General features: G+C 37.6%; 5 protein-coding genes and 1 pseudogene across 8 annotated transcripts; 5 read left to right on the forward strand and 1 right to left on the reverse strand.

Moving 5' to 3' along the window:
- Positions 1-17741: 17741 nt before the first annotated feature.
- LOC104600794 (proline-rich receptor-like protein kinase PERK8) lies at positions 17742-26541 on the forward strand. The gene is made up of 8 exons (XM_010263930.3): positions 17742-19726; positions 20124-20534; positions 20617-20703; positions 22433-22503; positions 22605-22681; positions 22863-23010; positions 25810-25971; positions 26097-26541. The coding sequence occupies exons 1-8, from the start codon at positions 18772-18774 to the stop codon at positions 26286-26288; spliced, it is 2103 nt and encodes a 700-aa protein (XP_010262232.1). The 5' UTR covers positions 17742-18771; the 3' UTR covers positions 26289-26541.
- Positions 26542-36238: 9697 nt separating this feature from the next.
- On the forward strand, positions 36239-41414 carry LOC104600804 (cinnamoyl-CoA reductase-like SNL6). The gene is made up of 5 exons (XM_010263944.2): positions 36239-36544; positions 36633-36808; positions 40204-40389; positions 40610-40763; positions 40916-41414. Exons 1-5 carry the CDS (start codon positions 36313-36315, stop codon positions 41227-41229), a joined length of 1062 nt encoding a protein of 353 aa, XP_010262246.1. The 5' UTR covers positions 36239-36312; the 3' UTR covers positions 41230-41414.
- A 1789-nt stretch (positions 41415-43203) lies between these two features.
- On the forward strand, positions 43204-76510 carry LOC104600817 (uncharacterized). 2 transcript variants are annotated; one of them, XM_010263955.3, is made up of 10 exons: positions 43204-43533; positions 46647-46761; positions 46924-47024; positions 48999-49124; positions 49224-49344; positions 49473-49557; positions 74375-74488; positions 74579-74618; positions 75035-75097; positions 75297-75618. In XM_010263955.3, exons 1-9 carry the CDS (start codon positions 43366-43368, stop codon positions 75053-75055), a joined length of 891 nt encoding a protein of 296 aa, XP_010262257.1. In that variant the 5' UTR covers positions 43204-43365; the 3' UTR covers positions 75056-75097; positions 75297-75618. The 2 variants fall into 2 exon arrangements, with proteins under 2 accessions (XP_010262257.1, XP_010262250.1); XM_010263948.3 differs by lacking the exon at positions 75035-75097 and having other exon boundaries at positions 75297-76510.
- A 3716-nt stretch (positions 76511-80226) lies between these two features.
- On the forward strand, positions 80227-81352 carry LOC104600839 (putative calcium-binding protein CML16). Its single transcript, XM_010263977.3, has one exon. It carries the CDS (start codon positions 80473-80475, stop codon positions 80959-80961), a length of 489 nt encoding a protein of 162 aa, XP_010262279.1. The 5' UTR covers positions 80227-80472; the 3' UTR covers positions 80962-81352.
- A 3523-nt stretch (positions 81353-84875) lies between these two features.
- On the forward strand, positions 84876-86286 carry LOC104603331 (pentatricopeptide repeat-containing protein At2g22410, mitochondrial pseudogene; annotated as a pseudogene).
- A 1355-nt stretch (positions 86287-87641) lies between these two features.
- On the reverse strand, positions 87642-97809 carry LOC104600847 (putative phospholipid-transporting ATPase 9). Of its 3 annotated transcripts, XR_016084174.1 has the most exons (14): positions 96700-97809; positions 94226-95577; positions 93553-93663; positions 93090-93366; positions 92892-92980; positions 92695-92803; positions 90790-90996; positions 90575-90700; positions 90387-90485; positions 89959-90150; positions 89283-89864; positions 89012-89192; positions 88321-88835; positions 87642-88177 (listed from the first exon to the last, which is right to left on the reverse strand). XR_016084174.1 is itself a non-coding variant. In XM_010264005.3 (12 exons), exons 1-12 carry the CDS (start codon positions 97090-97092, stop codon positions 89187-89189), a joined length of 3543 nt encoding a protein of 1180 aa, XP_010262307.1. In that variant the 5' UTR covers positions 97093-97809; the 3' UTR covers positions 88939-89186. The 3 variants fall into 3 exon arrangements, 2 of the variants coding, with proteins under 2 accessions (XP_010262307.1, XP_010262292.2); XM_010264005.3 differs by lacking the exons at positions 87642-88177; positions 88321-88835 and having other exon boundaries at positions 88939-89192; XM_010263990.3 differs by lacking the exons at positions 87642-88177; positions 88321-88835 and having other exon boundaries at positions 89124-89864.
- Between the last annotated feature and the right edge of the window lie 13110 nt (positions 97810-110919).

Below are 110919 nucleotides of genomic sequence, written 5' to 3' on the forward strand. Positions count from 1 at the left end.
TCCTCTGCTCACTTCAATGGATGCAACTGTAACCTAATCAAACAATTCTAACCGTCGAATGAAAGTAGGGATGCATTTCGATTGAAGAGTAACTAAATTTAAAAAAAAAAAAAAAGCCCAAACAATGGAATCCAATTCCGCTTTTAATGTGAGAAGAATCCAAGAAATGACCTCATATTAAGTACAGCATTGAAAAAGAAAATTAGATTGTAACACTCTCACGCAACTATATTGCACTTAATATATTTTTAATATCATATTATTGCAGCTACCCATGTGAATCAACAATAACCCAGCAAGAATGAAGAATCCCTTCCAGAAAGAAAACCTAATTCTGACCGAGCAAAATAGATGAGAACTCAAAACTCAACTACATAACTCACTTTTTCCATGCTGATAAACTGCAGAGTACAGTCTCCTCGAGGCCACCATGGTTCCATAAACAAAAAAAAAAAAAAAATCACACACAGGCAGTTTCCCCTGATCTAACATCTCATGTTTCTTCTTTCCTCTGAAAGCTGGAATTGCAGATTCTTTAGCAATACTGTACTTCACCACAATATTTTTCTTTAAGATCTGTAACACAAAGACAGAAGAGAAACACCATCTCCAGTACCTAACGCAAACCTACAGTGCACCCTCAAATAATCTGCTCAAAACAAACTGGTAAGAGCTAGCATTTTCCACTCATTCATTTCATATCCATAATAAAATTATTCTCTGAAGAAACATCAAGTACTTTAGTGAAAGAAATAAAAGCATCAGAATAATTATTCCCAAAGACAGATTATACATCAATATTTACTGAGAACAAAATAATAGATCCATGGCATAGATTGATATGTCTTATTGGGGCATAGTTATCATAACCAGAGTGATGCAACAATAACCTAGAAGATGCAAAGAAAACCCACAAGTACATGCACTTATTTGACAGTTTCTGAATTAGAAATGATAAATAAACTGAAGTTTAATCAACAGGAAAAATCAATGCTTCAGCTGACTCAAAAAAAGAATGCCAACAACCAAACAAGCAGAAGAAACCAAACTGGGAAAGCCCCTTTCAGTGTCAATGAAGCATCTAATATCTGCTTTTTTGCATACGAGGTTAATGTGTAAGCAGCAATCTGCAGAAAGAGAATCTTAGAATTTTTAAGTCCAAAACTGCATTTTGGATTCTTCGAGGCAGAAGGGTATCAACTATCAAAAACAATTGTCTAATTGAAGCAGATTTATTCAAGAGAGGAAGGAATCTTAGACACTCAGAAGCTAGACAGACCCACATATAAGGATAGAATACTCTACTGCAAGAGTTAGTAACAGCTGAACTGCAAGCATTCCAGATACCAATTGAAGCAAAAATTCAGAGAAATAACCTAAAATAAAAAATTAACTTTCAACTCTGTCCAGTGCTTAAGTAGAAAAAGAAAAAAAGCCGGGAGTCGGGAGAGAGAGAGCGAGAGAGTAGAGACTGGGTGAGCACCGGATGCAGAGGTTTATCGACCGATTCCTGTTTTGTCTTTGACTTCAATTGGGAAGCAATCCGTTTAAACAATCAGTCCAGGAAGAGGTCGATAAACCGCTGCGTCCGGAGACACCACAAATTCGTCTCTCCCGAAAAACCAACCGGACCGAAGCAAACACACTCTTGTGATATAATAAAACGAACCTACTAAAACTAAAAAAAATCGACAACCCTGTTTTCCGATTGAGCTTCTGATCTGATCGAATGGGTTTACAGATTCGATCTGAAAGAAATTTTATAGCTTAAGAATCGAAAAAAACTGGGAAAACTAAGCGAGGATTGGTTAAAGAAGAGCTCCTTTTCTTTTTCGCTCTACCAGATCTGAAACTGGAAGCCTGGAGCTATGATAAAATCTGGGTGCCATTTATTAATTCGTTTCTGCAGGGCAGTGAAGAGGGGAGGACGGGAGAGGAACAGATTCAACAAGGAATCTCTCTCTCAACAATCGCCATTGCCGTACGTTTCTTTTGCTTTGTTTGTGGTTTGGTGGACGAGAGAGAGAGAGAGAGAGAGAGAGAGAGGGGGGGGAGACCGATGACTCAATGAGAGATGGATTTGGGGCAGAATGGAATTATCAATTATTTGAGGTTAGTGGGGCCCATTTATACGTGAGGTTTAATTACGAAGGTGCCCTTTTTTATGTTGAACAAATTGACGGGCTTACGTCAGAAAGTTGAGTTCGTTTTGGCTTTGAACACTTCTAACTGCGACAGGAGTTGCAGGATAATTGGAGTCAGGAATATGCCCTTCTCCGGACGAAGAGACCGCCACGTGGCAAAAGCTTCGTTAATGGGCTTCTAGTTTCTTTTGGCTGGATGGCAATGAACTGGGGCTCCTGCATTTAGTCTGTCCAGCCCCTACCTAGGAGGGCCCGGGCTGCTAGGCCCAGCCTATGCAAATATAGAATTATTATAACATGGTATGATCATCGGCTTCGAGTCCATGATCATCCAAAGCCCACGGTCATCCCTACCAAGATACCAGGTTACCCTCTCACGTGTCCAAACTCCAAAGTAAGACATGAAACTTTTTAAATTGCAGGGAAAATGACTTAAACCTCCCAATCAATACTTAAAATTTTATTTATTTTTCAAATAATTATGTAAGTAAATACCAAAAAAATAAATATGTAAATACAACCCTTCTATTAATTATCTTTTAATAAGATATTGAAATTATGGCTGTCCTTGTTATGAATAAGATCACGTGAGTGTGGTGTTTTAGATAATTAGGGGAGGTTTGAGTGCAACAACAATTTGGTAATTTTTGTTCACTATTCATATCTGTCGGAGGGCGATCTAGACTCCAGGTAGACGGTAAGCTGGATCGATCTGTAAAACAATCTATTAGAGAACCCGAGGTAGATAATCTGGGAAGGTTGCTTTGATGCTTAAATCAGTAAGTATGCTGTAAATGCGAGCTGAATGCTTGAGAGCTTGAGTGCTAGGGAGTAGAGTAATCATGCGTACCTTTGCCTTGAGGTTTTTGTCTTTATATACTGGGGCAGTCGTGGGTCTCACGAAAGAGCTCCGGGATCTCCGGGGTGTGGAGATAAGGTTCGTTCCGTTTTTGAATGAGCGGTATGTAGATAAGGCTTATCGTTTCACCTCCGACTCTAGTGGAGCCGGGACGAATTCTCTTTGTGATCTCGAAAATGTCGAGATCTGTTAGCTCATCGTGATCTCGAAAAACTTGGAATCTGTTGGAGAGGCCTCTGGAGTCGGTTACGTAGCGATTCGGGTCATTAGCTCCGAGTTGGTACTTTGGCTCTTTAGTCTCGAATTGGATAGGATGCCGATGTTTCTTCTATACCGAGGTGACTGAATACCCGAGCTCCAAATGTTACGAACTAGACTCGCCAGGCTGAGCTGTCATCCCATGATTAGATTACACCCACATGTCCCCTTCTTGATAGGTCGTGCCAAATCGCCCTTCATCATAAACCATGAAACCCACTTAAATAAAGCAAGGGGGGGGGGGATAATTCGATAAATCTTCATCATAATAATGTTTTTCATAGGTAGAAAAAAGAGATTTTAAAAACTTTAAAGCATTATGTCAGCATTGTCCATAAAGACATTTAACCAAAAGAGTGTGTTCCTAGAACTATCAATGGACTAGATATTGGTTCGATCCGATCCAATCCATTATAGATGGACGAGGTCCAATCCAGTCTGATGAATACTTTGGACCATTTTTAGACAGGTCAATTTCAATGTTTGGACCATCCAAGCTATTCAAATTGGATTTAATCTAGATTGGGTCCGATCAAACTTGGTCCATTGACACCCATACTCTAATTTTGTAATTGCTTTATTTCTAAATCCCAATTAGAAAGTTAGTTCATATATTTTAATAACAAATCAAATCTAATTTAATTTCCCATCTCAAATAAAAAAAAAATCAATACAAAATAAAGCTTACATAGGTGTGATGGCATAAAGTGGGTTGTTTAATGTCAATCAGACCTAGTTTAGTCTCCTATGAAAGTAATTCGGGGAAAGATTGGACAAATAAATTTTCGTGTTTAATATGTCTTTGTTTAAAATGTTTGAAGTCAAAATTTTGGCATATTTTGTATGTACATCAAATATGTCTACGTATGTAAAAATATAAATAAATTTTAAATTATTTCCAATTATGTTGTATTTATCAATATCATTGAAAATCATAATTCAAGACATTTTATTTAGGCTTCATTTGTTTTCCATGCAAATGGGCCGTGTGTAAAATCCTGGTTTACTTTTGTTTGCATGAAGTAGGATAGGAAATAGAATGATGTGATCCCCATTTTATTTGAAAGAAAACGAGGAGGGTGGGAGAGTGAAGTTGGAAGCAAATTGATGTAATTCTCACTTTATACCAGAGAGAATTAAGATAAGAGGAAAACGATGCAAATTTTGCATCAATATTTCAGATGTAAGATTGAACCAAATGCAAAAGTTGTATCTAGTTCAGATTTGCGCAGAGCTTTAAGAAAAATCAGTTAAAAAAACGAGTGGTGTAGAAGGTCTTTTATTCTAAAACAAAAAAGAAATAAAAAGAGCTGATTCTGATCTCCATGTGAATGATAGCACTGTATAAAATTATAAATAGGTGGTAATGACTACTGAGCAGTATTATCATGTACTCTGTTTAGTACAAAAAAAAGATTTCTAAAGATTCTTTGTGACTATTGATTCATTGAATCACGACCTTTTCTTTTTCTAGCCAAGTCCACATGGTCTACAGCTTTACTTGTAATACTCTCTAATAACAATGCACCACGTTAAATATGTATCATGTAGTGAGTGGTGCTTGCTCTGCACTCTTACTCACCCACTTAATACTGGGACCATTCAAATTTTAACAATTTCTCAACCTAATCGGTGTTCGTTCCTTTGAAAACAAAAAAAAAAAAAAAGGAGGGAATGGTCGTATTCTGCATCCACTCGAAATTATAGGACCAGGTTCAGTTCTATTTAAAAGGAGGCAAAAGATTTTTCATCCTTCAACATAAATGGCGTGGTAGGTACCAATTCTTCCATTACCATTTACCATTTGGATGAAGAAAAAGAAGAAACATAGAGAAATAACCATTAATGCCATTTATATTTTATGTCATGAAAATACAATAAATGGATAAATGCAGTAAATAATGTTACTCTTTTTTCTATTCTTGAATTGGTAATCTTATTCTTTTTTATCAATAATTTGAAATTGATCTTTTAATGGTTTTGAAACCCAAATTTTTAGCTTTAAATATCATTTGGTAAGACTTCAAAATCTATTCGTGTACTTATGCCTGTGTAGATGGAAAAAGGATTTTCCTTTGTGTGTAAAGACATACTTGTATTCATGTATTTGGGAGACAAGTACGAAAGTTATATGTTAGTGCATATGATCAACATATGTGGCAAATAGAGTCATGGTATCTTTGTCTTTCAACCGAGGTTCAAAGTATCGATACGTGTCGGCCTGTATCAATCGATATGTATCGTGATGATGACTTCTTTATACGATCCCTCTGAACTGGTTTCAAAAAAATAAGTAAAACCTAAAAAAACTACCGATACAGCCGCATATGTATCTATCGACGTATCGAGCATATCAATATTTTGAACCTTACTTTCAACATCTTCAAAAAATATGTGGTCCTAACTCCTAAATGAGTTAAATTCGGTTCTAGATGTGACCATCATTCTATATTCCTCTTTTTTGAACTCAAATTTCTCAATAATTGATTCAAACCAAACAATATCTAGAACCAACAATTTTAGGTCACTAAAGCTGTACATTGGGAACATTTCTGTTGTCATTCATGGGGAGAGGTTCCCAATGTCATGTTGGGAGCATTTTGTTGGTAGCAGATCCCTGCCCAAACTAACATGAGGCTTTCAGTATTTCCTGTTTTTCATTGATAAGTGATAATCATTTCTCCAATAAATTAAATCCAAAATATAACGCCCACCTGGGAGAGCTATTTTGAATCAGGTAAGCTAGTTAAGCTGCATAAATACATGAACAGTTAAAAGTTGTTGTGCTTAAGTCCTCCCAAACAGTCACAAATTAAAATAGATTAGGAGGAGGAAAATGATTCGGCCCTGTTTGTCATGTCTTTCTGTGCAGTCTTTCGGTTGTTTATAAGCTGGGCAAACCACGTTACGGCCTTTTTTCTGTTTGGTTCATAACAGATTTATCCGTCAAAAGTCAGTGCACCAAAAAGATGCGAAAAACCCATTTTGGACTGATTTTAGGAAGCTCCAAATGGAGCTTTTTGCGTTTTTCTCACTTTATTGTCGCATAAAAAGACACACAGTAGCCAAACTAACTTTGGGCTGCTCAGATCTTCATATTTTTTTATTATCAGAGCTACCAAAAGATCTTCCCAAAAAGACTTACCAAACAATCCCAAAATAATGGCCGGCTCTCCGGTTGTCATGACCATTTCTATGAGCTTACCAGTGTTCTCATAGTAGCAATTAGCTTTTGCTAAGGTCAATCTCCTTATTTCTCCTCTTAGTTGAAGAAGGAAATAGGCCGGGGCTAGCTGCTTGGCTTTTGGGCTTTCGGTTCTAAGCTCTTTGTGTGAAGAAAAGGAGCAGTCACTTGCAAACTACATTCTGCACTGGACTTAACCTTTTCATTTTAACACCCCATTTTTCAAATTGTGGTAAAATATAACCAAAAAATAGTCAAGGGACTTAAGGTTAAAAGAAAAACTTTTATTGTGAAAAATGAAAATAATAATAATAACAACAATAGTAATAATATTAATAATTGATGCATACATACATATATATACGCATGTATATATAGTAGGTCATTCTTAGTATGAAATTTTAGGCCAAAGCTGTCCCTCAAATTTGTGGGCCTCGGCCCAAGCTGACATGAAAATTATCACTCCTACTCTGAATCCAAATCTAACCACATTTCTACTTACAAGTGGCCCAATCCAATCCACTTGGATAAACCAGTGAGCTAATAGCTTTTTTATGAGCTTATGACAAGTATTAGCATAGTTGCAAAAGATTAAAGCTGATTGAGGAAGCTTATGACAAGTATGACCCAATCCAATCCACAAAATTTCTCAATTTTCATTTTTTTTCTAAAAAAGAAAAAAAAAAACTAATTCCACCCTTGTGCAACTTGAAACTACTCTTTCTCTCATTTTTGTAACTTGAGATGCATTTGGTAAAATGGTAAAAATACAAATGCTGAACCAATTTGCATCCTAATTAAGGTTATTCATTTGCTCTCAGATTTTGTGGTTACCTTAAAAATGTTGTTTATTAGGATCCACTTGCTTCATCATTGAGGCTGAGATAGAATGTATGGTCGGCCCATTTTGTCGTGTTTTGTATTTGACCATTTCAGTGCTACACCGTGAATTAAATGTGGACAATACATGGTACAATGCTGCCATTGATATGCCCAAAACCCAAACTCCAGGCCATTATTTTCCTTGGATCATATCACCATGAAGATTTGACAATCCTGTCAATGATCTGGGTTAACCCGATCGAAATATCTCAATTAGCCCAATATATTAATCCTAGGGATACAATTTGTACCGGTTTGAATTAGCATTTTACACTATTTTAAACTCGGGATGACAAAAGTCCAACCCGAATCCGCCCAAGTTGTACTTCTATATAAAAACAAAAAATAGGGTTGTAATTGGATCGGATAATCATCGGATTTAGATTAGATGTAGCAAAATCTGCATCTAATCTGATTACTTACTGATAATATACATTCAAATCTGATCTGAAATCCGATTAGATTTAAAGACATGGATTTGAATCCAGATCTTATAAATTTTTTAAAATATCAGAAAAATTAAACGTTATTTATTTTTTAATATTTATAAATATTAAATTAATATAAATATAACACATTAAATTTATTATATACAATGGGGAGACCGAAGCTGGGTCCGGCTACAACTGGATGCCGATGAATGGGCTCATTTCAGCAGGTTTATTTATTTGGGTTGAATCCATGTCCGGTTTGAATTTATTTTGGACCCATCCATTGAAACCACATGTGGCCTGATTTGACCGGCTTGGCTGTGTCTCATGCCCTACAACTCTCAGACTGCCTTAAGGATGAGTACAACTCTTTGACCAAAGGCTGCTGAGGAATAGAAATGAGAAGTTATAAGAGAATAGACAAATTACCATTCTAGCTACATCATTAACTACTGTCTAGGGCAAATTGAACGATGGGCCTATGATGATGATGACTGTAAAAGCTTGAATGGAGTACACATATCAAAAATCAAAATTGAACTTATGCATGTTCCTTTTGTTGGATGGTGATAGGGCTGCAAACAGTATCCAATTGTTCAAATTCAAATTCGAACTTGATTCAGATCAAATATTTGGATCTACTCCTATTTGATAAAATCTATTTCGATTTGACTTTTATATATTTCAGTTTTATATTGTAGGTTTGAATGTTGTTTTTTCACTAAATTGTTATAGATTCAAGTTTAATTCAAGTAATTTTGTTTATGAAATAATTTTATTAATAACATATAATGTTTGGTCATTCTTAGTTTAATTTACTTATCCTATCTAATATTTGATTATAATCAAAATCCAATTCGAAACCGATTTAAATCCGTTTCGAATTAAAATATAAACAATCAAATTTGGATCTACCTATATCCAATTCTATTAAATCCGTTTGCAGACCTCCATTATCAAAAGTTGGAGGTGCCCAGATATCACAACAGTCGATAAAAGTGTGTGCCTCTTGAGAAAGAATGTTGTTTGAGGAAGTTTTGTTATTGAGAAGAAATTCTTCTCTCTAGGATTCTTTTGAAGTTTGGACATTAACTAGGAGGCATCTTCTTGAAATTGACATTCGTTGTTTAATATTAATTTCTTTATTTTTTCTTTCTTTTTTTTAGTACCATCAAACCCATATTCATGCTTCCCCACAACAATAAAATATGCTTGATTTACTCAATCTTTCAAAACTCAACCACATTAAATGAACAAGTATATTTTACCAATCTTTTCTTTTGTTGTCATCTGACAGAATGTTTGCCTTTATTCTTTAAACCTTGAAGCTAAAATTCATACTTATTTTTCTATCTCCTTTTTCCTGAATTACTAATTTCTTGTACTTGATAAATTTGAATTTTGTTGTTCAACTTGTAAAACCTAATTAACAGGTCAATTTTGCTGCAATCTACAAACTCTGGGAGGAAACTCAAGAAAGCATTCAACTTGAATAATCAATTAAGAACATCAAGGTCAATTTTAATTTTTTTCTTAAAAGATGTATTTATTTCATTGATAAATGGGTACAAATATATTTTATTTGTTATAAAAGGGTGAAAATAGCCAAATTATTGGAAATTGAAAAAAAAAAAAAAAGTTTCAGCCACTTTACAAAGTCAAAACTCAAAAGTAAAATCATCACATCAATCAAGTTAGAACAAAAGCTTAATTGATTTGCTTTTGTACTTAGATCTACAGAATATATGGTGGGTTACTTATAAAAACATGGCCTTTCCAGAGTGTTCTCAATTGATGCACAGTCTTATCAATCAACACAGATGTTTTCTTTGAGTAAAGTGAACTCCATTAACAACCTGATAGCAATCACTGTTGCGGTTTTGCCAAGCATATTGGATTGAGGCTTCTTTTCTGGGCAAACAGCAGATCACAGGATGGGGGATTATGTTTTTTTTTTTTTTTCTTTTGAACATCATCATTAAGTCATTAAGCATTACAAGATCCCTACTTCACCACACACATGGGCCCAGCCCATGTTACTTGGCTCATGAACAAACGTGGTTGCTTGGCTCACTTGCCCGCTATTTCAGTTTTTCGTCCCTTGTCTTTCATGTGGGGAAGTACGTAGTAGTAGGTATCCCACTTACTAAGTGGGGCCCAGTTCAACCCTGGCTGGTGGGTCCCCCATGGGCTCACTTCTTATGTTCTTTTAATCACCAGATGGGCATCTCATGTTTTGGGGGAGGAACGGTTTTGGATTTTACAACTCTATAATATTAGGCTAAATCTAATCCTTCCGATCTATATATTGAATTCACTAAAATAGCCTTACTGCTTAAGGCATATGGACTTGTGTAATATTTGTTGGGTTTAATGTTTTAGTTTATGTATTTTTTATATGTTTCAATCAAATAACTGAAAATCTTGGTGTTTATTCATATATTCTTGCTTGTTTATTATTTGTATATAATAGGAGATAAAGAAGAAATTAGATGTGAGTCTCGAGTCACCCCACCCTCAAATACAAGGAGGGTAGGGTTGGGATGTTTTGCATTTTTATGCATGGGAAGGGTTTGGATTTTGGGGAGAAAATGGATATGAAAATCTCCATTTATTTTTCGGAAAATTATTTGTGAGTTTACCCAGGTAAGCAAGGTTTAAAAATTTGATATGATACGCCTGATATGGGGCATATCGTATCATATTTTTGAAAAATAGATATGGGATATGCATGGAAATTGGGCATCTTGTTTTTTTTTTCATGCATATCGGACACGTATCGGGGGCGTATCAATGAAAAAGATACGACCAAAAACTAGAAAAAAATAAAGGAGGGAAAGCAAGATTCTTTTCCTTGAAATAATGCTTCTTTCACCCCAAATGACTCTAAAACTCCAAACCTCATTCGTAAAAAGATTTTTAAATTTTGAAAAAAATATGGAAAAAATAGGTACATTTTTTCAATTCTTTATAATATCTTGTGATTTCTTTTCTTTCTTGAATATTTAAATTTATGTTGATCTACTTTTCTTAAATTCAAAATCACAATTTTTTTTGTGTTATCAATAAATTTATGAAAATTTCATCAAGATATTTAGGGAAAGTATAAATTAACAAAAAAATTGAAAACGTAATTTTTTTCTTTGCCTATAAAGACTAAATATGTTTTATATAGATGGATTTATCTATCATATCCATAGAGCAATTGAAATATCTTTTTAAAATTTTTAAAATTTTATATATTATAATTAAAAAATAAATAATATTTTATTATATTTTATCATTTGATCACAATAATTGAATATATTATAATTATATGGATGATCTATCATATCCTTAGACTAATATAAATTTCTTGTTTAATAATTATTTTTTTATTTTTTTATTTTTTTATTTTTTTATTTTTAGAATTAAAAAAATAAATAATTAATTATATTTTATTATTTGATCACAATGATTGAATATATTATAATTCTATAGATCATTTATCACATCCATAAAGCAATTGAAATTTCTTCTTTAATAACTATTTTTGAATATATTATATAATGTTTATTTATTTTTATAATTTTGGAAATAAAATATAAATATTAAATATTTAAATAATAAATAATTATTAATTATATTTTCACTTTGAAGTTGTGCCAATGCATGTTTTATGGTTGGATAGAAGAGTTGGGTTTTTCCCATCCCATTAAACATTAAAACTTAAAAATTATAATTTATAAATTATAGTTAAGCATGGGATTTATAATGAAATTATAATTAACTATTGTAAGTACATGCTATTCACCATGACTGCAATGGCAACAAAGGTACCAAACCAAAGCTACAGAAACACCCACATCGACACACAAGTTAAAGAATACTCACGATGAGTTCACAACTCGCCATGAACCTGTGATGAGCTCAAAGTCACCATGGACCTGCAATGAACTCAAAGCCAATACAGACCTATGACGAGCTCAAGGCCACCACGAACCTTCAATGAGCTCAAAGCCATCATGGATTGGCAATGAACGAAAATACAACTATCAGCCAAAATCACTCGTAACAGGACATCCAGTAACATTAAGTAGGACACGTCAGACTAGTCCTAATGCCACTTGCAACACGTCAATATAGGAGACCCATGAAAGGAAGTAGCTCACATGTACTATGAGAATCCCCAAATGAAAAGAAACTTCGTCTTGGAGAGGTCTCACGAGACACATGGTGAACCCTTGGTAGTGTCCCCCTAACAACTGACACCAAATCAAAGATCCCCTTTCCAAATAGGAGTCAAATCCTTTGTTTCCTTCGCTTTAGAGCCTGAGGATCTCTCTCTATAAAAGGAGGTATGAATCATAATAAACACACGATTCTATTGATAGAAATTTGCAACCTACCCTTATTTTTAGCCCTCCTTCGTCCTTCAATGAGACTACCACAATTAACCTTACCACACCACTTACAACTATAACACATTTCTTTATAAAACTATTAAAATATATTAATATAATGTATATATACCTCACAAAGGTCTTATATTTAGTGTTGTTGATGTATTTTTATGATTTATTAAAGTATTTATAGTGTTTCCAAACATATCTATGTGTATCTTAGTTTTTCTCCAACACAGATGCGTATTTAAGGTGTATCTCAATACATCTCATAAAATTGCCTTTCTGACACACTTAACATTTCCGATACTTTAACCTTGCAGTGGAAAACACTTACCTGAATAAATGAACTTGTATTCATTTTCTACATGAAAGTAAATTATACAATGACTCTTTTATCCAAAAAAAAAGTCATTGCTAGAATGAATGGACAAAATTATTAGGACACATGTTGTCAAATTTCCTCCACATATGAACATGAAAATGAAGAATGAATATAGGAAAAATGGTCAAATGGTCAAATGGCATTTTATGGTTTTCATTTGATGCACCCAACCCCTGCAACAAGGCCAAGGCATAAGATTGTCAAGTCAATGTATTTGTTCGGGTGGACAGCAAGTGTAATCAACTTGCCATTAAAAATTCAAAAATAGTTGGAGGATTATTTCAGCAAAGTTAGCTTCTCTTTATTATTGCATGTTCTTCTACATTTTAATATTCAACATATTAAAACTTGTATTATATTATATTTGGAAAAAAACATTCACTAACCCTGGAACATTATCATAAGCATGGTAATATCGGATTAGCAATGGGGGACACTGTCTTGTTACCAGACGGTACTTGTTGTCTATGAACAGGATTCTTGCTGAAAAATACTCGCTCCCTCCACCGACCAACTTGTAATTTTAGTAGTCCACTAATAGATGAAAAAGAAAGGTCAACACACTCACTCAAATATATCTCATTCTTATGAAACAAGAAGTTTTTTTTTTAGTTTATTCTGGAGTGAGCTCTAAGAAATTAAAAATCAAGTTGTGGTCCATACAAATAGCCCACTTAATCTCCATTTATCATTTGGTGGGCCAGTTTTTTCATGGGCTACAGCCCTAAGACCACATTGCTCAAAATTTTCATTCTTTGTATGAGACAATGAACGGAAGACTTTCAGGTTCAACTGTTTTTTGAGCTGTTGGTTTGTTACCATGAACTATGCGGATGTCTGGTACAGTTTTCAAGCATGGTTCCTAAGGTTGGTTATCTGTAGGGGTGATAATTTTCGGCCCACCCCGGAAATTCTGGGCCTAGGTTTGTATTTAGGCTCGGTCTGGGCCTGATTATTTTATGACATATTTTATATTTTTATATAAACTAACACTTTCTTTTGATTATTTTTAATTCTTGATATATATATATAGCAAGAGGTTACCATGCCCCTTCTTTCTCCAAACCCCCATTTCTAATTTCCTGTTTTTTAGAAATTTTTATTTTTTTAACTTCACATAATCACCCATTAAACCAATAAGGAAATAACATGGGCTTAGCTATTTCTAACAATCATAAAGAAAGAGGGATTTGCTCTTCTAATGTTTAGCCAAGTGGCACCACTTTCCCCTACTTTCTCCTAAATTGTCTCTAATTCCTATTTATGTCCTAAATTGGGGAAAATCTATGATGCGGGAAAGGCATGGTATGAGAAGAGTTTTGACCAATCAAACCCCACCCATGAATTTTGATAAATAACACCTGGTTGGCTACCAAGTTGTGATTCGAATTGACTGGTCAGAAGTTTTTCAGATATCATATTTTTTCCATATCATAGTCGAACCCCCTAAATTATCTCTAACTTCTATTTATTTCTTAAATTGTTTCTAATAATTTAGTAGAGAGTTTCTCACCTAAACAATCTCTAATTCCTATTTATCTTCTCCCCCACCTTTTATCTACATCTATATAAAGAAAGTTTCAATTAATAAATTTTAGATTTATTTAAATATTATAATGAAATTATATACTAACTTTAAAATATTTGTTCAAAACACAAAATTAATTATAATAGATTTAATAATATTCATATTATCAATTGTTCTATTTTTTACAAAATTCATCATGAAATTGTATAGTAACAATAAAAATTATAATTTTATGAATTATTCAATTTAAGTGTTATTCAAATAATAAAAATTTAACATTCAAAAATAAAACATTATTTACATATTTACATAACTAAATATCTTAAATAACAGAACATAAAAATAGCTAAATAATTATATAACAAAATATTTAATATTACGTAATAACATTAAAATAAATAAAATTAAAATAATGAAAAAAATTAAATATTTAAATAACAAAATATTTAACATGACTAAATTTTAAATTGTTAAAATAGAGAAATTATGTAATAAATTTAAAAAGCTTCTTAAATGTAGAAAAATAATTATAAAAGATTTCATAATACATATTAATGATAATTTAATATTTAACAAAATTAATAACGAATTATGTAATAATAGTACTAAATATAATTTTATGGATTATTAAATTCAATAAATAATTAATATTTTAAAATATAAATAACAATATTATTTAAATAACTAATTTCACTTATATCAATTAATAATTATAGAAAATAACTTTCAAAAAATTTAATATTTATTAGTAATAATTTCACAATAATAGTGTATATTCATTATATATTTATATATATACTAAAATTAATATTTATTGCATTTTCGGGAATTACTTATTGTAGTTTTTGATAAATATATTTTCAATAATTATTTATAAATCTATTTTTGTTTTGTTATTTAACAGAAAATTATCAATAATTATTGGATATTAAACAAATATTATTTAACTTTTGAAATTTAATTTATTATATTTTTTATAAATTTTTAGTAATTATGTATTTCATATAATTTAATAATTTATTGATTAATTTTTATTAGAGATTAAGCTATAATTTGAGGTTACACTATTTATTGACTAATTTAATATATTTTTAGTATTTATTGTATTTTTGTAATTATTGTATTTTTATTAGTTATCTATTTGTATTTTCATTATAAATTTATTTTCTATAATTGCGTATTTTTGGTTTAAATTTTCAATAATTATTGGATATTAAACTATTGTTATTTATTAGAAATTAGACTATTAATTTAGCTGAAATTAGGAGTGTTCAAGGATTAGTTCAATTTGGTTGCAAGCTGTTTTGCTAACCAAGTAGACTTGGTCAAGTTGGGAGTTTGTCACTTGAAAACCGACTAACCATCAGTGAAAGCCCGCCAACTCGGGTTGTATCAGTTTGTGTCTATTTTCGGTTTGGTTTGTTTGTTCAAAAGATTTAAACTTTCAAATTAAATTTAAATTTAATAAATTATAGTGATATTATTAAAAAAATTAAATTTATGATATAAAATATTTTAGATTAGGAAATATGGGAAATTTCCCACTTTTCTATATTAAAAATTATATTTCAAACATATATATATATATATATATATATATATATATATATATATATATATATATATATATATATATATATATATATATAGTCGGGTTGATTCAATTTTAGTCGATTTACAAATGACCAAACCAAAACTGACCTAACTTGGTCAGGTTGGAAAATTTTGAAATAAAGTCAATCGAAAATACTAGAAAACTAACTAACTCTGGTCGAATTTCATATATTTGATTATTAAAAAGTTGAAATTAAAATATAAAACAATTAAATACTCTTATGTATTTCTATTGTTTAGCTTTCTAATGGAGATTGAGGTGCTAGCCAAATGGCTCAAGCTAATATTCCCAAATATTCTCAAGATCCTTTGCAAGGAATCGGTGGGCCAATGACTAGGGCAAGGACAAAGAGGATGAAAGAGGCTCTACAATGCTTCATCAGGGAAGTGCATGACAAAGAGGCTCTTTTAGAAGATTCTAAGACTGTTCTACCAGTTTCCAAAGCTTCACCAAGGATAATTACATATCTTTATGTGCAAGGCTTAGAACTTGAAGAACAAAACTTGATGGGCTTGGCGCATGGACATGATAAGAAAATGCCCAATTCGCATGCAAAGTTGTATTGATGGGCTTGTTTTTATCTTGTTTTGTTTACTTTGACTTTTTCTATGTTTAGTTGTCATTAGTTGTAGTCTTTTAGAAGGATTCCTATTTCAAAGCAGATTTATTTTCCTAAATTAAAGGATCCTCATCAGTTAGGTGTTTCCTGATAAGATAATCATTAGTTAGGAGTTTCCTTATAAAATCAGGAGTTTCCTTATAAGATAATGATGTTTACATGCCTATATAAAAGCCACATCTATGTAAAACGAAATCATGAATAATACAGAGGTATTTTCAGCAAGCTTAGCTTTGCCTTCTTGTGTTCTTGGTAGAATACAATATCTTGACTTATCAAGGGAGTGATCAACCTTTGTGGCATCTTCAAGATTGGGGTCTTTAAGAACTTAGTTTAATCTGATCAACTATAGCTTGTTTTCTATCTTCTGGGTGCGCATAACAACTTGATTCAAGAGTTCTTAAAACAGGTCGTCTAGTGGGTTATTATCATTTCTTTTGCTTAATAAAACCCATGCATCGCACGGGTCCCTGATAGTATATTTAATGCTTTATACATAAAAGTCTTAGTTCCAGAATCAAGGCGAGTCCCAACTCATGATCACCTCTAGTTATTGGGTTGGAACTTCCTAGTAATAGGTTTAAGATTAGGATTCAACTATCATAGATTTTCCCTTAAGATTGAATTAATTTTTCAGAAAAATGCACTACACCATACTACAGAATTCTGAATTCCACTACAATTTTATACAATTTAAATTGACAAATACCCCCACCCTAAAATACGAATACCCTCCCATGTATTAGCATCAATTCTGAGCGACCCTAAAATACGAATACCCTCCTATGTATTATCATCAATTCTGAGCTGACACTTATTCTTACTGTATTGTGGGGCTAAGAATTGTTAGGATGTGCTTAACGGTCATTCTCTCTTATTTTAATTAGACCCGACAAACAATCGATCCAACCTGACGGGTTAAGTTGGGTCATGAGTCGCTATGGCCCACGGGTAATCTCTTTTCACACCAACGTTTTCAAGTCGGAGAATTAATCGAACCGATCGGTTTGGTTTTGGCAATGGCTTATTTTGTGTTTTTGCCATTGACATATGGGACATCTCTTGCGTCTGGGTCACACCAAATGGTCACCATCGGATCATAACAAGTAGAAGAACTGATCAAATAAAGCGCTATACTGAATCCGCATTGAATAACAGTTCAACAAACTTGAATAGATTTTTGAACAAAGATTACGCGTCTCTGACTTCTCTCTCTCTCTCTGCTTCTACGGTACTACCATTCGTTAAATGCAAACTCGAATTTTACAGTAATCAATACGTGGAATTTCACAGCTTGTCATCGGATGCAACGACGAATAATAATTAATAAACTCCCTGCAGAAAAATAGAATAAAAAAGCCGAAACGCTACTAACCAAGTAGAATCCAACTTAAAAAATTTCAGTCAAACTCGTGGCTCTAAAACGAAAATGTCCATAATGCGCTCAGAAGAATTACAGTAATTATTGATTTGTTTATCAATAAACAGAGAAGATTAGAACAAAGCAGCAGCTGAGGGAGGTGGGGAATTATGGCTCTATTGGGTTTTATTACAAATTAAAAAAAAAAATTGTTTTTTGTTCTTGAGCGCACAATCGAACAGGAACGCCACGGTTTTTCTTTGACTTTTCGTGTTTTTATATTTGATTGGGTTTGATTAAGAGATGAAATGCTGCCAACCAACACATTTCTATTTGTTATGATCATGATGTGATGATGATTTTAGTATCCTTTTCTCTCTGTCTGTCTAATGAGTGGGAAAGAAAAAAAAAAATTATTCTGAAGTCGCTCTCACGCGCGTTGTTGCTTTGGATTTAATAGACTCCCTTTCATTTTCGTGTACCTCATTGAGTTTTGAATCTTTCTTTGTGATTGAGAAGCTTCGTGGTGAATCCACTGGGATTCACAATCTCTCTACAGAGAAGGTTCGAAAATTCAAATCTTTGGTGATGACCAAACCGCTGAACAAGTAAGAGAGATGTATAGAGATAGGTAAGAATTTTGGGATTTAAGCATCTAAGGTTTTTTATCTGTATCCATTTGGATCACCTCGGTATACCGCATTTGCTCTTTGAAGCTTGTTTTTAAATTTGGGTGGGCTTGATTTTACTCAGAAAGGTATATGGTGAAGTGGGTTTTTTTTTTTTTTTTTATCACAAAGGCTTTTGTGATCGGGATTTTGCTTACTGGACTGTAAAAGTCTCAAGAAGTCTGAAGCGTTTGTAGATATGGGGTTTTGATTAGTGAACTTTTTTGCCGTTTGAGAAATCTGACGTTGAGAGTTTGGAGATTTAAAAATTTGCAAAACAGACGGCATTGATCACTAAAATGCTATTCAAATATTGAGTGTTGCTCTGGACACCTCGGCGGTTTATGAACTTCTCAGTAAGTTTGAGATTTTGGCGAGCTGAATTTGCCTTTTTTTTGTTTGAGTGGGGGATTCTGAATTTGGATCTCTTGACTGGAGAAGGAAGTAACAGCCGGAATGGCGTCGCCTGCTCCAAATTCTCCTCCTGCTGCTGCAGTTCCTACAGCTTCAAAAACTAGTCCACCACCTTCCTCTTCAACGGTTTCACCACCTCCCTCAGTGCCTCAACCCACTGATACTACGGGTTCACCTCCGTCCACAAGCCCTTCTCCTCCATCCCCACCACCTCAATCCCCTCCGCCTGTTCCTGCTGCTCCTCGTCCAGTAACACCGTCGCTCCCATCGGCACCACCTACCGCTCCCCCTCCAGCACCACCTACCACCCCTCCTCCTCCTGTAGTCGCCCCACCACCATCCCCTCCTCTTTCTCCTCCACCTCCGGTGCCTTCACCACCCCCTCCGGTAGTGCCCCCTCCACTTCCTGCTGTCACTCCCTCTACGCCTCCTGCAGGTTCTCCTCCACCTCCAGCATCACCTCCTCCACCTCAACCAGTCTCTCCTACTCCTGTCACTGATCCATCCTCATCGCCCTCCAATTCTCCCCCAGCGCCATCAGCAAAACGTCCTGCTAGTTCTCCACCTCCGCGCCCATCTCACACGCATAAACCTGCACCATCTGGTTCTCAATCGGCGCCTCCACCGTCCCCAACTCCCCCACCTTCATTTCCATCACCATCGGCACCTAGTGGGCAACCAGTTGCCACCCCACCTCCAATTCTCTTACCGCCTGCTCCTGCTTCTAATCTTGCTCCTCCTCCTCAAAGTCCATCAACTCCCCAAAGTCCCCCACCTCCTTCAGTGGGTTCTAATGAAAACATTACAGCAAACAACACATCTAACAATGGGGGACATAGAACTGGAGCTGTAGCGGCAATTAGTGTTGTAACAGGCCTTGTAGTTCTTGCTCTGATAGGAATGGCTATCTGGCGCGTCAGGAAGCAGAAGAAGAAAGGCGTTAGATACAATGGTGGCTATGTCATGCCTTCCCCGGCACCCTCTTCCCAGAAGTCGGGTAATGATTTAAACATTTAACTGTTGCTAATACAAGTTATTATCTCATCATAGATAACCGATGCCAAACTTTTCAAAATTTGGGTGCTATTTTTTAGCTATGCTTATTAGTTACTAAATGGATTCTTCTCTTTAAATTATTTTTAGATGCAAAGCTTGCCCAATATAGTTATTTGGAATATGAACCCTTCCATCTACCAAAATCTGGTTAAAATACATATTTATAGAATAAAATTATATGGCCCATACAATTGGATGGTAGTTTCTGGATCTTTTCTAGTTAAAAAAAAAAAAAGAAAACAGAGGTTGGATGTTGGATGATATCGTTCTTGATAAGCTTGTAAACTCTACTTGAGTTAACTTTTTTGTTCATTTGAATGCCATGTAAATGAATTCAGATGCTTCCTTTATAAAGGCCCACTCTTCAGCTCTGCGAGTAGGAAGTGGCTCTAGCAGTGATTTCATATATTCACCATCAGAGCCTGGTGGCTTGGGCAATTCAAAGTCATGGTTCACATATGCAGAACTAGTAGAAGCCACAAATGGGTTTTCCGCACAGAATCTTTTGGGTGAAGGTGGATTTGGTTGTGTGTACAAAGGATGCCTAACAGATGGTAGGGAGGTGGCTGTAAAACAGCTCAAAATTGGTGGTGCACAGGGGGAGCGTGAATTCAGAGCTGAAGTCGAAATTATTAGCCGTGTACACCATCGTCATTTAGTTTCACTGGTAGGCTACTGCATATCAGAAAGTCAGAGGTTGCTCGTTTATGATTATGTCCCAAACAAAACTCTTCACTACCATCTTCATGGTAAGTTTGCCATTTAGCTTTCTTGGACTAATTCACAAGCAAGAGTTGATCAGTTTCCTATGTTGTGTTCTGAAATTTGTAGGGGAAGGTAGGCCAATTATGGATTGGGCGACCCGAATTAAGGTTGCTGCTGGTGCAGCTCGTGGAATAGCTTACCTGCATGAAGACTGTAATTATCATTCTTTTATTTTGGATTTAGCTGTTTATTTTCCTTTTGCATTTTATCACCACACTTGTCACATTATTGAGGTCAGCTTGATAAATTGATGCATGATCATAGTTGCCAAGGTATGTAGGCGATTTTGGGGATGGTGGGGTGCCTAGATGCCTAGGCGTCACCTAGGTGATGAGAATTTTGTAAAATAAAAAACTAAATTTTAGTTGGTCCCCCAGTTCTATATACAAGCAACAATCATATTAATTGAAAAAAAAATAGCAATTCTGTTTTTAAGAACATGGAAAATCATCATACCTAAAAGATAATAACATTTAAATAATATTAATTTCAATATTTTAACAATAATGCTAATATAATAAGCATTTAATAGAAGAATTTCTTATCAAATTAGCAACTAAAGACACATGTGCGTTTTCATACATATGGGTATTTACACATGTCACAGACTGAATGGAGGTGCAGGAAAAAGTTAAGGAAAGAAAGTGTAGGAGATCCAAATACATCTTTGCCCAGCTTGGCTGGGACTTACAAACTTTTGATTGGGCTGATGCTTATAAATGAGCATAATGTGCTGAGCCCACGCTCAGCTTGCCATGGTAATGTCAGACTCTGGCATGGTTCAGCACATCTAAATCATTTTCAATGTTGGGTCCGTTAAAGCCCAGATTTTGGAATCTTATGATGCCAAGAATTGAAGGCCCAGGAACAAGTGGCCATTAAATGGGACTTCACAAAATAATTAAAACATCTGCATTGGTTGTACTTACTAAACTATGTAAAATACATGCCCATAAGAGAAAATAAGCAGATATCATATTTATCTTTATTCAGGCTCTATTGGCTACTTAAGCTGAACTTGTGCTTGGCCTTCTACTACAAGCCCACCCCAAAATGTTCTCAACTCATTCAGGCAAGATGAATTGACAGCCTAAGTAGAATGATGCCAAGTGTCAAGGTTTCCAACCTCTGGAAATAACACAACTTGGATGTAGCAAAAATAAATCATTACATATATACCAAAGGAAATAACTTGAAAATCAAAGTTTTGGAGCCTTTGATATTTCTTTTCCCATGACACTTTCTCTAAACAAGTGCTTGCTTAATTCAGCTTGAGGCACCACCTGTATGACAACTGAATGTTGGTACAACTAGAACCCTTGCTTATGAGGAGTCTTGGTAAAACTTTGGATATGGATACTCAAAAAACTGAGGCACAGGCTGATTTAAAAAATAAATAAATAAATAAATAACTGAGGCTCAGTTTCCTTAGATATGGGCTTCTTTATTTCTTTATGAGGTAATATGCACTGTTCAGCTAAACAAGCCTTATGCCACTTGGTTCAATTGGTAAAATCTCTGGTTGTAGGTACTAGAGGCTCAGATTGAACCTCCATCTCCTCTGTTCTAAGACTTGCAGGAAGGGTGTTTGTGGGGATACACCTGATAATGCTATATTGCCCTCCTCCGTCTGGGTGCCCTGGGCTTGCATAAGGTTATATCTTAAAAACAAGTATTATTTAAGTTGTGCATCGAAATGGTTATGAATAACCAAATACCTAGATCAAGACAAAGTAGATACATTGAAACTTAAAAGTTTTACATAGATAGGATAAAAATAATAATAAATCTAACATTAGGTTGTTGACACAACAATTTCTTAAAATAATTGACTATGTTTTCTCATAAATTTAATTTTGTTCATCACATCTGTCTTTGTCAGGCCATCCACGGATTATTCACAGGGATATTAAGTCATCAAACATTCTTTTAGATAACAATTTTGAAGCTCGGGTATGCCACTTTTTTTTTTTCCTTTTACAGAATTATTTCATCACAATTCTCTTTGACTGTCATTAATGCTTTTTGTATTCTTGTATTTCTCGTATTGGTAGGTTTCAGATTTTGGGCTTGCAAAGTTAGCTCTGGACACATACACCCATGTGACCACACGTGTGATGGGAACCTTCGGGTAGGCAGCTATGTACTTGTTGTTAGTATTGTTATTTTGATATTTCTTGGCACATTCTAATTGTTCCACTTAAAAGTGAATGTGTGTGTGCTGCAATTAAGGTTTATGTTTACATCTGGTATGTGTATATTCTGGTTCATGTTGATAGACTTCTGACAAGTGGCATTTGTTGGTTTTCCAGATACATGGCACCAGAGTATGCATCAAGTGGAAAATTGACTGAAAAGTCAGATATGTACTCTTTTGGAGTTGTGCTTCTTGAGCTGATTACTGGTCGAAAACCTGTGGATGCATCTCAACCCTTGGGAGATGAGAGTCTAGTTGAATGGGTAAGCTTTTCTACTTGGAATTGGAAATAGGTTGGGTGTGGTATGGATTGGAGCAATCAGAATCAACTAGATGAAGAAAACATTGAAAAATAAAGAGAAAAAGGATGAGATACAAAAAGGAAGAGATGCTTGAAAATACTTGAACAAATTTGAGCTACTTTGTGTAGTTTATAGAATGTAGCCCAGTAGCAGTAGGGATGGTTGGTGTTAAGTCTACTTATCACATATTATTTGGCAAAATTTTCTGAGCTCCTAAGCTGTTATAAGAGTGTCACTTTTGTTGATTCATTCTTTAGAAGATAGGACTTGTACAGAACAGATCAGTTGAAGAGGATTTTATGTAGCTCATGTCCTTTGATGGCAGAGACCAATTCTAACCATAGTCTTCTCTAACTGGAATGTGTTTTTGTTTCATTTGTTCATTGGCATAGGAGCCCTAGATGATGTTGTTCCATTTTGCACTTAGTTGTGTGATTTGGGAGAAATAATTATAAGGGATCTTCCAACAACAGCGTAAATAGAGTGAATCTACCTTTGCCAATGTTGTGCATGAAAGGCATGAAGGCATTAATTAGGTCCCAATATTGGAGTTTCATGTCTTTCAATTTCATGATGTCCAAGAGATGGTTGTTCTTGAATGAATATAGGCAAAACCTATCTGAATTTTGATGGAATCTAATTTGTGGAAGTCCTTTGTAGTAATGAGAGTTGCATGAAAGCAATTGAGGCTTTGAATGCTTTCATTGGTGCAATAACTAAAAAAAATTGGTGAAAGTATATATCTCAAGAAAGGGGTCATGACATGATGGATGAAGCTGAAGTTATGAAAGATCCATCTTAGTTTTGATGGATGTTCCATTTGTACCAGGGTTGACCAGTATTATATGTCTATTCTGAAACGAGACTTTGGCACAGTTGGTAAAAGGGATTCCGCTATGGAGAAATGAAAGCTCTTATTATATGGTTCAAAGAAATTCCAAAGCTGCTTTGACAGCCATCTTTTCATCGAGAATAACTCCAGCAATATTGTTTTCTGGGCTTTGGGAATGTTGGTTGGACCCAAGAAGGGATAAAAATATAGCACTAAAGCTGTCAAGCTTGGGGAATTGACAAGATCGGTAATCCTTAGTTCCTTGTATATAGAAAATTTCTTCTGTATTTTTCCTTTATGAGTCTAAATTTCCCATACTACAATTATGAAACAAATAAAAAAAATGAGGATACACCAAAACAAACTATATTTGATGGCATGGAGCATAGGTTGGAATATTATCAGCAACTCTGCCAGTATATTGACAAATCTTAATCAGCAATTGACAAGCATTGGAATTTCAGGTTGCTGTGTTTTGTCTGGTAAGGGGAGGAAATCAATTTTTAATTATTTAAAGGATATTTACTGGTGTTGCTGAATTAGCCATAAGGTCCTCATTTTCATGGTTATGGTTGTAGCTGTCATGGAACTTTTCATGGGTTTCATTGGTCAGATAGCATATGTGAGCAATTCAGTTGTAGTTTCTTATTTACTTTCCACTATTTAATGGTTTGGATGCGTCTGGTCTGCTAGCTGTGGTAATCAAGTTAGTATTATTGGTGGTAGAAACATTTAGAGGGTAGGATGGAGATTTAGACTAATGTTCTATGGACCTATTGGGACAAGGGACTCTGTTTGAGCTGAAGTCCCCTCTTTCTTCTATCAACAACAGAGATGTAAATTTTATTGAGAGTGTAATGGTATATAGACTGACAAAAACTTCCTCTAAATCTAAAGGACAAAAGGAAGGAAAACAGGCATCCGGACATGATATACATAAATTCCAGATTGAATTACAGTCAATTCACCCATCTAGTATACCCCAATGAAATTTCTGTCTGGTCATTCATTGTTTTACGTTGTTTATTTCAGATAATTTCATGGGATTGGAGCAATGTCTCAAAGATTGACAAGGAGAAACAAGGGGAGGCGGATGAGAATCAAACCATGCCATCATACACAAAGATGGAATAACATATCTAACCAGTACTTTCATGAAGCAAAAGCAGTGGTGGCTCCAGAAGCAAAAGCATGGATAGCACTAGAGACCCTTAATAACCTAGGCCTTTCTGGCATATGTGGTTTTTTTAGAGATCATATTGACAATATCCTTAATTTCATGGGATCAGCCAATGAAAGAATCAAAGAATATCTTTGAGGTTTGAAATTCTTGCTCTTCTTCAAAAACTAAGACTAACCTACTCATCATGTTTTAGTTGACTGATGGTGGATGGACTGCCAAATGGTGATTGGCTGGCTTTGACAAGAGCATGAGGTCCATGGTCCCATAAATTGTTGCTTAAAAGGCAAATACATAGTCATCAAACCTGGAAATTTTACTTTTTTAATACCAAGATTGGCAATAAAATTGCAGATGCTCTAGTAAGGGGTAACAAGGAACAAACTGGTGGTGGGTGGGGGAGGGGATTGCACCAGGGGTTAACATTGTAAGAAGATTATATCTTTTTTTTTTTTTTTTTTCTTGAGATGTCAGCCTTTGGTCCCTCAATTCCAAATTCTTTTGAACGCAAGGTTTTCTATTTTACATTTATAAATGTCAAATTTTTTCATTTTTTTGAAGCTAGTATTTGTGCCATTCGATATTTCTTTGATATTGCCATAAATCACATCTGGGAAGTTCCTCCATTTTTGATAAAGAAGATTATATTTATTATGCTGCAACAGAAGGTTATTGCTTTATGAAAGGGATCAGATTCCTGTGTATACATAAAGAAACAGCCTAACCAAACTGCCTGCTTATCTTTCAGGCTCGACCATTGCTTACTCAAGCACTTGATAATGAAGAATTTGAAGAGTTGATAGATCCAAGGCTTGGAAAGAACTACGTAGGAAATGAGATGTTTAGGATGATTGAGGCAGCTGCAGCATGTGTGCGTCACTCGGCTGCAAAGAGACCTAGAATGGGGCAGGTAATGAATTATCAGTTACCCAATTGACAGAAATTTTTGGTTACTTCTTCTCTCCTTGTCTCCTTGCACAAGTGTTTAGGTGGGGCTATAAACAAAATTGACTAGAGATATATATTTTTTCTCAGGTGATAAGAGCCTTAGACACTATAGGGGACCCATCAGATCTTAGCAATGGAATCAAACCAGGCCAAAGTGAAGTATTTGATTCTAGAGAACAGTCTAGAGAAATAAGAATGTTTCAGAGGATGGCTTTTGGTAGTCAAGATTACAGTTCAGATTTTTTCAGCCAATATAGCTGGAGAAGTGGAGATCATTGAAAACGATTACTGTTGCTTGTGAATTTCCAAGAGGATGAGATGGTTAGAGAAGTATGAAGGCAACTCAATGTTGCAGTAAATTTCATGTAAATGTGCAAATGACTTGTCAAAGAGTGTACTGTTTCATCGTGGTCTCAGACTCGGCCAAACATGCAAGAAGTATCTCATATACTGTATACTTTGAGAACTATCACACATTCAAGCCTTGGAGCCTTTAATTAGATAATTCAACCAGCTTCCTTTACATTCAGCAAATACTGATTTTTTTTTTCTTTTCCTGTAATTTTTTCCATCCTAATTAACCAATGCTTGTACGGATACATGTTTTTGTCTCACCATTTTTTTTTATATCTTGTCAATAAAACTTTAATTTTTTATGCATTGTTTTAATACAACTTTTAATTTTCCTGCCTTTCAGGGTGCGGCCAGTTGCTTCAAAGTTAAAATCTATGACATTCTCTCCTACTTCAACCTTCTTAGACCAATGGGGCAATGCCCCTGTTCACAAAGCTCTTACCTGAGTTGAAATCAGAAAAGGAAAAAGAATAAAAAAGGATAAAAGGACAGAGAAAAAAAGGAACCTTCAATGTTTCAACGATAACAACATATTATAGTAGGGAGATGATTACATGCTCTCCCTATGATTTTTAATAATTTCTACAAAAAAAAAAATTTAATTTAGTTTAGACTGGGGTTAGGTTTATGTTTATTCTCCTTTTTTCTTCATATTTTGTTTTTCTTCTTGTTTCCATTTTTAGCATTAAATAATAACAATAAGGTTCTAATTGATAGCAGCTAAAATTGCTGAACTGAATGACTCGTTACCTTCTAGTAGATAAAATAATTAAATAATAAAATATTCAAACACAGTAATCAGAACCCGTATGGGAGGATTTCAGCATTAACTGAGCCGCATTGACTGAATCACTTCGGGCTCGGCGGAGATACCAGAAACAGCTTCACTGGAAGCTTACTTCTCGGTTCATATAAGCATATATTTCTGGCTTTCCAGGTTTTTCACTAAACACAACTTCACAGAAATAATACAGCGATGGCCGTTTACTTACGTCAACAAATTTCTTCAAAAGAACAATAACACCTCCCCTACGGCAAATTCATAATTGAATTGCGATCTTCCGTGTGGGTTGTGTAGTATTGACATCCTTGGCTGAGTGACGGTGTTTTTGTGGTGTTTCATCAAACATAGCATACCTGTTCGTGTGAGACTCACCTCGCAAAGTCAGAAGCTGCTGTGTAAAAGCCTTCCCAAATTAGTACTACGGGTCAATTTGGGAGGGTTTCCGTGTTGGTTGAGCTGCGTTTACTGAACCGTTTCAGAGAAGCTACCGGAGATAGCTCCATGGAAAAGTTGATGTTACAGTTCATATAAGTTTGGCTCTTCAGTTTTTTTTTTTAAGAAACCTGGCTTCACGGCATTCCAGCCTTCTCAACTCAGGTAAGGCCAAAGCCTTCTAAGGTCGTGTTTGGTTTATAGGAAGAGGACTGAAAACTTGTACCTTATTCGGTTTGAACATTATTCGGTTAAAACCGAATTACTGAACTGAAAATTTTGGTTTTGATTTTTTTAGTTTTTGGGTAATTCGGTTTGGTTAGTTTGATTTTTAGCAATTTCAGTTTTTGGCTTTGGTTTTCATATTTAGAAATTCGGTTAACCGAAAAAACTGAATTAACTAAAATTCATTATATAATATATAATATGCTATATATTTATATATTAATATGTTATATATAATGTATTATAATGAAATTAAATTTCATAATATATATTATAGGTTATAATATATAATATTGTATATTAATTAAATTCGGTTTTTAATCGAAAACTAAACTGAAAATTTCGGTTTTGGTTTGATTTTCATTTTTTTATTTCGGTTTTAAAAATTTCGATTTATTCAGTTCGATTTTTAACCGAATAAATCGAATACTCACCCCTAGTACGAGCTTTGTCAAACATTAAGGTTATGTTTGGTTTGAAGGAAAAGGTAAGAAAAAAAAAAGGAAATATAGGAAAACCTATACAAGATTTGCACAGGTTTCTCTTTGCTTCCCTTCGTTTCCCTATCTTCTCCTTTAAACCAAACACAGCATAAGGCTGTTATAGATTTCCCCATCTTTTCCTCCAAACCAAATACATCCTAAAAGAAGATTCAACAGAAAACCCTTTTTTAGTTGAAACTCAGTTATTATTTAGGAGGGTTATGTGATGACTGGCTGTTTTGAGTGTTGGAGACTCTCTCACCTTAAGTAGCAATTGGGCAATCACAGAAAGAGATAATGTTGTTGTGTTACCACTAGCTGTAACTATCTTGTGTAGATAAAAGCCCTACACGATTCTGACACTCATGTATATTTATTAGATTGTAAATCAATGAGAATTATTTTTGACTCGTCTTGCTTAAATTATCTTTGAGGCAGCTGCTAGTTTCAACTCAACTCAACAAGCCCCCCCCTCCTCACACAAATTGCACTCTACAAAAGCTATGTCTTCTTCTGTCAAAAGATTGGCCCCAAGATCATAATTCATATCAGCTTCTTCATTTCGTATATATATCTCTGTGCCCTTTCTCTTGTTCTCTTTGAGTCTATAGGACTTCTTTGCAATCAATGTCAGGCCTATACTTCGACTTATAATTAAAAAAATAATAATAATTACTTATACATAGTATGTCCATTTGAGAAATTACTTATATATATCCTTAACTTTAAAAATAACTTACATGTTTTGCTGATCATGCCACACATAACATAAATAAGATCTCCATCATTACACCGTTTAGAGATCCCTTAACAGCTCACTCCAAATATTCTTATGATATCAATTTTACCCTTGAGGTTGCGTTTGGAAACGATACAAATTTATACTATTATTAAAAGTGTGAATAATGGTGTGGAACTTTTATTTAACTAAATTATCCTAATTTTTTAATTTGGTCTTTGTCTAATTTTAAGGACAGAATTGTAATTTTAAAAGCCACTTTTCTCCTTATTCAAATCTCTCTCGTTAAGTCTCATATTTAAACCTATTAACTCCCGTTAACATATTCATTGAATCCTTTTCTTGACTAGAATATCCCTATTTTTGAATTTGATCCTCTAATTGTGAGGGCACAAAATGTTATTTGAACTACTACATTTCTCCCTATTTAATCGAATTGTTTTTTCATCATGGTGGTGAGTAAGCAACTGAACCATCCAGGCTAAGTGGACTAATCCATGATGCATAATTAAATAAAAAACTTTTAAAATATAAATAAATAACAAATATAGAAAGATTAGGCACATCTCTAATGTATATTAATCATACTACCTGTGACCTATGTGATACATAGGCTACTGTTTAAAAATGTATATTTTAAGGGAAAAAAAGTAACAACGATTCACCAAAGTTTTTATATAAATTGAGTTTTTTACAGATAAAATAGTAGCTTTTTTTTCATTTTTTTATTAGTTATTGAGTTTTCCAATTTTTTCCCTTTCTATATAGCTAATATTTTATAAGAAACACAAAAGTTAACTACATAGTATGAGAACTAATTGATGGTGGCTTAATTGGTATGTTCTCTAGCTAGTAAAGTTTAAATATAAATATACACATTGCATTTTGGTCCATGCAAATGTAAAGTTGGATTAATTTTGTATTGACAAATTTACATTCTTACCAAACAACTTTTGGTTGTAATGGATTCTAATCCCAATAAAGTAATATATCTTTTTTAACAAAAGCACACTTTGAATGCAAATTTACTTTTCTTTTTGGCTGTAAAATTACATCTCACTTTCAATATAAACATGTCTTAAAAATTGTATTTCTTTTTGTCATTACCAATGCATAAATACATTCTTGCCAAACACTAGAAGAACTAAACTAGAGTACACATTCACACTGAACCGACATTTACACTCTATTTACAACATTTCCAAATGCAACCTGAATGTTCAAAATGTTGGAAAAAATACATTCAACCCCAACTCCCTGATTTACAAGGGGGGCTTTCGAAATGATGGGTTGCTTTATTGGCAAAGAGGAAGTGGGAATGATAGTGATATTGAGTTTAGTGTCTTGCACTTTGAATTCCGTTAGAACCCTATGGGGACTGTTTAGATTTAGGGGGAATGACTGTTCAACCCACCTCAGAATTCTTAGCCCCATCGTATAAGTGGGATGAATCCTGGCCGTGGATTGATGCCAAATTCATAAACAAAATGCAGTTTATAGAGGGGGGGGGCTACTAATAGACTATGGGGGACTGTAATTTCAGTACTTCTCCGTTAGATTTATGACCAACATATCTTCCTATGGTACAAAGAATCTTAGGATACGTGTGCCCTCCCTATGTTGAAGCTAGCAATTGGGTTCGACCACTTGCCCAAGCTCCCACCATCTATGATGAGTGGAGTAGATGGGGTGACTCCTGTTCGGGCAACCACATATCAAGTAGGGGTGGCCATGAGCTACTTGAGCTCGGCTCAACTCGGTTTCAACTGAGCTTCGAGTTGAGCTCAAGCCCAATTTATAAGCTCGATTATAATTATTAATTATTATAATTCTTAATTCTTTAAATATCAAATAAAAATGTTTTTTATATATAATTTTTTGTTTTTATAAAATATTTTTTTTCAAATCGAGCTCGAGCTTATGAATTTTTTATTCGAGCCGAGCTCGAGTTCAATGTTCTAGCTCAAATCGAACTCTAGCTCGAGCTCAATGTTCTAGCTCGAACCAAGCTCTCAAGCTTGAGCTTTATACAAACTTGGCGAGCCGAGCTCGAGCCTCATACTATTCGATTTGACTTGGCTCAAATCCACCCCTAAGATCAAGTACTTGTATTTATACACAAGGTATATATAAATAATTATTGCTTTAAACTATTAAAGAAGGCTTGTATAATTGTATTGCCACCTGGCAATAAGCTACAAACAAAAAGTTGCGCTCAAAAGAGGGCGAATCATAGAACAAACACATGGAGCCTTGATATTTTAACCACCACCTGAGCTGCCATTCCAAATCTATTATTAAGTCAACTATGCGGCCTTCGGGATTCAGCCAATATTTGGTTTACTTGGCCTCGTATATAGACGATAATTCTGTATAAAATAAAGGGAAATAAATGGTTTCTTCTTCACAAAAATAGATGCTTTTGAAAAATCGGGGGAAAGTTATTTCCTTGCTACTAGGATGTACTAGGATGTCAATAGATCGGATTCAGTAGGATTTCACTTGACCCATATCTGACTCGAACCCACTCCAATCCAAACCCGACCTGACTAGCTAAATAAAATGGGATATTGAATTACAACTGTCCTGTTTCACGAATATATACCTACCTGTTCATGGGTCGGGTTCGGGTAAGATTCATTCAAATTATACTAAGATTTTATCATTAAATCAAGCAATTGTACAGATAAGTTTTCCTAATTAATGTTTATAAAAAGGAATAAATACTCAAAGTACCCTTGGGCTTTGCAAATTAAAATGCACCACATATCCCTCCATGTTTCTAAGAATACGATGACCTTGCCATTATCTCTATATGGAAGGAACTGGGATCCAGTCAGTGCAAAGCCCGTTCAAACAACCATCTTGCATTGGGAATATTTCCCCATAAAATAAAGTATAGAAATATGGAAGTGCACAAATGTTTATTTTATCTTTCATTATTTTTTAAAATTTCACAACCATCTTGCATTGACAATATCAAATATTGTAGTCCTAGAACTCTGACCCAGTCGTCGATCACAGCTTCAAGCATTAATGTACCCCAGGACCAGGAATGTGGTGTGGACCCAACAATAGCCATTGACTTGGAAAATAGCAAACCTCCAAACTGCATCTAGGCATAACCATTTCCTCCAGGCCAGTTCTCGAACTCCCAAAGATTACAGTCCCTTTCAAAAATTGAGTACATCTATGTTTGCATCTAATTAGTACTAAGTTGGTCAAGTGAATCAAGCCATGTCATCATATACTAAATTGGCTAATGGGAAATTGTCAATATTGGTGAGACAAAAATGGTCATTGTCCTATCTACTTAGAAAATAAAAGAATATAGATAAATGTACTTACCCGGATAAGTGTTTTTCAAGAAATATTTACCCAAATAAATGCATTTACGTGGATAAATAACTTGAGAAAAACGAATTAGGCATTATTAATGAGGGATTGTCAAGAATGTTTTTGGCGCACTAGCCACATGTACAACCAAATTTTCAAAAAGGCAAAAGGGAATTGGCACAAACCCTTAGAACTCAATAGTTTGGGACATTTTTACTTATTTAGATGTAGTATTGTAGTAATATAGGTCTAGTTCTTCTTTGACTTGGAATCTTCAACGAAGTGACCCACATCAGCTTGCAACCTTTGGTCTAGGGGGTCTAATTCAACCTAGTGGCTTGGGCTCGTATCCCATATACTTGGGCTGCGTAGGCCTACGCATCATAGACCTAATTACCCAATAAGCTCAAGGCAGATTTTCTATTTTTGCTGGTAAGGTTGCATTTACCCGACTATCTTTTCACATAGAGGTACTCACGGTCCAATTTGGTGCGATTTTAAGAAGATCTCAAACCAAATCGGTAAATTACGACTTGAGAAATTTTTAAACCGAATTAAACCATTTTGGTATAGAAATTAAACCAGACCAAAACATTTTATTACGGTTTGGGGACTTGGACCATTCTATGATTCTATTGGGCTTAATCCAATTAGAATGCCCAAATAACTTCTCTAAAAATTAAATAGAATGCCCAAATAACTTCTCTAAAAACTAAAGCTTAAAAATTTTATTTTATTATTTTTACTGTAAAATAAAGAGTTTATTATATATTTATAATTTTATGTATTCAATTTATATATATTATATTATATATAATATTTATACATCATATATTCATATTATATTTATACATTTACATTATATATATGTATATAATTTTGATTTACGATTTATGGTTTGGCTGGGTTTATGAAATCCAATAAACCAAACCGAACAAAACCACAAATTCAGTTTGATTCAGTTCGGTTTTATGGTTTAAACCATATAATGAACACCCCTATTTTTACATGAAGAAGTGGTTTATAGGTTTGGGACGCCACGATGTCTCCATCTTAGACAGGTGCATAGGTCGAGGATCCTATTGCCAATAGGGGTGATGTGGAAAAATAATAGTTTTTATGATATTTGTGGTGCCCTAGAGGGTTGACATGATACAAAGGTAATGTGAGGCTCACAATAGGACATTCGTTAGATTTTGCATTAAGGTTATGTTTGATTTGAAGGAAGATGCAGGGAAAGGAAGGGAAAGGTGGGAAAACCTTTACAACCCTTGATAGCCCTAAGTAGGATGACCCAACGAGCAAAAAGGAGATGTCTTCCTTGAAAATCTTTCATACACAAATTCAGATCTGTGCCCCACAGCCCACAACATCCCACAGCACATCCTGCTTTGTATTGGAAACATCTCCCGGTGATAGTACCAGAGCTGATGATGTCATCATTAGGAGATGTTCCTAATTCATGGCGGGGATGTGTTGTGGGACGTTGTGGGACGTTGTGGGGCACAGATGTGAACTCTTCATATACCTTCCATTATTGAACTTGTTTTCCTTGAAAGCAGCGCTATGAATTCACATTTGCGCCCCACAACACACCCCAACCGTGTATTGGGAACATCTGTCAATGACTAGTATGGGAAATGTTCCCAATGCATGATGAGATGTGCATGTAGACGCAGATGTGAACTCCCCCTATGGCCCAAGTATACCCCCCCCCGGCCACGCCTCATAAAAAATTCTAGCTTCGTCCATGCTTGAAAGCAAGGTTTTTTTAAAATCGAACTAGACAACGAACCGGTCCGGGGTCTGGTTCCTAAGTCGAACGGTCCAACTGTTCGAACTGAACGGACAACCCGTTCTAACAAAAAAAATAAAAACGACCAAAACCATTGGATGGTTTGAACAGTTTGACCACCCTGGTCAGTGGTTTGCTGACCAAATCAATGGTTTTTGGCGAAAATAACGATTATGGGGTAAAATGGAACTCGATCGGTTCTCGGTTTTTCCAGTTCGACCGTCCATTCCGGTCTGGTTTTGAAAACCATGCTTGAAAGTCTTATATACACCTTCATTCTTGAACTCTCTCTCTATTGTGTGAGAAAGAGAGAGAAGAAGATGATGATGGATATGGGGTAGAGGTGTAAATTGGGTCGTGCTACCTACAACCCAGCACGATTTCAAGCCGGCTTGGCCCGATGGTCCATGGGTTGTGCCACAGCTCGACACGATTGTATGGCCGATGGATTGTGCCAGGCTCGGGGTTTCAAGCCAGTGGGCTGGGCCGGCACGACACAACAACTGCTCATGGCCTATGGGTTGACACAACCCATATATATTTTATATACATTTATAATAGTTATATATTTATATAGAAAGACAGTTCAGCCCAGGGTCAGAATTTATAGGCACAAAGTACTATTGAAGTAGGTGCTAGCTCAGAATTGATTCCAATTCACGAGCCGGGCGTTGATGCATAGAATGTGGGGCCATTTTGAATGTTTATAGCTCTACAATGGAAATCAGAAATCTGCATTGGGCTTGTTCATACTTTTCCGTATACAATATATTATATATTATATAAACTATAATTGTATAATATATAATATATTAATAAAATAAATATTTTTTACAATTTTATTTAATTATTGTCTATATAAATAATTGTATATCAAAATTCATATAAAATTAAAATTTTATTTTTTGTTCAACTTTTTTAAATAAATAACTTTGGCCTAGTTCACAGCCCATATTGGCCCAAGGCTCGATCCATGAACTAGCCCAGCTTGTGGCTTAGCCCGACCTAACACAAGCCTACACAGACTTAGGCCGTGGGCCATGTTAGACCAACCTTCCAAAATATCTTAAGAGAGGAAATTACGGCTTGGCCCAACACAACCTATTTTACACGTCTAAATTATTATGGGGTTCGGTGGTTAGAAATGGTGAAGAATAATAGGAGGGCAAAATTTGACCATGGAGAGTACCGAGTATACAATAATTTACATAATGCATTTTGAAAATTAGTATTTTATCCATAAAAAATGCCCTAAGATGATTGGGCGCAACCGCCGAATCACTCGAGATTGGATCTGCTCCACACACCTGGCGCCTCACAGATGTCTCACATGCACATCCTATCATGCATTGGGAACATCTCCCATACTTATTAATTATTATTTATAGAAGATATTCCCAATGCACGGTGAATGTACCTGTGAGGCACCCATTTGTGAAGAGCAGATCTTGCTTCGAATCTCACTCACCTTGGAGGTTGATGTGAGGCGCCCTGTGTGAGGAGCTCGCAAAAAAGGGCAGCGTATAAATATGATGGGATCTGCTCCTCACAAATGGGCGCCTCACAAGCACATGCACCGTGTATTGAGAACATCTCCCGTGAATTATAAATAATAAATACGGGAGATGTTCGCTTGATAGGATGCGCCTGTGAGGCGCCAGGTGTGAGGAGCAAATCCGGTCTCCGTATAAATACACTGCACCTCCTCCTGTATTATGCTTTAAATCAAGGGGGTGACGGAGATATTTCCGATGTGATGTGCGACTGGATGCCGTGCTGTATAAGTGGATCTGATTTGGTGCTCTGGATGTATCTTATAATGGTGTCGAAGACTCCAAGGTGAGTGGTTCATGGCAAGTGGCAACCATCTTGACCCACAAATTTGGGATTGGGACAAGGACTTGTGGATGTGGTGTGGGTTTTGACTCGTAGATACAATGAAACTGAGAAACAGAGAGTGTAAACAAGCCAACTACCTCTTTTTGCGCGCTTTGATCTGTACCTAACCCCCTCTCACGTGCCTCAACTCAAAAGCGTATCATCCACCCATTCACCGGTCATGATTTATGAGTGAGTGGCTCGCTCTCAAATACACATCCTCTAGTCTCAACACAATAGTTGACTACAATACACAGATAGACAAAGACGACGAAACGATGGACAGAGGTTGCAGAGGCGAGATCGTCATTCCGGAGGCGGAGGCTCCCCTCTTCACACCTTTCAGACAAAAACCATGCGCTCTCACAGCCACTTGGTTTTCGTGTACTTTGAGCACAAGCGAGAGGAAGCTCATCTGTGTCACAAGCGCCAATTCTTTCTTGGCCTCTCTCATCCTCAAGCAGCTCTTGGCTCGTGGTTATCTGGTTCGGGCCACCGTTCAAAATCAAGGTCTCCCTCTCCCTCTCCCATATATATCTGTTAATTACTACTTAATTAGCTTATGTTGAATTGAATTTGGGTTGTTCTTGCTGGACAGTGGAAGTGGAGGAGGTGAGAGAGCAAATAAAAGAGGAAGAGATGATGAGAGGGCTGGAGAGTGTGGTGGTGGTGAAGATGGGAGATTTGCAGAGTCTGTGTGAAGCCTTCAGAGGTTGTCATGCAGTCTTCCACACTTCATCTTTCATCGATCCTGCTGGTGTCTCTGGATATTCGGTTAGTTCTTCCTCTTCTTCCATAATTAATTTCCATTTTCATTTCTGCACTATTGTAATTGTAGCAGTGGGGTCCAGCCATTATATATATAGCAAGGCTTCTTCTTCCTTTAATTCCTAACGTGCCGTAACAATCAACGCTTACGGGTGAATTCTTTCTTTCCTTAAACGGTCTGGTTTTACCAGCAATGACAACGGGGCGGGTTCGGAGTCGGGCACCATCCCGACTTTTAAATTAATCCCCCGTCCCCTAGTCCCCCACCCATCCCATCTCGGGAACATAGTATCCATATCCAGTCTCCGGGTTCCCCGGACCCGAATCTTCAAAATTTTAATTAAAAGATTTTTTAATATTTATTTAAAATAAATGAAAAATATTAAGATATAAATAGAGCTGTTCATGGGTCGGGCCGGGCTTTTGCTCTTCATTAACAAGATTTTTCCAGGCCCGAGTCAGCCCTCATAAAAAGTCCGAAGCCCGACCTAACAGAGGCTGAAATGCAGGGTGACTGAGTTCACCAGTGGTGCGGCTGGCGCCGATGCCTGAGTTCGCCATCGCCGATGCTTGAGTTCACTGGTTCCTGAGAATATGCAACAATGCATGAGAATGAAAAACTGCGAGAGAGACAAGAGAGAGAGGACTGGTGGAGAGAGAGAGAGAGAGAGAAGATTCATCGCCGGAGAGAGGGGCGACTGAGTTCACTAGTGGCGCCAGTGCCTGAGTTTGCCGGTTCCTGAATCCTAAGAATATGTGAATGCGTGCGAGTGAGAACTGTGAGAGAGAGAGAGAGAGAGAGAGAGAGAGACGACCGATGCCTGAGTCTACCGGTGCCTGAGCTTGCCTGTCACCTTTGAGACTGAGAACAATGGCTGCTTGCTTGGATTCGTGCCGGTTATTGAGAGTGAGAATGAAGAGAGAAAGATAAAAGATGAAAAGAGGGAATAGGAAAGGTTAATCGGCTAGGGTTTACAATAAAATACAAAATGTCAGGTCGGGCCGGGCTTTTGTGACAAATCCCGAGCCCGGCCCGTAAAATAGTCGGGCTCGGGCTTTTTGGCCCAAGGTCAAACCCACGGGCTAAAGTTCATGTACAAGCCCGGCCCGACCCATTGGGCTACCTGGCCCATGAACAGGTCTAGATATAAATAATATTTAAAATAATACAAATAATATTAAATAAATATATATATATATATATATATATATATTTATTTATTTATAATATCAAAATTAGGGTCGGGGCGTGGATTTCACTCCTCGGATTGGAGAGGCCGGGTGTCTAGCAGTAGCAGTAGCAGGGAGCCAGGGATGCTTAAGTTTTAGAGTTTAATTACGGTGCATTTTCTAATATTTTCTGTATATTAAATGAAAATGTAAACTAATCACGTAAATTACATCATTTATTCATATTTTACAAGGGCTGGGCTTACCATGATTCCCTTGAATCTTCATTGGGTTGTAGCGCGCTCTGTTGGGACATTAAAAATTTGACCAATTTTATGAAACCAACAGGTACTTTTCATATTCTGGCATGGGAGACTCACTACAGTCCCAATTGATAGTTATGACAAAATGAAACTGGCCACGTCACAATTTTGTGCCACCTGTACTTAACACGAGAAAATGCAGTTGTGTATACTAATTATATATGTTGAGTATGAATCGACTCCGGATCTACTATCCACAACCTACCCACGCCTTAACCACTAGACACTACAACTATGTATATGGAAGTATGGAACGTGTCCCATTCAGATGTGGGTAGTAAATCACTAAATCCCGTTGCGTTAAGAACAGGTGGCACAAAATGGTGTCGTGGTTGGCATCCGGACTCGAATCACCAAATTAACGTTGTTGGACTGCTTGACAAATTAACGTTGCACACAACAAATTGTCAAACAATTACAAACCTAACACTAGTGTCATACCATTACCCAACTAACGTATTAGTTAGTCTTTTCAGATGTGGATTTAAAAACTGGGTCAATCATAATTATCTTATTATACAATTACATGATACCGGAAAACTTGTATTTTTTTAGATGGCTAGGTAACCAAATAGTGATTTGATACCAGTATTGAAAACCATTTTCTTAACAACTTTTATTACAAAATTTTGGTAATGTCAATTACACACTCTTTGCACAAATATGGGGGGTATTCGCTAATGTAAATGCTTTTTTTTCAAGTACAATTTATCTAAATATTTTAAAAAGGCAAGACTTGATAATCAACCTATTCAGAAATGAGGTGTCTAATTAATACTCTCTTAATCTCTTATATGGGGTTTGTAGAAAGGAGAAATAAATGCTCACAAAAAAAAAAAAATCAAGATAATTTCAAATCAATAAATGAGAAACAACTAAAATAATTGGTTTGGATAACAAAACATATAAAACATCAATAAGGATAAGTTTCCAAATAAGCCAGAGCTTGGCACCTCTGATTTTGGGTCAAGCATGGCATTTCTCATGGGATAAATACTAAGTAACAAATCAATCAGAAATCAGAGGAAACAAGACATTACAAGTAGCTCTTATGTAATAAGATGCTAGTAAATATGCCATTTAACTTTTCATGGTCTGCACAGAAACGAAGGCAAATATCCACCTCATATGGTATATGGTATAGATATAGATGCACTTTTATATTCGCTAGGATGGGCAATTGATCTTCAGACCTGTTCTCCAGAAATCAGAAAGCAACTAATTGCCTCATCCAACTTTTGTTTAAAATCAGTTTGGAACACTCTTCCCAAACGGAGCATTAGCTCCATTTGTTTCAAGGAGAATGCGATTGGAATTTTCTCAGACTGGAGTTCTTCAGTCATTATTCTCAATCTTCAAAATCGTTGTATTTTTAAAACGAATTAAATATGCATTTATTTGACTGAGTTTTTTTTTTTTTTTTTTTAATTCTTGGAACCAATGGCCTCTCCGGCCTTCAGACAATTCTGTTTCATGCAAATATGCTTGGGAAATTGCATTATCTAATTATAGAATATAGATAACTCTTAGGACCCATTTGGTTCATGGGAATCGGGGTCCGGAATTGGAATTAGGATGGGTTATTCCAATTCCAACTGTTTAGTTGGGCGGAATTGAATCTTATTCTCATTCCTACTGAAATGGCATTTTCCTATTTGAGGGAATGGTCATTCCCTCCCCTCCCTTGGGAATGAAATCCCATTTCAATTTATTTCAACTCTTCTTCCAATTCCTGTCTCAACCAACAGACTATGAGAATAAACCATTCTGAGTTTGATTCCAATTCCCACTGCAAACCAAATGGACCCTTAGAAAGAAATCCCAATTAATTTTGTTTTCTTTTCTTTATATTGGAAGCTGAACGAAGTTGCCTATATCTCAGAAAGAAGCGTTTGGTCTCAATTGCAGGACAGAATGGCTTTTCTTGAGACTGAAGGAGCAAAGAATGTTATTGAAGCTTGTGGGAGAGCAGCATATGTGAAAAGATGCATTTTCACTTCTTCTCTGCTTGCCTCAATCTGGCTGGGCGATGGAGCTCAAGGGCCAGTTGATGAGAGTTGTTGGAGTAATGAGGAATTCTGCAGAGAAAACAAGGTATCAAATTCAATTTTCAGACATGGCATGGCATCACAGATTCACAGCTCTTGCTATTTTCCTCATATTCAACCAACGGAAGGGATCTATCCATTTTTTAGGCAAAACAATCAATTTAACATCAGAGACCAGTCTTTTCTCTATAATGTGATCAAAGGGGTTGTGAGTGTTCTAGTCATGAATTATTATAACACAGTCTCTTTGTGTTATTGGGGAACAGCTTTGGCTTGCCTTGGGGAAGACAACAGCAGAGAAGGTTGCCTGGAGGAAGTCCAAAGAGCTGAAAGTGAATCTTGTTGCTGTGTGCCCTGGCCTTCTCATGGATCCAACATTTCCAAATGCTCACATGGAAACCTCTGTACCCTATCTTAAAGGTAAACCATCTTAAGCTACTGAAGTTCATATCAATGCAAAAAAAACCACTATTACCCAATGTTGGAACTTAGAAACAACAAATGCTACTAACAAGTATATTTTGGTGCTGGTAAACCCTTTAGTTCTGAATTTTAATAACAAATGCATGTAGGTGGGAGCATTATGTGGCAACAAGGGATCTTAGCAACTATAGATGCTCAAAAGGTGGCAGAGGCACACATCCATGTTTATGAAGCTATGGATAATGGAGCTGGTGGGCGATATCTCTGCTTTGAAAGAGTGATAAGAAGATTAGATGAAGTCATTGATCTTGAAGATAAATTGAAGATGCATGGCTCATTGTCAAGAGGAAGAAATGAGGAATCGCAAGAAGATGATAATGATGAAACACGTTTTACTCTTACCAATTCAAAGCTTACTGAATTGATGTCCCGTGCTGCTCAACGCCCATCATGCAAACAATGACTCCAATCTACCATTTGTTTTCTAGAGACTGCTTTTTTTTTTTTTCCAGCTCCATGGGGTGAGAGATAGTCTGGTCAATGTATTATCATCATGAACATGAGAGAGAGAGAGAGAGATGTAAACCCCCATTACAGACCTTTTGTAGTTCTAAATGAAGAGTAGAGTTTCAATTTTTAATGAGAAAAGAAGCCTATATGATAAGTTGAGGCAAGTTCAAGACAATGCGACAAGTCTCTTCACCCCTATCTAATTCCTCTTGCGAGAAGAAAGGATTACTAACCAATTCCCTTCATCTGCATCTCCTCCATGCTTCAAGCCATCTTTCAGTGCCATGGAGGATGCAAATATGTTGGGTGCAGGGTGTCTTGTGGTTTATGTTGCCGTTAATGTACTCTTTAATCCCTCTCCAAGAATTCTAGTGATGGGGTACTTAGAGAGTTTGGAGATCTAAAATGGCTATTACCCAATGTTGGTTCCAGCTATTTAGGGTCTTGGAAGGAATATATTGGACACAGCCCTTACCTTTGATCCGGGGATTTTACCAATACACCAAGTAATGGCCCTTGAGGAATGGAAGGCTTTTGAATAGGGTGCAACTCGGGTTGGCCTGAGTTAGCATTTTACATTGCTTCGAGTTAGGGCTTTGGGCCGGGCTCATTTAAAATTTGACAAAACTCCAATCTGAGCCCATCTAAGTTGCACCCCTTTGAACGGAGAAAGTTTGCTTGTGGAAAGTTAATAGTTAAATAATAAGGGTAGAGTTAGTTAATTAACAAAGGTAGTTTAAGCATCTGTTTGGCATCAATGTCGTTGCTTCAGAAAACAATAACACATCAGAAAAAACAATGCTCAAAGAAATGCCTACCTGTTTGGTACTGTTTTTCATAAAAAACAGTGCTCCAATCCATGCCTTCCCGAGGGGAATTGCAGCTGGTTGCTACCAACAGGAAATATGAGGTGGCAGTGATAGAGACATGACATGACACTGGATAATAGGTACTATTGCTGAAAATGTTTCCTGGAGCATTGATACCAAATAGAAAACATTGTTGTTGCTCCAGAAAACATTTTAGCAACATTTCTAAACAAAAAAAAAGAAAAATAAAAAACACCATTATTTTAAAAAACAATACTTCCAACCCACACATCAGCACTACCGTATTGTATATACATCGATGTCAAAGATATACTAAGAGATTTGCCCTTCTACCAAAAGGTCCAAAACAAAACTTCGAGGTTGGCTTTGATAACAGGTAAAAAGGTAGTAAAACAGTAAAGGGAAAAATTAGGTTTAAAAAAAAAATAACTGCGATATATGGTCTTGTTCGAAAGGGATCTGGATGATGGAGTGTTAAAGGAGGAGAGGTTCTTGTCTGATGACATCACCTTATAGGAGAGGTATTAGTTCAATTTAAAAAGAAAAGTGATGTTTCAGTATTTAAGAGAAATCTCGGGGGGAAGTTTAAGTCTTTTTACCCTTTATATTAAGCCACAAATCAACTTTTTTTTAGTAGTAGACTTTTCGGCACTGGAGAAGATGATTACACCATATGGGTCGTTTTATTTTTGATACATAACTCGGAAGATTCCGCACAAGCCACACCAGTGCAAATTGGGCCGGATTGGCCCCAGTCCAAAAGTTGAAAAAAAATTCAAGTTGGGTTGGATTGGGTTGAAGGTTAAGAAATATAAACCTAACTTAATTTCGGACTGGGTTGGTTGAAGCCTTAACAAGTTGAACCTGAAATATATGCAATTATATGTATTAATATGTTCATAACTCAATCCAAGAAAGAAAGGATAGGCTTGAGGGTTCAACAAATCCGGTTGGGTTGATGGGTTCGGGTTCACCTCTACCCGACTCTACCCTCCGATCGGTTAGATTTGGTGTCTCAGGAGTAGAACATTAATTAACTTCCAACAGTTAACTACCGTTGATTAATTCCTTAAGGTGCCTAGACTGTCAGACACAGAGAGACTTCCGAAGCAGAAAGAAACAAAGGAAGCCGTCGGAGACTCGAAGGTCGTTCTCTTTTTTACTTTTTATCAACACAGTCACACAGACACATAGAGAGGGAGAAATAGAGAGAGAGAGAGAGAGAGAGAATAACGAGAGCCGCACACGCGCCCAGAGTAATGGGGGAAGATCCACAGCGCTCAAAGAGGATTGCAGCGGTCTCATATGACTACGAGAACGACCCACGATGGGCGGATTACTGGTCCAACATACTTATTCCTCCCCAGATGGCAGCTCGGTCTGACGTAGTCGATCACTTCAAGCGCAAGTTCTACCAGCGTTACATTGTTAGTATAAAGCACCCATTTCCTTGTTTTACTCTATGCATTTTCTTCTTTCTTGATTTGAATGCTTCTAATGGAATTAGAACTGAAGACTACTAAACTCATCTTGGTTTATGGGATTTCATTTTCCGTTTTGTTTTCAGTTTCTAGAAATAGGATCTTTGATTAGATACTTAATCGAATTATGGAGATTCTGGTTACTTTATGTTCTTTTATTTACTTAATATGGGTTTCGCTGATTGCTAGTATAAGCTTTTGTTTCTTTCCTCCGTATGAATTGCTGGTTATCGTTTCTGTTGTTCTGGGTTATCTCTTTTGTCATTGAAATAGAACTATACCACAAGAATTCTATCCGTCCATCTTGTCTTTTCTTCTTTTAATTTCAGAACTTGCATTTCTATAGTGTAGAATTTTATTGGCAATGTAAATCAAATTCTTTGGATAATGGATAAGTCAGATATTTCATTTGGTTGTTTCCGTTTGGGCATTGCTTTTGGACCTCTAAAAACCTCCTGAAACTTGTAGGGTTTCAATCCAACTTGTATATCACTTTCAATGCCAGGATTATTGCTTCTTACTTATCCAGTGTATGGTAAATTATTGAAACTATGTTATTTTGATTATCGCTTTTTTATCTAGGGCTGACAAGTGTTGGAATAAGGGTTTTGAGTCTGAGAGTGACCACTTTGTGCCAAAAATCACGAAGGTTAGGTCCTAATCCAGTCCAACCTTCCCGAGGTCCTGGATTGCTTGGACCAGCAGATGATGGTTTATATCACCTTATTTTTTTTTATAGTAAATTAAATTTTTTATCAAATAGAAAAGAAGAGGAAGTATAACTACAATCCCAAGTGACAAGAATTTTTTTTGAACTGTAATGTAAAGTATTTCATTCAATCAAAAAGCCAACAATGAACCCCTTACAATGAGAAACTGAACAGAGCATATACAATTTGCTCCCTACAGCCAAAAACCCAAAAAACAACTAACTTTTCCTTACAAAAAAAAAAAAAAACGAATCCTAGAAAGAACTAGGATGTCTATTTCTAAACAAAGGGTGAACTTCCAACCAAGAATGAGCCATCCTCAGAATTTTACATAGGATTTCTTCCTTTGAAGCCTGAGTCCCTTCAAACAGTCTCCTGTTTCTTTCACTCCACACAGCCCATAACACTGCTGAAGGAAGTATGCTCCATGCTACCTTTCCAGCTCTACTTAAACCTTCTAGATGCCATGCCTCAATGAAACCCTTCACTTCAGCTGGGAAGCACCATTTTACATCAAATGCACCTACTACCCTTAACCAGATCCAATGAGTAAATTCACATTGAATCAGTAAGTGACCAAAAGACTCCACATTACCATTGCATGAGAGGCAATCCAAATCTGCCACCTCTAGACCTCGTCTGACTAGATTTTGCTTTGTTAGAATCTTGTCCAGCATTGCTGACCAGACAAAGAAGGCCAGTTTAGAAGGAACAGCTTTAATCCAAATCCTGTCACTTGGAAATGGTGTGGTCTCCTCCCTTGCTACAGATTTGAAAAAAGGATCTTACAGAAAAGCTACCCGACTTCTCTAACTTCCACAATCTTTTTTCTTCCCCTGGACCAGACGTTTCTGAATCATATAGAATCTGCAGCAAGCTGATCAGTGACGGCACCTCCCAGTCGTTCAGGTTCCTTCTGAATTGGGGGTTCCATATGCAGTGTCCATTCTGTCTTTCCAAATACTCAGCTACAGTAGCATTCTTATTTGTGGCTATTTCAAACAAATCAGGAAAGAAAGTCATTAAAGGTCCTTCTTCACACCAGAGATCCTTCCAGAACAGAACCCTCTGGTCATTTCCCACTTTATACTTGATGCCCTTCAGAAACTGATGTTGTACTTTCTGAATTGCCTTCCAGTTTGAACAACCGTATGCTGATCTAACCTCTTCTGTCTCCCACTCCCTACTAGACCCATATTTAGCCACACCTATCCTTCTCTACAAGCTGTTTGACTGCACATTGAATCTCCATAGCTATTTTTCCAAGCGATGTTCACATCTCTCACTGATCTGATCCCAAGGCCCCCATTTTCTTTAGAGCTACAGATTTTCTTCCAGTTTACCAAGTGACATTTTGATTCCTCCTTCCATCCTCTCCACAAAAAGTTTCTCATTCTCTTTTCCAACACTGCCGCCCACTTGGCTGGGGTTGGAAATAAAGATAAATGGAATACAGGAAGGGATGACAACACACTTTTAATTAGAGTGGCTTTTCCTCCTTTGGACAAGTACTTGGTCTTCCAAGATGTTAATTTTCTATCTACTCTCCAGTATGGGTTCCCAGATGGCCTTTGATTTGCAGTTTTCCCCCAAAGGCATGCCCAAATATTTGGAGGGTAGTTTCAGGTTTGTCACTTCCCCAACAGCCATCAATTCACTCTTCAAGATGTTAATTCGCAGACCTGTTACCACCTCAAACTGTCTCAATATTGCCTTCACATTCCATAACTGATCCCAAGCTGCATCACAGATATCACTGGGAGTCTGAGACAAATGAAAGGAAAATCCCCTAATACCACAGCCCCTAACAAATAAATAACTCCTTAGCTTCTTAAAAGAACAACTCCCACTCCAAAATACAAGATAAAAATATAAATAAGAAAATAAGAAAAACAAGTTGTATATAACCTTATTATTTGTACATTTAAGGTCCAAAGCAAGGGAAAATTACCATTGTATCTCTAAAGCACAGGACAAATTGATCATTGATTCATTGGTACTGAATTGTAATCCTATTGCTTAAGTATAGAATGCTTAGAAGTTTCGGTGTTATGTTACCCAGATACGGCAAGGGCATGGTTGGATATGGTATTGGATATGAAATTTACACTAGAAGTTGAAGTATCTGACACAATATGGCACCCTTGTACAGGTATCTGGGTGTCATAGATTGGGTACTATGTGCATTCTGATATTTAAAAAAAATGTTAATATTTGAAATCTCTCTCTCTCTCTCTCTATCTATCTATCTATCTCCTTTTGGTTGTTATTATGAATTTCCAAAGTCGTGTAGAAATAACATGTTTTCTAACTATTAGTTCTTCCTTGTTTGTTCTGTCACATGAGTAGGATCCTGATTTTGTGGTTGAGACAATTTCTTCAACAAACTCTTCTCAGTCAGCAAGATCATCTGCACAATCCTCAGCCTCATCTACAAATGAACAGGCACGACCATGGAGCTCAGGTAGCAAGAAGTTGTAGCTGCTGTTAAGGCACTGTTTCTACTCTGCATCTAACAAAAGAACTACATGAATGGCAGTGCCAAAAGAAGATACCCATAACACTTTCTTCTTTCTTTTCGTTTGCATTCATTTTAACTTATTTTTAACCCAAAATTTTGGTGTAGGGTCAACTTCCAGAACATCAAGGGCTTCAGCAACACCAAACATGAACTCGACTTTTCTGCGCTTGGACCAACAAACCATACAGTTTTCAGTGAATGCTTGGGTACAAAAAAATGGACAATTTGCATGTGCATGCACACAAATATCTGTACAAATGTACAACTATGCATGTTTTCATGCCTTAGCTTTCATATATGAAATTGCAACCAAAATAGTTTGTTTTCTTTTTAATAATCTGTATAAGCATGTGAAACTGGCAAACTGCATCCACACACACACACACACACACACACATACCCCTTGTGAATTCCTTCATCTCAAGCTGAAATTGGGTTAATTATTCTGCTTTTGAATATTTTATTATTTAATTATTTGATCCACTAAAAGACAAAGCAATAAGCCATTCAGTTCAGCCACTTTAGCTGTCATCAAATGGACCCTTAATGAGTTTTATCAGGCTCAAATAATACCAGATATAAAATTTTTGTTTGCATATGGTTTCTTTTATAGTATTCATGATTTGACGTTGGATATGTTGCTTTATAGAGTGGAAATTACAAAATAGGATTGTGCATCAGGGGATAGAACTTTGTTGGGTCCAGTAGAGTATTTATCTCTGAAGTTCAAACTTGTGATCAAATTGTGTTATCAGGAGAGGCTGAGAGATGATAGAAATGTAGGTATTATGTATGAACTTGGTGTTTGATATCCTAAGCAATTAGGAAGGGAAATAGTAAAACAAATTTCAGGTTTTCTTTTTCTCACTACAAAAATTATAAAAAATTGTAGTTTTGTCCTGAATTGCCATGGTTCTTTATTTTTTAAAGAAGGTAGAATAATACAAAGAGTTATGATACGATGCAGAGTCAAGAAGAGATAAAATCACTTATCTCTCCCCATTACAAGACCCCTATCTTACAGTTGTGCCCAGAACAGAGTCTCTTGCCCCACCCCTTGTTTGGCTAAGGCATCTGCAAAGGAATTAGAACCACGCTTATACCAACTTAAATTTACTTCCATCTTTCTTGTTAGCCATTGTTCTTTATTTATGCATAAACTAAACTTTTGAAGGTTTCAAGTAAACTTGGCTAAATGTTGGAAAGCGTACCCTTCCAGAACTGATGTAAACACGGAGGCAAAAGATTCTATGGCAATGCGTATGAAGTGATTCTACAGGGAATTTGTGTAAAAGAAATGCTAGAATTTTCAAGGAAAAATAAAAGAGAGTGGAGGAGTTGATTGAGCGCACATTGATAAAGAGTAGCTCATTGGGCTGCTATATGTGATGTGTTCAAAGGAGTTTCTTTAAATGACATATTAAGAGGTTGGCAGGTTATTGCTGGCTTCCAAGTTAGAAGACATCAACATGTAGCTTAATGGAACCAACATTTGGGAAACTCAAATTTAACTTGATGGGTGCTGTCATGGAAACCCAGGGGAGTTGGGTATTGGGGGGAAGTAATAAGGGATCACAGTGGTAATATCTTCCTCAGTTATTTCATCAAGGGATGAACTAATGGCACTGATTCAAGGTTTAAAGTTGATTAGGTTGATAGAAATGAGAAATGTGGAGGCGGAAGGGGATTGTGAAACTTTAAATGGGTGGGTTGGGCAAGTTCAGCAGGTCGGGTCTGAAATTGCCACCCCTAACTGTAATTACTTCGCAGCATACAGAATGAGAAATTGAAGGTCCAACTTTGGGTAAATGGGTTTTGCTAGATCAGGTGTTAATGATATGTAGTATAGTTGACAAAATGGGAAATGGACCAATCCAAGTTGGATCTGATTAAACAAAGCAAACTATAATAGCACTCAAGCAGTTTTGTTGAAAGTTCTTTTTTTTTTTAATTTTTCTTTTTGATCGTTATTGTTTCGATAGAAACTCTCTTGGCACTCAAGGACTGTTGAAGCAATCTAGCATAATAAATTGGTTTCTATATTGAGGTTTTTTTAACCATTGGCACTCTGATGGCAATTCTGGGTTTACAGGACAAGACATGCAACTGATATGTGTTTTTTGCTTTGCTCATGACTTCCTTTTCCATTTACTAATGACCTTGTATTGGTTGTTCTGCAGATTTTTGTTGTTGGCATGCTTGCTGTCCTTCCAATTATGTCTAAAAATCTCTCCAATAGAGCATATCGTTTGTCTTTTATAGGCACAGCATGTTCCTCGTTGTATTCCTTGTATTCATTATATGGGGTAACTTTACCATTGAAACCCATGCTACCCTATTTGATTTGTTCATCTTTTTATCTTTTTGCATTAATCAGTTCTTTCTTTCTTTCTTTCATTTTTCAGAAACCTAGGGCATGGAATCTGCAGGCTGTCCAAGTATGGTTTCAATTAGTGATCACGACCAAAGATTTTATCTACTTTCTCTACTGCCTTATGTTTGTGACCTCCCATCTTCAAATTAAATGTGCGCATCACTTGGCCAGATCGTTTTGAAATGGTTTTATCTTTATTTATTTTTGCTTATTGGGTTGCATGTACTTAAATTTGAATTGGGTCTTTCATAGTATATTCTAATATTAAGCCTTATGGCAGTTGCTTTGATACCTGTACTTTGCCGAGCTCTTGAACTTGTTGCGAAGTTCCTAAGGCGAAATTTTGGCAATTCATCTTTATACAGGTAAATGAGTAATAAGCAATCACACTTTCTATCAAATGAAATTTATTCCTGTTGGAAAACGTGGGGTTACTGGTTCAGATCTGAAAATAGAATTGTATATATTCCTAGGATTGTGGAAGGATTGATTTAGAAAGTTTTTTTTTTCTATTTCTTTCTTTCTATTTTTGTACTTTCTATTTTCTCTTCTTTCTATTTTTTCTTCTTTCTATTTTCTTTTCTTTCTATTTTTCTTTCTTTCTATTTATTGCAGCAGCTTACTGTATAAATATGCCCATTGGCAATAGAATGAAACATATCAGTATTCTACCATTCCAAAACATGGTATAAGAGCTCTAGGTTTGTCAACCATGAGATTTTTTCGGCCTTCATTGCCAGTTTTTTGTGTTTTTCTCTTCTAGCCTTCAGTGTTGATCTATAACCAGAAGTGTTCCTTTATTCTCCTTTCCTGCTGGCCTTATTTTTCCTCCATTAACAATGTCCGACATGACTGCAACAAGTGCTCCCGTCCAAACCAATGAAGGAGCAACAAATTCTCATCCTCACACTGGTGATTTGCAGAATATTCAGGCAACATATAGACTGAATGGCCAAAATTACTTGAAGTGGTCACAACTAGTGCGTACCTATTTGAGGGGAAAAGGAAAAATTAGTCACCTCCTTGGAACAGGATCAAGGTTGGGCGAGCCAAATTTTGATGCTTGGGACAAAGAGGACTCCATGATTATGTCATGGTTGTAGAGTTCAATGACACCCGAGATCAGTGATACTTATATGTTTCTTCCCTCTGCAAAGGCTATTTGGGATACTGTCCGACAAACCTATTCCAAAGCCCATGATGCTGCTCGTGTCTACGAGGTCAAAGTGAAGACTGTGGCGGCCAAACAAGGGAGCAGGAGTGTTACAGAGTATGCAATTCTGTTGCAAAATTTATGGCATGAACTTAATCATTATCGGGTTCTTGAGACAGTGCGCAGATGATGTTGTGATCTTGAAGAATTTTATTGAAAGAGATAGGGTGTATGATTTTTTGGTCGGACTGAATGCTGAATTTGATCAGGTCCGGATACAAATTCTTGGCAAAGAAGAAGTGCCTCCATTGAATGAAGTCATAGCCCTTGTCAGAGCTGAGGAAAGCTGCCGTGGAATCATGCTTGAGACTAAAGATCCCGAAGGCTCAACCATGGTGGCAAGGGGAAGAAGTTACAGTGGTTCAAAGGGTGAGAACAATCACAACTTGGCTCGTGACACAACCACCCGTGACTCTAACGATAACCTCTGGTGCTCTTATTGCAAGAAGCCCAGACACACGAAAGATCGGTGCTGGAAACTTCCTGGGAAACCTCCCACATCCAGCATGGAATGGGGAAATCGAGGAGTTTCAAAAGGAGTTCAACAGGCCCATAATGTCTCCACAACCCTGCAGCATGAACACTCAAGTCAGGGACCATTTAATGATGAAGAAATTGAAAGGCTAAGGTGCTTCCTGAAATCCTTGAAACCAGGAAGTGGTTCTACCTCTCTTGCTCTCTCAGGTGAGTCTTTATCTCTAGGATTACATGCCTCAGCTAGTGTTTTTCCATGGATTCTTGATTCTGGAGCTACTGACCACATGACACCCTCTTCACTACATTTTCTCACCTATACACCCTGTCCTAGTAATAGAAAATTTTCTGTTGCTGATGGTTCTTTCACCACAGTGGCAGGGGTTGGGAATATTCAAATTACTCCATCCCTATTACTTAAAAATGTGCTTCATGTTCCTAAGTTATCCACTAGCCTTATCTCTATACATAAACTCACCCAGGATGTGAACTGCAATGTTGTGTTATTCCCTTCTTACTGTGTATTTCAGGACCAGGTTTCGGGGAAGAAGATTGGACTTGCTAAGGAAAGAGATGGACTCTACTACCTTGAAGCAACCAGCAAATCATCTCACACTGTTATGCATGTCACACACGAGTCATTCTTATCTACCTCCAATAAAGATTTAATTTGGCGTCATCATTTCCGTTTTGGTCATCCTTCATTTCCTATTTTAAAAACAATGCTTCCTTCCTTGTTTAAAGGAATTGATGTTGAAACCTTTCATTGTGATGTTTGTGAACTTGCTAAGCACAAAAGGGTTTCTTTCCTAATCAGCAATAAAAGATCTTCAACTCCTTTTTATTTGATTCATTCGGATATATGGGGCCCTTCTCAAATTCCCAACATTACTGGTTCCAGATGGTTCATCACCTTTATTGATGATTGCACTAGGGGCACATGGATTTTTCTTCTTAAGTCTAAATCTGGTGTGGGTACGATTCTTTCCAACTTTCATAACATGGTCCAAACTCAGTTTGGTGTGAGAATTAAAAGGTTTCGATCTGATAATGCTACAGATTATTTTAATCAGAATCTGTCCCCATTTTTTCAGAAAGAAGGCATTGTGCATGAATCCTCCTGTGTTAACACTCCCCAACAGAATGGGGTAGCTGAGAGAAAAAATGGCCATCTTTTGCAAACCACCCAAGCCTTTCTCTTTCAAAATCAGGTGCCAAAACAATATTGGGGGGAAGTTGTCCTTAATGTTGCCTACACCATAAATAGACTACCATCTAAAGTTCTTGACAACCGAAGCCCAATACAAGTCCTTTCTCAATTTTACCCTGATATTCGAGCCTCAAATAATCTCACACCAAGAATTTTTGGCTACACTGCCTTTGTTCATGTCCATAATAAGGGAAAATTAGACCCACGAGCAATCAGGTGTGTCTTCTTGGGATATTCCCCAACTCAGAAAGGTTATAAATGTTATCATCCAACCAGCAGAAAATTCTAACCTCCATTGATGTCACATTTGAGGAAGGAAAATCTTTTTTCGCTCAACCTTATCTTCAGGGGGAGCCCTCATTAATGGAAGATAAGGCCTCAGATCTACTCTCCCTAGATATATTACCCTCCTCATAGACATTCAATCGTCAAGAATCACATCCCTCTGAGTCACATTCTTCTGAGCTCCACATTCTCGAGTCTCAACAAGAGTCAAACAACCCGATCATTGAACCAAATTCGGACACTGTTAACCCCACGAATGATGTGCATGATAATGTGAGATATATGCAGGTTTACTCTAGGAGGAAAAATCCAGATCCTCAACCTGTGCAAGTCCAAGATTCAACTCCTAATCCTAGAACTGAGGGATGCTTAGAACCTGAACCTACACCTTCACAGTCTGAGTATGAGTATGACCTACCTATTGCACTGAGAAAATGAACCAGAGAATGTACCAAACGCCCATTGTACCCTTTAGCCAAATATGTATCATTCCAAAGATTCTCTAAATCCCATAAAAAGTTTTCTAGCTAGCCTTAACACCATTCCAATTCCTAATACTCTAGCCGAGGCACTTTCTAATAAGGAGTGGAGAAAAGCCATGAGAGTGGAAATGGAGGCATTAGAAAAAAACAACACATGGGAAGTTGTGGATCTACCAAGAAACAAGAAGACGGTAGGTTGTAAATGGGTGTTCATAATTAAGTACAAATCTGATGGGTCATTAGAAAGGTACAAAGCACGCCTGGTAGCCAAGGGATATACACAAACTTATGGGGTAGATTATCAGGAGACTTTTGCCCCAGTAGCTAAAATGAATACAATAAGGGTGTTACTGTCGTTGGCTGCTAACTATAATTGGGATTTGCAACAGTTTGATGTAAAAAATGCATTTCTCCATGGTGATCTAGAAGAGGAGATATACATGGACATTCCACTGGGTTTTGGAGAAGGCATTAAAGGGAACAAAGTTTGTCGGTTGAAGAAAGCACTATACGGTCTCAAACAATCTCCGAGAGCATGGCTTGGAAAGTTTACGAAGGTAATGCTGAGTACAAGTTACAAGCAAAGTCAAGGTGACCACACATTGTTTATCAAACACACAGCCTCAGGGGGAGTTACTGCACTATTAGTTTATGTGGATGATATAATCGTTACTGGGAATGATAAAAAGGAGAAGGAAGCATTGAAAAACTACCTTGCCAGAGAATTTGAGATAAAAGACTTGGGGAGACTAAAGTATTTTCTCAGAATTGAAGTTGCACATTCTAAACAAGGCATCTTTATCTCTCAACAAAAGTATGTTGTTGATCTTTTGAGAGAAACAGGAAATATGGCATGTAAACCAGCTTCCACGCCTATAGATCCCAATCATAAACTTGGAGAAGCCAACGAGAATGCAAGTGTAGACAAGGAGATGTTCCAAAGACTAGTTGGAGAACTCATTTATCTTGCACATACACGACCGGATATTGCATATGCTGTAAGCGTAATAAGTTAGTTTATGCATAATCCTAAAGAAGTTCATCTGCAGGCTGCTCATCGAATTCTGCACTATTTGAAAGCCAATCCAGGAAAAGGAATTTTATTCAGAAGAAATGGAGGACTGACTCTTGAAGCATATACAGATGCCGATTATGCAGGATCTCCAGTAGATAGACGGTCCACTTCTGGTTACTGTACCTTCTTAGGAGGAAACTTAGTCACTTGGAGGAGTAAGAAGCAAAATGTAGTGGCTCGGTCAAGTGTAGAGGTAGAATTCAGGGCTATGGCACAAGGAGTGTGTAAATTATTCTGGTTGAAGATAATTTTAGAAGACCTGAAGATTCCACGAGAAGAGCATATGAAACTATATTGTGACAACAAGTCAGCCATCAATATTGCTCACAATCCTGTTCAACATGACAGGACGAAGCACATCGAAATTGACCGACACTTTATAAAAGAGAAACTGGACAGCAAGTTGATTTGCACTCCCTATGTGTCTACAAAAGGACAACTGGCCGATGTACTTACTAAAGGGCTCAATAGTACAGATTTTCGGAGAATTATAGCCAAGCTGGGAATGGAGGATCTCTATTCACCAGCTTGAGGGGGAGTGAACGTGGGGTTACTAGTTCAGATCTGAAAATAGAATTGTATATATTCCTAGGATTGTGGAAGGATTGATTTAGAAATTTTTTCTTTCTATTTTTGTACTTTCTATTTTCTCTTCTTTCTATTTTTTCTTCTTTCTATTTTCTTTTCTTTCTATTTTTCTTTCTTTCTATTTATTGCAGCAGCTTACTGTATAAATATGCCCATTGGCAATAGAATGAAACATATCAGTATTCTACCATTCCAAAACAATTCCTCAGTTGGGCAATCACCTACCAGTAGCAAAATTCCTTAATCAGGTAGTTACCAACCAGTAGCACTATATATGGATTTCTTTGCAGATAGTATGGAAAACACATGAAGTAGTGCATATATAATCAACTTATCTATATATCACATAGCAGTAGCAGATTAAAATGGTTCTTGCTCTTTGCTAATGAAGTGAAATATCTAGTTAGATGCATCATACAAACGATGGATGACAATTTCCTTAAAAGTGTTATAATTTAATTTTGTAACTTTGTGGTAAATCTTTTATTATTTATATCTAACACCATATTTGAAGTCTGTAGCATCCAATACAAAATATCTTTTTATCACTGCTTCCTTTGTTTGAATGTTCTTTTTTTTATGAATATTTGTTTGAATGTTCTTGAGCTCTTTCTCCTTTAAAACCAACCAAAGAATGGTTGCCCTTGTACATCTCCAAAGAATCCTTCCCCTCTTCTTTGGTGGGGTAAAGAATGAGGTAGAAAACAGTGTCACAAGGGTAGGAGACTAGTAAGTGGAAAACAGTGTCACAACCACAACCTGCTTTACATAAAAATACATATATAGTGAAATCTGCCAGTTATGTCTTCTTTTTGTAGAATCTCATAAATGTTAATGTTCATGTGAAATGCTTTGTTGGGTGTGATCCTGTCAATGGTTTCATAAGAAGCATCATAAGGGAATGGGTGGTTGAAGATAGAGTTTTAAAGAAGGAAGCACAAGATAAATCGACATAATCAGAAGTCCAAACTCTACAGTCACCTGGAAGTCCAAAGCACAAGAAATTGGAAGGCCTTAAGACTGTTGGAATACATCAAGCCAAGCACTTTATCATTTGGGACCATAACAGGATCATGAAGTTGCAGCAGGTTTTCTGAAGCTTTGTTAATCTGAAGCCTGACAATGGTGATTGTATATTGTATCAGATTTTGGAGAGATGTTTGGTGTGGTAACCAACCTTTTTGTGAAGCTTTTCCAGACCTTTTTGGAATTGCCATAAATAAGGTCCTAAGGGACTGTAATGAAACTAGTGGGTTCACAGGTGGTGTGGGTGCCGTAATTTACACAACCTAAATGCTTGGGAAATTGATGCTTTATAATCTTTGTTGGAGAGGTTCCATGGCTCTCACATCCAACCTGAAGTTAGGGGTGGCAATTTTTCACCCAACCTGCCCAACCCACCCAGAATCTAACCCGCCCAACTCACCCATTAACTTGGCGGGTTGTGTGATCAACCCATCACCCAACCCACCCATTTAAATGGGTTGGGTTGTGGATAACCGTTGGATTAACCATTACAAACATAAGTATTAATTCCTTAGCCTTTTTTTTTTTATTTTCTTCATTTGAATCAAATAATTTATAATTAATGCATTAATTTTCTATTAATTGTTGACAATTTAGTTTTGTCTTGAATCAACACACTTCACCCAACATAAATCCAAATCAATTTCACCCAAGTCCAGTTCAGTTCAACGCAGTCTGACCTGATCCAACATATACTGATCTGGGTCAACTCGAATTTGAAATAGACCTCAAACGGGATGGCTCGGTATCGCTTGCTTTACTCGGTTTGGGTCGTCCGGTCCAAACATTATTCACACGGCCTGGTCCGACCCGACACAAGCTGATCTGGGTCAACCCAAAGCCGAAGCGGGTTGGACTGGGTGAAGTCCAGACACTAAACTACCCCACTTGCTTTGCCCGGTTCGGATCATTGGTTCGGTTCGTATCCATACAACCCAACCCGAATCCGGCTCGGTTCGGTCCGATTGAAGTGAATCGGTCCAGCCAGGGTCTGGCCCGACTGAGCTGAACCAGCCCGGTTGGGTTTGGTCCCGATTGGACTGAACCCGATCTGTTCGGGTCTGGTCCGAGCCGGTTCAGTTGGGACCTGGTCCGACTGGATTGGTCCAGATCTAAACGGTTCAACCACTCTTGATGTGATTTGCTCAAAGACAATCCAATTAGATAGTTCAAGTTGATCTGACCAGTTTGAACCTAAGTGGTTTGTCAAATCCGAAGCTTGAACATAGTTAAATGGCTTTGCTGCTTGTGTAAAAATAATGCATGTAATGTGATTTGAACCTTCACCACTTGAGTACATAAATATAAGATTAATGGGTTTGGGCAGGTTGGATTGGGTTAAAGCGGGTTTGGGTTGAACCCAACCCATTTAATTTTACATAATTGGGTCATTAACGGGTTGGTGGGTTAAATGGGTTGGGTTGAAACTCAACCCAAACCAAACCCAACCCAACCCGCCCAATTGCCACCACTACCTGAAGTTAATGGCTCACTTGGTTGAGGTGCAACTGTGGTGTGTTTTCAGCAAAATCTTGCTACCATTTGATGATTGTCAGGGGATCTTATCCTGTTCAATGGTGATGGATCTGGAAGGCCCATGCTCCATCTAAGGTCACCTTCCTTTTGTGGATGGCGATTCTGAATAAGATCCCTACTGTAAAGAGATTGGGCCGAATGGGCCCTAACAGCCTCTCTTGTAATATCTTTTATTTTATGTTGATGGGCCACACTTAATGGGCCTGTTATTTATTCTTGTTTATTTCCTTTATGTAACTGCCAAGCTGGCCACCCACTTAAGGGCATACTTGTCATCATTAATTTTTTAGATCTTAATAAAATAGGGTTAGAGGAGAATGGAGAATTAATTTGACTCCTTCTCTTACTTCTTCTCTTTGCCATCTTCTCTTATACAGTTATTCAGATCTGTTTTATTCTGCTAATCACTGAATTTAAACTTGATATTAGAGGACTGATTTACATCTTGGTATCAGAGCAGGTTTAGTTCCTCTTCCTTATTTTTCTTCATTCCTGTACACTCTAAAATCAAGAGAGTGTATGGAGAGATAGGTTCTCTATGCTATAGAGAATCACTTGCCTAGTTGGTAGAAGGGTTTGGAGAGTTTAGTTCTGGCTAGATTTTGCCAAGAAGTGTTGCTATTTTGCTGCTGCCCGAAACCCTAGCCGACTAGAGATTTTCGAGGTTACCAGGAAAGGTGAAGCTCGGGTGTGGCGCTCTGTGCTTGGAAGGTGTCTTGTGACTGCTAAAGGAGGGCAGTTCAGGTTTGGAAGAGTTTGGGTTAGTCTGGTAGGTGCGACAACATCTTTCTTCCTCCCATCTGCTGGACGGAGCAAAACCCTAGTTTTTCAAGCACCAAAGTTCTGGTTTGGCTTCAAGTAAGTTTACATAGTCAAAATTTTTTGTTCTTTGATTTCCATTTGATTAATGGAGACATACGGAAGTGAGTTCAAGCAGGTGCCGGTTTCTGGACCTGCCTCAGTAGATTCCGTTTTGACTGGTGTGACCACAATTAAGCTAGATGGGACGAACTATCTTGCTTGGGCACAATCTATAAAAATCTATGTTTGTAGTAGAGGAAAACTCGGGTATCTCACAGGCAATAAGGTGAAACCCGAAGAGACAGACCCTGAATTTGAAAAATGGATGCAAGAGAACTACACTGTTATAGGATGGTTGGTTAACTCTATGCAACCCCATATAAGCCAGCACTATCTCTGGATGTCTTCGGCCAAGGAGATATGGGACAGTGTAACTGAGACCTACTCACAGAAACTGAATGTAGCCAGAGCGTACAAATTGAAAAGTGATGTGAAAAACCTGAGACAGGGGGAGAAGAGTGTGGCAATCTACTACTCTATACTAAAATCCCTATGGCAGGAAATTGATGTTATGGAGACAGTGGTATGGGAAAGTAAAAAGGATGTTAAAATGTATAGAAAGTTGGTGGAGAGAAATAGGTGTTTGAGTTTCTCACTAGACTCAACCCTGAGTTTGATATTATCAGACAGAATATTTTGGCCAGGGATGAGGTTACTCTTTCACAGGCATATGCTATGATAAGTAGTGAGGAGAGTAGACGGCAGGTTCAGTTGCAGATTTCACCTACAAAACATTTTGCACATGCGGGAATGAAACCAAAGGGCCCTACTGAGAAGAGAGAACAGGTGTGTGAATATTGCAAGAAACCACGACATACAAAGGACACCTGCTGGTAGCTTCATCCTGGACTTCTCCCTGATAGGTTCAAGAACAATAATAACCCTAAGAAGGGCAGTCAGGTGGGAAAACCCAAGACTGCTAATGCTACTACAGTACCTGAAGGGGGAAGTAAGGAGAGTGAAGAGAAATCAACCATTGAACAGTTGGCTGCAATGAAGCTGGATTTTGAGAAGTATGGGAGACTCCTAAATCACCTGGAAGCTATAGTTTCTTCAGCTCACCCTTCCAACAGTACATCATCCTCATCAGCTTTTGCTCACTCAGGTACTCGTGCTTCTGCAAATCATGCTTCAGCTTCAGGTAATCATAAAATCCCTTGGATTATCGATTCTGGTGCATCAGACCATATGACCAGTCTATCTAACCTTTTTTGCTCATATCAACTTCTCTCTAGGAAAGAGAAAATATCCCTTGCCGATGGGTCCCTTGCCCCCATCTTTGGTAAAGATGATATAAAGACCTCTGACACCCTGTTCTTATCTTTTGTTCATGTCCCTAAGCTTAACACAAACCTCTTATCTGTTAGTAGCTTAACAAAGTCCATGAATTGCAGTATAACTTTCTTTCGCACTCATTGTGTTTTTCAGGACCTGCAGTCTCAGAGGATGATTGGGAGTGGCCATGAGGCGAACGGAATATACTTGCTGGACACACCAGATCAAGCTTTGGGACCACCTCATGGATATGCCTTAGAGTCAGTCGGGTCAAAGTCTGTTGACAAAATTTTATTATGTCATTTTCGGTTTGGTCACTTGTCTTTTTCTGCTTTGAGTCATCTGTTACCAGATATGTTTAAAGGAGTATCTTTATCGAGCCTTCATTGTGAATCATGTGAGCTGGCAAAGCATTGCAGACATTCCTATTCAATCAGCAATAAAAGATCACTTTCTCCTTTCCATATTGTTCACTCTGATGTGTGGGGGCCATATCACATGCCAACCATGGGGGGTTACAGGTACTTTATCCTTTTTATTGATGATTATTCACGTTACACTTGGATTTATCTCATGAAATCCAGGGATGAGGTACCAGCTATTGTGAAAAATTTTCATGAACTCATCCTCACCCAGTTAGTAGAAGTTCGGGACTGTTATCAGTCTTGAACCCTAATGGATTTCAGGTTCGAAAATAAGAAGAAAGGTAAAGAGAAAAAGGAGGAAGAGGGAAGAGAAGTAGTAGAACACAAGAGTTGAAAAAGGAGGAGCAGAAGCTTGATGTTCTGCCGCCACCACTTTAATCAATATTTATAGGTTATGCTCATTACATGGAAAGGACAGATCTGCCCTTAGTCTTTACATAACAAATAGAGCAAAAATAAGACTGAAATAAATAACAACTGAAACAACTAAATGGCCAATAGCTAACCCTAGGCAGACTAGAACACCTTCTACCCTACGAACACAGTGGGACCGTAGCTATGGGGCCCACATCAGTGTTCTCTACACTCCCCCTCAAGTTGGGAATAAATGTTTATCATTCCCAACTTGGATAGAACTGCCTCTAGCATCTTCCGTGGTACAGCTTTGGTGAGGATATTTGCTAGCTGCATGTTGGAGGTGATGTATGGGAGACACACTTCTTGTGATGAGACCCTCTCTCGTACAAAGTGTCGATCAACTTCAATATGTTTAGTCCTGTCATGCTGCATTGGGCTGTGTGCTATATTAATAGCCGCTTGATTATCACAATACAACATCAGGGGCTTCTCATACTCAATACCCAACTCCTCAAGTAGTGATCTCAGCCAAAGAATTTCAGCCACTCCGTTAGCCATTGACCTGTACTCAGCTTCAGCACTAGATCTGGAGACAACACTCTGTTTCTTACTCCTCCAAGAGACCAGGTTACATCCCACAAGAGCACAATATCCAGAGGTAGACCTCCTGTCATCAACCCTCCCAGCCCAATCGGCATCCGTATAGACTTTCACCTTCATGTGGCCATTGTTCTTGAACAGTATACCTCTACCCGGGCATCTCTTCAAGTATGCTAGTATTCTTTCTGCTGCTAGAAGGTGCGTGGTTCTAGGAGAATGCATATACTGACTGACAACACTAACTGCATAACTGATATCTGGCCGAGTGAGGCATAGATATAGGAGCTTTCCCACTAACCGCTGGAACATAACTTTGTCTTCAAGCAGCTCCCCACTCTCTACACTAATCCTGTGGTTCTGTTCAATGGGTGTATCTGCAAGTTTGACACCCAGCTTTCCAGTTTCAGCCAACAGACCTAGAACATATTTCCTCTGAGAGACAAAGATCCCCTATTTAGATCTAGCAACCTCAATACCCAAAAAATATCGTAGTGTACCCAGATCTTTCACCTCAAACTCTTGATGAAGGAGCTGTTTGAGGGACTCAATCTCATGGCTGTCATTTCCTGTCACCACAATATCATCAACATACACTGCAAGTAGTGTCAGTGAGGACTTCACCCTCTTGATGAACAGTGTATGATCTGACTAGGCCTGTACATAACCGAACTTCCCAAGGGCTAGTCTGAATCTGTTGAACCAAGCTCTAGGTGAGTGCTTCAAACCATACAATGCCTTATTGAACCGACATACCTTCTTACCTGCCTCTGTATCATAGAATCCAGGACGCAACTGCATGTAAACCTCTTCCTGCAAGTCTTCATTCAGGAAGGCATTTTTAACATCCATTTGGTACAAAGGCCAAGTGTAGTTTGCTGCAAGAGATAATAGAACCCAGATGGTGGTCATCTTGGCTACCGGGGCAAATGTCTCCAAGTAATCTATACCATAAGTCTGAGTGAATCCTTTTGCAACTAGCCGAGCTTTGTACCTCTCAATGGAACCATCCGCATTGTGCTTCACAGTAAATACCCATCTGCATCCAACTGGTTTCTTTCCTTTGGGCAAGTCAACTAGCTCCCAGGTATTATTTTTCAACAGGGCGTCCATTTCAACTTGCATTGCACCTCTCCACTCTGAGACTGATAGGGCTTCTTGCACTGTTCTTGGAATAGGGACATTAGCAATGGAAGTGAGATAGGACCTGTAGGAGGGAGATAGGCGATCATAGGACAAAAACTGGGAGATGCAGTGGGGTGTAGATGTGGTGCAATGCCGTTTTCCTTTACGGATGGCAATGGGAAGGTCAAGGTCATCTGCAGGGGGTGAGGTAGCAACAATGGAAGGAGTCTCTGTGGGCCCTGGGGCTGTAATATCTGGACTTGGAGCCGCAGAAGAGGTTGGAGCTGGCCGGGACTGCTGATGACCGGGATCAACCTGCCTGCATCGCCTGTGATAGACTCTCAACTCCCGATCCCCCTGACCACCTTCGCTACTACAGCCCTCATCACCCACTGGAATAGGTAAGGGAACAACCTCAAAAGTGTTAACCCTGCCCTCACTGCACTCCCCCTGAAGAAAAGGACCCAAATCTCCACGCTCACTACTAATATTAACCCTGCCCTCACTGCACTCCCCCTGAAGAAAAGGACCCAAAACTCCACGCTCACTACTCTCCCCCTGAGGAGAGACCCGAGAATAGTAGGGTGTCTCCTCAAAGAAAGTGACATCCATGGATACAAACTTCTTCCCTGAGACAGGATCATAGCAGCAATAACCCTTTTGAGTTTGTGCATAACCAAGAAAGATGCATTTGGAGGCCTTGGGTTCGAACTTGGAGTGATGGGGACTGAGAAGCTGAACAAAACAGGTACAATCAAATGTTTTGAGGGGAACAGTGAACAACTCCTCATCTGGGTATAGAAGGGAAAAAGGAGATGACATATCAAGAACTCGGGAAGGAACCCGATTAATAAGATATACTGCCGTGAGGATAGCATCACCCCAGAAGCGAATAGGGACATTGGAGGTAAACATAATGCTTCTAGCCACCTCCAAGATGTGCCTATTCTTCCTTTTTACAACCCCATTCTGCTGAGGTGTATGAGGGCAAGTGCTCTGGTGAATAACCCCATGAGTAAGAAGGTAAGAAGCCAATGGCTTAGCAAAGTTTTGGGTTAGGGTGGGAACCTCATCTCGTGAACGCATAAGATAAACCCAAGAAAATCAGGTATGGTCATCAACAAATAACAGAAAATATCTGTACCCACCCATGGAAGGAATGTGATATGGCCCCCAAACATCCGTATGCACAAGATCAAAAGGACGATTGCTCCTTTTATTGCTCAACGAATAAGAGTGTCTACAATGTTTAGCAAACTCATAGCTCTCACATTGCAACTGGGACAACTCAACAAACTCAAACAAATTAGGAAACAGACTCCTTAAGGACCGAAAAGACAAATGACCCAATCGGTTATGCTTTGGCATAACCGAACTCACACTCTGGGAAACAAGTGACTTCTTATCCCCTGACTCTTTCTGACGAGAACTCTCCCCGAGCAGATAGATCCCATTCGTCTCACGGCCAGTCCCAATCACCTTCTTCGTCTTCAGGTCCTGAAAAACACACCGGTCAGGGAAGAAGGTTACTGAGCAGTTCATGTGTTTGGTAATACTACTGACTGAAAGAAGATTAGTATCAAGCTTAGGGACATGTAAGACAGAAGACAAGGAGATGGTATCCAATAGCTTGATGTCACCCTTGCCAGAAATGGGGACAAGAGAGCCATCAGCAATAGATACTTTATCCCTACCAGAAGATAAATGATAAGTGGTAAACAATGAAGGCAAGCTAGTCATATGGTCGGATGCACCTGAATCTATTACCCAACAGGGTTCAGTGGTACCTGGAGCTGAGGCATGGCAGGCTGAGGCTCGAGTACCTGAATTTGCGGAAGCAAATTTGGCGGGGGCTAATGGTGACTGCAGTGGCTGAGCTGAGTTCCCAACTTCCCCTTCCAACTGTATAAGAGCAGCCCGAAATGCGGCTAAGGTCTCTAAGAATGTGCCTCTTGTGCCAGACGAGGGTGCTGAATTAGTATGCACTGCCACATGAACGTTACCCTTCTTGCTTCTTAACTTTGTCGGGACCAAATAAGGGTGTAGCTTCCAACATGTTTCTTTTGTATGTTTGGGTTTCTTACAATGCCCACATACCACATAACTGTTGTTCCCAATACTGCCCTCTGCCTGATTCTTAAACTCCGTTTCGGTCAAGAACCAGAAGTCTCAAAAATAGGGTTACTACAATCAAAACCAACACTTGGACTATCAACCACAATCAAAAAATCAGTATAGAACCAATCTGTACTCACAGTAGATGTACATGAAATAGGTATAAACTGATCTGAAATCAGTAACCACACACAACAGCAACAGTCCGAACTGTTTTCGCCCCCTTAGAAGAGTTCAAAACCCCAAAAGAAAACTGAAAAAATAGTTTGAAGAACAATCTGATATGCTGGAGCCGAATTGGGGTTTTAATCAGTCCTAAAAGCAAATTCTCAGCCATACACTCCAGACAGTACCGTACGGATAAGGCTTGTAGTAGGGTTAATATGAAACCCTAAAACTGATCAATGCTGAGGAGAGAACTATTAGGGTTTGCCTTAGTATTAGATCACAAGGTTCAGTCCAGTACTAGGGTTTGCTGCAGGATTAAGACAAAACCCTAGAGAATGGAAAGATAAACCCTAGAGTGGTTCGGCCGCCCTTGCTAGATAGGTCCAACCTATCTTCTCTGATAGTACTTTTCTCAGAAAATAAAAAACTTACAATAGGATGTTGTTCGCTGCCTTCCAAGGTTACCCGAACCCTAGCCTTCGCTGATTCTTCCAACCTTAGATGGTTCTCATGTGGTCAGCTGGACTAGACTCACATGAGAAACCCTAGCTCTGATACCAAGTAGAAGTTCAGGACTGTTATCAGTCTTGAACCCTAATGGATTTCAGGTTCGAAAATAAGAAGAAAGGTAAAGAGAAAAAGGAGGAAGAGGGAAGAGAAGTAGTAGAACACAAGAGTTGAAAAAGGAGGAGCAGAAGCTTGATGTTTTGCCGCCGCCACTTTAATCAATATTTATAGGTTATGCTCATTACATGGAAAGGACAGATCTGCCCTTAGTCTTTACATAACAAATAGAGCAAAAATAAGACTGAAATAAATAACAACTGAAACAACTAAATGACCAATAGCTAACCCTAGGCAGACTAGAACATCTTCTACCCTACGAACACAGTGGGACTGTAGCTGTGGGGCCCACATCAGTGTTCTCTACATAGTTTAATACTCGTATCAAAATATTCTGCTCTGACAATGCTAAGGAGTATTTTGAGAGAACCCTCTCCACCTATCTTGAAACTTTTGGGGTTATTCATCAAAGTTCTTGCTCCTACACAACAAAACGGGATGGCGGAAAGAAAGAATAGGCATGTGGTTGAGGTTGTTAGATCCCTCTTGTTTGCATCCCATGTACAGTTTTGGGGAGATGTTGTTCTTACTGCTACCTTTCTGATCAATTGTATGCCCTCCCGGGTCCTTGGCTTTAAAACTCCTTTTAGTCTTCTCTTCCCGGATGAGGATCTCTTTTCTCTTCCTCTCCGTGTGTTTGGGTGTACTTGCTATGTGCATATTCATAGTCACCAAAGGCACAAGTTTGAACCTAAGGCTCATAAGTGTGTGTTTCTGGGATATGCCTCCACACAGAAGGGTTATTGCTGTTTTGATCCAATTCGTGGCACCCGCTTTGTATCTGTTGAAGTTTGACCTGCCATAGAATTCTGTCTTGTTCGTTGACTGTAGAGTAAAGTAGACAGCAAGAAGTAGGAGAGGAAAGAAGAAAAGAGAGAAGAGAGAAAAGAGAGAAAGGCTGGTTCGAATTAGGGAAAAAAGTTAATCCCTTGATTCGGCCAGACCTATTATTATATTATTGACTTATTGAAAAAGACTTGAGTGCCCTTCTTTAAGTAAGAGGCACTCGAACTAACATAACAGTACACATCAGCATTCTCAACAAGTACAAAGACTGAAATACCCCTTCACTAACACCACTAACACTCCCCCTCAAGCTGGTGAGTATATATCATATAATCCCAGCTTGTTACATATGTAGTCCACTCTCCCCCGACTCAAGCCTTTTGTAAACAAGTCTGCCCACTGGTTTCCCGTACTAACATATGCAGTTTCTATCACCCCATTCAGCACCTTCTCTCTCACAAAATGACAGTCAACTTCGATGTGCTTGGTTCTTTCATGAAACACTGGATTGGAAGAGATATGAACCGCTGCCTGATTGTCACAGTAGAGCTTCATTGGAGTACTGATGTCATATCCTATCTCCTGTAGAAGGTTCCTCAGCCACACTAGTTCACAAGCAGTATGTGCCATGGCCCTATATTCCGCTTCTGCACTGCTTCTTGCCACAACTGTTTGCTTCTTACTTTTCCATGTTACCAGGTTACCCCCCAGAAAGGTGCAATAGCCTGTGGTAGATCGTTTATCAGACATAGAACCTGCCCAATCAGCATCGGTGTATCCTTCTACTACCAGTTTTCCACCACTTCTGTACAGCAAACCACGACCAGGAGCTCCTTTCAGATACCTCACAATCCTTAGCACTGCATTCCAATGTGGGACCAAAGGTTTTTGCATGAACTGACTCACCACACTAACCGCAAATGAAATATCTGGCCGAGTAATGGTTAGATAGTTTAGTTTGCCTACAAGTCGTCGGTATCTGCCAGGCTCTTCAAACACTTCACCTATATCACTGCTCAGCCTCGTATTTGTTTCCATAGGTGTCTCAGCCGGTTTAGTACCCAACAATCCTGTTTCTTCCAGTAAATCAAGCACATATTTCCTCTGGCACAAATTAATGCCATGCTTAGATCTTGCTACCTCTATGCCCAAAAAGTATTTCAACTTGCCAAGGTCCTTTGTCTGAAAGTGTTCCTGTAGGAATGCCTTCAATCTGTCAATGCCCATTTTATCATTCCCAGTCACAACGATATCATCCACATACACCACCAATATTATTTTACCTGCCGAAGAGTCAAGACTGAAGACAGAGTGATCAACTTGGCACTGTTTCAGACCAAACTTCTTGACCACCTCACTGAACCTACCAAACCATGCTCGAGGGGACTGTTTAAGTCCATAAATAGCCTTCTTAAGTCTACATACCTTACCATCCTCCCCCTGAGCAACAAACCCAGGTGGTTGCTCCATGTAGACCTCCTCGAGCAAATCCCCATGCAAAAAGGCATTTTTGATATCGAGCTGATGGAGAGGCCAACCAGACATAGCTGCAAGGGAGATGACGACACGAACTGATCCTATCTTAGCAACCGGGGAGAACGTCTCCGTGTAGTCAATGCCATAGGTTTGGGAGTACCCTTTGGCAACCAGCCGCGCCTTCAGGCGCTCAACACGACCATCTGGCAAGTACTTAACACTATACACCCACTTACAACCGACAGCCTGCTTCCCAGGAGGAAGAGCGGTGAGATCCCAAGTGTGATTATGATGCAAAGCAGAGAGCTCTTCTTCCATAGCACGGCACCACTCTGGAGAGGTAAGGGCTTCCTGGACATCCTTAGGAACAACCACGGAGGATAACAAAGATATGAACTGGCGATGGGAAGCGGAGAGGTGGGTAAGTGAAACAAAATTGGAAATAGGGTGAAGGGTGCAAGTACGCTTACCTTTCCGTAAGGCAATAGGAAGATCTAGGTCGGAGGCTGGTGTCGAAGCTGGAGCTGGATCTGTCGACGGTGATGAAGCTGGAGGAGCTGCAGCCGGTACACGTGGGCGATGTGTATACACGTGACGGATGGGTGGACGGTCAACCAATGGTGGCACCGGAGGCAAGGACGTAGGCATGACTGGAACCAAAGGAGGTGGATCAGCCACAGGAAGAGGAAGAGGAGGTGGTGATGTGGGGGAAGCAGCAGCACCGGACCCCACGAAGAACGGAGTAGACTCAAAGAATGTAACATCAGCACATACCAAGGAACGACGAGAACTAGGATGATAACACTTGTACCCTTTCTGAGTTCGGGAATAACCAAGGAAGATACACTTCAGGGAACGTGCATCTAACTTGTCAGTCCCGGGACTCAGATTATGAACGAAGCAGACACACCCAAATACCCGAGGAGAAAGCGGAAACGGAGACATGTTGGGGAATAAGACACTAAAAGGAGAACGACCATCAAGGATAGACGTGGGCATCCGATTAATTAAGAAACAAGAGGTGAGCATTGCATCGCTCCAAAAAGTTTTGGGAACATTCATGTGGTGCATGAGGGAGCGTGCCGTTTCTACAAGATGGCGGTTCTTTCTCTCAGCAACCCCATTTTGTTGCGGAGTATAGGTACATGAAGTTTGGTGTATAATCCCATGGTGGTCCAAGTATTCTCGAAAAGATGAGGACAAGTATTCACGACCATTATCAGAACGGAAAATTTTGATGTGAACACCAAATTGATTGCGGATCTCAGCATAAAATTTCTGGAAGATGGAAAATAATTCACTTCTTTCTTTCATTAAATAGAGCCACGTCATTCTTGAACAGTCATCAACAAAAATAACAAAATATCGGTATCCATTATATGACATCACTTTATAAGGACCCCAAACATCTGAATGAATTAAAGAAAAAAGACTCGACACACGGTTATCGACCCTAGAACGAAAGGGAACACGATGGTGTTTCCCAAATTGACAAGACTCACAATCTAAAACAGAAAGTTGACTCAATGAAGGGACTAAGGACTGCAACACTTTCAGCGAAGGATGACCAAATCTACAGTGCCACTGGAGAGGAGAAATGGATGACTGAAGAGCCGTTGACGTTCGTCCACCACCATCAAGATAATACAGTCCACCGGCTTCATGCCCTCCACCAATCTTCATCCCCGTCTTGAGATCCTGAAAAACACACATAGAAGGGTAAAAAGTGATGGAGCACTTAAGTGACTTGGTCAGCTTACTAACAGACATAAGATTAAATGGAAGCTTAGGTACATATAAAACAGAGGATAGGGATACAGGGTCTAGGTCAACATTACCAACACCACAGATAGATGACGTGGAGCCATTAGCAAGGGTAACAGATTGTGATGTTGAGCAATGAGTGAGAGATGAAAACACACCTGGAGTTCCCGTCATGTGATCGGAGGCTCCAGAGTCAATAATCCAGGGGTTGGGTGTGGATGCCAAACAAGCCATACCTGAGTGTGCAAAGGAAGCTGTGTTCTGCTGCGACTTGGATTGAACAAACCTCTCATACTCATCACGAGGAACACTCACCATCTCCTTGCCTGGACCATCTGAGGGAGTAGAAGGCATCGGGTCAGCTGACCGTTTCTCCTGTGTAGGGCTGAAACTGGTGTCACTAGTCATGGCATGGTTGGCCCACGTCGAGGGAGGACCATGTAAGTCATAGCAGTAGTTAATGGTATGTCCATCCAAACCACAGTGAGTACACTTCCGTGGACCCGAGCCACGTCCTCTACCACGAGCTCCCCCTGAATCTCTACCTCCAGTACGACCACCACCACGGATGTGTGTAGATCCACCACTACCACTCCTGCCAGGCTGGGTTCCTCGAGTCCCACTTCTGCCACCTCGGCCTCTTGACACTGCAAATGCTGATTTATCGGAGACATTAGAGTCCATTGATCCAATGGAAGCCCTCCGAAGACGAGCAAACACCTCCTCTAAAGATGGAAGAGCAGATCCCCCTAGTATCTGGGCTCGTACTGGTTCATACTCAGACTTCAGCCCCACCAGAAACCGTGTTACATCAAGCTGCTCTCGCTGTTGCTGTTGAACTTTGACATCTGAAGTGAGAGGATGATAGACATTTAACTCATTACGGATATTCCTCACATTGGCATAGTACTCCTCAAGGCTCTGATTTCCCTGTTGCAGATTGAAGTATTCCTGATACAGTTGATATACCCTAGTGGTATTATCCTGACCTGAATACAGTTTCTTGGCATGATCCCACACCTCTTTGGCTGTGTCAAGAAACATGAAGTTCACACTGATTTTGGGTTCCATACTGTTCCACAACCATGTAATGATCTGTGCATCTTCCTGTTCCCAGTCTTCATACTCCTGAGAATTAGCGGGGGGTTTCTCCTCTCTTATATGCTTCACTTTCTTCTTCGCCTTCAGAAAAACCTCTACAGACTTGGCCCAAGGGACATAATTCTCTTCATTCAGTTTAATGGAGGTCATTTGGACATTCAGGTAGTCAGTAGATATCATGACACTAGGTTTACTATCACTGTTATCTGCCATTGCCGAACTCCCTTAATTCTGAGCACTGAACTAGGAGCACTACACACTGCACACTACACACAGACACTTCATCGAAATCTGCACACTGATTTCAACAGCTGAGAACTGCAACACCACAAACCCTACTCACCGAAGTCTGTACACTGATTTCAGCAGTATTAAATGTTGAAAACTACAACACCACAACCCCTACTCACCGAGGTCTACACACTGATTTCAGCGATATCAAAAGCTGAAAACCACACTTGTAACACCACCAACATTAATCCACAACTATAGGAAGCTTCACCATTAAGTAGACACTATTGCCATTCGAATCACACACAAACCAGAATAAACCCTAGCATAAACCCTAGCATACTGCAATCTGAGAACCCATCATGCGAACTGTACTACACCTCTCATGTATTCCATAACAAAAAAAATATATAAAAAAAAACTTTACCTCATCGCCTGAAGGCCAACCATACGAAGGGCTGAGACACCACTGCACCACACGTACCAGCCCTAACTAGGGCTTAGAAACCACAGCAACCAATCACCAACGACACAATCGGAGGCATAGAGACCTCCTAGGGAAGAGGGCGATCACTCCTTTTCAGCCCTTTTCCCAGTCTCCAACTCACAACTGAGAACCCCAAGTGAAACCCTAATTCGAATGCGCAGAAGGCAGAATTCTAGCAAGTCTGATTTGGTGAACCTAGCTCTGATACCATGTTGAAGTTTGACCTGCCATAGAATTCTGTCTTGTTCGTTGACTGTAGAGTAAAGTAGACAGCAAGAAGTAGGAGAGGAAAGAAGAAAAGAGAGAAGAGAGAAAAGAGAGAAAGGCTGGTTCGAATTAGGGAAAAAAGTTAATCCCTTGATTCGGCCAGACCTATTATTATATTATTGACTTATTGAAAAAGACTTGAGTGCCCTTCTTTAAGTAAGAGGCACTCGAACTAACATAACAGTACACATCAGCATTCTCAACAAGTACAAAGACTGAAATACCCCTTCACTAACACCACTAACAGTATCTCGGGATGTCACTTTTTCCGAGTTGACTCCCTTCTTTAGTATTTTTCCTGAGGGGGAGAAATCTGATGAGCCCTTTGCTGTGTCTCCAGCTGTTCCTCTTCCCATCCCTTGTGAGTTCGATCATGGGGTGTCCACCTCTTCCACTGGACCTACCTCTGATATCCCAGCTCCTCCTCCTTCTGCTCCTGCTCTCCAAAGGTGGTACCAAAAGGCAGAGATTCAGACGTGTGCAGGTTGTTTCCACTCCTTCAGAAGAGCGTCTTGCCACTTCCATCATTCCTGAGGAATCATGTCAGCCCTCTACTGACCCATCTCTGACTGTCCTAGACCTTGACCTTCCTATTGCTCTTCGCAAGGGCAAGTGGAAGTGTACTACCTGTTGTATCTCCAAACACTTATCTTACAGCTTTCTCTCCCCTTCCTACTACTCCTTTCTTGCCTCTGTGTCTTCCCATGTTATACCCAGGTCTGTACCGGAAGCATTATCTCAAGCTGAATGGAGGGATGCTATGATGACTGAACTTGATGCATTGCATAAGAACCATACCTGGGATATTGTGGACTTGCCAGAAGGGAATGAACTAGTGGGTTGTAAATGGGTGTTTACCATTAAGTATCACTCCGATGGCTCTATTGAGAGATTTAAGGCTCGGTTGGTTGCTAAGGGTTACACCCAAATGTATGGCATTGACTATCTTGAGACATTTGCTCCAGTTGCTAAAATGACTTTAGTCAGGGTTTTACTTTCTCTAGCAGCTACTTTTGACTACACCAGTTTGGTGTTAAAAATGCCTTCCTGAATGGAGACCTACATGAAGAGGTCTATATGTCTCTACCTCCAGGAGTGTATGGGAAAGAAATGAAAGGCAAATTGTGTAAACTACACAGATCTATTTATGGTTTCAAACAATCTCCTCGGGCTTGGTTTGAGAGATTTCGGGCTGCTCTTGTCTCATTCAAACACAATCTGATCATACACTATTCTTGAAGAAAAATGACTCTCTGGTGACCTTCTTGATTGTTTATGTTGATGACATTGTGGTCACCGGTAATGACATTGAAGAGGCCAGCAAACTAAAAGGATTTCTCAACTCTGAATTTGAAATCAAAGACTTGGGAGATCTTCGGTATTTCTTGGGCATTGAAGTTGCTCGATCTAAGGATGGTATCTTCATATCTCAGCGCAAATATGTCCTTGATCTTCTTGCTGAAACTGGTAAACTTGGCGCTAAACCCATCTCCACTCCCATTGATCCTAATCATAAGCTTTCTGCCACAGATGGTGAACCTTTGCTTGATAAGGGAGTGTTTCTGATACTGCTTGGGAAGTTGTTATACCTTTGCATGACTCGGCCAGATATTTCCTATGCAGTAAGTGTTATTAGTCAGTTTATGCATTCTCCCAGAGATACTCATCTAACTGTTGCAGAAGGGGTTCTGTGTTACTTGAAAGGTACTCCAGGGAAAGGTATTCTGTTTGCTAAGCATGGTCACATGAAGCTGGAAGCCTTTACTGATGCAGATTGGGCAGGATGTATTGATGACAGAAGGTCCACCTCTGGTTATTGTGCTCTGGTTGTTGGGAATATTGTGTCTTGGAGGAGTAAGAAACAATCAGTAGTTGCTAGATCCTCAGCTGAAGCAGAATACAGGGCAATGGCTCATGGTTGTCAGAATTACTATGGCTACGATCCCTTCTAGAGGAATTGGGGGTGGACTATGAGAAACCAATGATGCTTTATTGTGACAACCAAGCTGCTATCAACATTGCACATAATCCTGTTCAACATGACAGAACTAAGCACATTGAGGTTGATAGGCATTTCATAAGAGAAAGAGTCTCTTCAGGAGAAGTTTGTTTACCATTCATCACATCAGAAGAGCGACTAGCTGATATCTTGACCAAGGGAGTTCCAAGGGTGAAATTGACACACTATATAAGCAAGCTGGGCATGATTGACATCTATGCTCAGCTTGAGGGGGAGTGTAAAGAGACTGGGCCGAATGGGCCCTAACAGCCTCTCTTGTAATATCTTTTATTTTATGTTGATGGGCCACACTTAATGGGCCTGTTATTTATTCTTGTTTATTTCCTTTATGTAACTGCCAAGCTGGCCGCCCACTTAAGGGCATACTTGTCATCATTAATTTTTTAGATCTTAATAAAATAGGGTTAGAGGAGAATGGAGAATTAATTCGACTCCTTCTCTTACCTCTTCTCTTCGCCATCTTCTTCTCTTATACAGTTATTCAGATCTGTTTTATTCTGCTAATCACTGAATTTAAACTTGATATTAGAGGACTGATTTACATCTTCCTACCATTGACCCAGCTCATATTGCGTGGTATGGTGCTACCTAATAGTTGCTATTTTCTGCTCAGATCAGGAGGAGAGAGCTAGAATTTATTTATCCATTGGTCTTATGCTGTCCCAAGTGTTCACCCACTTCTTGCAACTGTTTGGCCTTCTCTAGTCCCCCCCCTACATCCAATCACTTGTGTCATCCTGGAAGGTTAAAGGGTGGTTGACAAGAGGCAGAGTTCTTTGGAACCTAGTACCCCCTGCTTTTTCCTTGGCTCTCTTCTGGGCTATCTGGAGAAAGAAACTACCACATCTTTGAAGGTAAGTCTAGCCCTTGTGAGACATTAATTAGCTAGACTAAATAGCAGCTCAGAAGTGGATGGGTGTCTTGCAATTTTTTTTTTTTTTTTTTTTAAATTAATAGATTGGAGTTCATTTTGAATAACTGGAAGTTCAAGCCATTCTTTGTTTGTGATAATGAAATGACCCAAACTTTTAGCTTCCACTTGCAAGAAACATGGTATGGCTTAACTTGTTTCTACCATTAACAATCTTTATTTGTTGTAACCTAGTTGCTCAAATGGAGGTTTTTCTTTTAGAATGGAATCTGAGAAAGCTAATACCTCAAACCATAACCAGAAAGGGTTTCAACATTTGTAGACATCAAGCAAAGTCCTATACAGAAGAAGCCTTTTCAAGATAGACCAAAAAAAGGCCCACTACCCAGCGAAGGTGGGCCTTGCATGAAAAGGAAATTTGGATTGGACCTTGAAAAACCAAAGGCTTGAATCTGGGTGTTAATCGTCCCGCACCACAAAATAAAACACACTCAAATGGAGGTTACCTATTACATGTCGGTTATTTGCCTAGCTTACAATCCTTGGGTGCTAAGCTTTCTCATATTGAGGTTCACATTGTTTCCCTGTTGCCTTACAATCATCAAGCTTTTTTTTTTCTTTTTTTTTTGTTTTTTTATTTAGCTTGATAGCAGAGTGGAAGTTTGTTCCTGCATGCTGATTTCTGTTTGCTATTCTTTCTCGTGTAAACATACTCAAAAGTTGTGTATACTTTTTCTTGACAGGAAGTATTTGGAAGATCTGTGTTTGTGGGTGGAGTCAAACTCTACCACACTTGGTTTACTGACTTCACATGCTGAGATTGCACTTGGTTTCCTCTTAGTCATTTCACTTTTCTCGTCAGTTACTTAATTCCTTTTCTTTTGTCTTTGTTTCTGCCCTTTAACCCTTCCTATTTGCTCTTTTTAAGTCGAGTTTGGTGGATGCAGGTGGCAACGTAACATAATACAAACATTCATGTATTGGCAGGTTGTTATGCTTTTCTTGCCCCTCAGCATTCATAAATCATTATTAAGGAATTCTACATCCCCATAGCTTCGCCTATTCCTGTCATACTTTTAATTGCAGAAAGAAAATACAACTGAGAAACAATATTTAAAAAATAGTAATCTGAGCTAGCTGCTGAGGAGTTAATGACTTAGGTTCTATTACTGCCAAATGGTGCAGATGTAGGTGGGAAGAAACATAACAAGTCCTCATCAGTCCCTTATTTCTCCTTACCAGAATTAAATAAAAAAAAAACGAACCCTCCCTTATTGAGCAATGCAAGACCCATCCTGTGGGGATCAAAAAATTTATCAGAAAAAAGCTAAAGATGGATCTATATACTGGATGATTCCTATCTTTAATAATCAATGTGATTTTATGCCATGTTGACCTTACAGGTAGACCGTAGTAGTTTTTGACAGATTCAATACTCTTACGTGTGCCACATGGTAGTCACTAAGGTCAGATTTTGTAGGAAGAATTATTAGTAGCTGGTGTGGAACTAGTTTGTCTTTTTGCCTTTACCTTTCCGGCTTTTAAACCTTTTGAAAGAGTCTCTACCGAGTACCATTTTGGTAATTGCTTATTATTTTTGTGTTTTAAGAGTTAGACAATGAAACCTAATTCTATCATCGTTTTGTCTGTGTAACTCTTGTGCAGCTGTTGAAGCTCATGTACCATGCCCCAGTTACTGCAAGCTACCATCGGAGTGTGTGGACTAAAATTGGCCGGACTTTACATCCTTATGTTAACCGCCATGCCCCATTCTTGAACACCCCAATTTCTTCTGCTCAGAGGTGGTGGTTTAGGTAAATATGAAAGAGAAAAAGAAGAGAGGCGTACAGAGATCAAAGTGGCATATGGGGTTCACTTTTAACTACTGGAATCTCTTTATGGAAAGAGTGGTCGCTGATAAGACCATGCAACAATGTTGATTAAAAAACTATTCAAGTGAATCCTTTATTATGAAAACTTTTGTTGCTTTTGCTTTGCCCTTTTTCCTTTCTTTGTTGTTTTCCATTCATGCATTAGGTGTCAGTTAATGGGCTAGCTGGCTACTTTTGTTAAAATTTAAGGTTTACTGTGCAGTATGCGTCCATAAATTAGACTCCAGTGCGTCTGTTCTTCGTGCCAAAACATTGATGGCAACCAACCCATTGCCTGACCAGCAGGAGCAGCAGCAACCGGCTATCTATCCGGAAGCAGTATCATCAAGCAGTGCTTGGCACAGTTCAGGATCCGTGGGTCCATTCTTTGCTGTTATATCTGTTCTAACTGTGCTGGCGGTGCTATCCTGTGTGTTTGGTCGGGTCTGTGTGGATCGGACAGTGACTCCATTGGAGAGTATTAGGCACAGAAGTTACTTGGATTGGCTGAGACAGCGCTGTCGAAGGTGTATTAATGCCAAGCAAGAGTTAGGAGCCAAAGTGGTTGCGCCTATGGAAGGCAATGATGCCAAAGCACAGGATGTCGAGTCAATACCTCTTCCTCCAGCTTAATATCTTGGTTTCAGTTCAGATGACTGACTGCGCTGCATTGTTGAGTTTGGATCGGTCTCAGTTCCAAAAATTGGGTGAATATTATCCCTTAAGATGGAAAAGCTCGTCTCTATGTTTTGATTCGTTTCAGCGACCTGATTCGTTCCCTAGAAATGTGATTCTCTGGAGACCATGTAATTGGGTCCTAATGGTGGATCCTTGCATCCTGCAATTTCAGATAGTGATGCTGCGTGGTTCTGTGTCTCCCGTTATATAACCAACCACCAACTGTGGAATCCATCTCCCATGAGGGTTGGGACTCGTAAGCCTTGTAATTGTAATCGGATTGCTGCTCTGTCATCTGTGCTCTGCTTGCTTTATGGTTTTTAATGTAAATTTGGATGGATACCCACTTACCCATAAAATAAATAAGGAAAATCTTGACGGATTAACTATTCCACTGGCGTGGCTTCTCATTCATATTGCAGATTTGCAGTGGCTGGTTCTTCACTCTAAGGTGTCTAAATTTCAATCTGAGCTGCGCCATTTTAGTAGCACACCATTTGGTTTATGACCAGAATCAGTTTCTGCTGCTAATACGGTGATACAGTTGCACGTTGGGAACAGTGTTTTTGAACTGCCGTTGACCTGGATTGTTAGACCTTTTGGCCTGGAAATCATTTGTTCAAACCGGATGATCGAACTATCAACCTGGAAACTAGTGACTAAAATGGTTCTAATTCTGGGTCAGTTTTTAAATCCTTGATTGGGAATCTCCCGTATTTTTATGAATTCGGATTTGCTCCTTACAGTGCATCTCACACCAACCTCACATGTACTGTGCCGCTGTGAGGTTGGTGTAAGACACGCTCTACTTCTATGTTGTCTTTTTTCTTTTTCTTACTTGTATGTTATCATTCATGATGGATTTATCGTATTAAAAGCGTGTTGACACACTTTTCCTAGCAGGAGATCTGGGGTCTTATGATCATGGGACCAGTGTGGTCTGCCACTGGGCCTGATGATGCATGTGCACTTGTTTAATTGGCAATTCGTTTGGATGCACTGATCTACATTTACTACAAATTTAAGTAGCCCCACCCACCAACTCACCTACCATGGAGACTTTACACGGATACTATTGAATTGATTCATCGAGTTAAACAAGTAAGGCAAAAATGGAAGCTCAGGATAAATTTTCTCACTAAAAATACAATTTTCTTTGTAGAGTCTCTATTACCAACAATCATCCTATGTGGTACATAATTGCAACAATTCGCAGAGGGATCAAAACAAGTGAAAGGATAATCTATTATTATATTCTAAACTGCAGTTGTTCACCTCACCCTAGTCTCTCTTGCTTTCTTACCCCCCTTTTATAATTTTTTTTTATTCTTAATTAAAAAATTAAAAAAAAAAAGAACATGGGCTACTCGGAACTGATTCCCTATAAAACATGACCATCTTTTAACACCAGCCCACCACTTTATTAGGATAACATTCTTTAAATACTTAGCAGTTAACTCCTTTTTTAAAGGGATTTAATGGGATGGGCCTGGGCCTGGTCCTGACAGTTTTTTTTTTTTTCTGGATGAAGGAAATCGTGTCCATGTTTGTAGGTAAAGACGTCTTGGGCCTCTCCTGCAGCCTTATAAGCTATGAAACTATGCTTGATTAATCTATGATGCGAGAAAGACATGGTAAGAGAAGAGTTTTGACCAATCAAATTCATCCATAAATTTTGATTACACCTTATTCGTTATCACATTTATGATTCCAGTTGACTGGTTAGAAAATTTTCGGATATCATATCTTTTTCATATCATAGTCAGACCCAATAAACTGGAATTATAACTGTGATAGCGAATAAGATGTTATTTATCAAAATTCATGGGTGGATTTTGATTGGTCAAAACTCTTTCTATATTATATCTTTCCCCAATCATATGTCTGTTGGAGATAGATGACCTCCATTTTTGGCATTTTCATAACTTTTTCGCTACTTACAAAGGTTTCTCGATGTGGTTTTTCTTCTAGTGTTCACGGTTTGATTACCTTTTCTTGTTCAACAAGATTAATTTGATTTATAATTTTATATATTTTTCTTGCTTCTTACATTTCCTGGGTTGTAATCTGAGCATTTATTAATGAATTATGCCTTATAGCTTCAGAAAGAAAAAATATGTTTTTTTTTTTTCTGATAAATTACAACACCCACTTGTACTTGGGGGTCATGACAGTTGGCCCCCCTGAATTTTGTTTTTATACACAGATCCTCAATATTTTTGAATTTCAGCACTTTGCCCCCTACCATTTCCATTTAGGGGGCGTTCTTTTTTTGGCTTTTGAGAGGGGAAAGTTGGTCAATGGATTTTGGTTTCCATTGACTTAGAATCTTGTATTCTTTTTTCATATTTATGTGGGGATCAGGGAAAGTTTATTTTTCTGGGTATCACCACTTAAGTGATACCCATCTCCTACGTGGGTAAATAACTTTCTCACCTAGAGAGAAAGTTGTCAATACTTGAATGGGACAAAAATACCCCTTTTAATAATGAAATTTTATGGTTAAAACAAGGTTTAAAGTATCGACACAGGCCAATACGCTGGTAGGGCATATTGGCTTGTATCGATGTTTTTTTATGTTTTATTTATTTTTTTCAAAACCGGTTCAAAGGGGTCGGTTTAAGTCCCAACTACCCTTTGAACCATGTTTTGACCTGATACAACCCCTGTAAGGGCATATCGGGAAGCCACCAGCACGATATGTGTCGGTTGATACGGGCCGATACATATCAATACTTTGAACCTTGGGCTAAAATGGTCATTGCCTTTTTTACCTGGGAAACAAAAGAACATGGGTAAATGCACTTACCCGGACCTGGGTAAGTAACTTACCGAAAAGCGAACGAGCGTTAGTGAGTCAACTACACAGAATATTTCCATTTGACTGTCATGTGTAGATTCATATTAATAGGGAAAATTTCCGATTAGTACTTTGTACTTTGGGCCACGTGCCACTTTAGCCCCTGAACTTTAAAACGTGACAATTCAATACCTGAACTTTCAAAACGTGTCAATCCAATACCTATTGTTAATCAGCCCATTAATGGTTAATTAGTTGTTAAGTGGCATTTGAAAAGACACAAATGCCCTTCAAGTGTCATCTAATTTTCTTTATCAACCATCCAAACGTTGATAAAAAAATGTATAGTCCCAAATCTTTGACTCTTCTATTTAAGAAAGTTGGGCTCACCGGAATGCCCACTAAGACATGACTTCAACTTTCTCGAATAGAAGAGGCAAAATTTGGGATCGTTTATTTTTTATCAACGTTTGGATAGTTGATAAAGAGAATTAGATGACACTCGAAGGGCATTTATGTCTTTTTAAATGCCACTTAACGATGATTAATGGGCTAATTAACAGCAGGTATTGAATTGACACGCTTTGAAAATTTGGATACTGAATTATGAATTATTGCGTTTTAAAGTTCAGAGACCAAATTAATACTAGACCAAAAGTACAAGATAATAATTGAGAATTTTCCCTTTTTAATACCCAAACTACTTTGACCATTTTGCCCTTTTGACTTTGTTTCTTAAAATTACCAACATTTTTTATGTTTCTTTCAACAAAGGCCGATAACGATTCATGCCCACACCACATGCCCTCCATGGAAGTGCCGACTTTGAACAGCAGATCATCTTCAACACCTTGAACGAGCGGTTGATCTTCAAATACTGTGCTTTCCAATGGGTATAGTCATAATGGGCAAATTGGCAATTCCACCTTATGACAGATAAAAGGGGTGGGTGTCTGTAATTAATTCACTCTTCTTTTTTTTCCCTATTGGAAAGGTTTATTTATAGGCAATAAAATGGGCCAATGGGCCCATGGCCCCATACCCAAAACCCCACATCACCAATTTATTATTATTATTATTATTTTCAATAAAAGTTTCCACAATATGAATTAATAAAATGCGATTGCCAGTTATGTTTGCCACGGCCACGGGCGGGGGCTGAGGCAACTTCCTTGAACTTACCCAACAAACTAAAATCAAGCGTAATTGATGATTTGTCATTTGAGTTTGAGTCAAAAAATAACATTTATTCACCGACGCGCTTTGCTTCCCAAATTTCAATCATTCATTTACCAATCTCATGATTCTCATCTCCTCTCCTCTCCCAATCCCAAAACACAAACACCACCACCACCCCACGTCTATAACAAACCAACCTCCCATCCTTACCAGCTGCCCTCAACAATCCCAACACTGCTAGATTCCTGATCTCGCTTCCCTTTCTTTCGTTCATTCGTTCTTTCTTCGCCATCTTCCTCCTCTCCTCCTCCTCATGGCTCAGATTCATATTGAATCTGAACAGCTTAAACAACTCAAAGACATCTTTGCGCGCTTCGACATGGACAGGGACGGCAGCCTCACCCATCTAGAGCTCGCGGCTCTCCTTCGGTCTCTCGGCCTGAAGCCAACAGGTGATCAGATTCACGTCCTGCTCAGGAACATGGATCGCAACGGTAACGGGTCGATCGAATTCGACGAATTGGTCAATGCAATCTTGCCCGACATGAACGAGGATATATTCGTCAACCAGGAGCAACTTCTGCAGGTTTTCCGGTCTTTCGATAGCGACGGCAACGGATACATAACCGCGGCAGAGCTCGCCAAAGCGATGTCCAAGATGGGTCAGCCCCTTACATACCGAGAGCTCACCGATATGATACGAGAGGCGGATAGCAACGGAGATGGGGTCATTAGTTTTAACGAGTTCGCCACCATTATGGCCAGGTCCGCCGCTGACTTCCTCGGCCTCACCGTCAAATAGCCGGAGGCCGGAGAACGGAGATGGTTGTTACAATGGTGTTACCATGCCATCATGCCCATGGTCAACCATGCTACCATCACCATCATCATCGCCATCTCTCCCCCTCCACACGTCTTGGGCGGTTTTAATTTGACTTGACTGCATTTGACCCGGTCTTCTATTCATTGGAGAAAGAGTGTTTTGGTTATAAAGCGAAGGGAAGCATCTTAACTCCATTCTCTAGTTGGGGAACAAAACTTTATCAAAACCCAAATTGTATTTTCATTAAAGGGATTTGGTTAGATGTTGGGCTTCAATTGATTATATTTGAACTGTCAAATAAAAAGATATGGCTGTTGTTTTATTATTTCTCTATCTTTATTCTTATAGGGTTTGGGCATATTTCATTTTATTTGTTTTTTCATAACCATCTCAACCATTGGATGGATCATTGGCAAGCTCATAAAGGAGGTAAGTTTCATGACAACAGCCTAATTATTAATTTTCTATTGTGTGAGCTCATGGGTTAGGGTTAATTATGGTGGACCCACATATCAATAAACTAGTTGAAATGGTCATTTGGCATCCCTCTACAAGACCACAATGGAAGCACAGGTCAAATCCGTGTAAGTTGTAACCATGGGTTCTCTGTGGTAACTGGTAAGGTCCAACACGTACGCATCCTACTTTGTCCCCTCCCCACCCAATTAAGTCTCCTTTTGTAAAGTGTGTTATAGCTTGTTATATGACAGCCAGACAGAAAAAAAGTCAATATCAGAAACTTTTAATCTACTATTTAGGCTGCATTTGGCATTACTTATTTTAATGATTTTATCTCCTTTTTATAGTTAAAATGCTCCATGAATATAAAAAAGGATATAAAGCCCTTATAATGCCAAATGCAGCCTTGGATACCTCTAGCTCGATCTAGGACCTTTCAAAAATTAATCTATCCAAAATTCATCTTCAACACCATTTAAGTAGGGTTTTAGTAAAACCTTAATCGTGTATTGTGTGGATATTTTAATCCATTCATATATATATATATATATATATATATATATACAATGTAAATGCAATCTATCTTGTTTGATAATGTAAGGTTGGAATCCCATCTATTTTCACCAACCTTGAGTCTATTTTGTTCCCGTTTTGTATAAAACAATAAATTTACTTCAATTTTACAAAGATGTATTCTTATCAAATGCCAACCTTGGCTCTACATTTACATATTTATCAAATGCAGCCAAAAGAACAAGTTTTCTGTCCTCGACAGAAAAAGAAAAAAAAAAGGCCATTTTATTCTTGTGGGTTGATAATTGCAATAGGTTGCAGGGAGATCAAATCTGCCCCCCACTATGTCCCACAGTACATCTCCGCCGTGTATTAGAAATATCTTCTGATGATAATATCAGAAATGATAATGTCCTCATCGGGAGATGTTTTCAATATACAGCAGGGATGTGTTGTGGGACGTTGTGGGGGGCTGATCTGGATAGGAAAGTTTTTCACTATTCAGCCAATTTATTGTGGATTATTTGGAAGCAAAGAAATATGTTTGTTTTTGAATGTGTTGATCCTGATCCAAACTTGGCTCCGATTTTGGTTAGCAGGATGGTGATGGAGAGGATCATGACTTCCCAGTAAGGATGGCCTCCTTCCAAAACCCTTGAGAAGTCAAGTTCGTTCCCATCTTTTTAGTCAGATTCCTTCGCCAAGGAAATCGGCTTCAGTGCTCATAAGACCATGTTCACACTGTACGGTCCCTTGCAGCTTTGTATTAGGAATACCTTATAGAAAAAAATACAAATACGGAAATATTCACAATGCACGGTGTAAAAGGCTGTGCGAAAGATGTGAACATAGTTTTGTGAGCACTGAATCCGATCACTTTGCCAAGTTCTCTTAAAGTTAACATTGATGGTAGTTTCCTTGCCAGGCAAGGCAGGGTTTGGTTAGTGATAAGGGATCATGTTGGTAAGGTAATTAACATTGATGGTAGTTTCTATATCCTCTCCTATCCAAGTTGAGGCTTTAGCCATTTCCAAAGGGTTACATGTCTCTCAAGTTGTTTTTGAAAGCAACTGCCTTAGCCTCATTCAAGCTTCTAAGAGTAGAAATTTGCGTTGTATATTCTAAAAGCTGTAAAATCCTGTAATGTTTGCCTTTTGCTTTGTAAAATGGCCTTTAAACAAGGTTGCTGAAAAGCTGGCTAAGAAGGGCCTAACAAAGTTTGGCTGCTTTTTTTGGAGTTCGGCTTTAGCCAGTGCAAGCCCGTATTCATATTGTTTGAACAGCCTCTTGCAACCTTGCATTGGAAATATTTTTTCATGAAATAAAGCACATAAGTATGGAGATATTTTCAATATGAGATTGTAAAGGCCAATGTTTTCAACCCCGCTAGCTGTTGACATGACCGATCAAACCATTCAAACCATCACCTGGCTAAGATTCCAAGTCTAGTTCAGTCAAGACTCGTAAGACAGTCAAAACCATTGACTTGGTCAATAACCATTCAACCTAGGCGGTTCAACCGTTGACCTATTTGACCCGGTGACTGGGTCGTGGGTTGCACACTAAGTACATGCAAACTTTCGGAGGCCATAACTTTGCACTTTGATGTCCAATTGAGTTTTTTTCTTTATTTTGGGTAACATTTCAAGATTTATGCATCCCAAGGTGACCCACTATTTTCACGAAACCCCCCCCCCCTTTTTTTAATCTCAAATTGTAATTTTTAATATTTTTTATAAATAAAAATTAAAAACATAAATTAATATAAAATAATACATATAAGTATATAATATATCTAAAACATATTTGTGCATTATTTATTGTTAAATATATATATATATATATACTTAAATTAATACATATATACGCTGATGTGGCACGGTCTAAACTGTTCGACCTAACCAGTCGAACCGGTGACCCACGACCCAAAGGCAAAAACAATTCAACCTTTGGATAGGTTTTTAAAACATTGGTAAAGGCTGTTTGAACGGGCATTGTAGTGACTGAAGCCAAACTCTTTTTTTTTTTTTGGATTTGTCTTGATTGGTTAAAAGTGTTTGTGAGCCAATAGACCCTCTTAGGTTGGTTTGACTCGCTCTTATCTCTATTTTAGCTTATTTCTATATATTTCTTATCTACCAAAAAAACAGAAAATGGGAATTCTTTTTTTTTTAGATTTTTTTTTTTAAATAGAACATTCTTTAAAAGACCAAGTTTGAGAGTGCTTATTGAAAAATCAGTGCTTTACAATAAGTGTTTATGATCGTTTTGTAAAAAAGAATTTATTTTAAACAACAATTGTATAGGTATTTTCAAAATGAAATGACAGGTTAAGATAAGATTAGTAGCTCAACCCATTTCATTGACATTGACCTCACAAGCGCTCGTCCATTTTTGAATTTCGAGGGTAACTAACATACAAGACAAAACTAATGCCACCCGAATGGTCCAGGCTTTTAGTTCCCTTCTACAATCTAAATTTTAAATCTTAAACCCTAAACCTTTAAAATCCTAATTTTAAAAACCCTAAAATTTAAGTGTAGAGCAAATATATATATTTTCTCCTCCCTGTTTGATATCTTTTTGGCACAAAACATCGTATTTTGCATAAATGATCGATTCCCATGCAACAGTCCCACCGGATCTTACTAAGACACTACCATTCCATCAACTGCTTGATCAGAATCCCCAACGACACCTCCACCTTTTCATGGAACACTATCCTCCGTTCCACGCCTCCTCAGCATGTAATCTCCCTCTACCCCCACATGCTCCAGTCTGGCGTTCCTCCGAACAAATTCACCTTCACCTTCCTTATCAAAGCCTGCAGCAAAATCTCGAAACCCCAATTTGGACTTCACCTACATTGCCATCTCATCAAATTTGGATTTGGTCCCGACCCATTTCTGCAAAGCGCTCTTATGGGTCTTTATGCAGACGCTGGCCTGATTAACATTGCCAAACAGCTGTTTGAGCAAACTCCCCACAGAGACGTAGTCTTATGGACTTCTCTGGTCTCGGCTTATGCTAAATGCGGCCTGCCTGATGAAGCACGCCATGCTTTTGATCAGATGCCCGAAAGGAATGCCGTGTCATGGGCTGCTGTCATCTCTGCTTACTCTCAGGGTGCGCGTCACAAGGAAGCTTTATTGGTATTTGATGAGATGCACTATGCTGGAGTTGAGCCCACTGAGGCTACGCTTATCTCTGTACTCTCCTCTGCAGGATATATTGGTGCTCTTAAGGAAGGAAAGTGGGTCCATGATTACGTTATTCACAACCAGATCTTTTTAACTGCCAGTCTTGGCACTGCACTTCTTAGCATGTATGCCAAGTGTGGTTGTATTGATGATGCAATTCAAGTTTTTGCTGGAATGCCTCAGCGGGATGAACTTGCTTGGACAACCATGATCTCAGCACTCGCGATGCATGGACAAGGAGAGCTAGCGCTTGTTCTTTTTTATGAGATGCTTAGCCTTGGATTGAGACCGGACCATGTTACATTCGTTGGGGTCTTAAGTGCATGTAGCCATGCTGGGTTAATCGAGGAGGGCCGCTATCATTTTAAGTGCATGAAAGATACGTTTAGAATTGAACCCAGAGTAGAACACTTCGGGTGCATGGTTGATATTCTAGGCCGAGGTGGATATGTTGAGGAGGCTTGGGATTTTGTCCAAGCCATGCCCATGGAACCAGATGTTTTGGTGCTCAAGAGTCTTCTTAGCGCTTGTGCTAGTTATGGTAGAGTAGAATATGCGGAGTGGGCTGCTAAGAAGCTTAACAAGTTAGATCCAGGTATTGCTTCTTCCTATGTGCTTCTAGCGAATGCCTATGCCAACCTTGGTAGATGGGCTGATGCTGAAAGAGTGAGGAAGATGATGAGAGACCGAGGGGTAACAAAAACTCCAGGTTGTAGTCTGATTGAGGTGGGTGGTGTGGTTCATCAGTTTGTGGCCGGAGAAAATGAAGAACACCACCAAATTAAAGAGATCAAGTCCACGTTGCATCAAATGGACAAGCTTTTGAGATTAGTTGATCAATCACCAACGTTGTGAGCATGGTCATTGGCAGATACCTTATCCCCTTGGAGATGCCTCATTTTCTACTTGTGTACCCCACATTTGTTTACTGCTCCAGAAGAACCGATAAGAAATGGCAAGCAGGAAGTGTTTTCTGCATTTCTAAATACTAGCAAATTATTCCATGTCATACTCCAGGTTGGTTGCTGTTAACTCAAATACTCTAGTGCTTAAAGAACCTTCTAATGGTGGCAGCTTCTTGTCCCGTGGGATCAAGATGGAAATGCGGAAATTAAGAATCACTTATAAGTGAAAATACGAACAGTCTCAAAGTCTTAACACAATAAACACAACCTTCTGTAGTGTTATCGTAGGTTTTGGTTCATTGTTTCTATTTAACTAACAGAAGATGGTAGATCTTTATCCAAGCTTTGGCATGGTATGGAAATCATTTTATATTTTTGAACTTTGGACTGCTCCGATCTACATGAAAGGAAATTGAGTTTCCAAGTTGATTTTTGGTCATAAAACTGATGGTTCTCGCATCAAATTTCAGAATTTGGATTTCCCCTATGCAAGGCATCATCATGAATTTCAGCCTTTTACCCCGTTCCTTCACTTTGCCATCTTATGTAACATTTTCATTCCAGTAAGAACCTTTCTTTTAAAGACAACAGTATTATTTTTCCCCATTCATTCTCTGTTGGACCTCAAACAGCCTTGTAATATGAAACCGTTCAAGCTCATCATTCAGCCATATACAGAACTTTGGTTACCATCCATTAAAAACACCTTGAAGATAAGACATGGGAATGGTCCAATGTAAGGAGCTAAAAGTTGTAAGTAATAAACCACTCAGAAGTACTGTAGTAGCAGGCTGGCAGGTTCTGTCTAACCAAACCTAATTTACTGAGTATAACATCATTTTATTATACTAGCATGCTAGATACAAGTTTTGGTTTAAACCAGTATCCACTAGCTCAGAGAAAAAAAATGGCACCTAACTGAACAAGGATAGAAACACAGGTTCCAGCACAAATTTAAAGTTATAAACCTATACCTCGATTCAAGACCGTCAAGCTTTCAATAATAATGAAACAATATTCTCAGAGTAAATTCTTTCAACCCAAGAATTAGTGGATACTGGCTTAAACCAAAAGATGCGCAGAACGGGGCTATACAGGTTAGACTTAGACCTCAAACAGAACATATCAATTCTTCATCGTAAACAAACCTTTTAACTCCATTCTGAGCTAAGGTATCTGCAGCTATGCTCTTCTCTCCAGGAACATACATTATTTGGGGTGGGACAGAATTCAAGATGTCCCTATATATTCATCAAATGAGAAAAATTCCAAGGATGATGGTGCTAGCATCTTCACCTGATATAATCAACTGCATCCTGCATCCCCCTCTACACGACCATGGAAGAAAAAAATCCTTTTATTTTGCAGTAAAATCTTTCCTCATAACTTACAAGAAACCAGTCCTTATATTATATTGCAGAAGAGACTTGTTTATCAGGCCCTTATTAACAATCCTACATTTTCTGAAAAATCATTCATGGCAGCATTGCATAGTAACATATTCTTTTCTTGTTTACATTATAATGAAATTCTTTACCAGCATATCACTCACAAAGTTCTGAATGGTACTGTTAAGAAAGTCTTTAATAAGCCCGTCCTAGCATAATAGCTAATAAGAATTCTGTATCCAAAGTGTACAATCAGCTATTTAACATCCAAGATATCTTACTTACAGCCTCCTTATAAATCCCTGAAGAAACCCACTCCCAAAGAATACCACCATTGCTTCCTATGAGCCTTGACCTTCAAAGAGGGGTTCAAAGTCCTTGAAACCAGATTTGTCAAACAACCTCAATCAAGTCAGAACAAAGTTCCTCGCACAACACAAATATAGAGTACACTATAAGAAACCCCTAAATCACCGCATCATAAGGCTTGACAATTGATAATAGCATGTTGCCAGTAACCGGAGATGATGGCCAAAATGCACTCACAAACTTAATCATACAAAACTCTCTTATATTTGGAGTAAAGGGATAATTGTCTCTTAACATAATCATGACACCTGGAAACTGCTGATTTCCAGATGATTACTGATGACGACAAAAGCCACCAAACAGAAAAAAAAGGATGATCAGGTTCCTCAGACAGAGACTCGAACTAGGACGAGGCGAGAACCTGCAAAAGGAAAGAAAGTCAGAGAGCCCAGGGTGGATATCCTGGGCTTGAAATTCCTACATTCAAGTCAGTAGAGTGAAACGAGCTGTCCAAGGTGTTTTAAGGCTAATAAATGCAACTAAACTTCCAGGTTCTGGGTTTACCTTTATATAAGCTGGGACATTCATCTTGTGGATCAACACGTGGTGAGTCTGGTGACAACCTGTGGGAGGACACCTGTTAGATTTGAAAGACATGTTTAATGTACATGGAGAAAGTCTGGGCACCCCTCTCTACCAGAGTGGGTAAATTGGATGATCGTATCGCCAAGTGGCTGTTGTTTATCACACATGGATTTGCTTGGTTGTGCTTCTTCTGATGTGAGCTCAGCTTGGCAAGGTGTGTTTCTTTTGACCACAGCTCAGCTCGGTAGGAATGTGCTTCTACCAAGCTGGCCTAAGAAAGATGTCATTGAGAGACCTCATAGCTAACCACAATTTATGGTATCCGAGGTGTTATCAAATCTTTTTATGTAGCCACGTGTCACAATCCTGTTGGTGGTTAGTTTGACCCTCATCAATTACCCCTTAAGGTTGTGAAAGAGCAAGCCCATAACCTTTCTCCCAATAAACATGAGTAGAATGTATTTCTCCACTCTTGTACAGCACTACAACAAATGCTATGATCCACAAGGAAGTCAGATGGATAAAATTTAAAGTTACGTAGAATAAAAAAAATGAAGATTTGGAAAGGAGTGCCTCTTTCTGTGGGAGGACAAACAGTTGGAAAAGGGAAAAGAAAAAGAAATAAATTTAACTATTCAAAATTGGAGTTGGTTTCTTGAGTATTACATACATCTTGCCAATTCTGTGAAATGGATAGCTATGAATTCTTGAGTTTCTAGCTTTTAGACTTCTGCTCGCAACAATAGTACGAGAGGTTCTAGGTTTGACTGTAATCCACTTGGAGAAGATGACAGTATCAGCGAACTTGGAGAAGATATACAATGTGCAGAAATTTGGCTTACAAATCACCTCTGCATCCAAGGGCCAAAAATCCATAAAAATCTTTACAATTTTTTCTATGGACTTAAATTATGTTTCTAGTGATTTCTTTTCTCTTCTACCTGTGATGTAAAGCCTACTGTTGTGGGCTGTAAAGATATTTGTGGCGCCACATTGCAATACTCGGGGTTCTCAGATCTCCCCTCCAGTCTTGTCCATTGTATTGTCTCATGGTACATCGGGAAGAACCGCATCTGGATAGCTGAGTATGAAAAGTAAGGGACGAGGCTGGAGATTACCACAAAAAGTATGACAAGCCAGTAGGAGAGGGCTGGGGCACAGGCTTCAATGAAGACCTTGTAGGCAGTGGTGGATATGGTGGGGGACATAGCCCCATAGACCAAGAGGAAGAGATACCATAGTATGATTCCACCCCAGATGAAGATATGCTGTATTAGGGTGAAATAACTGACAGAGAGGGCCATCTGGCAGTTCACAACCCAAATGACACATGAGTACATAGTTGTACCCAGGATCCCCAACCCAACAACCTCACCTCCTTTGCGAAATGCTTGATGCTCCAATGCACTTGTGCAGAAGAAGAAAATGATTATGGAACTGCAAACTCCATTAAACATCCAGCTCAGAATTCGGCACCAGCTGAATAGGACATTTTGCACACCTTCTTGGTATAGTAGAGGGAACTGTAACATGAAAGACAGTAAATAATGAGTTACTAAATACATAGCAATATAAGTTAAAAGAAGGGGGAAATACAAATAAGAAGGATGAAAATACCTTTAAACAAAGCCTTGCTGAGACATCCTGATCAAACACACCAAGGGCAACCACTGGAAGTGATGTGAAGAAGACATTATAAAGAGACATATACCAATCATTATATGCAGGTTGCCCAGAGAATGATGCATAAGCTTCAAACAAGAAGAGGGTAAAACCGTATGTAATGTTTTTGTAGAAGAAGTAGCAGATCTGCAAAGCATCAGAAGGAAAATATCAACCTTTTACATTTAATTCATTTATTTGAGCTGAGGTTGGCATCAACTAACATTGTTAGTGGCTTGCAATGGGAGACATGACATAAAGGTTGTTAGAGAGCATTTTTTAGTTGAAAACTTGAAGGCTGAAGGGTTGAACTAGTAATGCACAAACTAAATGAAAATTGATGATAACTTAAGGTTTAAGTGTAAAAGACATGAAAATCTAACCATCGATGAGATCCTTCTGTAACACCAATGCCCGTGTACAAGTAGCAAACGTTCCAAGTATTGGAACTGAGCAATTGCAATGTCACTAGACATGACAGCCTGAAATTTGTAAAGAAGGAATGAGGAAAAACAGAACAATAATTGAAATTCTTCCAAAAACCAATAAGTTTAATTGGCTATCATTTTACCTGCATCCCTTCGACACCACTAATACCAATTCCAATATCTGCTTCTTGAAGCATCCCCACATCATTGGCCCCATCACCAATTGCTAATATTGTCTTACCTGTTCCACGTTTAACTAGTCGTGTAACCTGAATTATTAAAAAAATAAATACCTTGTTAGTCCAACAAATACCTGAAAGGGTGAATTTTAATGAAATAAACAACCACGAAAACTTACAAGTGCCTTCTGCTTTGGTGATGAACGACAGCAGATAACGGATGCACAACCAATTGCCAACTCTAAAAACTTGCTTTTGATATCATCCTCAAGAGCATAGGCAAGTGACTTTCCATCAATGATCAAAGCATATGTACTGTTGCCATTTGATGCAGTGAGCTGTGCCTTCCCTTCATTTATCTGATTCACAACACTTGCCTTTGAAGCCTAAAGAAGAATCCACAAAAACACATCAACATTACGTAATGCTTCATTTTCATTGTTATATTAACAAAGGTTCTAGAAGTCCATTTACTGAATACACTAGACTTTATCATAAACAAAAAATCAAAGATTACATTGGCATCGACATTTGATGCATACAGCTTATTCAGATATCATTATGAATGCAATTAAGTGCAGAAATCTAGTTAATGCAAGGTTTTCTTTCATTTGTTCTTTCTTTCTTTCTTTCTTTCTTTCCATGTCATTTCTTTTTTTTTTCTTTTTCTATTTTGGAAAGGGATCTTGATTCCACCCTCGTAAGTAATGGTTCAGAATTGTAAGATGTATAAGCTGAATAAGCAGGAAACAAGGCACCTGAACATGCTGGTATACTTTACAATAATCAGAATCCTGTTGGCAATGCTTTCAATGTTTGAGCCTTTCATTTAAGGGAAAACATGTGTGGAGCTGACACTGGTTTACTACAAAGGCCTTGTTTATGTCTCAATAAATGACTTACCTGGGTAAATGCACTTATCTAGGCATGTGTTTCTTGGGAAACAGTTATCCGAATAAGATCACTTACCAATGTTCTTTTATTCCCGAGGTAAATGTGTACAATGACCGATTTATCCAAAAAAGTGACATTGAAGGGATAATATTGTCCCATCACATATTAGCAATTTTCGGCGTGCGTGGGTAAGTAATTTACCCTGGTCTGAGGAGAGTATTACTTCCCTAGATAAATGAGATGCTCAGGAATCATTCTTTTCTATGGGACCCACTAATACCAAAAAGAAAATGCAGGTTTGTTTCTTTTCTGTAGGACCTACCAATTTACCTGCCCACACTTCCCGAAAAATAAATGTGGCCAACTTACCCCTTAAATTGAAGAGAATTATCCGCAAAGGTCTTTCTTGGGCCTCTCAAATAGAACCCACAATAATTCACTAAGTTCTTTTTTTTATGATTGGAAAGCCTCTTCTGAGTTATTTATCATTTTCCTTACACTAATCTCATTATCCACGCCTTATCCCAACTATATGGGGTTGGCTACATGAGTACTGTTTCACCAATCTGTTTTATTTAAAGCCATATCCATTGTTAAATTATTGGTTCTTAAATCATTTCTTACTACTTCTACCCATGTCCTTTTTGGTCTACCCCTAGCTCTTCTAGCCCTTCCATGTGTAACAAATCACTTCTTCTAACTAGAGCCAAGCTACTCCTAGGTTTCTATGGATGGATTCATTCTTGATCATATCCTTACACTAATCTCTTGCTTCATAAAATTTATAGGTCTAGGTGTGGGTATATTTGTTTCTTCTTTAGATTACTCAGGTTGGGGACTTTTCTTTCCAAGTATATTTTCAAAGTCATACCATAACATAGGTCAATGTGTTAAGTGTTGAGAGAATCTATATTTAATACACTTCTGTTTTCTCTTTTTTTTGGTACAAAATCCATCTGAAATAGTGTAGAAATGTTGCTCATAGAGTTTGGTTTGTGTTTCTTCTAAAAGTCAATCCTGTCCCAATTGAATTAGTCAGATGTATTATTTTGCTGATCAAAAAAAAAAATGATACAGATTATTTTGATCACTCAATCATCCTTTCATATTTAAAAACAACTGCACAATTGCCCATGAAAATCATCCAATGCCACTTCTGAAATAAGAACAAATGGGAAACTAACACTTACCTTGGCAATTGCAAACTTTTGCCCCTCTTTTTCCAATGCTTTAATTTCTGGTGTTTCCAAATTGATAATTATCTGCTTCATTCCTTGCCTTGGCAAACTACAGGCAAAGCTGCAAGATTGAACTAAAAGTCAGAAGATGAAGAGTACACTTCATGATATATAAATGTTAAGAAGAAAACCATATCCGAAATTAGTACCCAATGTTGATGGCAGTCTCCATCTTATCTCCAGTTAAAACCCATATTTTAATTCCAGCTTGCGCAAGCTTGTCAATGCACTGTGGAACCTACAAGAAACAAAATAGAATATTCACTCCAAGATCCTATGTTCATTCCAAAAAGAGTCCAATTATCTATGGATTTGCATCCCACCCCCCATTGAGATATTCTACCCACCCCATTTTGGAGTTTGTCCTCTACAGCGGTAGCACCAAGAAGAATCAAATCTTTCTCAATCTTCTCTGCCACTTCATCAACCATTTCATCCCGATCTGCACTGACTGAATTCTTGGCTTCGGTAAATTCCTCATTGAACGCCTTGTATTCTTCCTCACTAAGTTCACGATAAGCAAGTATCAAGGTCCTCAAGCCTGCATCAGCATACTCATTCATGTGATCCCTAGTCTGCTCTTCAAATTTCCTTCCATTCTTTGCAAGCCTCTCAAACATAACACTGCTTATAGAAAAATATGTAAGCAAATTTAGAATATAGAGGAAATTGCAAAGAAAGAGCCTTTTTTTATCAGTCAAAGAAAGAGCCTTTAGGTATAAGATATTTAATCATGCACACCATGTTTGATAGTAATTTACTAATTTTTCATATAATGTTGGCTTAAGTCATTTTTTTCTATTTACAAACCTGTCAGCACCTTTGCAAAGTAGTAACAGCTTTCCCTCTTCATTTTGTACTATCACAGACATCCGCTTTCTTGAGCTATTAAACTCTAATATATTCAAGAGTTTATATGACCTGAAAAAAGAGAGAAGAATACATAAAATATCCACTCACTGGCAAGTTATCAATACACAGATAGAATCAAGCAAGAAACACCTCCTAGACCCTGCATGCTAACTTCCATTTAAATTTCTATGGCCACTGTGAATTGTATATATGGATTCATCTTGATTGTAAGACTAACTGGTATAACCAGCATGTTTGGAACCACATCGACCATATAGGGGCCCATGTAACAGGACTCTGCAGATCCTTTTCCACAGAGTCTGGAATTTCTGATTCCTTTTTCTCTTTTATCTGTTTAGCATCCATAAAAAGTAAAAATACAATCTATGGATAGGCATAGACCTTGAACCTGGTCAATGTTAGATTCATAATGTTGATTATGACACAGTTCATAGATTGGATAGTTTGAAGGACATACCTACATACTGCCACAGAATATAGAAGGTTCAAATTAAATATATATATATATATAGAAGGTTCAAATTAAATATATATATATATATATAAATTGATGTCGTGCACTTAGAGCAGAAGAAGATTTCTCACCAACATATCAATGAAAGAAACTAACCTTTCAACCTGTTTTCCAGACACAGGATCTAACTCATGCAGTGAGATGCTTGTTTGTGTTCTATTGTAAAATGTAAATCCAAGTTCTCTTGCTGCAATCACAAAGGCTGCCTCATCCGGTGATTCGGCTTCATAGGAGATTTTCCCTGTCTCTTCATCCACTTCAGGTATGGCTGTGTGGCAGATTGCCAATAAACGTAGGAACTTCTCAATGACATCTGAGTGCGCCTCATTAACCCATTTTCCATTCATGATCCTTTTATCCTTAAAATTGAAGCCTTTAATCAATGGTTTTGCTGAAGCAGGATCTTCAACATCATTCCTTCCATCTTCCACCTCATGAACCAAAGGTGATCCTTTTCTTCTAGCCATAGCCCTCTCGACCTCTGTGACCCCATGGCCATAAGCTGTGCCGGCCACAGAACATTTAACAAATTCCATGGAGTTGCAGGTGAGTGTTCCAGTCTTATCAGAAAGTATGGTGTCAACTTGGCCAAGTTCCTCATTCAAATTGGAGGTGCGGGCCCGTGCAGGCTTGTCAGCTTCCTCATAGTACATGTGCAGATCATTGTTGATAAAGATGCTCTGCAGAACTTTGACAATTTCTATTGATACATACAAGGAGATAGGAATCAAGGAATTGTATAACATCAATGCAGTCAAAAAATGCAGAACAGCTGCAGTGGGTGCTTTCTTGGGATCAAAGTAGATGGTTGAATCATCAGGTCTAAGATACCACCTTTTCATCCAGCCATTTCCCAGGTCCTCATTAGTTGTAATCCCAAAGAAAATTGACCCAATCAAAGCCATTAAAAACAAAGTGCAAAACAAGAAGTAGACAATTTTATCCATCTTCTTCTCAATTTTACTTCTCTTTGATGGGGGCTCAGTGGAATTTTGAATAACTTTAGTGTCATGACCTGTAAAAACAACAGCCCCGTAGATGTAGTCTGTATTCCGAAGCTTTGAGTCCCTGAGGAGAAGTTGCTGAGGACTAAGGGGAAATTGTTGCTCCTTCACATCCATGCTTCCAACAAAAGTATACAGGTTCACATTTGGATCTTCACATTTAACAAGTGCCTTGAAATCCTGGAAGCTGGAATCCTCATTTAAGCCTGAAGTCACCTCCAGTGCCTGTTTTAGTTTCAAATTTGTCTCCCCATCAAGGTTCATGGTCTCAACATAGCAAATGGCATCACCATAACTGGATGAAAGCAATAATAAGTCAGCTGGAAAAAAAGAATCCTTCTCTACTTTCACTATATCTCCAACTCTCAGATTCTTCCATTCGGTATAGTTAAAAATGCCATTGCCACAATGCACCTTAACCTTCCGGTTGTTCACCTCAATGTCCTGAAAAATTTTAGGACATTAAATTAGGAAATACAGAACTGATTAATGCCTTAATTAATAGACTAAAAGAATAAGTACCAATATTAGGAATAGGGGACAAAGACAAAATTCAAGGGAAAAAAGAATGGAAGGAAAAAAGAAAAAAATCTACTTGTAAGAGAGAATCAGAGGGTAATGATGCATAATAAATCAACTATGATAAATTCTTAAAAAATCTTAATGAGCAAAGCACAACCAAATGATCATGTGGGAATCCTGACGTGAGTGAGACTAGAAACTAAACTAACAAAATAGATGGACTACAGGAAAATCTCTATTGGACCTTCCTAATCTGGTACTAGTCTTGAATTGAATTTTGAGCTAACTAGAGCAACATGAGTCAAGTCAATGTTAAGAAGGTTTAGGAATATATAATTCATAGAATTGAAATTTGTTCTTGCTTGAAATCTTAAAAAAAAGGGAATAAATAACAGCAGCAACAAAATACAAACAAGCGACAGCAATACACAATAGTCTTGCTAAGGCAGGGCGCATAGAAGTGTTTTGGTTGGTGATGCTTTCTTTTGTGCTTTCATGTACATGTTTTCATGTTTTTCTTAATATAAGTTACCTTTTCTTCAAAAAAAAAAAAAAAACAGCAATACACAATGAGTCTAAATGCTGTGCTAGTTTTAACTACACATTCCCCTTTTCACAATCTGATAGATGGATTAAATTTCTTCCAAGTACACCAAAAATGCAAATATTGAGGAAATCCTTTTCAATAAGCAGCTCTAAATAATTAATGCTTTTTCAATAAAAGCACCTCCTTAGATGCAGGACAAACAAAATCCTACTGTTATTAAGTTTCAAGAGTAAAATAAACTAGTGGCCATTCCTTCAGGATTAATTGTGTCAGACTCGCAATTCATAAAACCACAGATGTTATCTCACTTCTTACCAAGAAAGAACCACTTTAATTCCAAATTGAAATCAAATGACTAAATAACCTTGTTTGGAAAACGTCCAGCTTATATCACACAGGTTATGAGTTTAAAAAAAAAAAAGAAAAGAAAAGAAATCTCTCCAGAAGAACCAGAACTACTCAAACTCAAAGTACATTCAGAGCATAAAAACAGGTACCTGTTTCTTTCTCCTCCAGTCTTCAATAGCCTCTTTGATCATGGTAGCCCCAATCACAATGATAAGAGGAATAATGGCACTGACTGCAGCGTAAGGAGCAAGCGGAGTGAAGGACAAGCAGCCAACGACTAGGAAGTACATGTTAGCGACCCTCCTGAACTGCTCGAACAAGGACTTGGGGAAGAACGTGGCGAGTGTATACTTTGTTGTTCTAACATAATTCCCTCCATAATTGCGTGAAGTGGCCTCAGAACAATCTGGTTCATTGCAGAATACCAACCTCGAGAAGCCCGGACCACCAATCTGAGAAAGGTCGTCCTTGAACGATGCTTTCCCACAGGCGAAAGAATAGATCTTGCTGAAATGTAGCTTCTTTCTTCTTCCATCACTCATCTTATAGCTCTGCTGCCAATTCCACCAGAAAAAAAAACTCCCAATAAAATGTAGCTCCTATTCCTAAAAGAAGGACTACCTCCCACCAATTCCCAGAACCAAAATCCCCCAAAAAACCAACTTTTTTAACAGAACACCCACCAAGGCACCAATCAACTGCTAAGAGCAGAGACTCAGAGACACAGCACAGAAACAAACTCAGGCCCCGGAAGAAAAAATAAAATATAATCCAGAAAAAAAAAAATGGGAACTGCTTCAGAGACAGAAAAGGGAGCAAAATCCAGAAAGATCCAAGGAGTTCTCCAAATGTACCACCCAAAAATTAAAAAAGAAAAGAATGTCCTCAAGATACAGACAAAACAAAGCTAATTGTCCGAACTGCAACACCACCCTTTGGTTTACTAACTGTAATCTCAAGCGAAATCTCTGTCCCTCAAACAAGAGAATCCCAGAAAAAGACAGCCCTTGAACCCTCAAACCCACTTGTCAAACACCGGAATGTTTCCATCTCATATCCAAACGCCTTATAAATAGCAATGAACGGGACAGAAAAAAAAAATTCCCGTTTTCTGAATTTTCTCCGTCAATGAAGGTAAGCTTGAAACTTTAAGCACAGACCTCTATCTCTCCTTCGAGTTGCAGACGATAGCGACCATACAAACGCGCATACGGAGACGATCTCAATTCTCAACTTCAGCTTTCGTCTCTCTGAAAGCTACCGAAGAACACGAGGGGAAATAATACCTTTCATTAACTAAACCAAACTCCAAGGAAGCCCATTTCTAGAAGTTGAATCAAATCTCTGCTGCAATAGTCGCCAGGCTTCTGGAGCTTGAATTTCGCGGGTACCACCCACAAGTCACGACTGGTCTTCGTAGAAAAAGCGACGAAATTGTTTGTTAAACCTTGTTTCTTCCTAATCCTACGTATACGAGAGAAAATCTTGTGTTGAGTCTAATTACTGATAACTGCTCGCTGTAATCAACTAATTAGACACGCGTTCTAAATTCAGGTTTGGTTGGTTAAACTTAAACATCATCGCCAATAAAGGGAAGAAATTTGTTTCGAAAGAACCGAAGATAATTAGATACGCCGTCATGGCGAAGAAATCGCGACGTGTGGAGGAGTCAAACGAGGAGAGAGAGAGAGAGAAATGGCGACATGTGGAAGGGTCAAACAAGAGCACTCAGAGTCACATGCATTCCCACATTTTTCTATTTTTGATATATATATAGTGAAGGTACTAATTGAATGTCACGTGCAAATTCACGTGTGAGAGGAGATGGAACCAAAGTAACGGTGACGTGGACGTGAGGCCAAGGCAAGTTTGGGCGTTACATTGGCGAAGATGTTTGATTTGATAGAAAGTAAAGAGAGGAAGTGAAAGTTCAGAGAAAGTTCACAAAAGTAAGTACTTGAAAAGAATTTCACAAAAGCAACTTTGGGCTCATGTTCGGCCTTTCCGTTTTAACTTTTAACTAGGGTAAGCGATTTGGTTTGGCTGGATCGGATCGAACCGGATTTTTCTACATCCAATCAGCTGAATGTGATGGCTATTTAGCTGGCTGAGGAACTAATGATAAAGTTTCATGCTGGTAATAAATTCATAGCTCCACTGTCAAAGGTGCAGGGTCCCATTGTATTCTTATTGGATATTGTTGATAAATTAAACTAATTTTATCAGAAAAATATATATTATTGATTTCTTGATAATTGGGATAAATCCCTATTCGATCCGGTTATAAACAGATCATAATTGGCTTAAAAATTTGGATCAGAATCGATTTTAAATTCAGATAAATGGATATGATGAAAGAAAAAAAAAAATTTATCGTTGATGCACATTTATGTTATTAGCTGATTCTGTTACAATCTTTGAAGGAATTTATTAATTTAATTTGTTAACGTGAAATATTGTAAGAAGTTCGAAACATAAAATCTTTATGACTAAAGCCAACCCTTTCGGCTTATTACACCCAACCATAAATGTGGTGGATTTTAGGACTGGAAGAGACGTGAGTGCAATGCAGTTTCAAATCATATCTAATTTAGCATCAACCTTAACTCTGGAGTGTTAGCCACGTGGAAAATATTGAATGATATTGGTGGCTTCATCAGACCTGAAATTATCTCAATTCTCAAATTGTGAAAATATTGAACAATTAAAAATTTGATCCTGTTTGGAACATGGGATCTAACTGCAGAGCTTGACCTTTGATTCATACCATCTATCTTATTTTGTCAATAAGTTGATTAAGACTTTATTCCTTACTTATCTCGAAGGATGCGTATGTGGTTATGTAGATTGTAGAACTTAAGCCCTCTTTTGTCATCAACCTTGATTTTTATGGGCCACCATGAAAATATGTCATCTAAGAAAATTATTGTGATCGCTACAATTTGAAAAAAACGATAATATAAATATCTTGAGTGCAAAACTATTTCTAAATCTTATATTGCATTGTTGTTATTTGTCTATGCTTTCTTCTCAAACTGAGTCAAGAAAAAAATGGGAATGGCTCATGTTGTGTTTGGTGTTTTCAATTAAACTTATTTCTTTTATTGTAAATTGAAATGTTATGGGTTGATCAATATAAATTGGTCAGAAGTAGGGGTGGTTATGGGCCAACCCAACTCATGATGAGTTTTGCACCCTATGATAAGGGTTATAACCTAGACTTGGGTCTAGTCCGACCTGGGCTTGATTCCAAGCTTTTTAATTTTAACTTTTATCTAAAATACATTAAGTATATAATTGTTTATATTTATATGCATATAATGTGAATAAATTTTGATGATGTGCGATCTGGTGCTCTTTGTTGGCAGATAGTTCGGACGTTAGACTGAGTAGGTCGCCTGGTTGAGCTGCAGGAAAGAAGTGATCAGAGTATCCATATTGCTTTACTTGGGGTGGGCACTCCGATGGTTAAGTCAACAAACTAATAATGTGATTGCATGAATGCAAGAAAGCTAAATCATGCGTACATTTTCTGTGGGGACGTCTTTATATAGGCAAGTTGCCGTAAGACTCACGAAGTGCGTCCAAGATCTCTATCCCATCTAGTTCGGAGGTAGTTTCATGCCTAGAGATGGACTCTACATAAGCGGGCAGTGTCTATCCAGTCGCATCCGAAGTAAGAAGGGCGATAACTAGCTCTTCCACGTGGCATCATGATCCCGGGGAAATCGGAGATGATAACCCACTCATGGAGGAGGTTGTCCGGCACGTCAAGCAACCGAACTCGAGTCAGGTCAGTAGAAGCAGGTCGCCTCTTATGCTGACCTGATGTCTTATCGGGTTGTTCGCTGTTTGGCCTGCTGAAGTGGTGTCGAGGTTGTCAAGGCAGGTGTGAAGTATCCGAGGTGATCCCAAGGTTTGCTTACACGTGGTGCTGAGATGTCATCTGCTTGTTTTGAGGTCCACATGTCATCACGTCACTAGAGAGCCAAATCGCCCCTCATCAAAATTTATTTTATACATTGTATAATATAAAATAGGCAACATCTATGATGCATCAACTGCACCATTATATAATATAAAACACACTGTTCATCATTTTCATCCTCAAGAAGATGAAACAAAGCCCAAGCTCTCAATAGTCTAGTCCGTCATTTCATGACAAAAACGTCCTTGATTGGTGAATTGAATTCACACTGTTATCACTAATGAATTACCTTAATGGTCATGGGCGTGAACACAAACAAATTGGTGATATTGAAGGCAAAGGAAGAGATCAGAAACCCAAGTTGATATCTTTTTACAGAGGATGATGATTGCCACGGATGGAGGTACTCGAAGGATGCCACAGACATTGCACAACAGACCCCAACCAATGAGAAATATGCCGACAACATCTTGTTCTACAGGTTCCCGAACTGGTGCCTCGGAAGATTCCTAGAACAAGAAAGAAATGAGTAATTGATAAATCGATGAACAAGTTTTAGATTTCTTATCATAATTCTTACCACAGTCTATAGTTACTGGAAGGATGGAAATTTGGGGATTAAATAAGAGATAGATAGAGTGGGAGACGAGAGGGGTGGGGGCTAACATACTTGAACATGATAATTCCGCCGATAAAGGTAACCCATAGAGTTGCGCCAAAAGCGTCAACAAATATCCACCATTTGATTTTGATCTAAATATTTCGAGAGAGAAAAGAACCCCAATTGTGAGGAATGCCAACGCCGCTAGAAATCGAGTTAACCAAGCTATATATCTCTCTCTCTCCTTCAAGGAAACTAAATTTGAAATGACTTTAATTATTGCCTTGTTCACTGTTCATCTCCTATTGAGCGTAGCATGTTGAGGCTGAAAATTTTGATGGTTGGTTCTGATTTTAGTAGATGGTTAATAAAAAAAAATTAGATAACACTTGAAAGGCATTTGTGTCTTTTCACATGCCATTTAACGGCTGATTAATGATAAGTACTGAATTGTCACATTCCGAAAGCCTGAGTACTAGATTGTCACATTTTAAAGTTTGAAAATGAAATTGTCACTTGAGCCAAATTATAAGGTACTGATCGGGAATTTTCCCTATTTTTTACCCTAATAATAATAAGCCCACTATGGACTCATGGAAAGGGAAAACAATAGGTGAAATCATGGTTTATGAATCAGCTCAGACCTTGGAGATCAAGTAATCTAATACCTTTAAGAAAGTCAAGACTCAAGAGAGAGAGGGATTCATCACCCATAGTCCCAACTCCCATACCCATGTGAGTTGTTCTTTTTTTTCGGTAACTTGGCCCATGTGAGGTAGTAGTAGTGGTTATCTCGAATCCCTCATTTTGGTAATTGCATTAACATTACTAAACAAACTCCCCCTTTTTATTTCCCATAATTGCGAGATTATTAATGGTTGGGTTAGATGTTCAAGGCAACGCGGTTTGACCCAAATAACCTGACCCAACCCCAATTATTCTTCATTGCTAAATTCAAAAATAACACAACAACATGCCTACTTTTTCGGGGGGCTTGCCGGCTTAGGGACCGGTTTAGCCCCACCCACCAACCCTAGACCCATTGCTACCTCATGATTCAGCATGCTTAATTAAAACCAGTTTACCGGTTTAAGCAATGTCTTAATGGTTCAACCCCATGGAAAATCATAAAAAACCAGGAGTTGGATAGCTCACTGAGTTACCCAGCTCAACTGCTTTCAAGTTCCAAACAGTCGTAACTTGTAATTTTGGTTGCATAGGTCAAAGCAGAAGATTACGAAGGACAAATGTCTCAATCTTTTAAAGTACAAGGTATAATGATGGTCAAATTTGTTTGTTGCAAGGAAAGGATCCCAACTTTATCGGTTATGGTTGTTCACACTTCACACAAAGAATATACTTGCTGCAAAATTTTCCAAATAATTTATCTTCCATGATGGGCATTTCTTGCCCCGGTTTTGTTTCCTTCACGTTTGGGTTCGGGTTTGACATATTCTAACCACTTCACATGGTGCTTCATCTATAAACCAATGTTTTTGAACCATCATTGACCTGGACGGTCAGACCATTCAGCCCGAAAACTGTCCAAACAATCGGTTCCATTTCACCCCTAACTATTATTGGGTCAAAACCCGTTGATTTTGTCAAAAAACCACCGACTCAGGTGGTCGAACCGTCGACTTGTTTGACCCGGCCAGTGGTTTGTAATATAAAGTTGCAGAGAGGAGAACTCAGATCTGAGATTCAGTCTGAGACACGAACTCAGATCTGGGATCTAGCACAAAGAGAAGAAGAAGAAGAAGAAGTCTTTCTTCCACAAGTGTTTTAGAGAAATTGATCTCAAATCTGAGATCCAAGAACTCATATCTCAAATCTGCATCTTTTTCCGCCGTCGCCATCGCCAGTGAGCATTTAATCATCCTCCTCTTCCTTCTTCTTCCCTCCTCTCCTTCCTTCTTCTTCTTTCTTTTTTTCTTTCTCAACCAACAATAGTTCTCCTTTCTCCTTCTGCTTTCTAGCTTTATTAGCCGACATCTCTTCTTTCTTATATGAGGTTCGCATGTTAGGGCAAATCTCATATTAACATTTGCCCTAATATGCAAACCGTCTGGACCGTTTGATCCAAACGGTTGAACCGCTGACCCAAAAACAGGTAGCTAGAATGGTTCTGTTTCTGGGTCGGTTTTTAAAACCTTGCTGTAAACCAAAACCCACTTGACACCCATAACCAAATATATAAATTTTATTAATGGTGGGGCTGCCTAAACCTGCTCCAAATTTGTTAGGTTGTAATAAGTCATAAATGGATTGAATTTTAAGGCATTGGGAACCCGAATTGAACCAAGCCGATCCATCTTGATTTGTAGTCATTATTCCCTTGGCAACCGGTCTGCCAAGTTTGGCATGGGTTGGGGCCCAATCCAAAACCGGCCTGAAGTTACACCAATCCAAACCTCACCCAACAACCAACACCATTATGTATGTACTAGTAGATATGTACATACTTTGTACGTGATAATTTTTTATGGTGATGGTGATAGTATTTTTTTTTGTATTTTTTATATTTCTATATCTATAAAATTTATTCTTATTTTGTCACATTGATTTTTGTTTAATATGATGAATATACAATATTATAAATGTCCTCAAATGTTTTTTTATAAAAGTTGTGTATTTTTATACTTTTGTGTGGGTTTATCTTTTTTTTTTAATTTTTATTATTATTTAATTATGACATCAAGGATTGATACATTTAAACTCACCACCACATAGGAATACAATTCCATTTTTTGATTGGTTTAAATTTGTATTTTATTCCAATCATCAATAAAAACAATTATTTTTTGTGATATTTTTTTTGTTAATGTGGTTAATTAATATCAAAGATTAGAGTGCCAAAATGTTTTCTACATAATATACATACAATACATACATACATACATATTGTGTTTTTATCTTTTTTTTTAATTTATTTATTTAATTATGACTTCATGGATTGACATATTTGACTTGAAAGGTTGAATTATTGATCTATCATGGCAAATAGGAAAATAATTTCACTTTTGGGTTAGTTTTAAATTTTGTATTTTATATCCATTGTCAATAAAAAGTTGAAAACAATTATTGTTTATCGTGCTTGATTTTTAATATGATTAGTATAAAATATTTGAGATGTGTCGGTTGAATTATTGATCTATCATGCCAAATAGGAAAACAATTTCACTTTTGGGTTAGTTTTAAATTTTGTATTTTATATCCATTGTTAATAAAAAGTTGAAAACAATTATTGTTTATCGTGTTTGATTTTTAATATGATTAGTATAAAATATTTGAGATGTGTCCAAATGTTTTCTATGGAGTTTTATATATTTTTCATAATTTTTTATATATTTGTCTATTTTTATTTTTTATTATCTAATTAGAAGATCAAGGGTTGATACATATAATCTAAAAGGTTAAACCATTGACTTACGACAAGGAAAATGATTTCATTTCTAGGTCAGTTTTAAAAATTATATTTTATTTCTAACATCAACAAAACAATTATTATGTATCACACTTATTTTTCTTTAATATCAAGGTTCTAATCTGATCAACTACAGCTTGTTTTCTAGCTTCTGGGTGCGCATAACAACTTGATTCAAGAGTTCCTAGAGTAGGTCGTCTAGTGGGTTCTTATCAAATATGATTCATATACAATATTAGATAAGTGTCTAAATATTTTTTTTTACAAAATTTTTGTATTATTACATAATGTTTTTTTGTGTTTTTTTATCTTTTTTAGTTTTCACCTAATTATGATATCAAGGGTTGACAATTTGACTCAAAAGGTTGAATTGCTGACTTGTTGCCACGAAAATATTTTTTTGGTTGGTTTTAAATTTATATTTCATTCCAACATTAATAAGAATAATTATTATTTATCACACTTATTTTCTTTTATATGAATAATATAAAACATTAGAGATGTGCCATGATATTTTTATATTTTTTATTTCTTTCTATTTTAAAGCTTTTTTATTTAATTATGACATCATGGATCAACCCATTTGACCTGAATGGTTGACTTGCTTACTTTCCACCAAGATGGAAGAATAGTTCCATTTTTGGGTTAATTTTAAAAAGCATGAAAGAGTGGGAGTTAATACCCTAAATATAAGACTTGATGATAGGGAATTAAATGAGGAAAAATGCAGTGGTTCAAATTACATTTGGTGCCCTCACAGTTAGAAAGTGACTAAAATTAATTCTCGTTTTTTAAAACATATTTTTGTTTAATACAAAGAATATACAATATTAATGCGTCTCCAAATTTTTCTATAAAATGTATAAAACATTCTATATTTTTATTTTTTGTTATTTAATTTATAACATAATAAAAGCTACTTATTTACCAGGCGGAAATGCAATTCCAATATATTGTTTTGATATTGATTTTTAATATTGTGGTCAAATCAACTTATTAGATTGACCAATCCACCATCGAATTTAGGATTATGTCTATTTACCACCAAACCACTTGCCTACGATTAGGGGTGTCCATGAAAAATCGAAAAATCGAACCGAACCGCAAAATGCGGTTAACCAAACCAGTCGGTTCGGTTTTAGTTCAGAATTTTTGAAAAACGTAAGGACCGGTTCGGTTTTCAGTTAACCTATAAAAAAATCGACGGTTAACCGAACTGACCGATATATATATTTATATGTATATTTTATAAATATCTTTAATATATGTCACATATTTTATATGTATTTTATATAAATATATACTTATATTATATTTATATTGATCTATTTATAAATATGTTATATATTTTTAAAATATTTATAATATATTATATATCATTTATTATTTATAATATAATATTATACATATATTTATATAATATATATTATAAATATAAAAACCGAAAAAACGAAGAACCAAATCGGTCAAAAACCGAAACCAACGGACTGGTTAATCGGTGGTATCGGTTTGGTTTCGATTTGGCAAAATGAAAAAACCGGTACTATTGGTTCGGTTTACAAAAAAGCGCCATGGTTTGATTAACAGAACCGTGGACACCCCTATCTATGGTGACCTATCTAATTAAATCATTGAACCATTTGACAAGGTTAGTGGGGTCATGTGTACATTAATGCTCTTTTTTTCTCCTAACTTTTTACCCCATTTCCATCATTAATTAAAATAATTCTCATTTATCACACTTTTTTCTATGATGAATATATAATATTATAGAATGTGCCTAAATTTATCTACAAATTTCTATATTTTCTAAAACTTTATATATTTTATTATTTAATTATAACATCATGTGTTGATCCATTTGACATGGACAATTGACCTACTAACCCACCACTTGAATGGAAAAACCATTTTGCTTTTTTGGTTGATTTTAAATCATATATTTCATTTTCATCATTAATAAAAGTAATTTTTGTTTAAAATGATGAATATGTAACATTAGAAATGTATCAAAATGCTTTATACAAAGCTTATACTTTTTTTTGAGTTTCTATATATTTTTTTTAAATTTATTACTTAGCTATGACATCATAAATTGATCCATTTGACTCGGAAGGTTAGATCATTGACCTACCATATAGATATGAAAATGGTTTCATTTTCTAACTGGTTTTAAATTTTGTATTTCATTTATATCATTAATAAAATAACTATTATTTATCACACTTATTTTTTTATTATATGATTAATATATAATATTATAGATGTGCCCAAAATTTTTTCATATTTTTTTTGTATTATTCTATTTTAAATTTTAAATTTTTAATTATACATCATGGGTTAACCCATTTATCCTAAAAGGTTGAATCACTAATCCTCCCTCTAGAGAGGAAAGTGATTTCATTTCCCATTGGTTTTAAGTTGTATATTCAAAATTCATAATTAATAAAATTATGTTTATTTTGTCATATTTAACTTTTTAATATGAGAAGTATATAATAATAGAAATGCGCCTAATTTTTTTCAAAATTTCTTTATTTTCTGTAGTTTTTTGTATTATTTATATGTCTAAATTTGTATTATTTATTTATAACATCTTGGAATTATCCATTTGACCCAAATGGTTGAAGTACTTACCCGCCACCTAAATGGAAAGTATGGTTTCATTTGTAGGTTTATTTTAAAATATAAAATTTCATTGTATTGATAATTATTGTATATCAATTTATTAGTAGAATTTAATGATGAGAAACAAAAGTATAAATGTTGGTTTCAATGAGAGAGAGAGAATAAGATTTATTTAATGCCTTAAATGTGAGACTTAATGAGAGGTAATTGAATGTACTTAATATTATTATTTTAATTACATTTTTAACCCTCTCAATGAAGACAGACTAAATTCAAGAGGAGAGGTATTTTAGTGAAAAAAAAAATTCTAGAAACCTAATACCTCATTCACACTTTATAAGTAGTATAGATATAGATAGATATTTTCATGCTACAAAATGGACAGGTTAGATTCAGCATAAATTTACTTCAACCCAAACCCAATCCAAAAGCCAATTAAGACTGACTGACATTGCCCTGATAGGATGGGCTCACTGGCTCAGTGAGGGGTTACCACTTGACCCAGCCCAATGATATCCCTAAGGTTATGTTTGGTTTGAAGCAAAAGGTAGGGAAAGGAAGGGAAAGATAGGGAAACCTTTATAATCTTTGTATAGATTTCTTTATCTTTCCCTTCCTTTCCCTGCTTTTTTCCTTCAAACCAAACACAGCATAAATTCCTGGGTCTACACATTTTGAAGGTAAGATGCATGGGTTCAGTTTGCTTAACTTATAAATGCCTCTATTTTCCATCCTCACAGTGGTGGGGGTCTTGGGAGTTGAAACTTAGAACCTAGAAGAGGCATTAAAAGTAAAGATGCATCTCTCTTTCAATTCAGGGCTGTTTGGTAAGTCTTTTTGGGTAGATCTTTCAACAGTTCAGTAAACGAAAAAATGCAGGGGTTTTTTCTTTAAAAATCAAGACTTTTTGGTTCATATTATGGCCTATTGGGCTGTTAAAAACAGCTGAAAATGCTATTTCAATGTGAAAAGACCAAAAGCTTTATTTGAAACTTCTGAATTTTTAGTTTTTCCGTGTTTCCACATACTCGTTGTCGGGTCTTTTGATCTACACGACACCAAATGAGAAAAAACCTTTTTCAGTATTTTGAGCTTTCCACAGACCGAAAGACATAAAAAACACACCAGACGCTACCTTATTCACATGTTACATGTTTCACAAATAAAAAAAAAAAACTACACGTTACATGTTCACTATTACCATGCAAAGGTATCCCGAATTCCAGATGAGCTGAAAATGTACTCCGGTGAAAAAAGTGCCACTTCAACTACTTTCTGCAGCATTGATGGACATACACACCCAACCACCATTCATTCAAAATATCATGGTTTTTAAAACCGAACCAGTCAGGGTCCGGTTATCGGTTTGAACAGTCCAACCATTCAATTTGAACGGCTGACCTGTTTTGACAAAAAAAATAAAAAGAAATTGAAAAATGGTCAAAATCGTTCAAATGGTTAATCGGCTAGTTCAGTGGTTTATTGATCAAAATCAACAGTTTTGGGGAAAAACAGAATCAATTAGGTGATCGATTCCCGGTTTTTCTGGTCCGATCTGATTTTGAAAACAATGCAAAATATGGTAAGATGGCTTAATATAGTTTTTATTTATTTTTAATTAAGATACCCTTCCTGACATGCCATGTTGATTAGGGCTGATGTGACACATCAAGACCACAAAACCATTTATTTTTGCATGTTTCATCGCCACATCAACCGAGGATACATTTCCTTGGGTTATGTTTGGTTTGAAGGAAAAAGTGAGGAAAGGAATGGAAAGACCGGAAAACTAAGACAAGGGTTGTAAAAGTTTCCTTACCTTATTCTTCCTTTTCCTGAATTTTCCTTGAAACCAAACATAGCCTTAATGAAAAAACTTTAGCTCTTATCATTATAAAATAAAAACGATCTGATTCACAGTGAATAATGGGGCCACACCTCCTTGTTTTTTAAAAGTTGTGTACTTTTATGATAAGGTGGTTTTAACTTTTAATATCCATTGTGCATACGACCCCTTCCTCCTCTTTTATAATACAAGTGAAAGTAGTCAGTTCTTCCTTAATTTCCCGGTTTTTTGTGAGTTGTTTGTCTCGCGTGTGATTTTTTTTTCTTTAACAAAAGCAATTGTCATATCCAACAAGGTGAGTTCAGGGAGGGTTTTGTAAATTCTAGTCTTCTAGACCCTCACCACCTCTAAACCTCCCAACCCGTACCCTCCCCAAAACCCGCAATGGGTTGGATTTTCAAAATCCAAGCCCTCCCTACTTTTATGGGTTGGACAGGCAGATTCCGAAACTTGCATCTAATTTTCTATTATATACAAGCAAAATAACATGAATAAACATCAAAATTTCCGATTGTATGATTGAAACATTAGAAAACACATGAACTATCAATTTTATTTATAAATTAACTTTTGAACATTTCTAAAATTGAGAAATCAATTTCACTGTACTGATATCGGATTAGCTGAACTTGATGACTATGTAACGGACTACGGAGCAAATGATAATGCCCCAAGCCAGTCATAAAATATTAAGTGAGGGATTGAGCATTGCATTTAGCTAATCTCAATTTCATGTTATCACTCTCTTTTGATAGCTGACAATCAGTCCATGAGAGATGTTAGAGAATAAAAACCCTTTCAGGGCCTCACCTAATAGCTTCAATTCAGTTTTAGGTTGAATTATTCCTTGAGATGGTTCAAATCTATTTGATCAAGTGATTTATTAGTATTTGATCGTCATCCGGTCATCCCCCTTAATTATAATTAATTAAGGTTGTATTTGATATTATTGCTATTTCTACTAAAATGTTTGGAATTTATCGATACAAATTTTCGAGAAATTATCTTATCACATCACATCAAAGTTCTATGTTTATAAAGACTTTGTTTTCATTTGTTTGGAACAAATAGACAACCATTCTTGTACCTCAGCAATTTATTCACAAAGAATTCACATTGCATGTGTTACACCATCATACACCATTTCTATTCTCAACAGTTGCAATGATCTGAAATAATCTATTTATTAGAAATTAAGAGCAATGTAACATGGTACTTAACAAATTAATAACCAATTAAACAACCAGTATTTTCGCTTGAATTCACTTGTAATTCTGATCAGTTAAAGTCTTTTAGCTACCTTTTCAGTACCAATGAAAATAATTTATAGACACAATTACATTGAAACTACCTCAACATCAGACGTTGAGGGAAAAACCCTAGAAAACCAACTTGGAATTTGTAGTAATATTAATACGTTTCTGTCTCAATATTCTTCTGCTTCATCTACAATTTCAAAATTTCTTTACAGACTTACAACTTGATCCTAATCAGGAACTCTAGTAAAAATAAAAATCAACCCTTATAAAATAAACAACAAGACAATACAACTAACTATAAGGTAAAAAGTTTTGAAAAAAAATAATGACATTTCATACTTAAAGAAGGTCATTTATTAAAACACCCCTATAGTTTCATGAATTTACGAAAACTTACCTTATAGTTTTTGTTTTACTAAAACATCCCCTATAGTTCGCAATCAATTTATTTTATCGACCTCTATTAGATGAAAGTGAAAAATGACAGTCTTACCCTAACATCAATTCAAATATATTTAATCAAAAGAAACTAAAAACAAAAGTGCCTTCTTTTCCCCAATTAAAACATGGATAACCATTCTATTTTTTTCTATTTAGTCAATTTTGTTTTCTATACAAAAAAGTGTCGGGGATACTTTTGGAATAAACAACCATGGATCCATACCCTTGAACATTTTTCA

This window comes from Nelumbo nucifera, chromosome 3 (genome assembly GCF_055504915.1).
Source record: "Nelumbo nucifera cultivar China Antique chromosome 3, China Antique-T2T, whole genome shotgun sequence".
NCBI lineage: Eukaryota > Viridiplantae > Streptophyta > Magnoliopsida > Proteales > Nelumbonaceae > Nelumbo > Nelumbo nucifera.

What these genes read in the sequence shown, in the direction of transcription:
- LOC104600847 (XM_010263990.3), bottom strand. Translation starts at nt 97,092, where the DNA reads ATGAGTGATGGAAGAAGAAAGAAGCTACATTTCAGCAAGATCTATTCT. An exon ending in GAGACTGCCATCAACATTGG is followed by an intron (nt 92,804 to 92,891) that starts GTACTAATTTCG and finishes TCAATCTTGCAG; the next exon opens with CTTTGCCTGTAGTTTGCCAA. An exon ending in AAAAGTTTGCAATTGCCAAG is followed by an intron (nt 90,997 to 92,694) that starts GTAAGTGTTAGT and finishes ATTCTTCTTTAG; the next exon opens with GCTTCAAAGGCAAGTGTTGT.
- LOC104600794 (XM_010263930.3), top strand. Translation starts at nt 18,772, where the DNA reads ATGGCGTCGCCTGCTCCAAATTCTCCTCCTGCTGCTGCAGTTCCTACA. An exon ending in TCTTCACTACCATCTTCATG is followed by an intron (nt 20,535 to 20,616) that starts GTAAGTTTGCCA and finishes TGAAATTTGTAG; the next exon opens with GGGAAGGTAGGCCAATTATG. An exon ending in ATGAGAGTCTAGTTGAATGG is followed by an intron (nt 23,011 to 25,809) that starts GTAAGCTTTTCT and finishes CTTATCTTTCAG; the next exon opens with GCTCGACCATTGCTTACTCA.
- LOC104600817 (XM_010263948.3), top strand. Translation starts at nt 43,366, where the DNA reads ATGGGGGAAGATCCACAGCGCTCAAAGAGGATTGCAGCGGTCTCATAT. An exon ending in CTCCCATCTTCAAATTAAAT is followed by an intron (nt 49,345 to 49,472) that starts GTGCGCATCACT and finishes GCCTTATGGCAG; the next exon opens with TTGCTTTGATACCTGTACTT. An exon ending in TTAGTCATTTCACTTTTCTC is followed by an intron (nt 74,489 to 74,578) that starts GTCAGTTACTTA and finishes TGGTGGATGCAG; the next exon opens with GTGGCAACGTAACATAATAC.
- LOC104600804 (XM_010263944.2), top strand. Translation starts at nt 36,313, where the DNA reads ATGGACAGAGGTTGCAGAGGCGAGATCGTCATTCCGGAGGCGGAGGCT. An exon ending in GGCCACCGTTCAAAATCAAG is followed by an intron (nt 36,545 to 36,632) that starts GTCTCCCTCTCC and finishes CTTGCTGGACAG; the next exon opens with TGGAAGTGGAGGAGGTGAGA. An exon ending in CTCTGTACCCTATCTTAAAG is followed by an intron (nt 40,764 to 40,915) that starts GTAAACCATCTT and finishes AAATGCATGTAG; the next exon opens with GTGGGAGCATTATGTGGCAA.
- LOC104600839 (XM_010263977.3), top strand. Translation starts at nt 80,473, where the DNA reads ATGGCTCAGATTCATATTGAATCTGAACAGCTTAAACAACTCAAAGAC.